This window comes from Clytia hemisphaerica, unplaced genomic scaffold (genome assembly GCF_902728285.1).
Source record: "Clytia hemisphaerica strain Z4C2 unplaced genomic scaffold, Clytia hemisphaerica genome assembly, whole genome shotgun sequence".
Lineage (NCBI taxonomy): Eukaryota > Metazoa > Cnidaria > Hydrozoa > Leptothecata > Clytiidae > Clytia > Clytia hemisphaerica.
The window spans coordinates 266,541-392,890 of NW_027103353.1; the positions used below are offsets into that span (position 1 = coordinate 266,541).

The window sequence follows — 126,350 nt, forward strand, 5'->3', positions numbered from 1 at the left end:
ATATGTAACTTACCACCATAATGTACAAACCAAAAATGATATTGAAGATTGAAAAGGTGATACACAAAAATCTTTCAAAGTAACTCGCAACACCAATGCAAGTGAGCCATCCAAAAAAAGAATTTCCATAAAAGGACTATCATCTACATGATTTTCTTTAATTTCTTGTTTATATATTTTTTTACTTGTGAGTTCTGAAAAGAAACAAGTGAAAATGTAACATTGGTGATATTTCTGTTGAAGAAATAAAGAATTTTCGGAATAAAGGCATTGCCCGCTGATTGGAAACAAAGTTTCCACCTCATTTGACTCATTACTCATGAAGATAGGTTTCAATGAAGTCATATAAATGTTTTTTTATAAGCATACAATAAAACGTTGGCAATAAACCTTCAAAAACACCTCCAGAACTTTGATTTCACTCCCCCTCAATCCCACCCCAGACCCCCGATTTTAATGGTTGAAGACACCCAAACAGCAATCCAAACATTGAAGTTAGGGAACAGGGGGTTTCTTAAAAAGACATGAAAATGAAATTCAACATTGCATAAGGGGGGTAAAGGGGGGGAGGACTTGTGAATTCATATACTAAAAAGTAAGAAAAATAATGCCAAATATTTTGACACACTATCTACAATACTGGCCAAAAGTAATGAAATTCCTCACTTTTTGGTATGAATTTACAAGTTCGCCCCTTTACAACCTCCCCCCTTTTTATACAATGTTGAATTTCAGTCCAACTTGACTCAGCAATATTGTAGAGGACCAAGTTAGAGCGCTAGACCTACTTATCATCAAATACTTTTGATGATGTAGCGCCGTTAGACATTGATTCTTAACACTGCAATGGCTTCTTCTCGGGTACCGATTCTAAACAAAACCTTGATCAAACATGGCGAATATAGCTTGGTCAAGGGATATAGAAAGGCCAGTGGTAAATTTCACGAGTTTCCAACTTGGGACAATTCTGTACGCCTCAAGTATCATTCCCTATTTGTAAAATTAGGGTCTAGCTGACACATAAAGGTGTTTCAACGTTCATTCAACGTTCAACTAACGTAATATGGACATTGTGAGCATTAGATAAGCGTTAAAACAACGTTGTCTGTCTGCTAAGTGTAAAAAATATGTACAAAAAGTGCTTTTTCTATTTTAGGTTAAAAATAAATCCATGAATGAATGTGATAAAAAACTGCGTGCATATTAATCCTTAAAAAATGCTAAATAATTTAGTTCGATTCGTAAAAAAGCTTATAAAAAAAGTTCTCCCCGTACTATTTTTTCATCTAACATTTGACATTAGAACTTGGTTTTTAAAAACATTGGTCAACCAGTCTCTTTATATGTTATGGGTGACAGGTAATCTTAACCTGTAACACTTAATTGATAATTGACGGATAAATTTCATTTGTGACGCTTAATTCTGATTTGTGACGGATAATCTTGATTTGTGACGGATAATCTTGATTTGTGACGGATAATCTTGATTTGTGACGGATAATCTTGATTTGTGACGGATAATCTTGATTTTTGACGGATAAAATCGATCTGTGACGATAATTTTGATTTGTGACGTAAAATCTTCATCTGTGACGGATAATTTTTACTTGTGACGGATAATTTTTACTTCCTTTACTTCCGATGTTTAATTTCCACCTATCACCGTAATTTTGATTTGCAACTCTTAGTCTTGATTTGTGACTATCGATCGAAAAATTAACCGACAACCAACACTTCTCAAATCAATAAATGAGATTGTAGATCCAACATTCATGGACAACAGAGAGTGATCAACAGTTACTCCACGACCATCTGAATATCCACAAAAACCAGCCCGCTTCTTCCTTCTTCAGAAATAACATCATTTCATTAACATATACTTCCAGCACAATTAGGAATTCACGTTTTCTCCATAACCAAAAGAGTACCATCAATTCTTTACTGGCAACGCAACACAAATTCCATCCAATCTATATCTCTCGGTCCACCAATGAAATTATTATCAAAATATAAAGCTTATAATAAATCACCATCATCATCTTTCAGCCGCGGTCGAGATGATGGATTCCACCCTCCGACGTCAAGAATTTGCAGTCGCGCATGGTAGTTTCCAGGTCACTATAATCAACTCCAGTGCCCCTGCTCACTGGGTCAGTGAAAGTTAACTTCTTCGCTGTTTGAACCAAACGCTTGGGCTTCCAGAGTAAGAGAGAGGAGATGACTTCTGTTGACGCACGAAGGCAATGACCAGGAAATTGAACACATCCAACTTTAAGATGGAGATGAGGTATTTGGAGGTTGGGTAATCGTGACAAGAAAGATTTTTAACTCTTCTTAGAAGACGTGTGTACATTCTATCGAGTTCTTTTTCAAGCTTCTGAAGTTTAATTAACTGCATTGGATCAGGAAGGCTTTTCCCATATTTGAGAGACAGAGGTTCTGTATACCTCCAACCTTGACTGACAATATTATTTCAACAACCTCGTCACTTTTTATCTCAATTTATAAGCCCTTTAACACTCCTTTTGATCCTTACTGTTTGGGTAAAAGATCTTCAATGATTCGATTCGGATTAGCAGATAAGTTGTGATAATGGGCAGCTAAATCACCTTGCCGCTATAAAAAAGAGAAAAATTGTTCTTTTTAGAGGCAGAGTCTTTATTTTACGTCGATTTAAAAACGGCCGCGTGTGCAGCCCAAAATTAGTCCTTTGAAATCGGACCCTTACATTTCAGAGAACATTTGGAGAAATTTGAGTCGATTTCGACGAAGAATCGACCCTCATGGTGCATTCTTTTGAAAATTATTGACCACAAGGCCATATTAATATATGGTCAGATTTTCCAAATTTCCACTTTTCTCATTTTTACTCATTGCGTCACTTACAGTGCACTTTTGGAACCTTAGGGACCGCACATACGGTAGGTCGTTTACCTTGAGTGCCCCCTCCCTCCGGTAGTGGATAGCCCATTAATTTATGATTTTTAAATGTTTGGGCCCCATGAAACATTGTTCGTCAAAATTAAGGCGCTAAAAATAAGAGGGAAAAAGTTTATTTTAAGTGGACATTCATTCAATCATTATTTTATGATTTTAAAGTATGTGGTCCTTTGAAACACTTTTGATCAGAATTAAGCATAAACAAGTTGCAGTTTAATTGATAAACTTTGTTTTAAGTGGCCGGTTAATGAAAAACGACGATTACAAATGTGTATGTAATATCTAACATTTTCTATGTAGCAAGGTCACCTCTTGAACCAATAATCACCCCCAGGTGAAGTTCCGGCTTACGGGGAGAACCAACCCTTTGATGAATGTGAATACTAATCTTAATATACCCTAGACCAAACCTAGCTTGTGAATTATAATTGATGAATAAGCAAACAATATTACTCTTACTTAGAAACAAAACCTTTAAGGTAGGCAATAGCAACCGGTTCAAATGAATAAACGCGCGGGAAAACGGGGAAAACAGACCAATCATAGAAGTTCTCTTGCTGCAATATGAGGATTTAGTGCGAAAACGGAGCGATCTGAGGAAACACGAGAGTCATGTAGCAATGCACGAAACAAAAAAGTTTAGCCATATAGGGCAATTTAGTATATCGCGCGCACATTTTACCAAACGAGATATTAAGATGATGAATTTTGAGGATTAGGATTTTACTTTACATGCTTTTTTTGGGTCGTTGCTTGACCTCGGGCAATATTTCTCAGTACAGCCCTCACTAACCGGTCATTATTGTATTATAGGAATTTGTCCACTTTTTTTGGGGCACACTGTATCGTACCTGTTCGGAGAATAAATGAGCCAAATTGCTCAAAACTTCCGATACGTGAACATCTTGAAATCCCAATTGGTTGATGTAAACGTTCATGGCTTGTTCATAGAGCTCTATAGCTTCCTCGAATTTGTTCTAAAAATGGAATAAAACAGAGGAACAATTTCAAACTTTCCTATCTGAAATTTTCGATCTTTTTTTTAAACCGTGCTTGTCACAATTTAAGGATTGATACGAAAGCGACCGTCGAGGTGATCTTTTTTTTCCAATGTGTTCTGAGAACATATTTCAGCTAGAAATGTTGATTTGTTCTGATCAGATATTCAAAAAAATTAATAATGATGTGTTCTGACGAGACAGGGGTATTATCTAGGTCATCTAATGTGTTTTTGTTGTCTAAGTAACCCTAGAAAGTATCAGAACACATCTGAGGGGGTACAGAATCAAGAGAAAATTTATGTTATCTTGTTGCCTAGTAACCTTAGAAACACATCTTTCGTGGATAAAAACAAATATCTTACAAGTTTATCAGTTGGTAAACTGTTGTCCTAGATTTTAAAACAAATCAAACCATAAATTATAAGTTTAGAAGACATATATTGCGATAAAGGTTTCCTAGAAATCAGAACACATCATTTGTATAACAGATTGAAAAGTCATAACATTTGGTCACCTAGAAGATAAGAACACATATTTCTAAAAAATCTCCGCCGGCTGTTTCTGTTGATAGATGCAACCCACAAATCGTGGTTGACAAATCAAGAGGTCCAATCTCAAAATTATTGCCTGAGAAAAATTCTGAGCATAAATTTCGAGATTGACCCTGCTTCATGTAGATGGGACACTCTTGCAAAAAGGGCCAATTTCAAATTTAAGGCTTTCTCAGACACTAATTTTGTGATTGGCCCTTTTGATTTGTCAACGGGGAAATATCATATTCCTTTAAACACTTAATAGGCTAACTGAATATAGATTGTCCGTCGAAATGAGTAGTGTTCAATTTTGCAGTTGACTAGTTTCCAGTGCTGTTTTCCAAATATTAACATTATATTTTCAAACGTTTTTCAAATATTTGAATGGCAAAACAAGACTCAGCGAAACTGGACATGCTTCCTTTTATATGGAAGCCCTATCCAGTCAAGTTGTTAGAGATTAGTTCTCGTGAGAAATGGATGTAAATTTAAGAGTTTCGCTATTTCGTATTTAAAACTTCAGACATAGTTTCGTATTGAAACAACAAGCAAGTTATTTAGGACATTCGGCGCGTCAATCAAACACTTCCTAGACGAAAAGCCAGTCTCCACTTGGACGCGCTTCGATCGCACTTTTTCGAGCAAAGCTTCCACGCTATTGGTCAAAAGAAAATGAAGCAACTCCATTGGTGCGATCTGACGTAACGGTTGAAAAAAGTTGAAATGTGTTCAACTTTTTTTTCGATCGCACACCTATATTATTATGACGTAATTTTTTTTCAAAGCAAAAAGGGGTTGAAGCCAAAAGGTGCGATCGCAGCGCGCACAAGTGGAGACCGGCCTTAAAGGCTTTCATTAAATGACCATAAACAAACAAAGTAAGGTCGCCTATCCGAATCACTAGAAGACAAGGTAATGACTAAGAAGGTTCATTATATAACAAGAGATCAATTCTACAAAAAAAAGCTTTGAAGAAAAAGACGTTAATCGCGGACAGTCATCGCAACGATGATCGGGTTAGAGGTACAATAACAAGTCCAAGTAGTTGTGTAAATTACCATTTTACTGAGGTGAACAGTCAATTCATTGATAACATGTGCAACTCGTATATCATCAACTCCGTAATATCTTTCCATCGCTTTCATGTGTGATCTACAAGCAAGATTTTAAATAAATAAAATATTTTTTTTGATCTTAAATAATAAGATTTTCTATATTTTTTTCAAAGAGAATCGCGTCTTGAGTTTTCTAAGTGTATCTTCTGGGCTGTCAGAATTAAAAACCTCCTAGCCTCACATCCTTCGACATTGCAAATGTACCCCCGGATAAGCAATTTTTTTAATTTTTTAGTTGATGAATCGGTCAGATTTTATCCCAATGAAACTATCTTAAGATTGAAAAAGATAAACAAGAGGCCGAAGGGACATAGCAACTGACGGATATTTGTTCGCAATGTGTGCACTTCTTAATGATTTATACAAGAGGCTGTTTCTTCCAGAATGAACTTGAATTGGCAAAGCACTTCTTACTGATTGTTAAAAAGCGCCGTTTCTTCGAAAATGAACTTGAGCGCTACATCTTCAAAAACGGATATACAGTACAGGGAACGGGGCTCGATTGGTACAAGACACCGCTTCTTCCAAAATAAACTTTAATTGGCAAAGTGCTTCTTACTGATTGTTACAAGGCGCCGTTTCTTCCAAAATGAACTTGAATTAACAAAGCGCTACATCTTCAATAACGGATATACATTACAGGGAACGGGGGTCGATTGCTACAAGACGCCGCTTCTTCCAAAATAAACTTGGATTGGCAAAGTTCTTCTTACTGATTGTTACAAGGCGCCGTTTCCTCCAAAATGAACTTGAATGAACAAAGCGCTACATTATCAAAAACGGATATACATTACAGCTAAATGTTAATGAAAGGCCAGATGCTAGTAAGACCAAAAATGGAAATTACACTTTACCTGTGAAGTCTTTCCAAACTGTCCATTCGTTTCTATATATATGAAAGAAAACACTTTGAAGTTAAACAAGCTGGCAGACAACATTGTTTCAACGTTCATCTAACGTTATATGGACCACGTTACTTATATGAGGACTAGGAATACATAGAAAAAAAGGTTCACAACGCGAACGTTGAAACCACGTTGCTTATATGAGGAGTAGGAAGTAACTGTTAATCCTGGAAAGGTTTTCTTAATTGTTTCATCGTGTTTTTCGAGATGCTTTTTTCTGAGCCTGATTCAAAACAAAAAATTACAATGACAAATATAGTCAAAATGATTTTACAACAAAATATTTTACTGTCGACATGAATTGACTTTCACAAAACCATTAATTATAGTTTTTACCTGAGATCGGTAGAGTTTCACCAAACTATTAATTACAGTTGCGAGATTTGGATCCTCCAATAGGTTGAGCTGAAGTTGAAAGGTGATAAAAATAAACATTTATTATGGTAGACTTTGAAAATGCCTTAAAAAAATGACAAAGGAGTGATGGCCATGTGATTAAAGGTGTTAGCACTTCAATAGCCTATTTCAAAGGATTCGTTGTTATGTTACAAGCTATTTTCTATTTAATTTTAAGAGGAAAAGTGCACAAATCTGTTCAGAAATCTGTTCGAGAAAGATGTTCAAAAAACTAATTGTCTACCATCATTCAATTGACTTGAGAATTGAAGAGTTCTTTTTCATTGCTGTTGTTCTTTTGTAAAACGTATAATCTCGGGTACCTAAAAGCCGGGGGGATTTGGATACTAATTAATTTTTCGAAAATTTTCCACCCAGGACATTCTTATTCCAACCCCCCCGCTTATTGTATTAGCCTCCTTTTCGAAAATTTTCCACCCAGGACATTTTTACTCCAACCCCCCCCCCACCCCCGCTTATTAAGTTTTGAGTATTCTAATCCCCCTGCTTATCCCGAACCCCCCCCCCCGGCTATTAGGTACACGAGAGCAATCTCAATTCACAAAAAAGTGTCCAACCAAAAAAAAAATGATTACTGCAATAACTTAGAAAAAATCATGTACTGAAAACACGAATCCTATGAAATAGGCTAAAACCATCATGGGTATAAATTCATAAATAGCTGAGCCAGCTGGCCGATCATATTTTTTATCACCCTGTATACGTGTGGATTAAATGGGATTTAACGATGCAATGATTTATATTAGTATTAAAACTTAGCATCTATGAAAAAAATGAATTAGATTATATAACAGTTTCGAATTTGGGAGTCTTTGTTTGGAAGTTTTACTTCTCAGCTTTCGAATTTCTCAAAATATCTTTAATCCCTAAAATCAATCATTTATCTTTTCAAGCAAGGTATTAATTTTAATGAAATTCCGAGAGCTATTATATCAAAGATTTATCTTTTCAAGCAAGGTATTGATTTTAATGAAATTCCGAGAGCTATTATATCAAAGATTCATCTTTCCAAGCAAGGTATTAATTATTATCAAATTCCAAGAGCAATTATATATCAAAATGTGTCTGTTAATACACCTTTTCGACCGTAGTCGCTCGGTCAGGCGCGTGCCATTTAATTATTTAATTATCCCCCTAAACTCGATCCAATCCTTTTTGACACCTATTTCTATTGTCTATACATGCGAAAAAAGGACTGTGACGGTTTTAGTGGGATAACACGGACAAAAGAATGCCCGCACGGCGATTGGTGGCTACGCAGGGGGGGGGGGTCCATGTACAAAAAAGCGGCATGTATCATGGGGTGGGTGGGTGTTTTCAAAAAAAATTTGCTGTTTAGTACTTGTGTACTATACATGGGGGTGTCAGGGTCAAATTTCTGATTTGCTGTTTAGTATACGTGTACTATACAGGGGGTGTCAGGGTCAAATTTCGGATTTTCTACTTAGTATTTGTGTACTAAAAAGCCAAAATCAAATCAAATTGTGATTTATTTTAGATTTTTGTCGAAATTTTTTTTGAATTCTCAATTGTTTTTGTCAATTTTCGAGAAAATTTTTTGAAAATTTTTTTATGGAAAGAATAAAAATTTTTTATTTTATGAAGGGGTGTAGGGGTATATATTTGGTAGTTTTCTGGATAGTATATTGTACTATGTAAGGGGGATGTTGGGGTATATTTGGCAGTTTGCTTGATAGTATATTGTATTATACAGGGGGTGTCAGGGTGTATTTGGGAGTTTGCTGGATAGTACTGGATAGTATATTGTAAAATATAGGGGGTGTTGGGGTGTTTTTGGGAGTTTGCTAGATAGTATTTTGTACATTTTGTACTATAGGGGTGGGTGGGTGTTTACAATCGAAATTTGCTACAAAGTACTGATACATGCCGCTGTTTTGTACATGGACCCCCCCCCTGGGCTACGGGCGAAAATGTGTATTACTTCATTTTTATACACATAAAAACAGTTACCGTGAAATAGATGTTAAGCGCTCTCTCAAGCATTGCTTCGGCTTTGTCATTTCTAAGAGAAGAAAGAAAAAGTGGACACTCGCCAATTCGAACTTTCAAGATTCATGATGGGCATCATTGTAGTGTCTTCCATGGACCCAACAGCTGATTGGTTGTCAGTGACGTATTGAATGATTTTACGTCACTTGCAACCAACCAGCTATTGGGTCCGTTATATAATATCAGCAGACATCGCAGTGGTGTATATCATGAAAAACTCGATTCAATTCTCAGTTCACATCTTGGAGAAACCATCTTAAAATAACTTGAATCTCTCTTTCACTTCGAGTTATAAATAGAGTTAACTGTAATTATCCGATATTCCAATGGCGGATTGGCGGCCGCCCACGCTAAAGCTCTAAAGGAGCGGGCCAATTTCCCATTGGAGAGGAATGATATTCGGCCTTTGATGTGCCGCATCCTGAGTCGGGTTCAACTGTCCTTGCCCGTAAAGCTAACAATATTTCGGTTCGATCCGCCAATCTCCGAAAACGAGGACTGGGTTACAAGACCTCCTGCTGCAAAATCCTTGACGCTGTCTTGCAAAATTCCGTAATGTAAACCTTCCAGATGTTGAAAATTTTCCCGACCTTCAGAGCTTTAGCGTGTCGAATGAAAATTTCACCATCTGGGTGCCAGATAATAACTGTAAGAAAGGAGTTAAGGTGTCTTTCCAAACTTCTGTGAACTCTTAGGTAAAAGTAGCGGAGCAGTACGAATCTCAATACTTAGTTTTTATCAACTAAAGCAGTTTACTTTGGTACACTTTTAGACTGGATTGGTTGCATTTTGAGCAAATAAAGGAACACACTATTAGATGAAATAAGTTATCAATTTCATCCTCGTCCTGTAATATGGAAGATTTCAGGCTTAAAAAGGCAAAATAAATAAAAAAACAATTAATTTAAACCAAGCTTTATTTCCACCGAGTGATGTCATGATGTGAATCAAGATGTGTAATGATACAAAAAGGATCTGCTTTTTATTTAGCAAAAAAACCAAAATCTCCTTTTATCTTTACTACTGTTCCATCTATGGTAGTGGACGAAGCTTAATGTGCACCAAATATTGATGAGGGTTTCATATGTGAACCAAGTGTAGACACTAATATCAAAACGGGACCTGGTTTCTATTTTACAGAAGAATCAAAATCTTCATTTATCTTTACTTACTGGCCCATGGTCGTGTAAACGAAGCTTAATTTGCACTGAATGTCAATAACCGCTTGATAATTCTGCATATCCCCATTGTTATCTTTTGTCAAATATCTGAGTGCTTGCTGGAGGACTTCAGCTGCTTCCCTATGATAAAAGAAAAAATTACATTTTAGTATAGTCACGTTATTTTATAAGAACAAGCTCTAGGCTTCGCTGGCCAAAAGGCTTTGATGGCCAAAATGTTAAGAACAAGTTAAGAACATTTTAAGGCTTTACAGACTCTAAAACACCCGATTTCTTAGGAAAATGGACCGAAATGATAGAAAAATGGTGAAAAAAAGAACATTTTTAGGCTTAAAACTTAAAAAACCGAAGGCTCCTCGTTCCTTTATGATTTCTTCGAACAGAAAAATATAGTCAGTTTTGAAAGTTTTCAGTGGAGTCAAAAAATGTTAGAAAGGTCTATTGTACGCACATTGAGTCAACAATAGGAAAAAAAGACATAACAATTTTTAATTCGGAATGATTTATGTAAGTTTCTTAAAAAGATGGATTTAAAATCGGATTATAAAATCAAAATATTATTACTAAAAATAATGGATGATCTAGCCTACGTTGCAAAATATAATGGTAGGAACAAACTGTTTATATAAAAGGTACATAATACATAATATTATACCGTAACAATTATGCTACTATCATATTACACCTATACTATACTGTATTATATAAATAATAGAGAATTAAAAGTCTGAAAGGTAAGGGGCAGGATTCATCATGGGACAAATCATTAAGATTAAAAGTATCGATAATTTGAAAACTGAAAATCATATTTAGAATCGATATATCTTAGTTGAATAAATAATGAACTGTTGTGGTGTCAATTTTCACTATGCTGTTGTATAGCTCTGTCTTAATTTGGAAAGATGCAAAGAGTATAAAAGCCGGTCTCCATTTGCGCGCGCTTCGATCGCACCTTTTAGCTTCAATCTTTTTTGCTTCAAAAAAAGATTACGTCATAAAAAATCTAACGCGCACTTAAAAAAAAATTTGAACACATTTCAACTTCTTTCAACCGTTACGTCAGATCGCGCCAATGGAATATACCTTATGGGAGTTTTTTGTTTTTCTAAAAAAGCAATGCATTGTGGGATTGTTAAGAGTGTATTACAATAGAAATCTCTCAAGAATTCCTAGAGGGAATTCTATTGTAATACACTCGAAACAATCCCACAATCAGTGGCGTTGTGGGAAAATTTTTCTGGAGGGGCCAAAGTCAATTTTTTTAAATGGCGCCCCCCCACCAATTTTCCAAAGTGGTGTCCCCACCCACCATCTTCTAAACTTTTACTAAATTTATTTGCCTAGGCATACTGAGGAAGGAAATATTTAGTGGAGAAGAGTAGATTTATTTTTGATGAATGAAAAAGGGAAAAACAGGCCCCACCATGGTTGGGGCCGACTAGAAAATTTTTTTAAATCGACTGCCAAGATACCCTAAATCACTAAATAAAAATTGACAAATTTGACACTTGCTAGAGTGAAAAGAAACTTAAAGAAATAGTGGATACTGCGAGTGAAGCGAGTGAAAAAATCGATGTTTTATGATTTCAATATTGTTGTCAGCAAATTGGTCTTGGGGCGCAGTTAGATTTTCATTTAATAATGCTATATTGTACACAAAAAAAACTTTTAAATTAGGTAGATTGCAAAGAAGTTACCAATTTTAACTCTATTGCGAGCGAAGCGAGCGCAAAAAATTGCAAGTATCTTAAAATTATCTCAGTAAAAATGGTCCTGGGCGCAATTTAAGGTGCATAAAGTATGATTTTTAAGATTGAGGCGTTAAAAAAAATCTCTTTTGGCGCCCCTTACTCTTCGGCGCCCCTTCAAAAAAGCTCCGCTGGGGGGGCCATGGCCCCCGCCCCCCCCTGCCACAACGCCACTGCCCACAATGCAAAGGGTGCGCGCGCAAGAGAAAACCGGCCTTAAAGCAATAGACAAATAGTAATAGGTAAAAAACAGACTATATTGTACAAAGTAAAAAGTAAAAATGTGCTAGCTGATTTATTGTTAATTTAAAAGTTGGCAAACTTATTCTATTCATTTGGTGGTTTTTCACGTGCTTTCTTCAAAAGAGTTATTGATTTCCTTCTATTTTGATGAAATCTACCGGTACATCAAAATATTCGAGAAAAAATCGAACGGTTATATTAAAATGATAAAAATTATTTTAATAATTTTTTGTTGTGTAACTTGTGCAAAAAGATATCATTTGAAGGGCATAAACCTGAATGAAGTGTAAACCAGGCTCTAGAATATTTTTTGGACCTGAAGGTAATCTTTTAAAAGAACAAAATATCCTGGAAAACAAAAGTTGGTGCCACACATACGAACACAGCTATTATTAAATTACAAATTAATTCTTAGTTATGACGAAAGACGCTTTAATATTCTATTGTATCAGATCACTCTCTTTCGTTTTGAAGGAATTTCACTGACTTCGTTTTCTGATGAGGCTTCTTTGTCACTTTCGTTTTCTGATGAAGCTTCTTGGTCGCTTTCGTTTTCCGATAAAGCTTCTTCGTCGCTTTCATCACGAACAACAATGATGAGATTGGCGGTACAACGCATGTAGTAATTACATGGGTGAAAACCAAGAATTCCCATATCGTGATCGTCGCAGATGAGATTAGGCCACTCAAACCCGTTAATCAGTTCATAGTTAGTTATAAATAAAATATTTCTATCCATGAGGTGTTGATAAGGACTTTCACCTTCATTGAAATCGTTATCCTTGTCGCCACTATATATTTTGTAATTGATGTTCATCTCTTGTAATTTCACTTCGGTTTCATCTTTATGGAATAATTGACCAACGATTAAGACACCGTCATTTGTTCTTTGACGCATCTTCTTTATCGCTTCTTCGAACGTTTTAGCACGAAATGGGGGACAGCCGTTGGGAAAAATAGGTGGTGGAAATTTCAAACCTTCTCTGTATAGAGAAGAATTTCTTTCATCTTGGTGTAAAGCTTCCTCTACTATAGCCTTCGGGTTGCGTAAGTTAGTTGACAGCTCGTATTTTGTGAAATCATTATACATTGGGATTCCTTCTCTTGCATCAAGAAAGTCACGATGACCGTTTTCATTAGACGCAATCCAAATGATGTCGAGCTGACCTTTGACAGTTTGTAATGCATTTTGCCAATATGAAACATCACATTCGTCCACGAATAATACTGTAATGTGTTTCTTTCGAATTAAATCGGTCAAGTTGTTAATCGCATTCTAATAGAGACGAAAAATAATTTAGTGTTAAAAATTAAGACTCGACAAAATCAGAATTTTAAGTTTCCTTCATCTGGTATAGATGAAAGTTGAGTGGCTGATAAACAGATTCATTATTTTCTTGCTAAAATAACGACATGTTGATGAATGTAAAGGTTTATATTTGGGAGAAAAGCGACAAAAAGCAAAACTTGAATCTAATAATCAACAATGACATTTTGTATCGCTTTTACATAAAATGCACTCCAGAAACCCCACCACAGAAGTAACTTACCTTATCGTCAAATGATTCATAAACAATCACTCCGTGTTGTTCTTCCAACTCTTTCTTCAATCTCCAAGTTAATAAAGTATCTGGAGAGTAGCAATTCGACACTACGTACATTATCCTGTTTTTGTATTCATTCATTCCACTTAACTGTTTGGCTTTCTGCTGTAGCAAGAAAGACTTGCCACAGCCCCAGCCACCATAGAGCAGCACTTTATTGAAACGGGAATCGTTTGCTCTCATTATGGGGAGTTGTTTCTTACTGTAGAATAAAATGTTGTCAGTTGTACATACGGTATCAATGGCTTCGGTGATGTAATCCACCCAATTTGTTGTAGTGGTTGGTGCAGTCTTTGAAGAGTGGAGAGAGAAGATGACGATTCGTAAAACATCCTTAAGTTGATTGACTGGGGGAACGTAGGGGATGAAGGTTGGTACAATAGGGTATTTTGAGAAGATGTTTGTAAGCCAGCCTTTAAAATTAGTGTCCAGATTGATGAAATGTCGAGTGGCATAAAGTTCAGTATCGTTCTCAACGCAAACAGCTGGATAAAAAGTCCAACCTGATCCGAGTTGATCACTCAACCTTTCTTCAATCAACTCGTGATATCTGTCGAGTTGTTCAAACGCTCTTGTCGAGGCGAGTGTCCGTTTAATTTCTATACCGATGATCAATTTTCTGGACCAAGAGAAAAGAAGAACGTCAAATTCTTGTTGCATTCGGTTGTTCACGTTAGTACGAAAGTCAAGAGAATTCAGAATAACTGTGTCTTGGAGCACTTCCTCATCTTTGAGGGAATAAAGGTGGTCAAAAACAGAATGCTCTGCTTTTTCACCGACTTCGGAAGGTTGGAATTCGAAATACCATCTCATGATGGGATCCTTTGGTGGATTTTGTTTGACCAGCTTTTCGATTCCTTTCTTACAGTTCTTAACCTGAAAAATCATGAGAGAATAAGCAAAGTGAAATCTCGATAAGTATTTCATACTCTGACTCAAAAAGTAAATCCAGAAAATTTCTCAATATTTTCGTTTGCGAAATTTAATCGAATTAAAGTAAGTAACAGTTGTTGTACGGTACAGACTTCGAAAATGAGACGATTCCAAATTATGACGTAAACGAGACCACATCCAATTATTGTCTTCTCTGTAGCATATACTTGAAATCAAAAATTAGCTAATTAGCTAGTTAATCATTTAAATATAAAAATATATACACACATGAGAAACGTACCTTTAAAGCTTCATTGAGTTGAGATACTTGCATCGTTGTCAGCTTTTGGATGCAAGCTTGTTTGAAGGTTTGGTTGTCAGATGTTGATGCAGGAAGATGCACTTGGTCCGTTCCCAACTCTTCGATCAGTAAATGCATAATTTTGATATTGCGAATCCAATATGTGAATTCTTTGGCGTTGATTTCGTCGCTAGAATTGGATTGTTGAAGATCATGGAAGGATTGCAGCTCCTTGGTAAACCAATGGTTAGGGTTGTTTAACTTCAAATTATCCAAAGATTTCTGTATTGAAGGTTTTTTGACGTCTCCGTAATCGAGCATGTGCACCGATGAATTCGTTTTCGCATATTGGTCGGATTCGAACAGAGGTGGGATAAAAATGGCTTCGTGGAGGGTAGAGTCGAAAAGTGCTGAATCGGCGTACTCACGCTCGAGAAGCTGATCAGCGGCTTCGATTGGGTCGTTGAAAAATTGTCCATTGCCCAAATTGAACTTTTTCTTTTGTTCGTTCAATACTTTTTGTGGACTTTTTTTGATCTGTTGATAAAGTGATTTTTGTGTACTGCAATTCGTTGGAACAATCGACATGGGTTTTAAAACAAATATCTCTTGTTTAAAACGTGATGCCATCTTTAGTAACCAAATAAAACTCTCGAGTCGTCAGTCAAATGAAGAAATAAATTTTTTTTCAACTCTATAAAAAAATGAGTAAAGGACAATAACCATTAAAACTTTCTAACAAAAACCTCATCAAAAACACATTAAAAACATTTTACTTGTAGTTGTGTTATGACTCGATACACTTTTTACGGACACCCTGACAGGTAACACTTGCGTTAAAGACTCGAGGGATTTAATATCCTTTACAATGGTTTCAAAACGAGGCAGTCGTTGCACCCAAAAATAATCTTTTATCCCTTTCCGTGCCGATGCCAGCGAACACCGGCACGGCCACTTTCGATTTCTTTGCCGAGGTTTTATTTTTGAAAGTTTACTAAAAGCTTGAAAAATTGTCCATTGCCCAAATTGAACTTTTTCTTTTGTTCGTTCAATACTTTTTGTGAACTTTTTTGGATTTGCTGGTAAAGTGATTGCCGTGTACTGCAATTCGTTGGATCAATCAAATGAGGTTTTAAAGCAAATATCTCTTGTTGAAAACGTGATGCCATTTTGTTAAATATCTCATCGAGTATTCTTTCCAATAATCAAAAACTATGATTAGTTTCTCGTTTTCTGTCTTTAGTAATTGACGATACTGTTTTTATGAAGGAGTGTTTTTTGATTGACTCATGACTTGTATTAATTAATTTCTATATCTTAAAGAGTAATGAAGGAGTTATAATACCTACTATTATAACAACCTTATTGAACAATGGGTTGTGTTTTGATGAAAACGGATTCAAACCGTCTATATCTATCTATAAGATAGAAGGATAAAGAGTCATTCAAAGTCATTACTTTAATTAAAATGACGTCTAAGGAGGTGTTACCATGGAAATATATGGTAGCTTATCAACAATCAAATAAGAGTAGTTAAATCAGCTTCCGGTCTATTTATCTACTTTAATTTAAAGAAGATATCTCTTCTTATAAGATCTTATCCATTCTATTTATGATTAGTTTCTCCTTTTTTCTGTCTTTAATAACTGACGATATGTTTTTTTCTGAGCGAAGGTTTTTTTGATTAGCTTATGAACTAGTATTAATTGATTTCTTTATCTTATAGCATTATTGAGGGAGTTATAATACCTACTATTATAATATTCTCATTGAACAATGGGTTGTTAAATATGTAAAATTTTCTTGCTCGCTTCGCTCGCATAATCCTTGATATCATATTGACCTATTGCCATTGTAAAGTTATTCAAAATAATCAAAAATTTAAACGGAAACAAATATTTTTTCCTTATTTTTCTAAGGGCGCATTTTGTGATGCAAATATTGCATCCAGCGAAAGTGTTTTGAGCCAAAACAAAAAAAGTCTAAATGAGAAAATTTTCTTCGTCGGCGCTAATGATGGTCGTCTTTCTGTAATCGCTTATATTGTTACTAAATGCAGTACACAAAATGATACCGCATGAACTTGGAGACAGTGAAGGGTATTTGATTTTTCGATAATTTACAAAAGTAGGTAGATAGTTCTAAAAAAATTTATATGATTGCATCATCGAACATTCAGAAAAAAAACTCTTGTGACGCCGCACCGTGTAAGGCAGGTATGTCACTTGCCGTACCAGATTTGTACCAGTAAATGGTCAGTGTTGAAAATAATCAAAGATTCTGAATGAATTGTTTGACCAAACAAGGCATATTAAGGTAACAATAGTGTGTTAAGGCCGTTTTCTCAGCAATGAAAGAGTGAAAGTTGTAAAAAAATTTTCGCGCTCGCTTCGCTCGCTTTTTCCTTTCCACCGCTTTTCTTCAATGAGACAGGGGTCTGCGTCCTCTGGTTCTAGCACCTCTTTGAAGCTCGCGACTTTCCAGATCATGAATTTGGGCCAAACCTCGATTTAAATTTATTCTCAAAATAAAATATATTTATAGGGCCTGCGACGAAGAAAATTAGGGGGGAAACCTTAAAGCTAAGGCTTAACTTTGCACTTACCTCCTTTAAAAAGCAAATTCAGGCAGGGTTTATACCACCGTACGCCAGAGAAGTATTTTTTTGTAACTTTGGCGTGATAGACGTGACAGACCTTAAACATTGCCCTATGAAAGTTCCAATAATTTTAAGAGCTCTTAAAAGGTCGACGCTGTCGGGAATAAGGTCAAAAAACTTCAGAAAACTCTATGTTGGCCATAAAAAGGTCAAATTTAGCCCAATAAGGTCACAATCGTTTAACAAAAGAATTAAAAGCAAAATCAGCGCGTGAACGTGAAAATAGTTTTCTTCGCGCGTGAATATGTGAATTGGCAAAAATTTTTACGTGAATACGTAAATTGAGGGTCGACTGGGGGGCCTCATATATGGTAGCTTATCAACAATCAAACAAGAGCTATATACAAGTAGACAAATTAGCTCTCCGTTTTTTAGCTATAATGATTTAAATAGGATAAAACACAATAAACCTATAGCAGCTTCTTGCCGTTGAGTACATTTTTACGCGCGCAGCGCATCTCCTTTGGTATAATGTGCGCGCGGTCGACTAAGTTCCTATATATCGCTCAACCACTTTCAAAATTCAGACTTCGTGTATGACTACATGACATCAATTTTCGTATCAATTTTTAACCCTATTATTATCAGGCTTTTTAGGATTTTGTATTCTCAAGGGGGGGTGTTTTCCACCAGCCTTGCATAACTTTTGATCTAGAAAAGATATGGACTTGAAATTTGGCAGAAATGTTCTCTACCATAAAAGGAGTTCATAGAAAAAAATTTGAGTTGATGACGTCATCATAAAGGTGATGACGTCATCACAAACTTTCACACTTATCGCTGACCAATGAAAAAGTACTATTCAATAAAATAGCAATTAAAGTTGATTGAATGGAGATTTTTTATTTCTGTTTTGAATTTCTAAAAGCCAAAATAAATATCTTTAACATATTTGCTGGTTTTTAACATACTGATAAAATTGATGTTTAAAATCCATGCAGAAAATGAGTAATTTTTTTCAAAAAATAATGACGTCATTTTTGATGACGTCAGCAGTTTTTGAAAAATTTTTGAATATTTTTTAAAATATATTATTGATACCTAAAACCTGTCAAAATTTGAAGTCAGTTGGATGCCTAGATCAAAAGTTATGCTAAATTTAAGATTTTGGGATTTTACAGGGTTTTAGCTGGATTTTATGATATGGCTGCACAAAAAAGTCATAAAACCTGATCTGGTCGGTGTATAATTGTAAAATTTGGTACACATGCTGCTAATAGGATTATATTAAAAGTCAAAAACTTTCAGAGTGTTAAAAAAAATTTTCAATGAGCTATTAGCAAAAGAGTGCCAGCCTGGTGGAAAACACCCCCCCCTGATAAAAATAGGGTTAAATCCTCAGATCACTCCGATCGCAAGTGAAGGATCCTCAGTGCTTTATATTTTAAATAATGAGATTGCTCAAAAATGCTCATCCGTTACCATTAGTTACGTAAACATGACTGGTTGCGGACCGATGACCAATGACCGAAGCAATTTCTGTTGAAATTTGTGGAATTTTCTCCTCCGAGCTATTTCCACAAGGACCATATTCTATGTTATAATTGAATATAGAATTTTGAGTATCAATGCAAAGAAGCTTGTATTCAAGTCAAATTTCTTCATACCTCATCAACAGTAGACAGCACCAAACAAACAGATAGACAGGGAGACAGGGCAGCACCAATAATCAACAGGACGAAGGGAAGTATAAAATTTTGTATAGCCATTCATCTACAACATTGCCCCTTGGTTTTCCAACTTGAGGGTTGTTGGCCTTAACTTACCTAGGCTAGCTCTAGCAACACCCAAAAGACCAGTATACTGTACAACTAACAAATAAGGGATTTATACAAAATATATTTTGAATATTTTATACCTGTAGCTGTATCATCACTCTCAGTTATAAAACGCATACGTTGTATTTGAATTTATTAGCTAACAAAAAATTAATCGAAGTTTTTCAATATCCACCATCTCAAATATGAATTCTCGTGAACAACAGAGAAATTCACCATTGCCCCTGAAAAACATGGGACAAAATATTTGTTTCTATACTCTTAGGTTCCAAATAAACGGGGGGGTTCGAATAAACAGGGGGGTTGGAAAATTTTCTAGATTTTAATAAACGGGGGGGGGGCCTAATTGCCGGGGGGGTTGGAAATTGTACTTCTGAAACCCAAAAATAAGGTAAAAATAAGGTAAAAATAGGCTAAAATCAGGCTATTTAGAGCAAAATAAGGGGCCTTCTCATTGACAGCTGAAAATATTCTTAGAGATTAATAAACGGGGGGGTCCTAATAAGGTCCGGGGGGGGGGGGTTGGAAAATTTTCGAAAAATTAACAAGCGGGGGGGGGGGGCCCGTTTATTTGGAACCTAAGAGTAATTCAGTTCTCCAAGCCCTCTTTTCTCTTGATGGTTTTCGTGAATACATTTTTAACAAGCTCGTAAAATGAAAATAAACTTGAAACTTGAACTTGAATATATACATCACGCTCACAGCACAGGACATGACCAACTTCTGAAAAAGTTAGCTAATCCCATTGAATATGGATGTAGACAATTGGAGATCACCGCACCACATACACCAAAATTTTATTGCAAACTATAAACTTTTCCTTCACATGCGTTTAAATGTGGAAAACTTTTGTCGTGAACTATTAATAGGGGTAGGGGGTAGAGTAACTTTTTTGGGGGGTATCTTCAGATCTTCTTCGCCTGGTGTTTTTTCTGTTCCATATAATGATAGAAGACATTTAAAAAATTTTTTTTTTAATTTTATGTATTTTTGACGAATTCCAGCCCAAAAAACTGCCCGGAGGGGCTTTTTTACCAAAAAATCAGCTTTTTTGAGGTTTATTCTTCATATCTCTTCCAAAACTTGCTCAAATTCAAGATGTAGTGTTTTTTTATGAAAGTTTAATCTATTGTGATGGATTCTGCGCAATTTTTAAGGTCAGAAACTTGTCCAAAATTGGCCGAACCCCCCTGGGGGTACTGATTCGCACTATAGGCAAAAATTGGAAAAAATGGCATTTTCTGGCCTTTTCAGGCCTGTAAATATGTCAAAACTATTGCAAATCTTATATTTTTCACTTGCTGTACTAAATTTTATGAAGAAACAACAAAATAATCATATTGGATTGAAAATTGTGCCCGTTGGAGCCCTAAACGAGCTGTTTTAAGCCGATTTTGGGTAGCAAAATGCTTTTTAAGGCCAATTTTGCAAGTTCATAAACTTTAAACTAATTGATTCACACGTCTGAAATTTTCAGAGATGGAAGTCTTCAGTAAAGTCTTTAAGCAAAATGAATTTCAAGATTTTCACTTTTTAAAAAAAATCATAATGGCGTCTTCAAAAAATTGCTTTTTAGCAAAAAAATCAGATTTATCAAAATATAGCATTTTTTAAGGCAAGCTTCTACAAACTGAGTTTAAATGCTGATTGAAATTTTTTTTGCAGTGATATTACTCTGGAGATACTCCAGGGAAATCAAAATCATTTGGGTCTGGGATGCGTCTATGTCCCCCATTATGGAAATAAAATCCCTGCTAAGAGCCATTTTTCAATCAAAAATCCAATTTTTGACTGGAAAAATCTTAAAAATGGCAATAGACATGAAACTAAAATCTTTTTGCAGTGAAAGTCTTCTGGAAATACTCCAGGAAAATCAAAGTCATCTGGGCTTGGGATTTGAGTATATCCACCATTTTGGAATTGAAATTCTTGCTAAAATGCAATATTTCAATCAAAAATCCAATTTTTGACTGGAAAAATCTTAAAAATGGCAATAGACATGAACCTAAAATCTTTTTTATTATATGGAACAGAAAAAACACCAGGCGAAGAAGATCTGAAGATACCGACTTTTACCCCCTACCCTATTAACTTTTCCTTTGCATGCGTTTAAAATGGGGAAAACTTTTGTCGTAACTATTAACTTTTATTTTGCATGAGTTTAAAATAGGGAAAACTTTTGTCGTGAACTATGAACTTTTCCTTTGCATGCGTTTAAAATGGGGAAAACTTTTGTCGTAACTATTAACTTTTATTTTGCATGCGTTTTAAATGGGGAAAACTTTTGTCGTGAACTATGAACTTTCCTTCGCATGCGTTTAAAATGGGGAAAACTTTTGTCATGAATTTGGTGATTTCTTTCATCGGGCGTTTAAAACTTGGAAAACTTTTGTCGTGAATTATGACTTAGGCGTAGATCATAAATAAGTTGTGTTCGCGTCGTCCGACCGACTCACTTTCTATCTTAAAAATCCAACACTTTTCAGTCGGAAAGTGGGAAATCTATCGGATTTTTTACCAATATTTTTCAAAGCATTTTATACATTTATCGTTAGTCGCCAATTGGATCATCCAGTGTTAGTTCAAAGAAGCTTTCCGTCTGTAATTTTTCAAAGATTGTTTGCGCTAAAAAGCGACTGTTTTTTGCAACCGTGATATGTAACAAAGATCATAATGCAGCTAGTGCGCTTGAAAACTCTTGCCGCGCGAAAAAACCTATGTTCAGGGCGCATTTTACCGATGATTCTAGTGCTGACCGACTGCCTAGGTTCAGAGTGCACTTTTCCGACGATTTTAGTGCCGACCAACTCACTTTTTGGGGCTGGAAATGACGCGAACACAACTTATATGTGATTGACGCCTTATGACCTTTCCTTCGCATGCATCTAAAATGTGGTTTACTGTAATACTTTTGTCATGAATTTTCCTTTTTTGCATTTTTTTGGAAAGAATGAAATCGTTTCCCTGGTTTGAAAGTTTTTTTCTTTTTGGCATTAGGTGAGACCAAATTAATTGTTTTGCAGGCCGTCTTTTTCAAAATAGAAAAGTAATAGTATTGAATTTGCAACTGAACAAGTTGAAAATTTTAAAATGTATTTGTAAATTCATCTCAAAACTTAAATGAATTCAAAATATCACAATGAAAATGACACAATAATATCATTCATCAATAAAGAGGAAAAAGTCTGGTGCTTTAAAATGTCACAAATTATTTAGATCTTGACCTTCTGATCCTAGATTTTCAGAGATTTAGTTTTATTATATACTGACTTGCTGACCAGGTATGACCCATATTCTTCAGAAGGCCTTCCTGTATTTGTGGTCCCTTATTTAAAAGAATTATATTTTGGAAATAGACCTTTTGCTATTTACGATTTCATATTAAATAATTAAAAACTCAACATTAAAACATTAATTCACTAATGTATAATTAGTTAAAGTGGATTTTAAATATTATCATAAGTCTGCTTGAGTTTTTTATTCATTCAGACATGACATTGCGGATAGCAAAAGGTCTGTACTAAACTTTTCTTCCTTTTTTCAGCATTTTTACACATGATAGTATTCCAAAAAATTCATCTCTCAGAAATTTTGATATTTTCCTTGGTTTATTGTAAAACTTTCTCCATTTTGTAAAGTAAAGGTGTAAGGTGAAGCATGACGCTACAGATCAAATCTGTGTTTTGACTGGACTCACCAACCTTTAAGATTATAAGGGTACAGTCTGTTTATTGCGACAACTCTTTAATTTCAAGATCCTCTGAGAGTGTCTTGTGTTATCATCTTACTTTAATATACGGCGTTTGTTTGGCATTCATTCTTTTTGTTTGCAACTTGCAAATCGAGGAGGTTCTGGGTCGCTTCGCAACTTAAATTCGTGACATTTACGGCTTGTTTTTGTCACTCTCACATGTCTTTGCTATGCAAACAGAGTGGGGGAACGTACTTAAGCGTTCTGGAGCGCGCGTAACCCCTTTTTCTAAACATTGATACTAAATCAACAAAACATCTTTGTCTCGTCAACTCGAACAAGTTTTATGGTCCCTTCAGTTAAGAATGCCGAGTTCTATGTATCGGAGGATATCGATGGCGACGGTAAGTGAAATCGATACAAAACAAAGTAGATAGTCGATGTGGGCTCTATATCGCCTTTTTGCTCACCTAAACAGACGACGGTATTTTGGTGTTTTTACCGTCGTCGAGCAAAGTGGACGGTGGTTTTGGAGGCATGTCAACTTTGCTTTATACCACCCCCTCCATTTATCTCGAATATATAAACTCACTAATGCCTTATAAACCTTAGTCTAGAATTTAAAATTTTAACAAATTTGTGTTTCCCACGCGTATTTAAGTAAAGTAAGTAAAGTAAGCTCATACACACTACAAAACCATGTGCAGTAATTTTGAACATAGAATTATTGCATAAAAAGTTATCCATGATATGTACCATTGCAATGTCTTTCTGGCATTACATCACAGACCCAAATCGTCTTCATTAGCTTCCCCTTTTCTCCTTTTGCTATCAGTTGGAAAAACATTATTAATACAATAATAACTGGTTTGGAGGTCAATACGGTAAAATATTGACCGCAGCCGAAGTACAGACCTAGCTTGCGAGGTCTGTGCGCAGGATAAGGTCAATATTTTATGTATTGACCGAGAAAATAGTTATATTATTGTGTTTATTAACTGCTGAACATTCTTTGTGTGTTTCTGGCAAAAAAAATGCATTTTCCACTCATTTTTTATGACTTTTTCGTTTCTTTTTTACCCAATATTTTCTTTGATTTATTCTGACGTCACTTTCTTATGAGAAGTCATTGCAACGTCAGTTTTTTAAATCATGTTCAAACTGACGAAACTTTTCTATAAAACAAATTTCCCTTTTCAAAATCATCGTCAGTTTGACCAAAGCACTGAAGTGGTCTTTACCGTATTATATTGACCGCTAGAGAACTAATCAAAATAGCGCATTTTCTTGTATTGACCGGCTTTTACTTCAACCAGTTAATAAAGAGACATATTGCGTTTATAATTGGTATCTTCGTAATTCTAACAACGATGAGAGGAACATGATGAACAATTGAGGATAAGCTGTATTTATAGGCAATTAGCCTGAGGCACTTTGACATTGTTAATTAAGAGTAAATCCACTTTAACGAAGATGTTAGTAATTAAACAATTCTGTGTGACGTTTCTTTGTGTAGTGTTACGTCAGGAACAGCGTTGTTGACTACTGCCTGCTTGTTGAAGTTTCACGAGGAAGCTGACACGGATTTTATTCATACTGAGTGTGAGAGTTACATTGAGTCCAAAGACGTATAGGATTACGGGGTGTGGAATATTTACCTTATTGTTCACTGGCCCAAGGCATGCATGTTACATTACATCTAATGTAATGATATGCTATATGCGGTTGGATTATGAGAAAATAGAAGGGAAAGAATAGTAGGGAAATAGAAAGTTCCGACTTCAAAATTCAGTTTTATGGACAATCGAGTCATGCTCGATGGTGGGCATTATTATCAATAATGTTTTTGTGTGAAAAAATATATACAAGGAAAAAGTCCAATGAAAATCTGCAAAAACGGCGATTTCCGGTATTTTCTCTAAGATTGGACTCAACCATGTTTTGGGCATTGCTAATACATAAAATATAAAATCGGAAAAAACTAATGATGAAATCTCGAGAAAATGTCCAAAAACGGTTTTCAGGCATATTTGCGGGATTTTCGGCCGGAAAATTTTTTTCGATAATCGGGCTGCGTCACATTTTGGACATCACTATTTTGCACCTTTGTTCCAAAAAAAAACAAAAACTAATGAGCCAATCTTGAGAAAAGCTGGTAACAGACGGACGGACGCACAAACGAACGGACAAAAGGTTAATTTGAAGGACCTCCCAGGTAGGTCCAAAACAGTTTCTGATGAGATGAAAAAGTTCTCTCATTACCACACGGTTGCATAAGCCCTGGGAAGACGATTGTAGTTAAAAATACCTTCACATGTCTGCATCGTACACATCCCGTATCATTATTAATTATTTTGAAATTTGAGATTTGATGGGTTTATAAATTTAATGAATTGATGTCGAGATAAATGAATTCCCGGTGAGTGTAAGCCCGGGGGTACCTAGGCAAGTGAAAGGTACGAGTACGTATTACCCTTAAGGATGTTATTTTGGAACCTAGCAGTCCCTGTAAGTGTCAAAATAAAAATAAAAATTTTAAATGCTAGTCACATTAAAGGTCGGAGAATTTTCAAAGATCAAAATTTCTCCCAACCAGGGTAAAATAGCCCCTTCACAAAATGTCCCTTTTTTCTTCCTTTTTAGTCCTGTTAATGTCCGAGAGTCGAAATTCGGGTGGCGCACTTACCCGTCGGCTCGCAACCCTGGTACGTCAAGGATGTATCAGCTGTCAAAAAAGGCCAAAAAACGACGAATTAATTTAATCCTAACTTCGTCTGAACTTTCCAATCAAATAGAGACACTCTTAAAAGCTGCCCTCATTTAAGCTAGATATCTTAATTGTACTTCTTCTTATCTTTTTAAGCCTTTTGGGATGACTTCCAGCACAGCTGGTTCATTAAATAGGTGGTCAAATAGGTCAGATTGGGCGATATCTGAACATAAATCAATAAATAATAAAGTGTACGTGTTTAGGATATCAATTTATGGGCAATTTATTAGACAAGTGAATTTTGACAGGTATTGAATTTCGAGTCCTTTATTATAGTTCGGCTAGTTCATTCTCATGAATTTGTTTCACCATTAATTTTGACACCTAATGATGACATGGATGTTTACAAGTTTTTGTCAAATGACCCCTAGTATATCCATAGTGTAAGAAAGCCGCGGCTGGAATGATGGTGCTATTGTTTTTGTCGTAAATGGATGTTGTATCTGTGTCTCCGTGGTTTATAAGAACTAAATCGAAGCTAACAAAATCCTTAACCTTAAAAGTGTTTATAACATTCCATTGAAGAACAATTACTTTTCAAGTCTCAAATTTTTCTCACTGCCCTCTCTGATTAGCTTGTTTGAAGTATACATTTATAAATTCCAAATTAATTTTAAGAAATTTAGGACCAAATAACGCACATTTTATTATAGATACTAATTTTCAAATGTTAAACTTTGAATACTTGCTGTCACCTCAATACTGTCGTTTTTCGACTGAAATTTTCACGGAATGCTGCTTGAATATTAAATTTATTTACTAATACCAGAAATAATTTTTCAAAGTAATCAGGAAGACATTCGATGCACTTGATTTTCTTCAAGTTCTTAAAAGGTCTGACACTCTGTTCGTTCTAATACTTTAAAACCAAGAGGCCTTTCTGTTACTTTGATCTCATGAATGCGTGAATTATCAAGAGATTATTTATGAGCAAAATTACGTCTAACGAGAGAGTTTGTTAAAAGTGAAATTGAATTGACAATGGATATTGTCACTGAACCATAACGAAAATTTTCCTTACAACAAAGATAGAACATCAGAAATTCAGCTCTTTGACCTTTTCCAGCCCTTTTTATGTTTTTCATCTCTTGGATGTCCAAAATCCACAACACTCTTTACACTTTTTGTTGAAAAACCAAATCATATTTTGAAAAAGTACTTGTATACACGTTTTTTTTTTATTAGAACACCTTAAATTTGGCTGAGCCTGGATGTGCTTATTTTTTTTAGCAATTTTCAGCCTAAATTGTTCTTAAATGCGTTCTTAATTTTTCAGACTACTCTAAATCGACAATATGATACAAAATAAAGAGCACTTAAATTTGGCAAAATTTGGACAATATTTGACTCTCGACTTTTGAAGATCCATCCCTAAATTCGGTTAAAACTGCTTAAAAAGAGGAAAAAATTGTAGTTTCTTGTCATTTTTTTCCAACCTGAGGCTGGGCATGTTCTTACGATGTTCTTAATTTTTCGACGAATTTCAGCCTATATGTTCTTATAAACTAGGTTCTAATAAAAAAAAAAACGTGTATTGCTCGTACCGACATTTGAAATTTCCCATTATCAGTTGGGTTAAAGTTTAGAGTTTTTGAGCTCGTCGTTTATTGCAAGCTAGGGTCGGAAGACAAGATTGAGATTTAGAAGACAAAATATAACTTACCATCATCATGTGCTAAGAATGATATTGAAAACAAACCAAAAATAAAGAAGGTGATACCCAAAATCTTTCAAAGTAACTCGCAACGCCAAGTGAGCCATCCAAAAAAAGAATTTCCATAGAACTTCCATTGAGGACTATTTTCCAAACGATTGTCTTTAATTTCTTGTTTATATATTTTTTTACTTGTGAGTTCTGAAAAGAAACAAGTTGATTGATGTAACATTGGTGATATTTCTGTTGAAGGAACAAAGACATTTGCAGTGCCCACTGGTTGGAAAATAAAGTTTCCTTAAGTTCTTTAAGAACTAGTTCCCAATTCATGATATGCACCACTGTAGAGTCTTCTGAAAATTCTTAAAAATTTTTCACCCAATGCGTAACTTAAACAATAGAAAAAGTGACGTACTGGGTGGAACAAAAACAGAAAAGTTGCATAATTTCGTAAAGTCATTGAATTGAACTTTACAAATAAGTCGTTTTTTTTTTCTTTTTTTCGAAGATAAATATTACAACCAAAAAAAAATAAAAAATACAGCTATAAACCTGTAGAGACACTGTTGGCGTTTGGAAACGAAAATGTATATGCTGGAGAAAAAAATGTCCTTTTGAATTCACGGAAGACTATCTGGTAAATTTCATGAGTTTCCAACTTGGGAAAATTCTGTTCACCAGCTGGCACGCAACGTTGTTCTAGCGTTCATATAACGTTATATGGACGATGTGAACATTGGGTAGCGGAAGAACTATGTGGTAAATTTCACGAGTTTCCAACTTGGGAAAATTCTGCACGCCAGCTGGCACGCAACGTTGTTCTAACGTTCATATAACGTTACATGGACGTTGTGAACATTGGATAAGCGTTAAAACAACGTTGTGTGTCTGCTAAGGGTAAAAAATATGTACAAAAAGTGCTTTTTCTGTTTTAGGTTAAAAATAGATCCATGAATGAATGTGATAAAACATTTAGTGCATAAAAATCCTTAAAAAATTCAGTTTAATTCGTAAAAAAGCTTTTAAAATAAGTTCTCCCCATACTATTTTTCATCTAAGATTTGACATTACAACTTGGTCTTTAAAAAAGTTGGTCTCTTTATATGTTATGGGTGGCAGGTAATCGTAACCTGTAACACTTAATATTTGATCATTGACGGATAAATTTCATTTTTGACGCTTAATTCTGATTTGTGACGGATAATTTTGATTTGTGACGGATAATCTTGATTTTTGACGGATAAAATCGATCCGTGACGATAATTTTGATTTGTGACGTAAAATCTCCATTTGTGATAGATAATTTTTACTCCTGACGTTTAATTTCGAACTACGACCATAATTTTGATTTGCAACTCTTAGTCTTGATTTGTGACGATCGATCGAAAAATTAACCATCGCTTCTTAAATCAATAAATGATATTTAGATCCAACATCAATGGACAACAGAGAGTGATCAACAGTTACTCACGAGCATCTGAATATCCACACAAAAACAAGTGCTTCTTCCTCTCGCAGAAATAACATCATTTCATTGGCATATACTTCCAGCACAAATGGGAATTCACGTTTTCTCCATAACCAAAAGTGTACCATCAATTCTTTACTGGCAACGCAACGCAAATTCCATCCAATCTATTTATTCCCGTTCACAATTTAAAGCTCATCACCACAATCATCATAATCATTCGACCACGGTCGAGATGACGGATTCCACCCTGCAGCGTCAAGAATTTGCAGTCACGCATGGCAGTTCCCAGGTCACTATAATGAAGTCCCTGTTAACTGCATCAGTGAAAGTTAACTTTCTCCATCTTTGAACCTGACGCTTGGGCTTCCAGAGTAAGAGAGAGGAGATGACTTCTGTGAACGCATGAAGGCAATGACCAGCAAGCTTGAACATGTCCAGCTTTTAAGATGGAGATGAGATGAGCACAAAGCGAACCATAGATGGTGTTTATAGAGGTGGGTAATCGTGTCAAGAAAGATTTTTAACTCTTCATAGAAGAAGTGTGTACTTTCCGTCGAGTTCTTTTTCAAGCTTCTGAAGTTTAAGGAACTGGATTGGATCAGGAAGCATTCTCCCATAGTCGAGAGACAGCAGTTCTGTATACCTCCTACCTTGGCTGCCAATATTATTTCAACAACCTCGTCACTTTTTATCTCAATTTATAAGCCCTTTAACACTCTTTTTTATCCTTACTGTTTGGGTAAAAGATCTTCAACGATTCGATTCGGATTGGCAGATACGTTGTGATAATGTGCAGCTAAATCACCTTGCCGCTATAAATAAGAGGAAAAATTGTTCTTTTTAAAGGTAGTCTTTATTTTTAAGTGGATAGCCTATTAATTTATGATGTGTAAAGTCTGGGCCACTTGAAAGATGAATGTGAACACTGATCTTAATATACCCTAGACCAAGCTGTATTGATCAGAGTTTTTAGGAAATTGGTACCCTAACGGTAGCTTTACTCGACGTTGACCAATTCATAACTCATTGAAATCTTTCTTGTAATAAGTGAAAGTAGTAGTTGGGTAGTCCTACCTTGGGGTACCATTTAAAAAAGAATTCTGATCAAAGATTTTGCTTTGCCCGAGAAACTGTGCCCCGGGCAAATTGACCGACGGGTATGTGCATCAGTTAAGAGTATGTTTTTCAAGATAGCACAAATGTACTATAAGGGTGGATTTTTGAGCAAATCAAGGAGAAAATTCTTATTTTTTTGGGACAAGCTGGAGTTTTTACAAGCTCTCGTTTGATTTGGTTGGTCGTTAACCTGTAATAAAACAATTTTGTTACTTTTTCTAAAGAACGCATCATCTCTATTACTTCAAATAGCCAATTAGTGAAGTCTCTTGTAAAAACTCCAGTCCATCGCATTTTTTTGGCTCTAAAAGAGTTTAAAATTTGATAAAAATGCACTGTAAGGGTATGAATTTCACCGATTTTTTACTGGACTGTAAGGGTGCGATTCAAAAAGCCAATTTTCTTGCCGCAAATACTGTTTGTTGGTAGACCAACTGCTCCTTCCCGGGGTATATGAATATAAAAAGGTTAGTAGTTTGGACCCTAAACATAAAAACTAAAAATTAAAAAAAGCAGTGTGTCCCGAAAAAAGTAGACAAATTCTCATATAAAGTAAAATCCTCATAATTTCTTTGCTTTTTCTGACCAATCTTGCTCCACATCCGTGTCAACTCAATGTGGAAAAGCTTGCGAATTAAAATTGATGAGTAAGCAAACAATATTACTCTTACTTAGAAACAAAACCTTTAAGATGATGAATTTTGAGGATTTTATTTTATATAGAAATGTGTCCGCTCTTTTTGGGACACACTGTATCGTACCTGTTCAGAGAATAAATGAGCCAAATTACCCAAAACTTCCGATACATGAACATCTTGAAATCCCAATTGGTTTATGTAAACGTTCATGGCTTGTTCGTAGAGCTCTATAGCTTCCTCGAATTTGTTCTAAAACGAGAATGAAGAAGAAAAAATACTATCTAATCCCGAGATTAGTTCTCGTGAGAAATGGATGTAAATTTAAGAGCTTCGAAACATAGTAAAACAAAATGCCGAAATACTAGCGGTAAGTAAGACTTCAGACATCATAGAAGTTATTTAGGACATTCGGCGCGTCAACAAAGCATTTCCTTGACGAAAAGGCTTTCATTCAATGACCATAAACAAACAAAGTAAGTTCGTCTATTCGAATCACTAGAAGACAAGGTGACAACGAAGGTTCACATAATAAGAGATCAATTCTACAAAAAAAAGCTTTGAAGAAAAGGACGTTAAACGCCGACAGTCGTCGCAACGATGATCGGGTTAGAGGTACAATAACAAGTGCAAATAGCTGTGTAAATTACCATTTTACTGAGGTGAACAGCCAATTCATTGATAACATGTGCCACTCGTGTATCATCCACTCCGTAATATCTTTCAATCGCTTTCATGTGTGATCTACAAGCAAGATTTTAAATAAATAAAATATTTTTTTTTTATCTTAAATAATAAGATTTTCTATTATTTTAAAGAGAATCGCGTCTTGAGTTTTCTAAGTGTATCTTCTGGGCAGTCAGGCTTAAAATGCCCCTTGACTCACATCCTTCGACATTGCAATTGTACCCCCAGATTAGCAATTTTTTTAATTTTTAGTTGAAGAACCGGAATTTTATCCTAATGGATAAGATTGAAAAAGATAAACAAGAGGTCGAAGGGACATAGCAACTGACGGATATTTGTTCGCAATGTGTGCACTTCTTAATGATTTATACAAGAGGCCATTTCTTCGAAAATGAACTTGAATTGGCAAAGCACTTCTTAATGGTTGATACAAAAGGCTGTTTCTTCCAAAATGAACTTGAATTGACAAAGCACTTCTTAATGGTTGATACAAAAGGCTGTTTCTTCCAAAATGAACTTGAATTGGCAAAGCACTTCTTAATGATTGATACAAAAGGCTGTTTCTTCCAAAATGAACTTGAATTGGCAAAGCACTTCTTAATGGTTGATACAAGAGGCTGTTTCTTCCAAAATGAACTTGAATTGGCAAAGCACTTCTTAATGATTGATACAAAAGGCTGTTTCTTCCAAAATGAACTTGAATTGGCAAAGCACTTCTTAATGATTGATATAAGAGGCCGTTTCTTCCAAAATGAACTTGAATTGGCAAAGCACTTCTTAATGGTTGATACAAGAGGCTGTTTCTTCCAAAATGAACTTGAATTGGCAAAGCACTTCTTAATGATTGATACAAAAGGCTGTTTCTTCCAAAATGAACTTGAATTGGCAAAGCACTTCTTAATGATTGATATAAGAGGCTGTTTCTTCCAAAATGAACTTGAATTTGCAAAGCACTTCTTAATGATTGATACAAAAGGCTGTTTCTTCCAAAATGAACTTGAATTTGCAAAGCACTTCTTAATGATTGATACAAGAGGCCGTTTCTTCCAAAATGAACTTGAATTGACAAAGCACTTCTTAATGATTGATACAAGAGGCCGTTTCTTCCAAAATGAACTTGAATTGACAAAGCACTTCTTAATGATTGATACAAGAGGCCGTTTCTTCCAAAATGAACTTGAATTGACAAAGTACTTCTTAATGGTTGATACAAGAGGCTGTTTCTTCCAAAATGAACTTGAATTGACAAAGCACTTCTTAATGATTGATACAAGAGGCCGTTTCTTCCAAAATGAACTTGAATTGACAAAGCACTTCTTAATGGTTGTTATAAGAGGCTGTTTCTTCCAAAATGAACTTGAATTTGCAAAGCACTTCTTAATGGTTGATACAAAAGGCTGTTTCTTCCAGAATGAACTTGAATTGGCAAAACGCTTCTTAATGGTTGATACAAGACGCTGCTTCTTCCAGAATGAACTTGAATTGACAAAGCACTTCTTACTGATTGTTACAAGGCGCCGTTTCTTACAAAATGAACTTGAATTTGCAAAGCACTTCTTAATGGTTGATACAAGACGCCGCTTCTTCTAAAATGAACTTGAATTGGCAAAGCACTTCTTACTGATTGATACAAGACGCCGCTTCTTCTAAAATGAACTTGAATTGGCAAAGTGCTTCTTACTGATTGTTACAAGGCGCCGTTTCATCCAAAATGAACTTGAATTAACAAAGCGCTACATCTTCAAAAATGGATATACAGTACAGGGAACGGGGTCGATTGCTACAAGACACCGCTTCTTACAAAATAAACTTGAATTGGCAAAGCGCTTTTTAGTGATTGTTACAAGGCGCCGTTTCCTCCAAAATGAACTTGAATGAACAAAGCGCTACATCTTCAAAAACGGATATACAGTACAGGGAAATGTAAATGAAAGGCCAGATGCTAGGAAGACCAAAAATGGAAAATACACTTTACCTGTGAAGTCTTTCCAAACTGTCCATTCGTTTCTATATATATGAAAGAAAACACTTTGAAGTTAAACAAGCTGGCAGACAACATTGTTTCAACGTTCATCTAACGTTATATGGACCACGTTACTTATACGAGGACTAGGAATTAACTGTTAATCCTGGAAAGGTTTTCTTAATTGTCTCATCGTGTTTTTCGAGATGCTTTTTTCTGAGCCTGATTCAAAACAAAAAATTACAATGACAAATATAGTCAAAATGATTTTACAACAAAATATTTTACTGTCGACATAAATTTACTTTCACAAAACCATTAATTATAGTTTTTACCTGTGATCGGTAGAGTTTCACCAAACTATTAATTACAGTTGCGAGATTTGGATCCTCCAAAAGGTTGAGCTGAAGGTTAAAGGTGATAAAAAAATTAAGCGTTTATTTAATTTCATACATTTACTATAATAGAGCCTTACCACCCCCCCCCCCAGCGAACCTTCAATTCACACAATAACGCAAATTTGGTTAAACCTTTCAGCCCTTCCTACGGCCAGAGGGGGGAGGGGGCTGAAGTCATGTTCGGTCTAATTCCCTCAAAGACCCAAACTATCTATATCACTGATCATGACCGAAACCGAAAAACTTTTGCTTGAAATTTTAAACAATTGGTTGTTCTCGTTTTCCCTTTAGCGTTTATTAGGTAAAAAATTTAGCGTTTATTATGGTAGACTTCGAAAATGCCTTAAAAATGACTAAGGAGCGACGTCAAAGGCCTCAGAACCTCATCAGCCTATTTCAAAGGATTCGTGCATTTGTTACATATTTTTTTCTATTTAATTTAAATTGGAAAAGTGCACAAATATGTTCAGATTTCCCTTCGAGAAACACGTTGAAAAAATTGATTTTCTGTCATCAATTAACTTGAGAATTCAAGAACTCTTTTCCATTGCTGTTGCTCTTTTGTAAAACGTAAAATCTCAATTCGCAAAAAGTGTCTAAATGGGCAACTTGAGAGGATGTGTTTAAGGGTTCCAACTCTCCCGCAACGACAATCATCTTGGTTAACTAGCGGTATCACTCCAGTTCCAAAAAAGGGTGATTTGACCTTGGTTTTCGGAAGGGAAGAAGTACTCTTACACAGATTTTAGCCATCAGGCGTATTTAAAACTTAACAAAGATGCTTTTATTTGCTTTGTTGACTTTAAAAAAGCCTTTGATTCCATATCTCGTGTAAAAATGTTGGAATTTCTTAAATTCTACGGCATTCCAGAGAAACTCATTTCAGCCATCAGGGCACTTTATGTCTCCACCAAAGCAAAGGTCATTACAGCCGACGGAGACACTGATATTTTTGACATTTATGCTGGAGTTCTACAAGGTGACACCTTAGCTCCCTTTCTTTTTATCATTGTTTTAAATTATGTTTTAAGAATTTCTGTTGACTTATCTAATGAGAAGGGAATCAATATCAAAGCTCCCCTGCGAATGCGTAATCGCAGCCTTTTTCTGACCGATCTTGACTTTTCTGACGATCTTGACTTTTCTGACGATCTTGCCTTAGCTTCTGAGACTATTCAAGGCCCCCCCCCAGCGGTTTGCGTGATTGCGTGAATGGGCATTTTCTGTTGCGTGAATGCGTGAAGATTAAAAAAAATTTGCGTGAATGCGTGAATTGAAAAAACTTGCGTGAACGTGAAAATGTACTTTTTGATTGCGTGAATGCGTGAATCTGGGCTATTTTGTGCGTGAATACGTGAATTTCCCTTTTTTCCACCGACTATGTGCAGTTTGCCCGATTTTCCAATGTTTCCCCGATTTTTCCCAAGAAATTTTCCGATTTCTGAACAATCGGGTTATTGCGTGAAACTTGAGGAAAATTTGCGTGAATGCGTGAATTTCGAAAAAAAATTGCGTGATTGCGTGAATTGAGGGTCCGCTGGGGGGGCCTCATTCAAAATCTTGAAGGTCTTCTTCACTCACTTGAAACTTCGGCCAGTCAAGTCGGTCTTTATTGCAATGCTGGAAAAACTAAACTTATCAGCTCCTCAGGAAATGTTCTCCCTTTAACTTCCAAGAATGGTGTCAATATCAAACTTGTGAAGGATTTCAAATATCTTAGCTTTCATATTAACAGCTCTGAAAACGATTTTAGAATTAGGCAAGGTGTCGATTAGAAAGCTTGTAATAAATTAAAGAAGATATGGCACTCTAATTTATCTAACGCTCTCAAACTTCAAACTTTTAAAAGTCTTGTCGAGCCAATTCTTTTATATGGCTCGGAGACTTTGACCATGACAAAAACCATGCTAAAGAGCCTTGATGGCTGTTATACAAACCTTGATTGGCGCAACCACCCAACCCTTCAAGAGATCTATCATGGACTTCCAAGAATTTCCCCTGTTTTGACGAGCAGGCTCTTTTTTGGGTCACTGTTTCGTGCGAAAAACGAAATCGTGTCAGAAAGTTTACTTTGGTGTCCTGCAGGCCCTAGGCGCTCGAGAAAGTGCACATTTCTTGATATTTTTTGAAACGGGAAACAGGGCTAGAGATTAAGGAAAAGGGTACTTCAATAGCTGATCGAGAACTGTGGAGGGAGGGCTATTGTTTATTTCCGACCTAGATCGAAGGATGATGATGAGCGGAAAACTATACATATAAAAACTCTAAAAAAGCAAGAAAGATAGCTGCTGAAATAATGATACGATTTTGATTTTAGGAAATAAAGGAGAAAAAAGATAACATTGCATTGCAATCTTTAACCACAATTAAGGGCTCTGACCATAATCGTAAAATTGATTTTAGTATCTGAACATGAAAGTTATATTTTAGATTCTTTAACACTTTTAACAAAGAATTGCCTTTATAAATTCCTTTTTAATCAAATCCCTTAAGAGTAATTAAGAACTTAATTGCAAAAATGACGTTATGAACTTTAAAAAGACGTTAATAATATGTTGCATCACCTTCTTTTATAAAAAGTGCTAAGTTTTAATGGGTAATTAACCTTTTTGTTTCGAAGTTTTTTCTAACTGTCCGCAAAGAATTGAACTATTTTAAATTTTGCGGAAAATTTTTCTAAAAAAATATGTCAAAAGTTATGACTGTTTTTTTGAGCGAAATCCAGATGAAAAATTGATGAAAAACCACTATTTTCAAGATTTCGAGACGAAGAAGTATTTACAAAAATGTTCCGCAAAAATTTTTATTATTCAGTAAAAGATACACCATCTACTGCGAAAAAATTTTCAAAATGTTTTTTCTTCGCCGAAACTAAGCTCTTCAAAGTTGAAATACTCTTCCTCGCTAAAGTCTTCATTTTCTTCTTCATCAAAATTTTTCAATGCAATTTTTGAATTTTCAGATTCAAGAATAGTTTGTCTAATTGAAAATGTATAACATGCCATAGTTTTGTTGGTTACATCAGTCAGAAAACACATTTTAAACACGGCAATTATGAAAAATTCACTATGGTCAGAGCCCTTAAGTAAATTGCTTAGAAGAATTATATTTTAGATCTTTATTAGCCATTGTGGCTAGACATTCGAGAGTGACTTTGAAAGACTGTGAAAGTTTTGAAAGTGATAGGGAGCCGCTTTTGCATAAACACACTATAAACAGAATAGGTTAAAGAGCATCTAAATAAGAATTCTTCAAAATGAAAAGTTTTATTTGGGAATAAGAAGGTTGATTTTAACTCATCCAGCTCCAATGTTTCTGTATAGAATATTATATGTTAGCGTCTCAAAGTTTGTCTAGTGGTAGGAAATCTACATCAGGTGCAAAAAGACGATGGTTCAACGAGGAGGCTTTGTTGAGCTTTGTTAGGTTTTCGAAAACTTTTTACAAAACGTTGCACACGTTTTATCGTATTAATATATAGATGAGATTCCAAGAGAAATTATATCAAAGATTTATCTTTTCAAGCAAGGTATTAATTTTAATGATATACTTTCAAGAGAAATTATACCAAAAACTTATCTTTTCAAGCAAGGTATCAATTTTAACCATTTATACAAATGAAACTAGTTACCGTGAAATAGATGTTGAGCGCTCTCTCCAGCATTGCTTCAGCTTTGTCATTTCTAAGAGAAGAAAGAAAAAGTGGACAATCGCTAATTCGAACTTTTAAGATTTGGATTTTTCTATTCATGATATGCACCACTGGAGAGTCTTCTAAGAAATTTTCCACCCAATACGTCACTTAAACAATAGAAAAAGTGACGTTTTGGGTGGAACAAAAACAGGAAAGTTGAATAATTTCGTGAAGTCATTGTAGTGGTGCATATCATGATATGCACAATTGTAATTTCTTTCACGGACCTAACATCTGATTGGTTGCAAGTGACGTATTGACTGATTTTACGTCACTTACCAACAATCAGCTGTTGGGTCCGTGATATAATGTCAGAAGACATTTTAATAGTGCATATATCATGAATAACTCGATTTAATTCTCAGTTCCCGTCTTGGAGAAACTAATTTTTAAAATACTATAATTTGAATCTCTCTTTCACTTCAAAATGCCCAGGGCACGTTGGCCTGCTGGGTAGCTGGAGTAGTTTGGCCTTTTGGTGGTCTGATGAGAAAGGAGTTCCAAATTTCTGTGAACACTGGCTTGGTAAAAGTAGCGGAGTAGTACGAATCTCAATACTTAGTTTTTATCAATTAAAGCAGTTTAATTTGGTACACTTTTTAGACTTTAAGCAAATTAAGGAACACACTTATTAGATGAAATAATTTATCAATTTCATCCTGTAATAAGGACAGTACAATTTCAGTCATAAAAGGGCAAAATAAATAAAAAAACATTCAATTTAAACCAAGCTTTATTTGCACTTAGTGATGTCATAATGTGAACCAGGTGTAATGATACTGATTCCAGCAAGGAGCTGCTTTTTATTTGGCAAAAGAATTAAAAACGTCATTTAATCTTTGCTACTGTCCCATCCACGGTAGTGGACGAAACTTAATGTGCACCAAATATTGATGAGAGTTTCATATGTGAACCAGGTGTAAAGCCACTAATATTAAAAAGGGACCTGGTTTCTATTTTACAGAAGAATCAATATCTTCATTTATCTTTACTTACTGGCCCATGGTAGTGTAAACGAAGCTTAATTTGCACTGAATGTCAATAACCGCTTGATAATTCTGCATATCCCCATTGTTATCTTTCGTCAAATATCTGAGTGCTTGCTGGAGGACTTCAGCTGCTTCCCTGTGATAAAAGAAAACATATAAGAAGGCTGTTCACTTTAGTGACTGAGTGTGCGACTATACGTTTTTTATACTATAACTATAAGCTTCAATGGCCAAAAGACTATTAAGAACATTTTAAGGCTTTGCGGACTCTAAAACACCCGACTTCTTAGGAAAATGGACCGAAATGCTAAAAGAATGGTGAAAATAAGAACATGTTAAAAACATTTTAGGCTTAAAACTTAAAAAGTTAAGAACATTCGAAGAATTCGAAAAATTTGAATATTCTTACAAAAAAAAGTAACCAGTGACTCGAAGGCTCCTTGTTCCAATATGATTTCTTTGAAAAGTAAACCCAGCTGGCACATAATGTTGTTTCAACGTTTATCTAATGTTCATAACGTCCATATAACGTTAGATGAACGTTAAAACAACGTTGTGTGCCAGCTGGGAAAGAAATTTTGAAAGTTTTCATTCAGTGGAATCAAAAAACTGACTCCTTATGAAAATGTTAGAGGAATCTATTGTACACACATTGAGCCAACAATAGGAAAAAAAGATAACAATTTTAAATTCGAAATGATTTATGTAAATTTCTTAAAAATATGGATTTAAAATCGGATTATAAAATCAAAATATTATTACTAAAAATAATTGGTAATCTAGCCTACGTTGCAAAATATAACGGTAGGAACAAACTGTTTATATAAAATGTACATAATACATAATATTATAACGTAACAATTATGCTACTATCATATTACACCTATATTATTGTATTATATGAATAATAGAAAATTAAAGTATAAAAGGTAAGGGGCAGGATTCATTATGGGACAAATCATTAACATTAAAAGTATCGACAATTTCAAAACTGAAAATCATCTTTAGAATCGCTTTATCTAAGACCAATACACGATGAACTATGTCGTGTGAATTTTCACTATGCTGTTGTATAGCTCTGTCTTCATTTGGAAAGATGCAAAGAGTTTAAAGGCCGGTCTCCATTTAAGCGCGCTTCGATCGCACCTTTTAGCTTCAATCTTTTTTGCTTCAAAAAACGATTACGTCATAAAAAATCTAGCGCGCGCTTTAAAAAAAAATTGAACACATTTCAACTACTTTCAACCGTTACGTCAGATCGCGCCAATGGAATAGACCTTGTGGGAGTTTTTTGTTTTTTCAAAAAAGCAATGCATTGTGGGATTGTTAAGAGTGTATTACAATAGAAATCTCTCAGGAATTCATCGAGGGAATTCTATTGTAATACACTTGAAACAATCCCACAATTCAAAGAGTGCGCGCGCAAGAGAAAACCAGCCTCAAAGCAATAGACAAATAGTAATAGGTAAAAAAACAGACTATACTGTACAAAGTAAAAAGCAAAAATGTGCTAACTTATTTTATTCATTTGGTGGTTTCTTCACGTGCTTTCTTCAAAAGAGATTTTGATTTCCTTCTATTTTGATGAAATCTACCGGTACATCAAAACATTCGAGAAAAAAACGAACGGTTATATTAAAATGATAAAAATTATTTTGATAATTTTTTGTTGTGTATCGTGTGCAAAAAAATATCATTTGAAGGGCATAAATAATTTTTTGTTGTGTATCCCCAGCTGGCACACGACGTTGTTTCAACGTTCATCTAACGTTATATGGATGTTGTGAACGTTAGATGAACGTTTAAACGACGTTGTGTGCCAGCTGGGTCGTGTGCAAAAAGATATCATTTGAAGGGCATAAACCTGAATTAAGTGTAAACCAGGCTCTAGAATATTTTTCGGACCAAGTTTTAGCTGAAAGTCATCTTTTAAAAGAACAAAATATCCTGGAAAACAAAAGTTGGTGGCACACATACAAACCACAGCTATCATTAAGTTACAAATTAATTCTTAGTTATGACGAAAGATGCTTTAATATTCTATTGTATCAGATCACTCTCTTTCGTTTTGAAGGAATTTCACTGACTTCGTCTTCTGATGAGGCTTCTTTGTCACTTTCGTTATCCGATGAAGCTTCTTCGTCGCTTTCATCACGAACAACAATGATGAGATTGGCGGTACAACGCATGTAGAAATTACATGGGTGCAAATCAACACGTCCGGGAACGGAATCGTAGCAGATGATGTTGGGCCACTCAAATCCATTAATCAGTTCATAGTCAGTTAGAGTTACAACTAAAACATTTCCATCCATGAGGTGTTGATAAGGACTTTCCCCTTCTTTAAAATCGTTATCCTTGTCGTCACCATAAAATTTGTATTTGATGTTCATCTTTTGTAATTTCACTTCTGTTTCATCATCACGGAATGATGGATAAAAGATTAAGACACCGTCATTTGTTCTTTGACGCATCTTCTTTATCGCTTCTTCAAATGTTTTAGCGCGAAATGGGGGACAGCCGTTGGGAAAAATAGGCGGTGGAAATTTCAAACCTTCTCTGTATTGAGAAAAATTGCTTCCATCTTGGTGTAAAGCTTCCTCTACTATAGCCTTCGGGTTGCGGAAGTTAGTTGAAAGCTCGTATTTTTTGAAATCATTATACGTTTGGATTCCTTCTCTTGCATTGAGTAAGGAAAGATGACCGTTTGCGTTAGACGCAATCCAAATGATGTCGAGCTGACCTTTGACAGTTTGTAATGCATTTCGCCAATATGAAACATCACATTCGTCCACGAATAATACTGTAATGTGTTTCTTTCGAATTAAATCGGTCAAGTTGTTAAGCCCATTCTAATAGAGACGAAAAATAATTAAGTGAAAAATTAAGACTTGATGAAATCAGAATTTTAAGTTTTCTTCATCTGGTCTATATGAAAGTTGAGTGGGTGATAAACAGATTCATTATTTTCTTGCTAACATAACGGAATGTTGATGAATCCAAAGGTTTATATTTCGGGAGAAAAGCGAAAAACAACAAAACTTGAATCAATCAATCACCAACCATGATTTTGTATCACTTTTACATAAAATACACTTCAACACGTGTTTATTAATCCAGCAACCTTACCACAAGGAAGAAGTAACTTACCCTATCGTCAAATGTTGATTGATAAACAATCACTCCGTGTTGTTCTTCCAACTCTTTCTTCAATCTCCAAGTTAATAAAGTTTCTTTATCATGAAAGTAGGTATTCAACACTACGTACATTATCTTGTCTTTGTATTTATTCATTCCACTTAACTGTTTGGCTTTCTGCTGTAGCAAGAAAGACTTGTCACAGCCCCAGCCCCCGAAGAACAGCACTTTATTGAAACGAGGATTGTTTGCTCTCATGATGGGGAGTTGTTTCTTACTGTAGAATAAAATGTTGTCGGTTGTACATACGGTATCAAAAGCTTCGATAATGTAATTCACCCAATTTGTTGTTGTGATGGGTGCAGTCTTGGAAGAGTGGAGAGCGAAAATGACGATTCGTAAAACATCCTTAAGTTGATTGACTGGGGGAACGTAGGGGATGAAGGTTGGTACAATAGGGTATTTTGTGAAGATGTTTGTAAGCCAGCCTTTAAAATCAGTGTCCAGATTGATGAAATGTCGAGTGGCATAAAGTTCAGTATCGTTCTCAACGCAAACAGCTGGATAAAAAGTCCAACCTGATCCGAGTTGATCACTCAACCTTTCTTCAATCAACTCGTGATATCTGTCGAGTTGTTCAAACGCTCTTGTCGAGGCGAGTGTCCGTTTAATTTCTATACCGATGATCAATTTTCTGGACCAAGAGAAAAGAAGAACGTCAAATTCTTGTTGCATTCGGTTGCTCACGTTAGTACGAAAGTCAAGAGAATTCAGAATAACTGTGTCTTGGAGCACTTCCTCATCTTTGAGGGAATAAAGGTGGTCAAAAACGGAATGCTCTGCTTTTTCACCGACTTCGGAAGGTTGGAATTCGAAATACCATCTCATGATGGGATCCTTTGGTGGATTTTGTTTGACCAGCTTTTCGATTCCTTTCTTACAGTTCTTAACCTGAAAAATCATGAGAGAATAAGCAAAGTGAAATCTCGATAAGTATTTCATACTCTGACTCAAAAAGTAAATCCAGAAAATTTCTCAATATTTTCGTTCGCGAAATTTAATCCAATTAAAGTAAGTAACAGTTGTTGTACGGTACAGACTACGAAAATGAGACGATTCCAAATTATGACGTAAACGAGACCACATCCAAGTATTGTCTTCTCTGTAGCATATACTTGAAATTAAAAATTAGCTAATTAGCTAGTTAATCATTTAAATATAAAAATATATACACACGTGAGAAACGTACCTTTAAAGCTTCTTTGAGTTGAGATACTTGCATCGTTGTCAGCTTTTGGATGCAAGCTTGTTTGAAGGTTTGGTTGTCAGATGTTGATGCAGGAAGTTGCACTTGGTCCGTTCCCAACTCTTCGCTCAGTAAATGCATAATTTTGATATTGCGAATCCATTCTTCGAATTCTGTGGTCTTGATTTCGTCACCAGAATTTTTGTGTTGGAGATCGTGGAAGGATTGCAGCTCCTTGGTAAACCAATGGTTAGGGTTGTTTAACTTCAAATTATCCAATGATTTCTGTATCGAAGATTTTTTGACGTCTTCGAAATCGAGCATGTGCACCGATGAATTCGTTTTCGCATATTGGTCGGATTCGAACAGAGGTGGAATAAAAATGGCTTCGTGGAGGGCAGAGTCGAAAAGTGCTGAATCAGCGTACTCACGTTCAAGAAGCTGATCAGCGGCTTTGATTGGGTCGTTGAAAAATCGTCCATTGCCTAAATTGAACTTTTTGTTTTGTTCGTTCAATACTTTTTGTGGACTTTTTTTGATCTGTTGATAAAGTGATTTTTGTGTACTGCAATTCGTTGGATCAATCGACATGGGTTTTAAAGCAAATATCTCTTGTTGAAAACGTGATGCCATTTTGTTAAATATCTCTTCGAGTATTCTTTCCAATAATCAAAAACTATGATTAGTTTCTCGTTTTCTGTCTTTAGTAATTGGCGATACTGTTTTTGATAGAGTGTTTTTTGATTGACTCATGACTTGTATTAATTAAGTTCTATATCTTAAAGTATTATGAAGGAGTTATAATACCTACTATTATAACAACCTTATTGAACAATGGGTTGTGTTTTGACGAAAAAGGATTCATAGTTTGAATAAGATAGAAGGATAAAGATTCATTCAAAGTCATTACTTTAATTAAAATGACGTCTAATGAGGCGTTACCATGGAAATATATGGTAGCTTATCAACAATCAAATAAGAGTAGTTAAATCAGCTTCCGGTCTATTTATCTACTTTAATTTAAAGAAGATATCTCTTCTTATGCTAATTTGAGAAATAAGAGCTATACAGTATATGACTAGGTCACAGTGTGGATCTAAACCACACTGAAACGACCGCCTTCCATCACGCATCACGCTTGCGAAAGAGCGCGCGCACATTATTAACGGTAACGCCTACATGTCATCTCCAGTATATTTTAGATTATTCATTGAAAACAGATTACAATATAGTCATTTTTCATGTCTCGATTATTCAATTCCGAATAAAAGACATTCAGGGGAAAAAAAGAGAAACACCTGGGTAATCTAGTTAAAAAAAACGAAAGTAAATGGCAGACAAAGTAATGAGCCAAGGCAAAACGAGATTAGCGTACCACTATGAAAGAAACCGCCTCCGGCGGTCGATAAGTTAAGATCTTATCCATTCTATTTATGTTTATAGTTTCTCCTCTTTTCTGTCTTTAGTAACTGACGATCTCGGAGGGGGGGTACTAGGTTTGCGAGGTGACGGGTATGTCCGAGCCGAAAATCGAAAATCGATCCTTTGAGAGACAAAATTTTGGTGATTTTGGGACCCTTTGAGAGACTTTTTCCTAAATTTTGGTCCATTTTTTCCAAATTTTGGTTTGATTTTCACCAAATTTTGGTCAAAATTCTTGGAAATCGTGACCCTCTGAGAGAGAAGTTTTTGATTTTTGTGATTTTGGGACCCTTTCAGAGACTAACATTTGAATTTGTACCCCTTTGAGAGACTTTTGAGGAATGAGAAAAGGTACCCTTATGGCTCGCACATACCCGGCACCCATTTTGCCTAAGTACCCCCCCCCCGGGCTGACGATACGTTTTTTTCTGATCGAAGGTTTTTTTGATTAGCTTAAATGAACTAGTACTAGTATTGATTTCTATATCTTATAGCATTATTGATGGAGTTATAATACCTACTATTATAATATTCTCATTGAACAATGGGTTGTGTTTTGACTTTTACAAGAAAGGTTTAATATAAAATAGAAGGATAAAAAGGCATTCAAACTCATTACTTTAATTAAAATGACGTCTAATGAGGTGTTACCATGGAAATATATGGTAGCTTATCAAAAATCAAATAAATAGCTATATACAAGTAGACAAATTAGCCCTCTGTTTTTTTAGCTATAATAATTTAAATAGGATAAAACACAATAAACCTATAACAGCTTCTTGCCGTTGAGTACATTTTATTAAATCAACAAAACATCTTTGTCTCCTCAACTCGAACAAGTTTTCTCGTCCCTTCAGTTAACAATACCGAGTTTATGTATCGGAGGATATCGAGGGCGACGGTAAGTGAAATGATGCAAAACAAAGTCGATAGTTGGTGTACGGCTCTATATCGCCTTTGCTCACTTAAACAGACGACGGTATCTTGGTGTTTTTACCGTCGTCAAGCAAAGTGGACGGTGGTTTTGGAGACATGTCAACTTTGCTTTATACCACCCCCTCCATTTATCTCGAATACATAAACTCGCTAATGCCTTATAAACCTTAGTCTAGAACTTTAAAATTTTAACAAATTTGTGTTTCCCGCGCGTATTTAAGTAAAGTAAGTAAAGTAAACTCATACACACTACAAAACCATGTGCAGTAATTTTGAACATAGAATTATTGCATAAAAAGTTATCCATGATATGCACCATTGCAATGTCTTCTGGCATTACATCACAGACCCAAACGCTGATTGCTTGTAAGTGACGGGAAAATCAGTCATGTGGAAGATATACTTTCTTGAGGCTCAGGCCTTTGATGCAAGAACTTTAAAGGAAAAATAATTATATAGCTGAAATCAAAAGCTTTCAAAGTACCTCTCTGCCAAAGATGAAGTTTCTATCACCGGAGGATAAAAAGTAATTTTTTTCATCTTCACATTTTCTAAAATTCTTCAATTTATTTTTGTTTGAAATTAAAATACTCTGAATCATCTTTTCAACGGTATATAATATATCCTGAATGAAGCATTTTTTGAAAAGTTACAAGTAAAACAAAGATCAGTGCACACTAAACTTCTTAAGTGCCAATGTCGAGTATATGGACATAGGCGATATAGGAAGGCGAACCCCTACTGTAATGCCCAGTTTGAGTTAGAAATCATAATCTTTTGGTCCAACTCGTAGGAGGGCCTGATTTTTAATTCATTTTTTTGTCGGACCTCCAAGCCCATCTATTCGAGCTTTGGCATACTTCAAGCCACCCATAAGGTGCACCGAGAAGTCTTGGCCTTACCACCTCTTTTGACTTGAATTTTTTCTAATGGCTCTTTTATGTTTCTGTCGGACGTACACCAATGATTTTTATTGTCCAAATTTGAGGTTTCCTACCCTCAAAATGGACCTTTTGCTATTAGTTGGACAAACATATATAATCCACTTTTATATTGTGTTTATAATTGGTATCTTCGTAATTCTCATAATGATTGACTATGTATGTGTATACAAGAAGAGCATGATGAACAATTGAGGATAAGCTGTATTTATAGGCAATTAGCCTGAGGCACATTGGCATTTTGAATTAAGAGTAAATCCACTTTAACGAAGATGTTAGTAATTAAACAATTCTGTGTGACGTTTCTTTGTGTGGTGTTACGTCAGGAACAGCGCTGTTGACTACTGCCTGCTTGTTGAAGTTTCACGAGGAAGCTGACACGGATTTATTCATACTGAGTGTGAGAGTTACATTGAGTCCAAAGACGTATAGGATTACGGGGTGTGGAATATTTACCTTATTGTATTAAAGCCTCACTGGCCCAAGGCATGCGTGTTAGATTACATCTAATGTAATGATATGCTATATGCGGTTGGATTATGAGAAAATAGAAGGGAAAGAATAGTAGGGAAAAAAGAAATAGAAAGTTCCGACTTCAAAATTCAGTTTTATGGACAATCGAATCATGCTCGATGGTGGGCATTATTATCAATAATCTTTTTGTGTGAAAAAATATATATCAGGAAAAAGTCCAATGAAAATCTACAAAAACGGCGATTTCCGGCATTTTCTCTAAGATTGGACTCAACCATGTTTTGGGCATTGCTAATACATTAAATAGAAAATCGGAAAAAACTAATGATGAAATCTCGAGAAAATGTCCAAAAACGGTTTTCAGGCATATTTGCGGGATTTTCGGCCGGAAAAATTTTTTCGATAATCGGGCAGCGTCACATTTTGGACATCACTACTTTGCACCTTTGTTCCAAAAAAAAAAAAAACTAATGAGCCAATCTTGAGAAAAGCTGGTAACAGACGGACGGACGGACAAACGAACGGACAAAAGGTTAATTTAAAGGACCTCCCAGGTAGGTCCAAAACAGTTTCTGATGAGATGAAAAAATTTTTCTCATTACCACGCGGTTGCATAAGCCCTGGGAAGAGGATTGTAGTTAAAATACCTGCCCAGGTCTGCATCATACACATCCCGTATTATTATTAATTATTTTGAAATTTGAGATTTGATGGGTTTATAAATCTAATGAATTGATGTTGAGAGAAATGAATTCCCGGTGAGTGTAAGCCCGGGGGTACCTAGGCAAGTGAAGGGTACGAGTACGTGTTACCCTTAAGGATGTTATTTTAGAACCTAGCAGTCCCTGTAAGTGTCAAAATAAAAATAAAAATAAAAATTTTAAATGTTAGTCACATTAAAGGTCGGAGAATTTTCAAAGATCAAAATTTCTCCCAACCAGGGTAAAATAGCCCCTTCACAAAATGTCCCCTTGTTTCTTCCTTTTTAGTCCTGTTAATATCCGAACGTCGAACGTTGGGTGGCGCACTTACCCGTCAGCTCGCAACCCTGGTACCCCAAGGATGTATCAGCTGTCAAAAAGGCCAAAAAACGACGAATTAATTTAATCCTAACTTCGTCTGTACTTTCCAATCAAATAGAGGCCCTCTTAAAAGCTGCCCTCATTTAAGCTAGATATCTTAATTGTACTTATTCTTATCTTTTTAAGCCTTTTGGGATGACTTTCCAGCACAGCTGGTTCACCAAATAGGTGGTCAAATAGGTCAGTTTGGGCGATATCTGAACATAAATCAATAAATAATAAAGTGTACTTCAGGAGTGTTTAGTGTGATATTTTTATTGTATTATATTGTTTTGGGTCATCGAGACTAATCGAGGCCTATTTAGTGCTTTTGTTAATTTTGTTTACCACAGTCCTCTAAAGAAAGTCATTGAGACAACACGTAAAATATTTCATGGTCCACACGTGCCGCATATTAAAAAGAGAAGAAAAAAGTTAAAGTGTGTGAGTGTTGAGAAAAAAAATTGTAAGAAAGAAGAGAAACATAAAAATTAAAAAGTCGAAACAAGAAAATACATAATAAAAGTTGAAAAATGGTTGATGTTGAGAAACTTGGCAAGAAGCGCAACGCTCTCACATCATATGTTAACAAGTTGATTTTGGAGTGCGAAGAATGGAACAAGGATGCTAAAAGTAACAAAAACGCTCTTGAAACCACTTGTAAAGTTTTAAATAAAAAGTTACAAATTATCATTGAGATTACGGATAACATCGTGGATGAATTAGACGATGAAGAGCAAATGGGAATACAATATGAGAAGTGTTCCAAAGTTGAGCGTCGAGTTGAGTCGTTGATTTTAGCCGTCAAAAGTGAATTGTCAAAAGAGAACCCAAAAATTGCTGTTAGTGATAGTAGTGTCACAAGTACCCGAGAGAAACAGCGGAAAGCTGATATTCGTCTACCCAAATTGAGTTTGAAACCCTACGATGGAGATCCGTTGAAATGGAAAACATTTTTCGATACATTTGATTGTGCCGTTCATCAGAGAGATGATATGACCAACGTCGAAAAAATGACATACCTCACCAGTTTACTTGAAGGAGAAGCGGAATCTTGCATCCAAGGTATAACATTATCTAACGAAAATTACGATATTGCGCTCAAAATGTTAAAAGAAAGGTTCGGTGACGAACAGATAATTATTAGTGCGCATATGAATAAATTGTTAAACTTAGAAACAACATCAAACTTTATCGATATCAAAGAACTGAGAATGCTTTACAACAACATCGAAATTCAAATTAGAAATCTTCGTGGAATCGGACTGGAGGAGAAACGTTACGGCCCTATGCTCGCACCAGTTATTATGTCGAAATTGCCACAAGAAATAAAATTGTTGTTGACTAGAAAGTTCGGAAAGGATGTATGGGCAATCGATAAGTTACTCGAAGCCTTACAACAAGAAGTCGAAGCTCGAGAAAAGGTCCTTCTTACAGAGAATGAAGGTGTCGAAAATTACGAAAACCTAATGAGTACCGGTCGTCCTACAGACAGCAAAAGAAGACAACCGTTCCGTACCTTTCCATGCGTTTACTGTGGAAACGCTTCACACAAAGCCTATCAATGTTCCAAGATATCGAAACCAGAAAGTCGAAAGGATTTTCTCATCAAACAGAAACGATGTTTCAAGTGCTTGAAAATAGGACATGATAGTAAAAGTTGTAGATCGATGCGCAGTTGTTATCATTGTCGAAAAAATCATCATAGCAGTATTTGTAAAACCTTCAAGAAAGAGGAAGATACGCCAGAAGATACTCAGTCGAATTTAGCAAGCAGTTCGTGTACCGTTTTGCTACAAACAGCCAAAGCCAAAATCGAAAATGTCGAGAAAAATCGTTCGTCCGAAAGTAGAATTTTCTTTGACCCTGGTAGTCAGTTGAGTTATGTTACACCCACATTGAGTCGAAAGCTGAATCTAAAGCAAATTGGAAAAAAGGAACTTTGTATCCAATCGTTCGGAAACAACAAAACCGTCAAAACCTTACCCTTGGTCGAATTTAACGTGAAAACTTCGAAAGGACAGGTTCCTGTGCAAGCCTACGTATCCGAAATCAGTCAACCCGTTTCGAGACAGAACACAGTCGAATGTCAAAAACGTTTTGAACATTTGAAAGGTTTAAAACTGGCAGATCCAAATCATGAAAAAGCCATCGATATTGATATTTTGATTGGCTCAAACTTTTATTGGGATTTTATACACACTGAAGGTGCTGTTACTGGCAAGTCTGGCCAGCCCATTGCTTTGAGTTCGTCGTTGGGATACGTTTTGAGTGGTCCTGCTGATTTAAAAGAAAAGATTTCGTCCGGAATTTTTTTCTCACATGTTTTGAAAGCCGTCATTAGTGAAAATGATCGATTATCTGAAACCGTTGATAAGTTCTGGGACTTGGAGAGTCTTGGAATAAAATGTGAAAACTTTGATACCGAAAAACGTGAATTTGTGAAGGAGTTTGAGAACTCATTAAAATTTAACGAGAAAGAGAAAATGTATGAAGCAACATATCCAGTCAAAGAGGAGAATTGGTCGCTAGGAGACAATTATGAACTGTGTAGAAAAAGACTTCAATGTTTATCAAAAAGCTTCGAAAACAATCAACAATTATTGAAAGATTATCAAAAGATTTTCAATGAACAGTTAACAAAAGGTGTTATCGAAAAAGCGCCAAATGATCAAGAGGTTGGAAAAACACATTACATTCCGCACCACGCTGTTATCAAACCAGAAAAATCAACAACAAAGGTACGCATTGTTTATGACGCGAGTGCAAAGGCAAATAACAATGAGTTATTTTCTTTGAATGAATGTTTAGAGGCGGGTCCTCCATTGAATACAGATCTCTTTGAAATTTTGTTACGTTTTCGAACAGACAAAGTCGCCATTGTCGGTGATATTGAAAAGGCTTTTCTACACATTAAACTAAACAACGAACAGAGAGACCTTACTAGATTTTTATGGTTCAAAAATTCAGACAAAATTGATTTTAAAAACTTTGAAGCAAACGAAATTGTTGAGTACCGGATGTGCAGAGTTTTGTTTGGGATAAACGCATCGCCCTTCGTTTTGAATGCCACCCTACAACATCATATCAGAACAGCAAACGACGCAGAGTTCGAGAACAACCTTATCAAATCGCTACATGTGGATGATTTGACAACAAGCAAACGAACTGTTGCTGAAGCTGAAGAGTTTGTCGAGAAAACGAAAGAGCATTTATCGAAAGCATCGTTTAACCTGAGAAAATTCCAATCCAACTCGAAGGAACTTGAATCCAAACTCCAATCGAAATACGGAGAAACCGAAAACCCTACTGTGATGGGTAAACGAAAGTCCTTGGTGTTACATGGGACAAAGAATCTGACGAACTTTGTTTCCAACTCAAAAGCTTAGCGAGTTTGAAACCGACGAAACGCAATGTGTTGAGAGCATTGGCGTCCATTTATGATCCGTTAGGACTGATAAACCCTATCGTGTTAACGTTGAAATTGTATTTTCAGAAATTGTGTCTAAGTAAAATTGATTGGGACACGCCCATCGACGGTGATTTGCTTTGTGAATGGCAAAATTTGGTGAAAGACTTTGAGTATACACAAGAGATCAGAGTCGAAAGAGCTTATTCGAGTGTTAAACAAAATGTCAAGGAAATTCAGTTACATGGCTTCTCAGATGCTTCTGACGACGCACATGGTTGCTGTATCTACACACGAATCGTATCAAAGGATGGTGATATCAAGACAAGCCTCGTCACATCAAAGTCACACGTGAATCCAATCAAGACGAAATCAAAAACCAAACCTGATGACCAGAAGTTGACGACACCCAGAATGGAGTTGGTAGCTATACTTATTGTATCACGTCTCATGAATGTTGTTAAGAGACACTTAGAAATGAACTTTGAATTTGAAAAATTTACTGTATGGACTGACAGTAGTGTTGCTTACTGTTGGGTCAAGAACATTGAAACTTCGAGAAAACAAGACAGATATATTAAGAATATTTCTGATGAGATTAGACGAAATTTTGAATCTCTCTCGATTGAACTGAAATTAGTTGCTACAAAGCAAAATCCTTCGGACATTGCGTCCCGGGGGTCTAAGCCAGCACGTCTAGCTGGTTGTAAATTATGGTTTTATGGTCCTGAGTTTCTAATTATGCCTGAATCTCAGTGGCCTCGTTTGAAAGTCGGTGACAAATTTTCTGAGGTCCCTGATCCTCTAACTATACCTGAGAAGACGGGAACAAACCTCAAACCTTTTAGTGATGGTGTCAACAAGGGTCCTAATCTTCTAAATATACCTGAGGAGAAGGATACCCTTTCATTCAATATTAGTGATGGGACTGAGTGGATAACTATACCTGAAGCTCAGTCCAACCTTGGTGAAATTATTGACGTTCAAAGATTTCGGTCTTTTGAACAATTGTTACGTGTTACTGGGTATGTCTTCAAATTTGTGGAGAACATACGTTGTTGGAAAAATAAAAACAACAAACAAATAAATAAGAAACAAATAAACAAACAGAATATTTTGAATGCTGATGATTTGCTATCAGCCAAGAAGAAATGGTTATTGGATGCCCAAAGAGGTATTCCAGACGAAATGAAGAAAAATCTTTTCCTTGGAGGGGAAGTGTACAGATGGAAGGGAAGATTGAACAATGCTCCAATTCCCTTTGACGCAAAGCATCCAATATGGTTACCTACGAACAGTCCACTTGTTGATTTGTTGATCAAGCAAGCCCACGACAAGGTAATGCATAATGGCCAACGTGAAACTTTGAACGAACTACGATCCCAATTTCAAATTCCAAGATTGCGTCAACGCGTCCGTCATTTTATCTACAAATGTACGATTTGCAAGAAACATGGTGGTAAAGCTTATCGTTATCCAGAATCTTACGATTTACCAAAGTCTAGACTACAAGTTGGTGCCGCTTTCCAGAACATTGGAATCGATTATTGCGGTCCATATTTGGTGTATAATGTATTCGACAAAACGAAAGAAAAGTTCAAGGTATGGATTTCATTGATCACATGTCAAGCCAGTCGGGCTGTATATTTAGACATTGCTACAGACTACAGTGGAGAGTCGTGCATTGAAGTATTAAGGAGATTTATGAATCGCAGAGGAATCCCAGAAGAAATCTTTTCAGACAAAGGTTCAACGTTCACTGCAGAAAACGTACAAAACTTTGTTACAAATTGTCAAATTCGATGGAAGTTTAGCCTCGAGAAAGCACCTTGGTTTAATGGGTTTACAGAGAGACTTGTGAAATCCGTGAAAACGTGTTTGAATAAAGCTTTGAACAACAAAACGCTGAAGTACGATGAATTCCTTTCGTTATTGATTGAAATTGAACGAACAATCAACAACCGTCCTTTAACCTTCATCTATGACGAATTGACAGAAGAACCTCTCACCCCGAATCATTTATTATACGGTAAACGTCTCGGACGTAACACAAATACAACAAACGACAACAGTGACAGTTTTGAGTTGTCAGAAAACACGAAGCAAGCAATTGAACACTTTTGGAAACGTTGGAAAACAGAATACTTACTCGAGTTGAGAGAAACACACAAGAAACTTGCACGAAAGAACTCAAGCGAAATGATCAACGAGAATGATATCGTTTTAATCAATGAGGAAAATGTTAAACGTAATGATTGGAGGAAAGGTAGAGTGAGTAAATTGTTACGAGGAAGAGATGGTAAAGTTCGCGGAGCCGAACTCGTCGTTGTAAACAAATACGGTAACGGAATTCTCCGAAGACCTATCAATAAACTATTTCCGTTTGAGTATCATCACTCACGATTAAGTGATGACAAGAACAATCAAGAAGTGAAAATCAAATTCATCGACGAACGTGACCTCCCCTCGTGCGTGGGAGTGTGATATTTTTATTGTAATATATTGTTTTGGGTCATCGAGACTAATCGAGGCCTATTTAGTGCTTTTGTTAATTTTGTTTATCACAGTCCTCTAAAGAAAGTCATTGAGACAACACGTAAAATATTTCATTTAGGATATCAATTTATGGGCAATTTTTTAGACAATTGTGAATTTTGACATGTATTGAATTTCGACTCCTTCATTATCGTTCGGCTAGTTCATTTATCATGAATTTTTTTATCATTAATTTTGACACCTAATGATGACAAGGATGTTTACGAGTTTTTGTCAAATGACCCCTACAGTAGTATATCCATAGTATAAGAAAGCAGCGGCTGGAATGATGATGCTATTGTTCTTGTCGTAAATGGATGTTGTATCTGTTTTTCCGTGGTTTATAAGAACGAAATCGAAGCTAACAAAATCCTTAACCTTAAAAGTGTTTATAATATTCCATTGAAAACCTTAAAAGTGTTTATAATATTCCATTGAAGAACAATTACTTTTCAAGTCTCAAATTTTTCTCACTGCCCTCTCTGATTAGCTTGTTTGAAGTATACATTTATAAACTCCAAATAAACCAGCCGAGGCTGGAAGGTCAGCCAATAGAGCTTAGCTAGATAGCTTTAATAAGTGGGTTAACAGATGTAAGAGATGTACTGAAACAGAGTAGACTAAAAATGTTGAATACACGCTTTTTCTTTTATAAGAATAACTTCTATAAGAATATCAGGGTGAGATTTCGGGTTTAAAACAATAGGCCTATTGTTTAGAACAATAGAAAAATAAAAATAATGCTTACCCTCAACCAAAGTACACTATTCTTATAAAAAAAAAGCGTGTAATGTACAAAATGTGAAACATTTGATAACAAGCCTGAGAGCTCCTTCACACCTCCCCCCCCCCACGAGAAACTCAAAGTATACTTCTCTTTAGCATTGTAGCACTGTTTTTATGACATCAAACAATTAAGCTATAGTTCATTACTATAAAATAAAAGAGAAACATGGTGTAATTAAACTTTTTGTTAATTTCATTCCAGTCAGTTATGATACATTTTTTCTGTTCGATGTAGACAATATCCATATCTGACCAAAGTGTTATACTAGAAATAAATAAGAAAATTGCCAAAACGTCAGAAACTGTACTTTTTGTTTTACTTGATAAAACTCCAATTTCAACTAACAAGCTACAAACTTTAAGTCACAAAGCGCAAACTCCAGAAAAACACAATTTGCATCAAAAACTTTACAAAACGTAGTTCATATTTATAACATTTCAACAGGAACTGTATTTTGGTAGACTTGGTCAAATTACAGAAACCATTTATCAGTTGTCTGCAAGGGCAATGGGGTACGTAAATACTGACTGTTATTCAGTCAAAGCCAAAATTTGGCAAGGTCAGAAAAACATAATTTGCATCCAGTCTGCGTAAATAAATTTTGTAGTTTAGTCGCAAATGATAATCGAAAGCAAAACTTAAAATTCATAACTATGCGGGGAAGCTCATTTTTCCCCCGTTTTGCTTTAAACTCCCTTTTGATTGGTCTATGAATTTGGGCGATCGCCTTACCGCCTTAGCGGAATAAACACACGACCATAATAAATAAATTCAACAAGGCAGCGAAGTAGCAATTAATTTCAACTGGGAGTCCTCTCTTCTGTGCCAAGCACTGGCAGTGTTTTTTAAACTTTAAAACAATGTTAAATGAAGACCAGATGGATCTGTTGTTGTGTAACTTGGCGATATAATTCATTAAATTCTAGAAACCATTTTCATAACTTTCTGCAGTCCGCTTTCTGCAAGTCTGATAAGAGATATGTATAAACTGTTATCGCCATTCATTCCATTCCATTATTCGGTCAAAACGTGCGCCAAAGTTAGGAAAGGTTAGAAAAACACAATCTGCGTCCGGAACTGCATGAAAAATAGTTTGATCAATTTCAACAAGAACTGTATATATTAATATTAATATAATTGATCAAATTCCAAAGACCATTTGTCATAATTTTGCAAGTCCAATAATAGGAGATGTGATGTCATCATTTGGTTCCCGTCATCTGACCGACCCTGATTTACGGTCAGCAGGTAGAGTTGGAGAGTCGGAAAGCTTTTCCGCTGCTTTGCTGGATTTCCACTGTCGACCTCTGCACGCTCTGTGTTTACAAGTTTTCAAATCGAAGTAGCGAGCCACATGCTAATGGAGAGTAAACCGAAAACCAGTTTATCCACGGTTTCTCAATTTCTTAATTCGGATCAGTCCACACGACGGATTCCCTTTCACCAAGATGTAGCTGCTTCTTAAAAGAAAAATATTTTCAACCGAATGACCGAACGACCCCCACTTTTTAAAGTAGAAATGACGGGAACCAAACAATTTTTTGCGATTCGCCTTTTATAGTCCAAAAAAGCACAATTGCATCCAGTCTTTATCAAATTTAGACAGTAGCTGTACTTTTGTAAACTTTATCGAATTCCAATAACATTATAACACCATCAATCCCACCTAGAGGCAAACAAGAAAAATATGTTTTTATTGCAAAAACGGCAATAAAAAGTATCAGAAAATTCAACATAAACAAAAACTTGAGCAAACGGCTTTAAAGCTTCAAAAGATATAGAAAAAGAGTCCCCTTGATGAAAATCATGTGTTTGATTTGCCGAGTTAAAAAATAAATGACAGAAATTGAAGCTTGCAACAGATTTATACTGGAAATACTTTGGTACAACACTGACTTTTATCACATCTGACTATCGCTTGAGCCGCCATCTTGAAACACCACATTATGATCTGTTAAAACAACGTACGCTAAAAGTACCCAAAAAGTTAACCCGATCGGAAGAAAGTTGAGAAATCAAAGTGAGCACATTATGATCTGTAAAAACAACGTACGCTAAAAGTACCCAAAAAGTTAACCCGATCGGAAGAAAGTTTAGAAATCAAAGTGAGATCGGAAAATCGGATTTTTTTTTTGCCGTCTTATGATGATGATGATGATGGAAGAAGAAATGAATTTTACGGATTTGAATGCTCAGCTTAGGCTGACCAATTAATTTTAAGAAATTTAGGACCAAATAACGCACATTTTATTATAGATACTAATTTTCAAATGTTAAACTTTGAATACTTGCTGTCACCTCAATATACTGTCGTTTTTCGACTGAAATTTTCACGGAATGCTGCTTGAATATTAAATTTATTTACTAATACCAGAAATAATTTTTCAAAGTAATCAGGAAGACATTCGATGCACTTGATTTTCTTCAAGTTCTTAAAGGTCTGACACTCTGTTCGTTCTAATACTTTAAAACCAAGAGGCCTTTCTTTTACTTTGATCTCGTGAATGCGTGAATTATCAAGAGATTATTTATGAGCAAAATTACGTCTAACGAGAGAGTTTGTTAGAAGTGAAATTGAATTGACAATGGATATTGTCACTGAACCATAACAAAAATTTTTCTTACAACAAAGATAGAACATCAGAAATTCAGCTCTTTGACCTTTTCCAGCCCTTTTTATGTTTTTCATTTCTTGGATGTCCAAAATCCACAACACTCTTTACACTTTTTGTTGAAAAAACCAAATCATATTTTGAAAAAGTACTTGTATATTGCTCGTACCGACATTTGAAATTTCCCATTATCAGTTGGGTTAAAGTTTAGAGTTTTTGAGCTTGTCGTTTATTGCAAGCTAGGGTCGGAAGACAAGATTGAGATTTAGAAGACAAAATATAACTTACCATCATCATGTGCAAAATCTTTCAAAGTAACTCGCAACGCCAAGTGAGCCATCCAAAAAAAGAATTTCCATAGAACTTCCATTGAGGACTATTTTCCAAACGATTGTCTTTAATTTCTTGTTTATATATTTTTTTACTTGTGAGTCCTGAAAAGAAACAAGTTGATTGATGTAACATTGGTAATATTTCTGCTGAAGGAACAAAGACATTTGCAGTGCCCACTGGTTGGAAAATAAAGTTTCCTTAAGTTCTTTAAGAACTAGTTCCAAATTCATGATATGCACCACTGTAGAGTCTTCTGAAAATTCTTAAAATTGTTCACCCAATGCGTCACTTAAACAATAGAAAAAGTGACGTATTGGGTGGAACAAAAACAGAAAAGTTGCATAATTTCGTAAAGTCATTGAATTGAACTTTACAAATAAGTCGTTTTTATTTCTTTTTTCGAAGAAAAATATTACAACCAAAAAAATAAATAAAAAATACAGCTATAGACCTGTAGAGACACTGTTGGCGTTTGGAAACGAAAATGTATATGCTGGAGAAAAAAATGTCCTTTTGAATTCACGGAAGACTATCTGGTAAATTTCATGAGTTTCCAACTTGGGAAAATTCTGTACGCCAGCTGGCACGCAACGTTGTTCTAACGTTCATATAACGTTATATGGACGTTGTGAACATTGGATAGCGGAAGAACTATGTGGTAAATTTCACGAGTTTCCAACTTGGGAAAATTCTGCACGCCAGCTGGCACGCAACGTTGTTCTAACGTTCATATAACGTTATATGGACGTTGTGAACATCGGATAGGCGTTAAAACAACGTTGTGTGTCTGCTAAGGGTAAAAAATATGTACAAAAAGTGCTTTTTCTGTTTTAGGTTAAAAATAGATCCATGAATGAATGTGATAAAACATTTAGTGCATAAAAATCCTTAAAAAATTGCTAAATAATTCAGTTTAATTCGTAAAAAAGCTTTTAAAAAAGTTCTCCCCGTACTATTTTTCATCTAAGATTTGACATTACAACTTGGTCTTTAAAAAAGTTGGTCTCTTTATATGTTATGGGTGGCAGGTAATCGTAACCTGTAACACTAAATATTTGATCATTGACGGATAAATTTCATTTTTGACGCTTAATTCTGATTTGTGACGGATAATTTTGATTTGTGACGGATAATCTTGATTTTTGACGGATAAAATCGATCAGTGACGATAATTTTGATTTGTGACGTAAAATCTCCATTTGTGATAGATAATTTTTACTTCTGACGTTTAATTTCGAACTACGACCGTAATTTTGATTTGCAACTCTTAGTCTTGATTTGTGACGATCGATCGAAAATTTAACCGACAACCATCACTTCTTAAATCAATAAATGATATTTAGATCCAACATCAATGGACAACAGAGAGTGATCAACAGTTACTTACGAGTATCTGAATATCCACACAAAAACAAGTGCTTCTTCCTTTCGGAGAAATAACATCATTTCATTGGCATATACTTCCAGCACAAATGGGAATTCACGTTTTCTCCATAACCAAAAGTGTACCATCAATTCTTTATTGGTAACGCAACGCAAATTCTATCCAATCTATTTATTCCCGTTCACAATTTAAAGCTCATCACCACAATCATCATAATCATTAGACCACGGTCGAGATGATGGATTCCACCCTCCAGCGACAAGAATTTTCAGTCACGCATGGCAGTTCCCAGGTCACTATAATAAAGCCCAGTGTCCCTGCTAACTGCATCAGTGAAAGTTAACTTCTTCGCTGTTTGAACCAGACGCTCGGGCTTCCAGAGTAAGAGAGAGGAGATGACTTCTGTGAACGCACGAAAGCAATTACCAGCAAATTAAACACGTCCAGCTTTTAAGATGGTAGAAATAAGCACGTAGCGAACCATAGATGGTGTTTATAGAGGTGGGTAATCGTGGCAAGAAAGATTTTTAACTCTTCATAGAAGAAGCGTGTACTTTCCGTCGAGTTCTTTTTCAAGCTTCTGAAGTTTAAGCAACTGGATTGGATCAGGAAGCATTCTCCCATAGTCGAGAGACAGCCGTTCTGTATACCTCCTACCTTGGCTGCCAATATTATTTCAACAACCTCGTCACTTTTTATCTCAATTTATGAGCCCTTTAACACTCTTTTTTATCCTTACTGTTTGGGTAAAAGATCTTCAACGATTCGATTCGGATTGGCAGATACGTTGTGATAATGTGCAGCTAAATCACCTTGCCGCTATAAATAAGAGGAAAAATTGTTGTTTTTAAAGGTAGAGTCTTTATTTTTAAGTGGATAGCCTATTAGACCAAGCTGTATTGATCAGAGTTTTTAGGAAATTGGTACCCTAACGGTAGCTTTACTCGACGTTGGCCAATTCATAACTCAATGAAATCTTTCTTGTAGTAAGTGAAAGTAGTAGTTGGGTAGTCCTACCTTGGGGTACCATTTAAAAAAGAATTCTGATCAAAGATTTTGCTTTGCCCGAGAAACTGTGCCCCGGGCAAATTGACCGACGGGTATGTGCATCAGTTAAGAGTATGTTTTTCAAGATAGCACAAATGTACTATAAGGGTGGATTTTTCAGCAAATCAAGGAGAAAGTTCTCATTTTTGACTGCAAATTATTATTTTTTTGGCTCTAAAAAAGTTTAAAATTTGATAAAAATGCACTGTAAGGGTATTAATTTCACCGATTCTTTACTGGACTGTAAGGGTGCGATTCAAAAAACCAATCTTCTTGCCGCAAATACTGTCTATTGATAAACCCACTGCCACCTTCCCGGGGTATATGAATATAAAAAGGTTAGTAGTTTGGACCCTAAACATAAAACTGAAAATGAAAAAAAGCAGCGTGTCCCGAAAAAAGTAGACAAATTCTTATATAAAGCAAAAAAAAGTCGACAAATTCTGATATAAAGCAAAATCCTTATAATTTATGCGAAATTTTATGACATGGATTAATATTCAAAACACGCAAAAATCTATTCAATCATCTTAGGGATAGCATATCTATTGATTGAACCATGATTGAACAGTGAATTTTAATCTTATCTCAATCATTCTAAACCCATGTTAAAGGTTTGATTTTTACACAAGTGTTCCTGTTTCATATCAGACACATATTTCATATCAGGATGTGATTGTTATATTATGCTGATATAAGCAAAAAATGTTTTTCTTTTCCTCTTTCTGACCAATCTTGCTTCACATTCGTGTCAATTCGATGTGAAAAGCGTGTGAATTAAAATTGATGAGTAATCAAACAATATTACTCTTACTTAGAAACAAAACCTTTATTAAGATGATGAATTTTGAGGAATTTGTCCGCTTTTTTTGGGACACACTGTATCGTACCTGTTCAGAGAATAAATGAGCCAAATTACTCAAAACTTCCGATACGTGAACATCTTGAAATCCCAATTGGTTGATGTAAACGTTCATGGCTTTTTCATACAGCTCTATAGCTTCCTCAAATTTGTTCTAAAACGGGAATGAGGAAGAAAAAATAATATCTGAGCCCGATCCAGTAGAGTTGTTAGAGATTAGTTCTAAGGAGAAATGGATGTAAATTCGAAAGAGTTTCGAAACATAGTAACAAGTGCCGAAAAAATAGCGGTATGTAAAACTCCAGACATCACAAGTTTCGTAATGAAACAAAAAGCAAGTTAACAAGGACATTCGGCGCGTCAATCAAACACTTTCTTGACGATAGGCCGGTGTCCACTTGCACGCGCTTCGATCGCATTTTTTCGAGCAAAGCTTCCACGCTATTGGTCAAAAGAAAATGAAGAAACTCCATTGGTGCGATCTGACGTAACGGTTGAAAAAAGATTTCGATCGCACACTATATCATTATGACGTAATCTTTTTTCCAAGCAAAAGGGGTTGAAGCCAAAAGGTGTGATCACAGCGCGCACAAGTGGAGACCGGCCTTAAAGGCTTTCATTAAATGACCATAAACAAACAAAGTAAGGTCGCCTATCCGAATCACTAGAAGACAAGGTAATGACTAAGAAGGTTCATTATATAACAAGAGATCAATTCTACAAAAAAAAGCTTTGAAGAAAAAGACGTTAATCGCCGACCGTCATCGCAACGATGTTCGGGTTAGAGCTGCAATAACAAGTGCAAATAGTTGTGTAAATTACCATTTTACTGAGGTGAACAGCCAATTCATTGATAACATGTGCCACTCGTATATCACCCACTCCGTAATATCTTTCCATCGCTTTCATGTGTCATCTACAAGCAAAATTTTAAATAAATAAAATATTTTTTTTGATCTTAAATAATAAGATTTTCTATATTTCAAAGAGAATCGCGTCTTGAGTTTTCTAATTGTATCTTCCGGGCACTCAGGCTTAAAATTCCCCTAGCCTCACATCCTTCAACATTGCAAATGGGGGTATAGTAGGATTAGCAATTTTTTTTTTAGTTGGTGAACCGATCAAATTTTATCCTAATGATGGAACTATCTTAAGATTGAAAAAGATAAACAAGAGGCCGAAGGGACATAGCAACTGACAGATATTTGTTCGCAATGTGTGCACTTCTTAATGATTTATACAAGAGGCTGTTTCTTCGAAAATGAACTTGAATTGGCAAAGCACTTCTTAATGGTTGATACAAGAGGCTGTTTCTTCCAGAATGAACTTGAATTGGCAAAGCACTTCTTAATGATTGATACAAGAGGCTGTTTCTTCCAAAATGAACTTGAATTGACAAAGCACTTCTTAATGGTTGATACAAGAGGCCGTTTCCTCCAAAATGAACTTGAATTGACAAAGCACTTCTTAATGATTGCTACAAGAGGCCGTTTCTTCCAAAATGAACTTGAATTGACAAAGCACTTCTTAATGGTTGATATAAGAGGCTGTTTCTTCCAAAATGAACTTGAATTGACAAAGCACTTCTTAATGATTGATACAAAAGGCTGTTTCTTCCAAAATGAATTTGAATTTGCAAAGCACTTCTTAATGGTTGATACAAGAGGCCGTTTCCTCCAAAATGAACTTGAATTGACAAATCACTTCTTAATGGTTGATACAAAAGGCCGTTTCTTCCAGAATGAACTTGAATTGACAAAGCACTTCTTACAGATTGTTACAAGACGCCGTTTCTTCCAAAATGAACTTGAATTGGCAAAGCACTTCTTAATGGTTGATACAAGAGGCTGTTTCTTCCAGAATGAACTTGAATTGACAAAGCACTTCTTAATGATTGATACAAGAGGCCGTTTCTTCCAAAATGAACTTGAATTGACAAAGCACTTCTTAATGGTTGTTACAAGAGGCCGCTTCTTCCAAAATGAACTTGAATTGACAAAGCACTTCTTAATGGTTGATACAAAAGGCTGTTTCTTCCAAAATGAACTTGAATTGACAAAGCACTTCTTACTGTTTGATACAAGAGGCCGTTTCTTCCAGAATGAACTTGAATTGACAAAGCACTTCTTAATGGTTGATACAAGAGACCGCTTCTTCCAAAATGAACTTGAATTGACAAAGCACTTCTTACTGTTTGATACAAGAGGCCGTTTCTTCCAAAATGAACTTGAATTGACAAATCACTTCTTAATGGTTGATACAAGAGGCCGTTTCTTCCAAAATGAACTTGAATTGGCAAAGCACTTCTTACTGATTGTTTTCTTACTGTTTGATACAAAAGGCTGTTTCTTCCAAAATGAACTTGAATTGACAAAGCACTTCTTAATGATTGTTACAAGACACCGCTTCTTCCAAAATGAACTTGAATTGACAAAGCACTTCTTAATGGTTGATACAAAAGGCTGTTTCTTCCAAAATGAACTTGAATTGACAAAGCACTTCTTACTGTTTGATACAAGAGGCCGTTTCTTCCAGAATGAACTTGAATTGGCAAAGCACTTCTTAATGGTTGATACAAGATGCTGTTTCTTCCAAAATGAACTTGAATTGACAAAGCACTTCTTAATGTTTGATACAAGAGGCTGTTTCTTCCAAAATGAACTTGAATTGACAAAGCACTTCTTAATGGTTGATACAAGAGGCTGTTTCTTCCAGAATGAACTTGAATTGACAAAGCACTTCTTAATGATTGATACAAAAGGCTGTTTCTTCCAAAATGAACTTGAATTGGCAAAGCACTTCTTAATGATTGATACAAGAGGCTGTTTCTTCCAGAATGAACTTGAATTGACAAAGCACTTCTTAATGATTGTTACAAAAGGCTGTTTTTCCAAAATGAACTTGAATTGGCAAAGCACTTCTTAATGGTTGATACAAGAGACCGCTTCCTCCAAAATGAACTTGAATTGGCAAAGCACTTCTTAATGGTAGATACAAGATGCTGTTTCTTCCAAAATGAACTTGAATTGGCAAAGCACTTCTTAATGTTTGATACAAGAGGCCGTTTCTTCCAAAATGAACTTGAATTGACAAATCACTTCTTAATGGTTGATACAAGAGGCCGCTTCTTCCAAAATGAACTTGAATTAGCAAAGCACTTCTTAATGTTTGATACAAGAGGCCGTTTCTTCCAAAATGAACTTGAATTGGCAAAGCACTTCTTAATGGTAGATACAAGATGCTGTTTCTTCCAAAATGAACTTGAATTGACAAAGCACTTCTTAATGTTTGATACAAGAGGCTGTTTCTTCCAAAATGAACTTGAATTGGCAAAGCACTTCTTAATGATTTATACAAGAGGCCGTTTCTTCCAAAATGAACTTGAATTGACAAAGCACTTCTTAATGATTTATACAAGAGGCCGTTTCTTCCAAAATGAACTTGAATTGACAAATCACTTCTTAATGGTTGATACAAGAGGCCGCTTCTTCCAAAATGAACTTGAATTAGCAAAGCACTTCTTAATGTTTGATACAAGAGGCCGTTTCTTCCAAAATGAACTTGATATGACAAAGCACTTCTTAATGGTTGATACAAAAGGCTGTTTCTTCCAAAATGAACTTGAATTGACAAAGCACTTCTTACTGTTTGATACAAGAGGCCGTTTCTTCCAGAATGAACTTGAATTGGCAAAGCACTTCTTAATGGTTGATACAAGAGGCCGTTTCTTCCAGAATGAACTTGAATTGACAAAGCACTTCTTAATGTTTGATACAAGAGGCTGTTTCTTCCAAAATGAACTTGAATTGACAAAGCACTTCTTAATGGTTGATACAAGAGACCGCTTCTTCCAAAATGAACTTGAATTGGCAAAGCACTTCTTAATGGTAGATACAAGATGCTGTTTCTTCCAAAATGAACTTGAATTGATAAAGCACTTCTTAATGTTTGATACAAGAGGCCGTTTCTTCCAAAATGAACTTGAATTGACAAAGCACTTCTTACTGGTTGATGCAAGAGGCCGTTTCTTCCAAAATGAACTTGAATTGACAAAGCGCTTCTTAATGGTTGATACAAGAGGCCGTTTCTTCCAAAATGAACTTGAATTGGTAAAACACTTCTTAATGGTTGATACAAGAGACCGTTTCTTCCAAAATGAACTTGAATTGGTAAAGCACTTCTTAATGGTTGATAAAAGAGGCCGTTTCTTCCAAAATGAACTTGAATTGACAAAGCGCTTCTTAATGGTTGATACAAGAGGCCGTTTCTTCCAAAATGAACTTGAATTGGCAAAGCACTTCTTAATGGTTGATACAAGAGACCGTTTCTACCAAAATGAACTTGAATTGGCAAAGCACTTCTTAATGATTAATACAAGAGGCCGTTTCTTCCAGAATGAACTTGAATTGACAAAGCACTTCTTAATGATTGATACAAGAGGCTGTTTCTTCCAAAATGAACTTGAATTGACAAAGCACTTCTTAATGATTGATACAAGAGGCCATTTCTTCCAAAATGAACTTGAATTGGCAAAGCACTTCTTAATGGTTGATACAAGAGGCTGTTTCTTCCAAAATGAACTTGAATTGACAAAGCACTTCTTACTGGTTGATGCAAGAGGCCGTTTCTTCCAAAATGAACTTGAATTGACAAAGCGCTTCTTAATGGTTGATACAAGAGGCCGTTTCTTCCAAAATGAACTTGAATTGGTAAAACACTTCTTAATGGTTGATACAAGAGACCGTTTCTTCCAAAATGAACTTGAATTGGTAAAGCACTTCTTAATGGTTGATAAAAGAGGCCGTTTCTTCCAAAATGAACTTGAATTGACAAAGCGCTTCTTAATGGTTGATACAAGAGGCCGTTTCTTCCAAAATGAACTTGAATTGGCAAAGCACTTCTTAATGGTTGATACAAGAGGCCGTTTCTACCAAAATGAACTTGAATTGGCAAAGCACTTCTTAATGATTAATACAAGAGGCCGTTTCTTCCAGAATGAACTTGAATTGACAAAGCACTTCTTAATGATTAATACAAGAGGCCGTTTCTTCCAAAATGAACTTGAATTGGTAAAGCACTTCTTAAGGATTAATACAAGAGGCCGTTTCTTCCAGAATGAACTTGAATTGACAAAGCACTTCTTAATGATTAATACAAGAGGCCGTTTCTTCCAGAATGAACTTGAATTGGCAAAGTACTTCTTAATGGTTTATACAAGAGGCCGTTTCTTCCAAAATGAACTTGAATTGGCAAAGCACTTCTTAATGGTTGATACAAGAGGCCGTTTCTTCCAGAATGAACTTGAATTAACAAAGCACTTCTTAATGGTTGATACAAGACACCGCTTCTTCCAAAATGAACTTGAATTGACAAAGCACTTCTTAATGTTTGATACAAGAGGCCATTTCTTCCAAAATGAACTTGAATTGACAAAGCACTTCTTAATGGTTGATACAAGAGGCTGTTTCTTCCAAAATGAACTTGAATTGACAAAGCACTTCTTACTGGTTGATGCAAGAGGCCGTTTCTTCCAAAATGAACTTGAATTGACAAAGCGCTTCTTAATGGTTGATACAAGAGGCCGTTTCTTCCAAAATGAACTTGAATTGGTAAAGCACTTCTTAATGGTTGATAAAAGAGGCCGTTTCTTCCAAAATGAACTTGAATTGACAAATGGCTTCTTAATGGTTGATACAAGAGGCCGTTTCTTCCAAAATGAATTTGAATTGGCAAAGCGCTTCTTAATGGTTGATACAAGAGGCCGTTTCTTCCAGAATGAACTTGAATTGGCAAAGCACTTCTTACTGATTGTTACAAGAGGCCGTTTCTTCCAAAATGAACTTGAATTGGTAAAGCACTTCTTAATGGTTAATACAAGAGGCCATTTCTTCCAGAATGAACTTGAATTGGCAAAACACTTCTTAATGGTTGATATAAGAGGCCGTTTCTTCCAGAATGAACTTGAATTGACAAAGCACTTCTTAATGGTTGATACAAGAGGCTGTTTCTTCCAGAATGAACTTGAATTGGCAAAGCACTTCTTAATGGCTGATACAAGAGGCCGTTTCTTCCAGAATGAACTTGAATTGGCAAAGCACTTCTTAATGGTTGATACAAGAGGCCGTTTCTTCCAGAATGAACTTGAATTGGCAAAGCACTTCTTACTGATTGTTACAAGAGGCCGTTTCCTCCAAAATGAACTTGAATTGGCAAAGCACTTCTTAATGGTTGATACAAGAGGCCGTTTCTTCCAGAATGAACTTGAATTGGCAAAGCACTTCTTACTGATTGTTACAAGAGGCCGTTTCCTCCAAAATGAACTTGAATTGGCAAAGCACTTCTTAATGGTTGATACAAGAGGCCGTTTCTTCCAGAATAAACTTTAATTGGCAAAGCACTTCTTAATGGTTGATACAAAAGCGCCGTTTCTTCCAAAATGAACTTGAGCGCTAAATCTTCAAAAACGGATATACAGTACAGGGAACGGGGCTCGATTGCTACAAGACGCCGTTTCTTCCAAAATGAACTTGAGCGCTACATCTTCAAAAACAGATACACAGTACAGGGAACGGGGCTCGATTGCTACAAGACGCCGTTTCTTCCAGAATGAACTTGAATTGGCAAAGCACTTCTTAATGATTGATACAAGAGGCCGTTTCTTCCAAAATGAACTTGAATTGACAAAGCGCTACATCTTCAATAACGGATATACAGTACAGTAAAATGTTAATGAAAGGCCAGATGCTAGTAAGACCAAAAATAGAAATTAAACTTTACCTGTGAAGTCTTTCCAGACTGTCCATTCGTTTCTATATATGAAAAAAACACTTTGAAGTTAAACAGGCTGGCAGACAACGTTGTCTCAACGTTCATCTAACGTAAGATGGACGTTGCGACCGTTAGATGAACGTTGAAACCACGTTGCTTATATGAGGACTAGGAATTAACTGTTAATCCTGGACAGGTTTTCTTAAATGTTTCATCGTGCTTTTCGAGATGCTTTTTTCGAGATGCTTTTTTCTGAAAACAAAAAATTACAATGACAAATATAGTCAAAACGATTTTAAAACACAGTATTTTACTGTCGACATGAATTGACTTTCACAAAACCATTAATTAAAGTTTTTACCTGAGATCGGTAGAGTTTCACCAAACTATTAATTACAGTTGCGAGATTTGGATCCTCCAAAAGGTTGAGCTGAAGGTTAAAGGTGGTAAAATATTAAGCATTCGTTAATTGTTGACTTTGAAAATGCCTTAAAAATGACAAAGGAGCGATGGCTAAGTGGTTAAAGGTGTCAGCACTTCAATAGTCTATTCCAAAGGATTCGTTCATATGTTACATGCTACTTTCTATTTAATTTTAAGTGAAAAAGTGCACAAATCTGTTCAGATTTTCCTTCGAGAAAGACGTCAAAAAATTAAATTGTCCACCATCATTCAATTGACTTGAGAATTCAAGAATTATTTTTCATTGCTGTTGTTCTTTTGTAAAACGTATAATCTCGGGTACCTGAAAGCCGGGGGGAGGGGGGCACTAATTAATTTTTCGAAAATTTTTCACCCAGGGCATTCTTATTCCAACCCCCCCCCTCCCCGCTTATTGTATTAGCCTCCTTTTCGAAAATTTTCCACCCAGGACATTTTTACTCCAACCCCCCCCCCGCTTATTAAGTTTTGAGTATTCTAATCCCCATGCTTATACCCCCCCCCCCCCTCCCGGCTATTAGGTACACGAGAGCAATCTCAATTCACAAAAAAGTGTCCAACCAAAAAAAGTTGATTACTGCAATAACTTAGAAAAAATCATGTACTGAAAACACAAATCTTATGAAATAGGCTAAAACCATCATGGGTATAAATTCATAAATAGCTGAGCCAGCTGGCCGATCATATTCTTTTTATCACCCTGTATACGTGTGGATTAAAGGGTATAATGCGATATGATTTAAGTGAGTTAAAACTTAGCATCTATAAAAAATTAGTACTAGTAATCTCATGGTTATAAGGGAAATTCGGGATAAATTTCCCGAGGTCAATTTTGAAATTTTTTGAAATTTCCCGAGTGCAACGAGGGAAATTTAAAACATTTCAAAATTTGACCGAGGGTAATTTATCCAGAATTTCACGAAAACAAGCATGGGATTCCTGGTTAATCTCATGGTTTGGATTGAAATTCTAACAATTCTGAAAGACGTCAATTTAACACTGGAAATCAATCTGAAAATTTTAAAAGAGGTAAAAAAGTCATAGAAACGCGAATCGAGTTTTAATTGGATAGTATTCCATTTACTTAAGCATTCGAAGTTAGTAAGAAAGTCGAAAAAGGTGATGAATTTCCAAACGATGAAAATTTCACTTTTGCGGGAAATTACAAAATCTAGGAGGGAAATTACAAAAGCTAGGAGGGAAATTACAAGTTCGCGGGAAATTACAAATTAACGTAAGCAAAAACGTCAATCGAATTTCAATCAACCATGAGATTAATTGATTATACAACTGTTTCGAATTTGGGAGTCTTTGTTTGGAAGTTTTACTTCTCAACTTTCGAATTTCTCAAAATATCTTTAATCCTAAAATCAATCAACCTCATTTATCTTTTCAAGCAAGGTTTTAATCTTTATAAAATTCCGAGAGCTATTATAACAAAGATTTATCTTTCCATGCAAGGTATTAATTCTAATGAAATTCCAAGAGCAATTATATATCAAAATGTGTCTGTTAATACACCTTTTCGACCGTAGTCGCTCGGTCAGGCCTGTGCCACTTAATTATTTAATTATCCCCCTCGATCTAATCCTTTTTGACAACTATTTCTATTGTCTATACATGCGAAAAAAGGACTAGGGCGGTTTTAGTGGTATAAAGAGGAGAAAAAAAAATGCCCGCACGGTAATTGGCGTCTATGGTCGAAAAGGTGTATTACTTCATTTATACACATAAAAAGAGTTACCGTGAAATATATGTTAAGCGCTCTCTCAAGCATTGCTTCGGCTTTGTCATTTCTAAGAGAAGAAAGAAAAAGTGGACACTTGCTAATTCAAACTTATAAGATTCGAATCTTTCTATTCATGATATGCAACATTGTAATGTCTGCCACGGACCCAACAGCTGATTGGTTAAAAGTGACGTGTTGAATGATTTTACGTCACTTACAACCAATCAGCTGTTGGGTCCATGATGTAATGTCAGCAAACATCGTAGTGGTGCATATCATGAATAACTCGATTTAATTCTCAGTTCACATCTTGGAGAAACCAATTCTTAAAATACTATAATTTGAATCTCTCCCAGCAAGCACACAGCGTTGTTTAAACGTCCATCTAACGTTATATGGACGTTGTGAACGTTAGATAAACGTCGAAACAACGTTGTGGGCCTGCTGGGTAGCTGGAGTAGGTTGGACTTTCGGTGGTCTGATGAGACAGGAATGAGGGTGTCTTTCCAAACTTCTGTGAACAATAGACTAGGTAAAAGTAGCGGAGTAGTACGAATCTCAATACTTAGTTTTTATAAATTAAAACAGTTTACTTTGGTACACTTTTTAGACTGGATTGGCTGACTTTTGAGCAAATTAAGGGACACACTATTAGATGAAATAAGTTATGAAACCTAAAGTTATCAATTTCATCTTGTTATAAGGAAGATTTCCGGTTTAAAAAGGCAAAATAAATAAAAAAACTATCAATATAAACCAAGCTTTATTTGCACTAAGTGATGTCATAATATGAATCAGGATGTGCAATGATACTATGACTTGAAAATCAAAGTCAATGGACGCAAACTCATACCAAGCAAAGTTGTCAAGTATTTGGGTGTATATGTGGATGAACATTTGAACTGGAAACACCATGTAAACTTTGTTTGTAATAAATTAAAGAGAGCTAATGGAGCTCTCAGTAAACTTCGGCATTATGTCGACAAGAAAACATTAACATCATTATATTATTCTATTTTTCAATGTCATCTTTCTTACGCAGCCCAAATATGGGTTCAACGGCAGACAATCTATGCTCGCAGGGTCCACATTCTTCAAAAACGAGCTCTTCGGATTATGACTTTCTCCGACTTTCGTGCACATTCATCTCCTTTATTTTTAGAATTCAAGATTCTTCGCTTTTTCGATTTTGTCAAATATCTAAATATTATCTTTCTTTTCAAGCACTTAAAAAACAAACTTCCTACTACTTTATTGCAAAGTCTCGAGTATAAGCGATTAAATGATACTGATCGTCATGAAGTTATCCGTTCTAAGTCTGGACTTTTAAAAATACCCGAAGTAAATACAGTGACTTAAGCCAATTACTCAGTTACCAATCAATTCTTGCTCGGAATGAAATTCAAGATTTCTTGACATTTGACGACAACTCTCCACTTGCATTGGATCGTCTTAAGGACTTTCTTAAATTATACTTTTTGTCTTCGTATACTTAGCTCTCGTTACAGTTTGTCTTCTTAGTTATTTGGTTATTTGAGTTGGTTATTTTATTTTTAAACTTTGTTTTTTTAAAGCATATTTACGAAAAATTTCTTGTCAACTTCTTCTTAAAATAAGACCTTTGAAATTATTCAATCTCGTAACTATATCGTGCGGCCACCTCCTTAGTTTAGCTTTTTGTCTATGAGTGTGGTTGCTCGTCTCGCTTATTAGGACAAATAAATCATTTACTTACTTACCCAGGTGTAAAGACACTAATATTAAAACGGGACCTGGTTTCTATTTTACAAAAGAATCAAAATTTTCATTTATCTTTACTTACTGGCCCATGGTAGTGTAAACGAAGCTTAATTTGCACTGAATGTCAATAACCGCTTGATAATTCTGCATATCCCCATTGTTATCTTTCGTCAAATATCTGAGTGCTTGCTGGATGACTTCAGCTGCTTCCCTGTGATAAAAGAAAACATACATAAGAATGTTGTTCATTTTAGTAACTGACTATATGTTATTTATACTATAACTCTAGGTTTCGATGGCCAAAATGTTAAGAACAAGTTAAGAACATTTTAAGGCTTTACAGACTCTAAAACACCCGATTTCTTAGGAAATGCTAAAAAGATGCTAAAAAAATGGTGAAAATAAGAACAGGTTCTTAACATTTTTAGGCTTAAAACTTTAAAAGTTAAGAGCGTTCGAAGACTTCAAAAAATTTGGATGTTCTTATAATAAGAACCTAACCAGTCAAAGGTGATTTGAAGGCTCCTCGTTCCTTTATGATTTCTTTGAAAAGTAAGCCCAGCTGACAAACGACGTTGTTTCAACGTTTATCTAATGTTCATAATGTCTATATAACGTTAGATGAACGTTAAAACAACGTTGTGTGCCAGCTGGGAAAGAAATTTTGAAAGTTTTCATTTAGTGGAGTCAAAAAACTGACTCTCTATAAAAATGTTAGAAAGGTCTATTGTACGCACATTGAGCCAACAATAGGAAAAAATAAACATAACAATATTAAATTTGGAATGATTTATGTAAATTTCTTAAAAGAATGGATTTAAAATCGGATTATAAAATCAAAATATTATTACAAAAAATAATGGATGATCTAGCCTACGTTGCAAAATATAACGGTAGGAAAAAACTGTTTATATGCAAGATAGAATTATCCCGAAACAAATTATGCTACTATCATATTACACCTATATTACTGTATTATATAAATAATAGAAAATTAAAGTGTTAAAGGTAAGGCGCAGGATTCACGGGACAAATAATTAACATCAAAACTATAAACAATTTGAAAACTGAAAATCATCTTTAGAATCGCTTTATCTAAGACCAATAAATGTTGAACTATGTCGTGTGAGTTTTCAGTATGTTGTTGTTAAAGGCCGATTTCCTACTTGCACGCGCTGCGATTGCATCTTTTAGGTTCAATGCTTTTTGCTTCAAAAAAAAGATTAAGTCATAAAAATCTGGCGGGCGCTCGAAAAAAAAGTTGTACACATTTCAACTTTTTTCAACCGTTACGTCAGATCGCGCCAATGGAATAGACCTTATCGGAGTTTTTTATTTTTCTAAAAAGCGATGCATTGTGGGATTGTTTCAAGTGTATTACAATAAAAATCTCTAAGGAATTCCTCGAGGGAATTCTATTGTAATAACCATTGAGTTTCAAGCCCGATGGGCTAGAGGTCAATCTCTACCCTTTCTCAGGCAAGAAAAATTGAAGCCTTAAAATATGCGCCGTATTTTTGATGACGGATTGAATCTAGCAATTCCTTTGTTTTCGAGTGATATATTTTTCGAAATTAAGCGGTAAATTTTAGTTTCAGTCTGTCATTTGTGTAAAAACCAGGCGGGTCGCTTAAGGCCGCGCAACTTTGGTAGGATTTGTTGGCTTCAAATCCTACCAAAGAGATTGACTTCTAGCCCTTCGGGCTTATACTTCATTGGTAATAACACTCGAAACAACCCACAATGCAAAGAGTGCGTGCGCAAGAGAAAACCGGCCTGAAAGCAATAGACAAATAGTAATAGGTAAAAAACAGACTATATTGTAAAAAGTAAAAATGTACTAACTGTTTTATTATTAACTTAAAAAGTGGCCAACTTATTTAATTTATTTGGTGGTTTTTTTTCATGTGCTTTCCTTCAAAAGAGATTTTGATTTCCTTCTAGCTATTTTGATGAAATCTACATCAAAACATTCGAGAAAAAATCGAACTGTCGTATCAAAATGATAAAAATTATTTTGATAACTCTTTTGATAACTTTTTGTTGAGTATCGTGTGCAAAAAGAAATTATTTGTTGGGCATAAAACTGAAGGAAGGGTAAACCAGGCTCTAGAATATTTTTGTGAACCAATTTTCAACTAAAGGTCATCTTTAAAAGAACAAAATATTATGGAAAACAATTTTTTTTCCAATATGTTTAAAATGCACTGTAAGGGTCGGAAAACTAGAGATGCACTGTAAGGGTAGAAATTTCAGAAAGTTCTTGAAAATCTAGATAATTTGACCAAAAATGCTAGAATTTTGACCATTTTTTGCACAAAAGGGATCGAAAATTTTGGGGAAAATGCACTCTAAGGGTATGATTTTCACTGATTTTTGCTGCACTGTAAGGGTGCAATATTAAAAATCAATTTTTGGCCCGCACATACCGTCAGTCCGCAAACCCAGTGCCCCCCGATCGGGATTACAAATTAATTCTTAGTTATGACGAAAGATGCTTTAATATTCTATTGTATTGTATTCACTCTCTTTCGTTTTGAAGGAATTTCACTGACTTCGTTTCCTGATGAGACATCATCAACAATGATGAGATTGGCGGTACAACGCATGTAGAAGTTACATAGGTGAAAATCAAAAATTCCGGAATCGTAATGGAAGCAGATGATGTTTGGCCACTCAAAACCTTTAATCAGTCCAGGGTCAGTTATAAGTAAAACATTTCCATCAATGAGGTGTTGATAAGGACTTTCCCCTTCTTTGATAGCGTTATACTTGTCAGTACTATATAATTTGTATTTGATGTTCACCACTTTGTATTCTTCTTTATGGAATAATTGATCAATGATTAAGACACCGTCATTTGTTCTTTGACGCATCATCTTCATCGCTTCTCCGGACGTTTTAGCACGAACTGGGGGACAGCCGTTAGGAAAAATAGGCGGTGGAAATTTCAAACCTTCTCTGTATTCAGAAGAATGTCTTTCATCTTGGTGTAAAGCTTCCTCTACTATAGCCTTCGGGTTGCGTAAGTTAGTTGACAGCTCGTATTTTGTGAAATCATTATACGTTTGTATTCCTTCTCTTGCATTGAGTAAGGCACGATGACCTTTTACGTTAGACGCAATCCAAATGATGTCGAGCTGACCTTCGACAGTTTGTAATGCATTTTGCCAATCGTTTAAAACATTACATTCGTCCAAGAATAATACTGTAATGTGTTTCTTTCGAATTAAATCCATCAAGTAATTCCATTCCTAATGGAAAAAAGAATTAAGTGAAAATTAATACTCCACGAAATCAGAATTTTAAGTTTTCTTCATCTGGTCTATATGAAAGTTGAGTGGGTGATGAACAGATTAGTTATTTTCTTGCTAAGATAACGAAATGTTGATGGATGTAAAGGTTAGATTTCGGGACAAAAGCGACAAACAGCAAAACTTGAATCTATCAATCAACCATGATCTTGTATGACTTACATATAATAAACTTCATCACATGTTTATTAGTCCAGCAACCTTACCACAAGAAAGAAGTAACTTACCCCATCGTAAAATGATTCAGAAACAACCACTACTCCATGTTGTTCTTCCAACTCTTTCTTCAATCTCCAAGTTAATAAAGTTTCAACACGAGTGTAGATATTCAACAATACGTACATTATCTTATCTTTGTATTCATTCATTCCACTTAACTGTTTGGCTTTCTGCTGTAGCAAGAAAGACTTGCCACAGCCCCAGCCACCGTAGAACAGGACTTTATTGAAACGAGAATCGTTTGCTCTCATGATGGGGAGTTGTTTCTTACTGTAGAATAAAATGTTCTCGGTTGTACATACGGTATCAATGGCTTTGGTAATATATTCAACCCAATTTGTAGTTGTGATGGGTGCAGTCTTGGAAGAGTGGAGAGCGAAAATGACGATTCGTAAAATATCCTTAAGTTGATTGACTGGGGGAACGTAGGGTATGAAGGTTGGTACAATAGGGTATTTTGTGAAGATCTTTGCAAGCCAGTCTTTTAAATCAGTGTCCAGATTGATGAAATGTTGAGTGCCACAAAGTTCAGTATCGTTCTCAACGCAAACAGCTGGATAAAAGGTCCAACCTGATCCGAGTTGATCACTCAACCTTTCTTCAATCAACTCGTGATATCTGTCGAGTTGTTCAAACGCTCTTGTCGATGCGAGTGTCCGTTTAATTTCGATACCGATGATCAATTTTCTGGACCAAGAGAAAAGAAGGACGTCAAATTCTTGTTGCATTCGGTTGTTCACATTAGTACGAAAGTCAAGAGAATTCAGAATAACTGTGTCTTGGAGCACTTCGTCATCTTTGAGGGAATAAAGTTGCTCAAAAACGGAACGCTCTGCTTTTTCACCGACTTCAGCAGGTTGGAATCCGAAATACCATGTCATGATGAGATCCTTTGGTGGATTTTGTTTGATCAGCTTTTCGATAGCCTTCTTACAGTTCTTAACCTGAAAAATCATAAGAGAATAAGCAAAGTGAAACCTCGATATATATTTCATATTGCAGATATGTGGGCTACAAATAAGAAGTTGGCGCCTAAATACATTATTACATTATTTGTATAACTTATCAAGTACTTAACGCGGGAAAAATATGCGACATTTATTTAACGTGAAAGACAGGGCTTTTGAAAATTACCCCGTCTCAAATTGTATTAAACAGTTATAACTAACGCGAGGGTAGCCAATTCGCGTTATAAACTTGAGTATATATAAGTGTAATAAGGCAGTACCACTTTTCTTTGGTTTTTACCTTTGAGATGTGGTTCGGAATCGCAGCTAAGTAGGACCACTTTTTACCTCTCCCCCCCCGGATAGTACTACTTACCGGGATACGAATTTCACCTTATTTCAGCTGTTTTCAGGATTATTCACGAAATGAAATACACGCGAAATTTTTCAAAACTCTGAGTCGGAAAGTAAATCCAGAAAATTTCACGATATTTTCGCTCGCGAAATTTAAAGTAAGTAACAGTTGCTGTACGGTACAGACTACGAAAATGAGACGTTAATCATTTAAAGAATAAATATATACACACATGAGAAACGTACCTTTAGAGCGTCATTGAGTTGAGATCCTTGCATCGTTGTCAGCTTTTGGATGCAAGCTTGTTTGAAGGTTTGGATGCAAGCTTGTTTGAAGGTTTGGTTGTCAGATGTTGATGCGGAAGGTTCACTTGGTCCGTTCCTAACTCTTCGATCAGTAAATATTTGAGTTTGATATTGCGAATCCAATTTGTGAATTCCGTGGCGTTGATTTCGTCGCTAGTATTGGATTGTTGGAAATCATGGAAAGATTGCAGCTCCTTGGTAAACCAATGGTTAGGGTTATTTAACTTCAAATTATCCAATGATTTCTGTATTGAATATTTTTTGCCGTCTTCGAAATCGAGCATGTGCACCGATGAATCCGTTTTCGCATATTGGGCGGATTCGAACAGAGGTGGAATAAAAATGGCTTCGTGGAGGGTAGAGTCGAAAAGTGCTGAATCAGCGTACTCACGTTCGAGAAGCTGATCAGCAACTTTGATTGGGTCGTTGAAAAATTGTCCATTGCCCAAATTGAACTTTTTCTTTTGTTCGTTCAGTACTTTTTGTGAACTTTTTTGGATTTGCTGGTAAAGTGATTGCTTTGTACTGCAATTCGTTGGATCAATCGACATGGGTTTTAAAGCAAATATCTTTTGTTGAAAACGTGATGCCATCTTTAGTAACCAAATAAAGCGAATAAACAAATAAAGAAGCAATTTATTTTTTAACTCTATAAAAAAAAAGATACAGATAAAGGACAATAACCGTGAAAACTTTCTTGCTTTTCCGTGAGTGTGATTTATTTGAACTTTCACCCACTAACAAAAACCTCATCAAAAACACATTAAAATTTTTTACTCCTAGTTGTGTTTTGACTCGATATAATTTAAAGCAAATATCTGACAGGTGACACTGGCGTTAAAGACTCGAGGGATTTAATATCCTTAATAATGGTTTCAAAACGAGGCAGTCGTTGCACTCAAAAATAATCTTTTAACCCTTTCCGTGCCAATGTCAGCTAATACCGGCATGGGCACTTTCGATTTCTTTGCCGAGGTTTTCTTTTTGAAAGTTCACTGAAAGCTCAAACACATATCACTTATATTTCTGATATTTATATGATAAAATAAAGCTAAATGTGATGACAAAGTCTGTGGTCGCTCATGGTGGCATCTGACAAATAAGACGAACCTTTACCCCCCCCCTCAGCAAATAGGTCGAACCTAATGAAGAATAAGCCCGAAGGGCTAGAATCGAATCTCCTTGGTAGGATTTGAAGCCTACCAAATCCTATAAAAGTTGCGCAGCCTAGCGCCGTCTGCCTGGTTTTTACACAAATGACAGATTGGAATTAAAATTTACATCACAATCTCTTAAAAGATATCACTCGAAAAAAAAGGAATCGCTAAATTCATTCCGTCGTCAAAAATACGGCGCATATTTTAAGGCTTCACTTTTCTTGCCTTAGAAAGGTTTAAAGATTCGATTCTAGCACTTCGAGTTTATACTTCATTGGTCAAATCTTTAAAACACTGCAGTTGAAGGATTAAAATGACTGTTGGAATTTCACTATTATGTTCATCCATTTTAAACATACTGGCAAGGGGTTTTACGGTTTTCCTTCCGAGCATTGGGTATAACCCGCCTGGTCGCTACTCCAACATTTGAAGCCCCAACTGAGCCTGGGGCCTCCCCTTGGCGGGGTTGAAAGTTATTGAGAAATTAAAATTTGAATAAAGAACAATATAATTTTGTCAACCAATTATAGTCTTATTAGAGGTCAGTCCTCTCCTTCAAAGAAAAAGCGAAAAAATATTTTTATGGATAATTTAATATAATTTCTTCCTATTCATTCTTATTTATCTATTATTATTATTATTGTTTAGATTCATCTCTATATTCTGTTATTGTTCTCGTTCTGTTGTTAGTGGCCCTCCGTGGAAATAATTTTTTAGCTGCCTAAAAGCTAATAAATTTTTCGGGGCATGCCACTTAAAACATATTATATTATTATTGCATTTAGTGTCATACTTTTGATACGAATGTAGATTATAATTTAAATAACATTTTAATGGTCATTCTGTATATATTTTTCGTGTAAACAATATTTCGACCTGCTTGGTGCAGGTCTTCATCAGGTCTAAACAATACAAACGGTTGAAGGCGCTACCTTGACTTTTTTGACGTCAAAAAAGTCAATGTAGTGTCTTCTCCCTAATGTGCCAGAGCATTGGCTTCCAAAACCTAGATGTCACATACTGACCATCGTCTAAATTAAGACCATGGTCACTATGTGGCGCCGTCTGACGGAATTGGATTTCCAATGCTTCTCGCACTTTTCTATCAAATTTGTTCTCTTCAGTCTTTAAAAGCCTAGCTTCGTTCCAATTAAGTCCTTGGGTACAGTCTTTAGCATGGTTAGTTATACCCGAAATGTCCCATTTTTCATCTTCAACGTTCTTTTTGTGTTGGCTGACACGTGTGGATATCTTAAAAAAAAAAAAAGTCAAAAAAGTCAAGGTAGCGCCTTCAACCGTTTGTATTGTTTAGACCTGATGAAGACCTGCACCAAGCAGGTCGAAATATTTTTTACACGAAAAATATATACAGAATGACCATTAAAATGTTATTTAAATTATATTATTATTATCTGACGCGCGTAAATAGCGACATTTGATTGGCTTGTTTGCTGTCCAATATTTTAAAAATTGACGTCACACAACGAGTTAAAAGACAAATTGAGCATCTTCTTTCTGACATTACGTCACAAAATAAAATCAAAACTTTTGAAAAAACTGCCAAGAAACCAGATTTACGACCTTATAAATTGGAATTATGTTTGAAAACGAGAAACACTTTAGCGATGAACGGATAATAAACCATTTATTTGGACGCAGTCTCATCCAATATGAAAAATATTGGGCTACGAGAAAAGATATCTTGTCTCGCACGCACAATACCTTTGCATGTTGGATTCGGCTTTGTCCAATAACTGCTTAATGTATGCCGAGGTTATCGTTCTACATCTGCAATTTGACGTCAATCGAGACTTCGATTATCAGCCGGATTGAGAAAAAGTGATATGCAAGTGAAGGTAAAGAGTCTATCACCATACTCCCCTAACACCCTACCTGGAAGAGCTTTGGATTCGAACACTTAATTCATACCTGGAGAATCCAAGAGAGTGGGTCATTGAAAATTTAAGAAAACTTTTACGGGATTATAAAAATTTATCATCGTTTTTTTGAGAAAGCGGATTAGATAAAGAAAAAATGGCTAAATACATATCCAGAAAAAACTAATGAACCAATCTTGAGAAAAGCTGGTAACAGACGAACGAACGAACGAACGAACGAACGAACGAACGAACAACACCTAAATCAGAGTAGTCAAAAGCAAGGTTTTGCCGTCAGAGAAAAAAAATGGATTTTACATAGCCAATTGACATATACCTTATTAACCCCCTTTAATTAAAACCAGCCGATGTTTCCTTGAAAAAGCAGAAAATTCGTGTTAATTTCAGATCGTCCAAATTTCAATACTTTGAATACTTGCCTAGTAATATTCGTGTAATAAGGTATTCTAGGCTTCTGTTCAAATCAGGCCCAGTATCTACGGCTAATTTCAAAATTCATTGCCGTAGAGGGTCTGTTGTCATTGTCTATTCTCATTTGAGATTTTTCAAACCGACCGCTGCGATAGAGTGCTGGTGAGAGAGAGGAGACGATGAGCAAAGTGTTGCTATTTATCAATCATACTTCATCGCAAAGGTCTCCGTACGGGAACATTTTTATCAAACAGACAATGCGCACAGAGTGTATTACGAAGCGATAAACGTGAGATACACTCTGGTACAGAGTAGCTCATTCTATAACGCAAAAAAGTTTCTCTATAGGAAATGTATCTATAGAGGTCTGCGATTCAGATACTCTGGAAAATCAATTATGCAGAATTTTGAAATGGAAAATCCTCTTTTTATACTTCGGTGACACGGAAATACGTCTGAGACGGAAAAATTTTCAACACTGATATCTAAGAGAAGGCACAATCAATCATGGGAACCAATTATGGTTAATTATTTACAACCCATTAAGAGCCTAAGACACCATATGAGATGGTAAATTGTTAAGGTTCTTTACCGGTGAGGAGCGTCATTAAAGGTGAGAGAGCGAGTCAAAAGTAAAAGGGAGTGTACTCTCAGGTGCCTAATAATAGGGTTGGTTAGAATAAAGGGAAAGAGGAGTTGGAAAAATGATCAAATTCTAATATTCCTAATAAGGTCCGGGGGTAGGAAAAAATCGAAAAAGCGGGGGGGGGGGGGGGTGTTAAAAGGTTAAAAGAGTAAACACAGTTAAAATGTTTGAAAATTGCCGCGAAACGTTGTGTTAACATTTATTTAATGCTAACAATGAGCCACGTTAGTAGAAAGTTGAAAAAACGTTGCGTGTCAGCTGGGACGTTAAAAGTCACGAACCCCGAAGAATATGATGATCAGAGCATCCAGAGCCGCGTTACCTTTCGCTTGAAAACGAAAACGAAAACGAAAGTAAAAGCGAAAACGAAAGCGAAAACGAATGCGAATGCGAAAACAAAAACGAAAACGAAAGCGAAAACGAAAGCGAAAGCAAAAGCGAAAACGAAAACGAAAGCGAGTGGGTTCTGATGTTTCTGTTTATGACTAACTAGGTCACAGTGTGGATCTAAACCACACTGAAACGACCGCCTTCCATCACGCATCACGCTCGCGAAAGAGCGCGCGCACATTATTAACGCCTACATGTCATCTCCAGTACATTTTAGATTATTCATTGAAAACAGATTACAATATAGTCATTTTTCATGTCTCGATTATTCAATTCCGAATAAAAGACATTCACGGAAAAAAAAGAGAAACACCTGGGTAATCTAGTTAAAAAAACCGAAAGTAAATGGCAGACAAAGTAATGAGCCAAGGCAAAACGAGATTAGCGTACCACTATGAAAGAAACCGGCTCCGGCGGTCGAAAATTGTTTTGATGCACTTGTTTTGCGTCAGCCAATCACCTCGCTCAAAAGCTCGTGTAATATTCATTCAAAATTTTTATGATGAAGATCAAAGCGGCACAAAACTGGACAGATTCTTATATGGAACCATGGCTTTAGAGAGCATTTAACGGCAGCGCGGAGTAATAGGAATCTGCTCGGAGATCAATGCAACCTATACCACAAAACTTACAATAAATGCACTCAAAACTCATTTAATATTCATCCAAAAATCTGGATGAAAAAGATTAAAGGGGTCCGTCAAGCTGGGCAGATTATTTTACCAAGTCGTAGCCTTTAGAGAAAATACGTGCTATTCGTAGAATAATCTAGCCTATACTAGACGTCACGACTTATTGTCTACGTATTAACGTCTATTCCACTATTCTAGCGACCATAGTGCAGTGGTAGGGCATCCGGCTACAGTTCGCAAGGTTGTGGGTTCAACCCCTAGCCAGGTCAAGAGTGGCGCCCTTTCCTACTTTCGGGTAGATAGCTATCGAAAGAGGAACCTTCAGGTCGCCTCCGACTGTGGTCGCAGACTTACTTATTATTCCACTTTGCGACTTTTTCGAATGTTTACAGCCCAGGTTTTCGGGCTCCACAAACAATCTAATTTTTTTACGTCACTTCAAACTTTCGAAGCTCTTGCAGAAGGGAAATCGAATTTGCCTGTGTCAGAACACTTGAAAGGCTTCTTTTTTTTCAGAAAATCGTCAAAGTAGAAGTCACGAAGAAAGGAGATGACAAATTCCGTTTCTTGGTAAGGCACTCGCTATGAGTAATCAGGATCTTCTTGGAAATCATAGAAATCATCAAAACAACTTACGAATACTGTTTCAAATGGAAATAGATGAAGGAAATGCTGACCAGCCAACCAGTGGTCTCCTCCAAGGTCACGTGACTGGATGCGCTCTCACTCAAGGTGACTGCCAACTGTGTGCACTCCACTAGAGATAATTTGATACTAACCAACTCGTGCTGGAAAAAATGAGTGTCCCTCAAACCGATCGCGTTTTTACGGTAAATATCTGCATCTTTTCCTATAAAGAGAAAACCTTCCATAAAAACTTTTACAAGGCCTATTTAGCGGGCCCCCTCTCAAAAATGGCTCAAAATGATATCTACTTTCGAACTAATCACATGCCACCGCATGGAAGATGCGACTACTATTATCAAAACATTTCTGGGTAAGTGAAAAAGTTTTTACCACTATGCCAAGAGGGAGAGGGAAGACACATGTCTTATATCAGGCCGGTGTCTCATATTTATTGTCATATAGTGTTCGATTTCGTGCTGTATAAGCAAAATATTATTTTGCATTTCCATCTTTATGACCGATCTTGCTCCACATATGTGTCAATTCAATGTCAAAAAGCTTGTAAATTAAAATTGATCAGTAAGCAAATGATACGACTCTTGTTTAGAAGTAAAAACGTCATACCTTTTTCTTGGTGTTGACAAAGCATAGCGAGGAATTCCAGAATGGTTGCTATGGAAGAACTGGCTCCCTCCGTAGACTAGAGGTGAAAAGATGAAAAGTCATTATTTGAACATACAGCGTAGTGTCCCAATAAAACGGACAAACTTTTTAAAAACTTTTTAAAGCATTTTTTTTTTTGAAAAGTTGGATTCCCCTAAAGGAAGGGAAAGGTTCACACTATGAGCGTCTTTCAAAATAAACGTCGCTGAAGTCCTACACAATAGGCAGTTCCAGGCTTTTAGGTCTATAGGCATTTGTATAGGCGGCCACTAGGGAATTCGCCTATAAAAGTCTGTCTCAATACAGATTGCAGCGGGACAAAAATGATTGTAACTTTTGATAGAATTCGAAAAATCGGTTTTGTGCTTGTTGAAAAGATAATTCGAAGTGGAATATTATTAAAAAAATCAACTCAATGCTGTAGAATAATGCTATGCTCTTCATTTTTATATCAGAAATTCTTTAATCTTAGAACGTAATAAATGCGAGAAAAAAATTCAAAAAATAATCACTCAGTCAAAAAATACAGCCTAAAACTAAGCCCTGGTTGACTTGAAAAAGGGCTCTTTTGTGTCAATCAGTGAAAAAAACTTTTGACTATATTTTCTTCTTTGAAAATTTTTTCACACTAAGATCAAAGGGTTCTAGGAAAATTGCCCCCGAGAAAATTGCCCCCCGGAAAACTGCCCCCGGAAAATTGCCCCCCGGAAAATTGCCCCCTATGAAAACTGCCCCCTAGGAAAACTGCCCCCAGAAAATTGCCCCCCAGAAAATTGCCCCCCTAGGAAAATTGCCCCCCGGAAAATTGCCCCCCCCCCCCCCCCCGCCATCTTTTTTTCCACTTTTTTATAAAATCCAATGAAACTTCAAATGGCCATTGTAGCTGTAAAATTAAGTAGTTTTGAATTACTCTTAGGGTACCTAGTAAACGGGGGCCAGCGGGGGTTGATTGGAAAAAAGGCTAAAACAGCATAAACCGTACAAAAAAGAAGTTTCAGATTCCGGAAAATTGATAAGCGGAGGAGGGGTTGGATCAACAATGTCCTGGGTAGAAAATTTTCGAAAAATAGATTATTTTGGTGGGAACTTTTTTTGGGGAATACTGTAATTAATTTTTTAACTGTGGTTGGAATTAATTTTAGCGAATGACAGCGCAAATCTGTTCTATTTCATCTTATTTTGAGCAACTTTGTTGAATTTCAGGGGTTATTTAGCCAAGAAAACTGAAATTTTAATTTTGGTGGGAACTTATTTTGGCGAGTTAGTAAAAATTAGTTCCCTTAGCTTAAGATAGCACGGATAGGGCGCTTAGGGTTAAGAAATGGGGAAAGATTTTTTTGAAAGTGATTTTATTACTCGACTATCTTTCTCCGCCTCATACAAAACTTGTAAAAGTCGTTTTTGAGGCGTCGTTTTTCTTTAAGAAAAAACTAAAAACTAAAACATGCAAAGCAGATCAATGGTCAGCGTGAGGAATATAGTAAGAATGAAGTTATCCATTCCATATTATGACCAAGAAATTTTGTAAAAACCATAAAGAAAATACTTGAATAGCGAAAGAAATACAGTATAAAACACATTGAAATTGACTATCTGTAAACAGAGAAAACCAAAATATAGCCCCAAAATATTCTAGATCTCTTAATCCGTTAAGACGCGATCACGTGAAATTGCGTAATCCAAAATCTCCCAAATGTTGAAAATTGAGTTAGATTTAGTTTCGAAAAATGGAAAAATAGGGGGCAATTTTCCGGGGGGCAATTTTCCTAGGGGGCAATTTTCTGAGGGGCAATTTTCTGGGGGGCAATTTTCCGGGGGGCCGTTTTCCGGGGGGCAATTTTCCGGGGGCAGTTTTCCGGGGGGCAGTTTTCTCGGGGGCAATTTTCCTGACACTGATCAAAGAAACACTTGTGTGAAAATGATAATTATAGCACAATTTCTTCTTCTTCATTTTCAACATTCATTTTCCGATATTTTTTGATTATTTTCTTGATGACAATATTCCACTCCTTTTTGTCTTTTCAACGAGGACAAAACCGCTTAGCCTTCGGTTGTTCTTAACTTTTTGAGTTTTAAGCCTAAAAATGTTCTTAACATGTTTTTATTTTCACCATTTTTGGAGCCTTTTTGAGTCTGTAAAGCCTTAAAACGTTCTTAAATTGTTCTCAACATTTTGGCCATCGAAGCCATATTATGTTCTTACATAGTTTGTTCTTATATAAAAACATGAAGACTTACAACGTCATTGCATTCAAGAGCTTGTTTGAGATATTCTTCAGCAGTTTGATATTTCTTCCATTGTGTGAACAGCCTGATAAAAAAAAAACGTATCGAGACCATCATAGGCTATTTCACTGTTGAAATGAATTATTCGTAATCAGGACTGGTCACGCTCTACAATCAGCATCGAAAAATATTGGCAATTTTGGGTAATTTAAAGGTCGAATCGAGAATTGCAGTTTCAGTATTTCCACTTTGCTTCATCGAATTTTTCGATTTAGGAGGGGTTAAATAGCTTCCAGGCTATATTATCTGCCTTATTGGAACATTTTTGAGCTTTTAGATCCTGAGATCCTAAGGCCCTCCTAAGTCGCATATCTAATGTTAAAACTCAGAGTTAAAACTCTACTTCCGTACTGTACTTCAAAGCACTTAAAAATCACTTGCGGTTTTAAAGTTTTGAGGGAATTCACTTTTTTGCCTATTTCAGCGTTAATTATAGTAACGACTTTCGGTTGACTAGACCCAAAAATTTTCAACTTTTTTCAAAACTTTGGCCCAATAGTAAGTCGTCATTAGCGCAGTGGTCCTGATTTCCCATTACGCTTATTGAAATTCATAAACCCTGGACTGAGCTATATCCGCCATCTTTGATCGGAGTTATTTTGAAAGTGGTACTAGCAACATTGCAATGGCGTCTTTGCTAGTAGAAGTAGCTATCAAAGATTAATTGTTAATTTCAACATTGCAACATTGCTACTTTATCAAAAGTGTTTGAGATCGGCCATCTTTGATCGGAGTTTTTTTTTTGAAAGCGGTACCCGCAAAGACGATACTGCGCCACTTTATCAAAAGTATTCGAGAAAAGGTAGCAATCGAGTTTAAAGCCCGAAGGGCTAGAGTAGAATCTCTAACCTTTCTCAGGCAAGAAAAAGTGAAGCCACTTATTTCCCATCCAGAACGCGTCGTTATCATGACAATGGATTGTATCTAGCGGTTCCTTTGTTTTTGAGGACATTTTTTGAAATATAGCGATAAATTTTAGTTTCAATCCGGCGTTTGTGTAAAAACCACGCGCGGGCGTTCTGAATGGAAATCATCGATTTAATTTCCTACCCAGGAGTCTAGAGTCCCGAAAGTCTTGTTCTGGTCAGTAAAATATATATTTTATCTATAGAGCAAACAGAAAGCAACTTCTGCTTAGTAAAATATACATGAAATTACCTGGCTAACCGAAATTTTCTTCTGGTCAATAAAATACACATGAGCTTACCTTACTAACAGAAAATAACTTCTGGTCATTAAAATATACAAGAAATTACCTGGCTAATCGAAATTTTCTCCTGGTCAGTAAAATATACATGAATTTACCTGGCTAACAGAAAGTAACTTCTGGTCAGTAAAATATCATCCGGTTCCAAATGTTCTTCTTTTAGTTCCAAAGATTTTTCTAAAAGCTTTTGAGCGATGGAAAAAAGACCAAGATCTTTGTAAAAATCACCAAGGAGATCGTAAAGCATGGTGATTTGTTCGTTGAATGATGATTCATCTTTTGATTCGTCTAATATTGATTGCAAAGCTGAACAGTAGATCTACAATAAAGAAAGTCCGAATGAAAATTTGTTACCTTATCAGGGAAAACTTCGTCGGGGAAAGTGACAAATTTTGGCCAAGTGACGAATATTTTTCCCCGACGTAAATTTTCCCCGACGAAGTTTTCCCCGATAAGGTATTCGTCAGAAACCGATGATGTAATGGTTGAATTTACATCAAAAGAGGACAAGGCAACTAGAACTTTTTGCCTATTTATTAATTCAAATTGGAATAGGCAGGGCGAAAAGCGGGCCGTCTAAAACAGAGCTTAGGCTTCCTGGTTTTGACATAAATTCACGTATTTTTTTCCCACTGGTAGTTGAGGCACTTAAAACTACTACTGGCGGTTTTATGAATTTTGCTGGGAAACTCCCTTTGTGCCAAATTATGGTTAGAATTGTACCATAACAAACGTGTAAGATGTTACATGTTTAATGTTCGAAGAGGTACCATATATTACACGAAAATAACAAAGACTTTACAACAAGAACTATTGTGAGACTTATTGAAAATTTCTGAGCTTAAAACCTCTTACAATTCACCTATCAAGCCATGACGCTTTTGGGGATACTGGTAAGAAAAAAAACAAGGAAAACTCTTTTTTGACGACGGTATCGAAAACACAAGTGTAGGAGTACTCTTGTGAAAGATATAAGATACCCTTGCATTGAAGTGATCGTCAATTTAGTTGAGCTATCCAAATGCTAGAAGTAGTTTGCGCTCTGTCGCAGAGACTCGGGAAAAATACCTCTAGAGTTTTGGTTGGAAATTGCTTGGTTTGATTTAGTTGTAGCTTAGAGCGGGCTAATCTTCCTTGTAAAGTCATAACCAGTCTAATAAAAAGCCGACCGCATCGCAAAGGCTTGATAGATAAACCAGCCATGGTATCTTTGAAAAAGAGAAAATTTCTCGCGTGTTAATTTTTCTTACATCTTTGACAGCACTCGTATCTCTTGACAAGATTTTCCAATAGTTGACCAGTGTCGTCAGTCGACCCCTTCTGTACAAGTGAACGAAGACGAAAATTGAAGACAAACACTTGAATAATGATTCCTTGTCTTTAAGGGCGGCCAATTGGGCGGGAAGTTCGTCCGCCACGCGATAAGAAACACACCCTAATGTAAGCTTCTTCTCGAATAAGTCAACCAGATTTTGACGTATCGTTCGCGTGCTTGCATCGTCGATGTTTTTGGGGATGCTTAAATGTCGAAAGACTGTTTCTTTGCACTAAAAGAGATTAAAAGAAAAATAAATTTAATACCTTAAAGGAAGAAATTTTGGCGGGAAGAAAATTTGCGGATTTGGCGGATTTGGCCAGAATCCGCCAAATTAAGTTCCCGTCAAAATTTCTTTTTTCCGCCATCCGCCAAATTAAATTCCCGCCAAATTAAACTTTTTGAAAATATGACCTCTTTAAAGGTGCTTTTGTATTTTTTTTGCTGTTTTTACACCATTTTAAGGATACATTTTTCAGCAAACGCCAAATTAAATTCCCGCCAAAATTTCCCTTAAGTTCTGTAGAATCTTTCGTGGGACGCAACGGCGTGTGATTTGTTCGAATGTAGTAAAGATTTTGATACTTTTTTGAGAGAGGGGGCAAAGGCCTGGTAAAAGTTGTCATGGCCAACTAAATAGAGCTTCTTCTCAATTTGAAGCAAAACAATGCGCCATCTTGAACGAAGTGCCGTCACACAATTTAGCTTGCGTGATCCTTGAAGTTTTGTCAAGTCATTGCAGTGTCAAAAACACTTCAACAGCGATAACCAAGGTTCCTACTGTCGGTCTACTTTCAGCAAAGATAGCGCATTATTTTTCTTCTTTTGCCCCTTATCAATTGTTTTATTTAAGATATATGTATAATTAACTGATAAAGTTTTTGAAATGGAGCTATTCCAAACCGTCAAAAACCTTTTAACGTAACCTTTTCTAATGCCATGACAGAACACGAGCCTAAAATTGTTTTCCTATGAGAAAAATCTATTTTGGTTGATAACTTAACTCCCAAATAAAAAGTAAGGGAGTTTCTTTTCTTAACCCTTTGAGCGCTCTGTTTTTTTTTTGAAAAAGTTGAATTTTTTTCTAAACTTTAAAATGCCATAAAAGCTTGTAGCTTTTGATTTAGAAGATGGTTCTGGAACATGGCGTTCTAAATCTACAGGCCTAGCAATCGTGCATTGACGTCAAAAACTGGGTGTCCTAATATTGAAGCCATTGCATTGCGATCGCAAGTGAAAAAGTGAAATAAAAGCGAAATTTTGTAGAAATAGGAATGAATGAATTTAGAACGCCATGTTCTGGAACCATTGGAAAGTTATCTTTATACTCCTTCTAAAAAACATTCGGTTTATGCCCCTTTTAAATCAAGTAGTCAAGAGCTATGGCCCGAAGTCTGAGACTCAGTATTTAGGCTTGCTTTGGACGCATAGACGGGTCCCTTGTGGTCTAATTACATTACAATTCACACTGGCATATTTATTTGAAAATGAGAAATAGTTGCTTATTCCTCCCTAACCCACGCTTTAGTACCACTGACCTCCGTAAACCCCAGAAAAAGCTATATCCGTCATCTTTGATCGGAGTTCTTTTGAAAGTTGAATCTGGAAAGTTGCCATTGCAGGGCCAAAACTTAACGACAAACGGCGCTACATCATAACAAGTGATCGAGGAAAAGTAGATCTAGCACTCTCGATGCATTTACACTGCAATCGTGTAGTGTTAACATTAGGTTTCCACATTAAAGAAAACCGGATCAAAGATTTTGGTTGGCCGGGATTGGCCGCCATTATGGAAGCAAACGTTCGAAAAGAAAATCGGATCAAAGATTTTGGTTGGCCGGGATTGAGAAACACAAAGTTTTTCATGTTTTGTTAAGTTACGTAACTTACGCCATTATGAAAGCAAGAAACGTTCGAATCTGTAAAGGCGGTCCTTGACCCAATCGAGCATGTGCTTCCAAAAACGGGAATTACGTCACTTTACAAAGCATGAAAAATCTATTGATTCATGATATGCAACATTGTAATGTCTTCGGCGGACCCAACAGCTGATTGGTTAAAAATGACGTATTTACTCATTTTACGTCACTTACAACCAATCAGCTGTTGGGTCCGTGATGTAATGTTAGTACTAGACATTGCAATGGTGCATATCAAGCTCAGAACTTACAACAGAATGGACAAATTTGAGGAGCCCATTAAAGACAATTGGATAAAAGATTTTGACTGGCAAGGATAAAAAAACCTCCTCCGGGAATTATTTAAAGCTAGCCGGGATCAAGAAACTCCCTCCAAGGTAATAGAACTTACCGCAAAATGGACAAACTTGACGAGCCCATTAATGGATACCATGATTTCGACGGATTCCAAATCATTACATCACGGACCCAACAGCTGATTGGTTGCAAGTGACGTATTGACTGATTTTACGTCACTTACAACCAATCAGCTGTTGGGTCCGTGATGTAATGTTAGAAGACATTGCAATGGTGCATATCAAGCTCAGAACTTACCACAGAATGGACAAATTTGACGAGCCCATTTATGGATACCAGGATTTCGACAGACTCCAAGTCAAAGAGGATTGGTAACAAGTCAGGATCGTTACCGCCCAACTCTATCAGTTCTGCTAACGTTAATCCATTCTGTGAGAAATACACCCAGTGTAAAACCAGCCTAAATACAGAAAGATATAGACATTGACTCTCGCTGAGACACGGGCTGCAAAATTATATCAATACAGTCAAAGCTAGCGCGCACCTCACTAAAAACCGGGATTTTTCATCTCGTTTCTTAGTGAGTTCCACGCAAATTCGATTTTTTCACTACTGCAAGGGCTTCAAAAGTTTAATGTGACGTCAAAAAATCGAATGTTTGGAGCCCGAAAACCTGGGCTCAAAACATTCGAAAAAGTTGCAACACGCGAGAAATTTTCTCTTTTTCAAAGATACCATGACTGGTTTACCTATCAAGCCTTAGCGATGCGGTTGGCCTTTTATTAGACTAGTTATGAATTTTAAGTAATTCTCACAATAGTTCTTGTTGTAAAGTCTTTGTTATTTTCGTGTATTATATGGTACCTCTTCGAACTTTAAACATGTAAGATCTTACACGTTTGTCGTGGTACAATTCTAACCATGGCACAAAGGGAATTTCCCAGCAAAATTCATATAACCGCCATTAGCTGTTTTAAGTGCCCCAACACATAGGGCTGGAGAGTTTTAGCTGAGAATATAGCCTTGAAGCCAGCGTACACCTCCCAATTGGCAATATCCGATTAAATAAAATAGAAAGCCTAAGGTAAGAATGTCATTCTCTCTTTCACTGTAAATTCTGCAAAGCAGCATTAAAATATCCAGAAATACTGACTACCACTACACGCTTTTTTTTAATAAGAATATCTTCTATAAGAATATCAGGGTGAAAATTGGCCAAATCGTAAGAATACCCTAAGAATACCCTCTAGGGTGAGTTTTGCATAATTTGATAAGAATACAGTCATTTTGTATTTGGTTAACAGAAAAAACTGGGTTTTTTTGTTAGACTTATATTTAGAAACTTTGAGGCAGAATATAATTTTAGCTCCCAAATGTGAACTCAAAAGTCTCAAACTCTCAAATTGATCATTTCTCATCTTTTTATAAAAGTCACTAGTCTAAAAAAGTAAGAATACGTTAAGAATATTCCACCCTCACTTTTGGCAATTTCTTAAGAATACTTGACCTTCATCCAAAGTACACTATTCTTATATAAACAAGTGATACTTTTATGGACCTACCTGGTTATGCATTTAACAAATATATAATTGATATCTACATAAGCGTGACCATTAAACAATTATTCAGAACACAAATAGTGACGATCTATTAAAATTAGTCGTTTGTTTCTTATAAAAAACACGTTTAGAAACCAAAATTTCATGCTCTTGAAATATTCTTTCATATTCAAGACTTTGAGAGCAAAAAAACATCTCTCTTTTTAGCTGAAATTTACCCAAAAATTTTTTTTCCAAGAATCGAGCTCCGTCACATTCGAGGGTTTATAGTTATGCATCTTTGTTAAAAAAATCATAAAGAATAAAAGAGCCAATCTCGAGAAAAGCTAATACCTAAGTAATTGATAGTGTGCTTATAAAAAAATATCGAATTTGGCCAGCTTTTCTATAAAAACAAGCCAATCAACCAAAATTTCGTGTCTAAACACATATATTCTTTAAAAGTAAGCCCTCATAAGCAAAAAAAACATCTATCTCATAAAAAAAATTGAGTAATTTGACTAAGAACATTGATGTATGCTTATTAATAGTGATTCTTATAGATAAACATGCGTTTTTTGAGCCAACTACAAATTTTTTGCAAAAATCTGCTTGAACCGTATTTTACCTATGATGGTACCTTACTTTCCTGCAAAAAATCAGAAAAAATTAATGATCCAATTTTTCACAAAGTCCAAAAAACCCATTTTTTAGCCGTTTTTTGGCCCAAATTTGCCCCCAAATTTTTTTTTGAAAATCGGGCTCCGTCACATTCGAGGGTTTATAGTTATGCATCTTTGTTAAAAAAATCGTAACGAATGAAAGAGCCAATCTCGAGAAAAGCTAATACCTAAGTAATTGATAATGTGCTTATAAAAAAATATCGAATTTGGCCAGTTATTTTATAAAAACACGCCAAGCAACCAAAATTTCATGGCGAAACACATATTCTTTAAAAGTAAGCCCTCCTGCGCAAAAAATCTCATATAAAAATTGAGTAATTTGACTAAGAACATTGATGTATGCTCATTAATAGTGATTCTTATAGATAAACATGCGTTTTTTGAGCCAATAAAATTTTTTTGCAAAAATTCGCTTAAGCCATGTTTTACCTACGATGGTATCCTACTTTCATGCAAAAAATCAGAAAAAATTAACGACCTAATATTTCACAAAGTCCAAAAAACCCGTTTTTTAGCCGTTTTTTGGCCCAAATTAGCCCAAAAAATTTTTTTTTTGAAAATCGGGCTCCGTCACATTCGAGGGTTTATAGTTATGCATCTTTGTGCAAAAAATCAGAAAAAACTAACGAGCCAATCATGAGGAAAGCTAATAACGAACGAACGAACGAACGAACGAACAGACGAACGGACAAAGGTTAATTTATAGGACCTCCACCGGGGTAGGTCCAAAAAAGCGTGTATAGAAACAAGGTACATACTCTACCTCTCGGGTACCCAATAAGCGTCCCCCGCTAATTAATTTTTCGAAGCTTTTCCACCCACCCTTATTCCAACTCTCCCGCTTATTAATTTTTGGGAAAATATTTTTGAAAGTTCCCTCTTTTGCCCTAATTCTGCTTATTAGCCTCTTTGTGGAATCTAAGTCAAAGCATGTGATTACTCGTATTTTATGAAGGATTCTCCTTGACGGGGACTGGAAACAGGTTCAAATTATGGAAAAATTCCGACAATAGAAGTTCGAATAAGCTAGAATTTACTATATTCACTCTCGATGATTACAATCAAACAAAGCGGGAGGGAGTAAACACTCACAAGCTTGCACAGGAATGCATTCACACATCAGGCATGTGAAACTCTTGTATGGTACCCTATGCTCCTCACATGAAATGGGTGCACCCGGGCGAAGGTACTCTGACTTGCCAACTCAGTCGTAGTACAGTGGTCTCTTGAACTCGAACCTGTATAACTCGAATGTCTCCTTAACTCGAACAAGATTTCTAGTTCCTTTAGTTAACAATGATTTTTAAACCTTACTCCATAACTCGTAATTTACTCAACTACATGTTTTTTTTTTATAAGCATACAAAATTCAGAAAACAGGCTCAGAGATGCTTCGGTCAAAAGCTTAATAAGGCTGAAAAATGCTTGAGGGGATGCTTAAATCTAAAGCATAAATTTAAGGAAATACTGAAAATCCGTAAAATTCCAGTCAAAAAAGCCAAAATCAGGAAAAAAACATTCTTCGTAGGCTCGAGTAATGCTTGCCATATGCTTGATTTTTCCCCATATCTGAGCCTAGATATGCTTATAAGTACAATGCTTATAAAAAAACATGTATATCAAATTTGTGTTCCCTGGCGTGTTCGAATTAAGGAGACTCTACAGTGAGAAACGAACTCGTGTCGCCTGTGCGAAAGCCGAGAGCGATGGCCGCCATACCAGAAAAGTTTATTAGAATTATTGTACTCACGAGAAAAGCCGTTTATTATGTCTTCTTTCCAGTATGGTGAGCACCACACTGAGAAGGTCTTTCAAACTTTTGCAATTCAATAATCGTGAAGATATAGTCTGCATCTCCGCATCTGACATCATGTACTGGAGAACCTACAACATAAGTTTGTTATTGGTCAAAATAAGAAGAAGCTATTTCATTGGTCTAATCTCGGCAACTGACATCATGTACTGAACAACCTACAAGATAAGATTGCTATTGGTCAAAACAAAATAAGAAGCTATTTTATTGGTCTAATCTCGGCATCTGACATCATCTACTGGACAACCTACAACATAAGCTATGCTTTAGTTCAAATTACAGAAAGATTCAAATAATAGAAGTTCAAATTAGAGAGTCTACAGTAAAAATTGTAGAGAAACTTTTTACCGTGCAAAGGACATTGCGATAGAGATGATTGGAGATGAGACCCAAATAGCTCTTGTTCGTCATAATGTTTTGGATGAGCTGTTGGCATGACACACATTCAGTATTATCAAGTTTCGACATCTTCATGTGGCAATGAGTTAATGCTTCCTCACGGTTCCCTAAGTGATGAAATACAGTAAATTCTCCAGTACACATACCTGTACCAAGGGGCTCTTCCAGAAAATGTTCGTACACCCCGGGTGGAGGATATATTGTCCGGGGGTAGCGAAAAATCATCAAAATTTGCCTTGTCCGGAGGTAAATTTGCTCTGTCAGATTGTAGTTCGGGTTGTCCGGGGAGTCAACTGATGCTTGTCCGGGGGGGAGGGGGTAAAACCCGTTTTCCGAGGAGCCAAAAGTCACATTGTCCGGGGGGCAAATTTTTTTCTGGAAGAGCCCAAGCACTTCTTCCATGGAAAAAGAACCCCGAAAATAGTTTGTTAACAATAACTCTATGGGCACGCTACGTCTTATGGACATTCAATGGACGGCTTTAAGACCGTTGGACGTCCTAGAAACGTACATTAGACGTCAAAAAGACGTTTGTGCCCATTGGGAAGGCACCATTCCGTGTTTGAGATTATTTCTCGTAAATGTCTCTTCCCACTCAGCTGTTTTCGGTCACCGACCAACGCGCGCGGCATAATTATTGCATAAATTAAGCCTTCAAGGCTCGTCGCTTTGAGCACGATGATAGTTCAATATATTCTACTTTGTTCGCAGCGCTGTGAAGCTCGTCCATTGCTACTTCTGAAGTAGCCAATCAGAGAGAAAAATAACGATTTATTCAAATCATCTAGATTTCGAACGCCTGTATTATTTTTCTTTTGTTTGTTCTTTATCTTACAGGGACGGAATGAGGCCCTAGAAAGCCCAAGAAAATCTACCAACCTTAAAACAAGTGAGGATCTTTTATATCATTCCGGAAAGCCGCCGTTCTCAGTAACAGAGACGAGGATCTTACAGGGAGGAAAAAGGGCCTAGAAAGCTCTGATTAAAAATACAAGAAAATGTACGAACCTTCAAGGACAAGTGAGGATAATTTATTCCATTGGTTCGGATCACCACCATTCGCAGAAACAGAGACGAGAATCTTACAGGGACGGAAAGAGGCCCTAGAAAACCCCAGTTAAAATACAAGAAAATCTACGAACCTTTAAGAACAAGTGAGGATCTTTTATATCACTCCGGAAAGCCGCCGTTTTCAGTAACAGAGACGAGGATCTTACAGGGACGATAAGAGGGCCTAGAAAGCTCTATTAAAAATATAAGAAAATCTACAAACCTTCAAGGACAAGTGAGGACCATTTATTCCATTGGTTTAGATGAGCGCCGTTCCCAGTAACAGAAACGATGACTCGTACAGGGAAAAAAGACCCTAGAAAACCCCAGTTAAAATACAAGAAAATCTACAAACCTTCAACGACAAGCGAGGACCATTTATTCCATTGGTTCGGATAAGCGCCGTTCCCAGTAACAGAAACGATGACTCGGACGGGGACTGGCAGAGGGTCAAGCATCCACTTGAAGATTTCTTTATAATTCTCAATAAGGTCAATTCCATCAATGACGATGACAACTCCATTCTGATGTTTATTACAAGCACGGTCTAACCATCTCGGAAATTCCTGGCGAAACAAAATAGTAATATAATTCGTGATATGCACCACTGCAATGACTTCACGAAGTTTTGTAACTTTTCTCTTTTTTTTTTACCCAATACGTCACTTTTCTATTGTTTAAGTGACAGGAAAATTTTCTCAGAAGACTCTCCAGTGGTGCATATCATGAATAGGGAGCCAACCCTAAGAATTCGTAGGTAAAACCATCCTACCAAAGAGATGGACTTCTAGCCCTTTGGGCTTATACTTCATTGGGTAAAACTCATATAGTCCCCAAAGTGAGTAGACTGGAGAGTCGTTTAAAGATAGATGCTTGACGAGTGCATACTACTTACTTTTTCAGTGTCTTTAACAGGGAAAATTAACGGAAGCTCATCCGACAATAAAATAAAAAATCTCGCTTGTCATCCCTTATGCTTTTGAGGGGACCTCGAGCCGCCCTCTCCCCCAAGATGTTCGAGGGTTAATATTTACTTTTTCAGTGTCTTTCACAGATAAAATGAACGGTGTAGTTGATCCAACAGTAAAATCAAGAACTTCGCTTGTCAACCTTTATGCTTTTGAAGGGACCTCGACCGGGCTATTCCATAATAATACTTACTTTTTCAGTATCTTTCACAGAGAAAATTAACGGTAGCTCATCCAACAATAAAATCGAGAACCTCGCTTGTCAACATTTATACCTTTAAGGAGACAGCGACCCCCCTTCCTCAAAATTCTTTACATAATAATACTTACTTTTTCAGTATCTTTCACAGAGAAAATTAACGGTAGTTGATCCAACAGTAAAATCAAGAATCTCCTTAACAAATGAAACGAATCGATACTGTATGCTGAATGAGGGTCAGCTACATGGTACAAGATACACGAATTAGAAAGTGAATTTTCAATGCTGGCAATCCAATGTGAAAACATGGTGGAGATTCCAGATCCTTGTGCTCCTTTCACTAACATTGGCATCACCTATGAGAAAGAATGATTTATTATTACTATATCGGTCAAAATATGTGAGCGAAGGTAAAGAGTCTATCACCATATTGCCCTAACACATTGCCTAGAAGTGCTTGGGATTCGAACACAGTCCATTGCGGTGAAAGTCTGCGACGGAAACCTTCACACTACCAATTCGCAGAATGTTAGTGAGATACAGTGATAGCCTTATCAAGATGGTGAGTGAATGTATACCGAGTTTCTCGCTGTACATGTAGAACGATAAACTCGGTCAAAATATATTGAGAAATTTGGTAAATTCCTCGCTTTTAGCATCTTAAAGTTCGGGTGAGAAAGTGGCTTTTGGGCTATTTGATAAATTTAATCGAATAATTTCAATTTGAGTGGGCTTTATAGACTTCCAAGCCATATTCTGAGCCCTATTGGACCGTTCTTGAGCTTTTGGATCCTCAGGTCCTATAAGGTCCTTAGACTTCCAGGTCATATTCTAAGCCCTATTGGACCGTTCTTGAGCTTTTGGATCCTCAGATCCTACAAGGTCCTAAGTCTTTAAGTGTCATGTTACCCTTCCAACCTAAGTTAGAGCGCTTCCAAATCGACTGTGGCTATAAAATTTCGTCGTAATTTCCCTTTTTTCTCAAATGGGCTTTTCCAGAAAAAAAAAACCGTGCACCCCCTGTTGAGGAGTCCATTTCCATTCCAAGGGGGGTATGGTGTGAAATGCAGTGGAATTCCATAGCAGTAGACAGAAAACCGTCAAAAATAAGTGGAATTCCATGGGGGTAATGAATGACAATCTATAAAAATTCGGAATTCCAGAGGGGTATGATCCTAAAATTGCCTGGAATTCCAAGGGGGTAATTCACAAAAGGTTGGAGCTCCTCAACAGGGGGTGTACGGTTTTTTTCTGGAAAAGCCCAATATCATGGCCGGTATTGTAATAGAATTCTGTAATTCCAAGGCCTATTATTGACCTCTATGAAACAATCATACATCCCTACAATTTATAGATCTTATCAACCGTTCGTTAAATCACCTATGAGAAAGAATAATTTATAATTAATAGAAGTGTATTTTTTCTAGAAAATTGTTCAACATTTACAGAATTACTATCAGTCTGGCAATGCTTTTGTTGTGAAGCGATATATAAGTATTCAAAAAAAACGAAATTTTTGTTGTTTGTGATCTGACTCCAAATAGATCCATGGCTAAATCAATTTTCAGATTAAGTTTTTACTGAAGCTGTCATATGGTCAAAGTTTTAAAAAGTGTATTTCTTAGATCTATCGACCTCACACATTATAGATCTTATCTCCATTCTTTAATCAATTCTAGTTTGAATTCCCCTACGAATGGTGCATTGGTTCCAAGACTGTACCACGTATCAATGCTTCTGTAGTAAAGTGAATTCGTTTGGTATCCTCTAATGAAACGAAAATTCAATTACACGCCTTTTTATAAGAAAGAACCACAAATTTGGACAGACTTGACTGTTCTTTATTTATTTATTTATTTATTTATTTTTTAATGTTCTTACGATGTTCTTAATACGCTTAGTTTCTTTTTACATAAAAACTTTAAAATGGGTTTAAAATTTGTTAAAATTAATACTGTCTTATCTGAGGCTTAAGATTGTGTTTCATTAGATTTTAGGTTTTGGCTAATTTCCAGCTTTTGTTCTTATGAAATTGTTCTTATAAAAAGGCGTATATAGAAGTCTCATTTTTGATGACATCATCATTTTTCGAATATTGTTTTGAATTTTCTAAACATCTTATTCATACCTAAAACCTGTCAAATAGACCTTATCGGAGTTTTTGATTTTTCTAAAAAAGCGATGCATTGTGGGATTGTTTCGAGTGTATTACAATAGAATTCCCTCGAGGAATTCTTAAGAGATTTCTATTGTAATACACTCGAAACAATCCCACAATGCATCGCTTTTTTAGAAAAATCAAAAACTCCGATAAGGTCTATTTGAAGTTAATAGGATAACTACATCAAAAGTTATGTTAATTTTAGAATTTTTAAGTCGGACATTACATCACGGACCCAAGAGCTGATTGGTTGTAAGTGACGTAAAATCAGTCAATACGTCACTTGCAACCAATCAGCTGTTGGGTTCCGTGGAAGACATTGCAATGGTGCATATCATGAATAAAAGACGATACATACCGGACCATCTTGGGTGATGTAGTTATTGAGGTAACTCATTACCCTTCCAAAAGCAGCAATAGGTAAAGGTTTACTCTTGAAGTAAGCTTGGATTAAAGATTGCCAAAATAGGGGGTCATTTAAGAAGGGGGATTAGACCCCTTTCCGCACTATGCAATACATACCGGACCATCTTGGGTGATATAGTTATTGAGGTAACTCATTTCCCTTCCAAAAGCACCAGTAGGTAAAGGTTTATTCTTGAAGTAAGCTTGGATTGAAGATTGCCAAAATAGGGGGTCATTTAAGGGGGGTTAGACCCCTTTCCGCACTATGCAATACATACCGGACCATCTTGGGTGATATAGTTATTGAGGTAACTCATTACCCTTCCAAAAGCAGCAGTAGGTAAAGGTTTACTCTTGAAGTAAGCTTGGATTAAAGATTGCCAAAATAGGGGGTCATTTAAGAAGGGGGATTAGATCCCTTTCCGATTTTATGTAATACATACCGGACCATCTTGGGTGATATAGTTATTGAGGTAACTCATTTCCCTTCCAAAAGCACCAGTAGGTAAAGGTTTATTCTTGAAGTAAGCTTGGATTAAAGATTGCCAAAATAGGGGGTCATTTAAGAAGGGGGATTAGACCCCTTTCCGCATTATGCAATACATACCGGACCATCTTGGGTGATATAGTTATTGAGGTAACTCATTTCCCTTCCAAAAGCACCAGTAGGTAAAGGTTTATTCTTGAAGTAAGCTTGGATTGAAGATTGCCAAAATAGGGGGTCATTTAAGAAGGGGGATTAGACCCCTTTCCGCACTATGCAATACATACCGGACCATCTTGGGTGATGTAGTTATTGAGGTAACTCATTTCCCTTCCAAAAGCACCAGTAGGTAAAGGTTTACTCTTGAAGTAAGCTTGGATTAAAGATTGCCAAAATAGGGGGTCATTTAAGAAGGGGGATTAGATCCCTTTCCGCATTATGCAATACATACCGGACCATCTTGGGTGATGTAGTTATTGAGGTAACTCATTTCCCTTCCAAAAGCACCAGTAGGTAAAGGTTTACTCTTGAAGTAAGCTTGGATTAAAGATTGCCAAAATAGGGGGTCATTTAAGAAGGGGGATTAGATCCCTTTCCGCATTATGCAATACATACCGGACCATCTTGGGTGATGTAGTTATTGAGGTAACTCATTTCCCTTCCAAAAGCACCAGTAGGTAAAGGTTTACTCTTGAAGTAAGCTTGGATTAAAGATTGCCAAGTAGGGGGGTCATTTAAGAAGGGGGAATCAGATCCCTTTCCGCACTATGCAATACATACCGGGCCATCCTGGGTGATATAGTTATTGAGGTAACTCATTTCCCTTCCAAAAGCACCAGTAGGTAAAGGTTTACTCTTGAAGTAAGCTTGGATTGAAGATTGTTCTTCCATACCTACAAATAAAATGTAGAGGAATCAAACCAGGTAACCAAATAGATAGAATCTACAGAAATTTTGATCGAATGTAATGAAATCATATCATAAATCTAAAAAAAATGGTTAATTTGGCTTCAAAATATTTGGATCTACTACATTTAAAGGAAGAAATTTTGGCGGGAATTTAATTTGGCAGATGGCCGAAAAAGTTTTTTCAGAGGAAATTTAATTCGGCGTTGACTTGAAAAATTAAATTTGGCGCGAATGTAATTTGGCAGATTTTGACCAAATCCGCCAAGTCCGCCAAAATTTCTTCCTTCAATGTATTTTTTATTTCCATGTCTACTAATAAAAGAAAACGGAAATCAAACCAGGAGACGAGAGATGAGAGAATCTACAATATCGTGCTTAATTTATTGATAATTTTTGATTCAAGTCCTACTGAAAAACAAGCCTCCCCCCCACCCACACACACACACACACACACTACAATGATGATGGCTATCTCAACCGCTGCAATTTTCTGGCTGGAATACCCAGCATTGTAGTAAGGGGGAAGGGGGATGCCTGATAAAATTAACTTTAATTCAATAAAATTTTCCGTCGACCAGCATTACCTTAGGGGTGCCATTTTCCGAAGTCCGATCAAAGATTCTCTTTTGCTGGAACCAAGAGACTGTCTCGATTTATATAGTCAACGCGATAGACAACTCAAAGGTTTATAGAAACACTCCTAATGGCGAAAACTAGTGACCCCCACCGGGAAGCTTGTCAACAGTTGTCAATAGGATTTAAAATATAGAAATTTTTAACAAAAAGAGGTTTTATAAATAGAGATTACAAATAGAAGAATATTAAAACACAGCTCTGATTGGCTTAGATTTCAAAACTTTCTATTATTTTAAACTTTCATTGCGCATGCGATTATAAAATGAAAATATCAATATTCAAAACAAGAGCAGTGCACATCCCGAGCTGTTAAATTTTGCGCTCGAAATGAAGAAAGATATAACGAGTCTATGTTTATATAGAGCTCAGCGGTCCTACCACAGATGTCAAATTCCTTTACACACTATCTAGATGATAGGCTAACTGCACACAGATTTTCCTTGGAATTGTGTTCAGTTTTGAAGTCGAAGTCCGCCATGTTGTTTTTTACTTTACCTTAGATATTTGAACGTTCGAATTGCTGAACATTCGAATCGCAGAATTGAAAACAAGATGGCGGATTAGTAAGCTCTAATCCTGGACAAGCTTCCTTTATACGAGAAGCCCGATCCAGTCAAGTAGTTTGAGATCAGTGAACCTACCTAACATGTCCCAACTTTTGAAGACATCGTGTGATACTTTGGTTAAAGTGTTCGAAGTATCGTTGGAGCTGATCAAATCTTGCTGGATGATCTGCTTGTCGTGGAACTAGATAAAAAAGAAATATAACCCTTTAAACTATGTTCAGAAGTAACGGTTTTTTATCGTTCCGAAATGAAACGGTTCCAACGAAACACACTGTAAAGGCCGGTCTCCACTTTCGCGCAACATGAGCAAAAACTTTTTGACGTTTTTGTAAGGTCATTGGTCGGTTGAAAAATGAAGCAATTCCATTGGTAGAAATTGACGTAACGGATGAAAAAAGCAGAAATCCTTCAACTTTTTATTTGTTCGAGCGAAAGCTTTTTATGACGTAATCTTTTCTTCAGGCAAAAAAGGTAAGAAAAAAACTGTCGCCCATTTCGCGCGTCCGGCCTTCAGCGTCAAAAATTCGAAACGTCAAAAAAGAAGACATTACAAAGCAAAACAGATCAAACCAGTTTCGCTCCACAGATATCTTATATGACGTAAACAGGTACTACGAACAAGATGGCGGGCGTAACTTCGTAAACCGGACAAATCAAGTATCCTGATCTGGAAATATCAAATATATAACCACCAAAAGAGTGTATAAGCTTATAGAATTGATATATTTTACTGGACGGAAGCAACTTTGATATGAATTAGCACTTCTTGGTGAGGGAGAGGTAGGAGAAATTGGGCCTTGACCAAACCAAGTGAAAACGTGCTACTCACAACCAGCAACACACGAGGCACAAAAACCATGATTGGAGAAAATGAAAGTCAGAATGTAAGTCAAGATTCAAATTTACAATGTGACAAATGTTAACAGAAATACAAAATTAAAAAATATTTCCTGAAACACAAATGCAAAAAGGTCAGTGCTTTAGCTTCATCTCAGGAAAAAAGCAGCTTGGGCAATGCCAACAAGGGAAATCATCAGACAATATTCCCAACAGCCCACAGGTTAATGTAACTGAAATACCAGAAGCTACTATCCCTGACGAGGCTGAAGCACTACCTAAATATGTATGGGGAAGATATGATTCAAATGTTTATGAAAAATTAGTCTCCAAAGCTTACGAAAAGGTTGTGCATTGGAAAAAAAATCTTTTTCTCGTACCATCAGGAAAGGCAGGGAAAGATTTTATTGATGAAATGACAAGAATGGTGTCTGAATGGAATAATAATTCACCCATGAAGTCAATCTCGCTAAAAGCTTTAATGATAATGCCAGGCCTACTTCTTCAAAAACCCTCTAAGACATCTAAAGCCAGGGACCACACAACAGCACTTGAAAGGCGTTTGGTCCTTTGGAAAAATGGGGAAATTGAGGAATTAGTGCACGAAGTTGAAACTATTCAGCAGCAATTATCATTCAAAAGAAACAAAACGCCTATTGCAGAAATCTCTAAAGCATTTAGAAATTTCATCAGTAAAGGAGAAATAAACTCAGCACTGAAACTCCTTTCTGAAAATATGCAAAACGGTATGCTCCCTCTTGATTCAAAAACTCTTAATCTCCTTAGAGAAAAGCACCCTCCACCTGCAGACATAGATCCATCTATGTCCCTTCCAGATATCCCTTTGAAAGTGCACCATGTCCGCTATGAATCAATAACATCTGATTCAATAAGAACGGCTGCTACCAAAACAAAGGGTGGATCAGGACCCTCAGGACTAGATGCTGTAGGTTGGAGAAGAATTCTTACATCAAAGAGTTTCGGCAAGAGTAGTGATGACCTTTGCACCGCAATAGCACACATGAGTAGGAAACTGTGTTGTTCCATAGAGGATTCAGCTTTTGGAAAGCTTCCTCGCTTGTAGACTGATTCCACTAGACAAAAACCCTGGCCTGAGGCCTATCAGGATCGGTAAAGTACTTCGCCGGATCATCGGTAAATCAATTACTGCAATCACTAAAGACGAACTAATGATTTCAGTAGGGTCGCTTCAAGTATGTGCAGGCCAAGAGGCAGGGTGTGAAGCGCTTGTCCATGCCATGAAGGATATTTTTGAGAAGGAAGAGACCACTGGAGCTGTATTGCTGGTAGATGCAAGTAATGCCTTTAATTCGGTAAATCGCTGACTCACGCCTATTTGTTGCTGGAGGAGGTGAAATAAAATCAAGAGAAGGCACCACACAGGGTGACCCTGTGACCATGGCTACCTATGCAATTGCAACGATACCCATGTTACTCATGCTAGTAGAATTCTCCAACAAAGAACACCTATCAACAAAAAGTGCCGCATATGCAGACGACATCATGGCTGCTGGCAAGTTGAGGGGTCTCAAACGCTGGTGGGATAAGCTTTGTGAAATTGGTCCTAAATTTGGATACCATCCAAATGCCAGTAAAACCTGGATCATCACAAAAGATAACTTGATCCCATTAGCAAAGGAGATTTTCTATGGTACAGGGGTAAAAATAACATCTGAAGGTCAAAGACATCTGGGAGCAGCTCTTGGCAAGGTATCTTTTAGGAAGTCTTATATGAAAGAAAAAGTGGACGATTGGATTTTTGAAATCAAAGTGCTAAACAAGATCGCACACACAGAGCCTCAAGCTGCATATGCTGCATTCGTAGCCGGTTTTAAACACAAAATCAGCTACAGTATGCGCACCCTCCCAGATGTTGAGGAACAAATTAAAAGGCTTGACCATGTAATAACTTCAGAATTTATTCCTGCCATTACAAATGGAATCAACTGCTCTGAAAATCTGCGGAGGTTGATGGCCCTTCCACCAAAGCTTGGTGGCTTGGGTATCCCCATTTTTTCTGAAATGGCAAAAGGTGAATATGAGAATTCTAAGAAGTTAACAGGTCACTTGACAGAGAACATCGTCAGTCAGGCAATACCCCTAAACCAGGACCATGACACAAAGGAAATCAAACGCAAAATGAAATCAGCGAAATCCAAGGCCCAGAATGATGCTCTTAGAACACTAAGGGAAGGAATGGATACCACTCAACTAAAACTAAATGAGTTGGCATGTGAAAAAGGAGCATCCAGTTGGCTCACACTCCTCCCTCTCTTTCTGATGAAGGCTATGGCCTCAACAAGAGCTCTTCTGGGATCTGATCAGGATTCGCTATAGCTACCAACTAAAAAGACTTCCATCAACTTGTGAATGTGGTAGCCATTTTGATCTCCAGCATGCTTTGTCCTGCAAAAAAGGGGGTTTTGTGTCATTGCGGCACAATGAGCTCAGGAACATAATCGCACTGATGCTCAAAACGGTGTGTAAAGATGTCTTCACTAAACCACCATTGCAACCTCTGACTGGGAAGGACCTTCACGAAGTGAGCGCAATTGCTGGAGATGAAGCCCGCCTTGATGTTCGTGCTAGAGGCTTCTGGCAAACAGGTCAAATTGCATTCTTTGACATTAAGGGTGTTTAACCCATTAGCAAAACGACATGTTAGCCAGGACCTCAGGAAATGTTTTGAGGCGAATGAACGTGAAAAGAAGAGAGCTTACAATCAACAGGTGCTTGAAATTGAACATGTTTCTTTTACCCCACTAGTTTTCTCGGCCACTGGTGGCATGGGGAGAGAATGCACAAAGTTTATTACACGCTTGGCGGATATGATGGCTAACAAACAGGGGAAGCCCTACGGAGAAGTTGTTACATGGATGAGGAGAAAGATTATGATCGGACTCTGCAGAGCAGAAGGCGTCTGTCTTAGAGGAAGTAGAACTGTTTTTGGTCAGCGAGACCTAAATATTAATGAGGACATTTCAAACAGCGGTTCTGGAAAATATATTCTCAAGTCCTGATATCTTATATAAAACACTAGACTAGTTTCAACCCAAGGTTTCTCGTGGTCCACTTTCAGCAAAGATGGCAGATTATTTTTGCCTCATCTACATTTGTATGGGAGATACAGAGTAGCTCTATCTAATGTTTTATATAAGATATCTGTGTTTCGCTCCACTATTTTCACACTCTAGCTCGTGTCGCACGAAAGTGGAGACCGGCCTTTAGATAGACTGGACTCAACTGTAAAAAAATTCAAGTAATCGAAAATTGAAGTAACAATTTGGAAGAGGCGAGAAAATAATTTGTCAAAAAAAAGGCTTCAATAGTTATGGCTCTTTGAAGTACTACCGGTATTATGACCCCACTACTACGAGTATTAGCCTATTTCGTAAGATTCGTCGATCTATAACATGCCATGTTTTATTTAATCTAAAGTGGAAAAATGCACACATCTGTGCACATTTCCCTTCAGGAAAGACGTTGTCATCATTCAATTGACTTGGGGAATTCAAGAGCTCTTTTCCATTGTTTTTGCTTTTGTAAAATTTAATTCGTAAATGAGTGCCCAACCAGCAGAAAAAAGTTGATTTTTGCAATGACTTAGAAAAATATCATGTAAAAACACGAATCCTATGAAAAAGGCGGGAAAAAAAAACACTCACCAACTTGCAGACATTAGCCATTCTTTCGTAACAAGAAGAAATCAAATTTTCTGTTTGTCCTTCACTGTGTATAAAATGGACCTTTAAAATAATAGTAGACCAGTTGAAATTAAGAATATTATACTTTATAATAAAGAAAATTGGCAGCCCACTCTAAGCTCTACTTTAGGCGTACAAACTTTCGCGAGCAGAAACTTTCGCGAGGACGAAAAATCGCGAAATTCACGACATTTACTTTCGCGAATTTAACGGAAAAATATTTTTCGCGAGCATAAACCTTCGCGAATCAAGACGTAAAATTGAGAATTTTCACATGAAAAAATGGCTTAGTGGGGCAAATACTTCCTGGATTGGCTTGAAATATTTGTCTTTTGACCTATAAGTATTTTAGCAGGCTAAAAAGGGCCAAAAAAGTTACATTTTATTCAAAGTTTGAAGTTTTACAGATTTTCTATTTTGTCAAGAATTTTTCGCGAGTATAAACTTTCGCGAATGGCCCTTCCTAGAATTTTTAAAGACATTTACTTTCGCGAAAAGGGCCAAAATTCGCGAAAATCGCGAAAGTTTCTGCTCGCGAAAGTTTCTACGCCTAAAGTAGTTTAGACTGCCCACTTTTTGCCCTGCCTATTCTAATTGTTTGAGTAGGCATAAAATGGGCTGTCTAAAATCAATAGCGAGATTATGCATCGGAGGTATTCTACGGCTACGGTTGCGGGGCTGCCTGTACGGGTCGTCAACAAAGGCGACATGTCGTTGTCTACTTTGCTCTGTACGGGAAAAACACCAAAACACCGTATAAGCAAAGTCGTCATAATGCCGTACGTCAAATATCGAACTTGCTTTCACCCGCCATTACTTGCCTTACTCGCCATTTCCCTCGCCACTTTATCCGTAGCCGTAGAGAATTCTACATACATAATCTCGCTAATGCATCGCCCTCTTTTGACGTCAATGCAATGACTTCTTTCAATCTTTTCCAAGCAAATGTTTTAACTACCAACTCTGTGCCTTCTTTCTGACTACTCAGACAATTAGAATAGACAGGGGAGAAAGTCGGTCGTCTAATCTAGAGCTAATTAATGCTGACTTAAGAAAGAAATTTGTCAAAATTTGTGCCGGCGTGGGTGGATTCAAAATACTTTCTTTTGTTTGAAAAATGTTGTGTAGGAGAATGCGTTAAAGCCATTGACCTTTTACATAGTTATAATGTATGTTGATTCAGCAGATTGAAATAAATAGAATCTTTTGTAATGAATAAAGAAAAAAGTGGAGCAAGATTTTTTTCTTCCTTTTATTTACTAATTTGAAAGGACTCTTTTATTAAAATTTTGCTGACATCAGTGTCAGACGAGTCGGGTGTATATAACGAGTATAATTCCTTTAAGGTGATGGTGATGAAAGACCTTGAAGCCCTCCCAGCTGACACACAACGTTCTTCCAACATTTATCTAATGTTCCCAACGTCCATATAACCTAAATAGAATCTTTGCAGGAAATACGTCAAATGATATCTTATATACATTTGTACGCCTGTTATATACAGTTAATTAAGGAGCGATGGCCAAGAGACGCGGCTAAATCCTATCGCGCGAAATTGGTGTTGCGATTTTTGTCATCTCAGAGAAGAAGTCATTGCATTGTTTTTTCGCGAGCGTTCTATTTTGTACCAATCAAATTGCGTCACACATTCGAAAGATTCGAAAATGTTGCAATCAAAATCAAAACAAAAAGTTTCATTTGAGACTTTGGCTTTTCAAAAAATAAAACCTTATCGTGCTTTAATTATTACTCTCATTCTTAAAAATAAAACTTGAGAATGAAGGAAAGTTGTAAAATTAATTAAATTGAGATTCGATTGAAAGAGGTATGTATCTATAGAAATGGAATGCTTTGTTTGCTTCAGTTTTCACAGTAGACTTTCTTGCCTTCGAAGGCAGCCTTTATTTATCTAAAATTTATTCTTATCAAATGGTGATTCAATTTTGGATATCAAAAACTCCCAAGGATGACCAGTAAGTTTTTATTTAATTTGGAGATGAAAAATGGCAAGAAAGAATGAGTAGATAGCTAGAAACAACTGTCGGCCATTTGTGCGAAAAAGGGATTTTTCTTTCGAAGTTCTTCATCCAGTAAGACTAAGAATATTTGAAAATTAGGCTGCTAGTTTGAAAATCAAACCCAGCTCGATGTTTAATTTACTTTTGTTGATCAATGTAAAATATGTTTTGGATTTTTAAATGCTTTGAACTTTTTATAAAATTAAAAACTAACTACTCATGCCAAAATTTCCTATGTTCTTTACGTCAAAATCTAGATTTTAGAAAAGGTTTTATTATGCCATCTCTTCTTGTTCGAAAATCACCACATTTTTCAAAAGGAAACCCCATAACATTATACATATTTGGAAAGCCCTTTGATTATACTTTTCGAATGTTTTGACCTCCAAATTTTTTGCTTTTGTTAAATGCGGGTTTTCCCTGACATGTAAACAAACATTAGGGGAATTCAAGGAAAAATGTCTCTGTTTTTCAAAGTGAAAAATCACCACATCGCAGACCTGAAACTTTGTATTTGTTATACATTTTTGGAAAGGTCTAAGATAGCATTTCAAAGAAAGATTGACCTTAGCAAGATAAAGAAATGCCCACGATTTTCTACGAACCCTGAAACACAGGAGGATTTAAGAACTTTGTTCGAAAAAGCACTGAAGTTCAACGGCTGACAAAATGAGAAATCCTTGGAGTAAAGAGCTCAAAAAAAGAGTAAATGATAGACGAAGTATTTTACTTTTCAAAAATATATACTTCTTTCATCAAAGAAGTATGAAAAATGAATAAATAAGCGTTGTTACTTAGGAAAAATCACAAATTATTTTTCTTGTCTTCTTTTTGACATATTTTCGAACGTTTACCCCCGTCTTTTCTGACGTTCGATTCTTTGACGTCAAAACATGGAAACCCCATTTGTCGCGATATCCTAACGGGAAGACCTAAAATATTTTTCGAAAATTCTGTCCCAAACTCGGTTCTAACCACCAAAATAATGTAACTGGTTCCGTAAATTGAGTGAATTTATAAAGTGACATATATAAAGGATATACAGACCTCACGGGTTAGGTTAACTGTTATGATTGCAATTCTTCGAAAAGGACCCTACCCACGAAAACCGCCAGGGAGGGATCACCACCGGCCGGGTGTGGGGGTTACTCGTTTGTTCCAGGAACATACTCCTAATTCCTAAGGCTGCGACTGTGGCGCTAGGGTGGCACTTAGTGGTTTTTATGGCCAAGTGTTCAAGTCTTAAAAATGAATAACGATTGAGGAGGTTCCAAAATCAATATTGATTATGCAACTTTTTATCCCTTCATTGATAATTAGCGTGTTTATATATCAGAGGATCTCGAGGGCAACAGTAAGTAAAGTCGACGCAAAACGATAGTAACATTGTTGTACATTTAGACACATTGAACTTTATGTAGACCATGTAGGCAGTTTCTTGATCCCGGCCAACCAAAATTTAGATCGTTCTTTTTTTAAAGTCTCTAAAGTGGTACGCTAATGTAAGGGCAATCCATATCACGTACGCATGTAAGGGCAAGAGGGGGTTTAGAAATGTATATTGTTTGAATGACGGCACTTCTATTGTTCTCTGCGTATAAGGAGAGATGGGGTGTAAAATGTTCGTGTGCGTAAGCTGATTTTAAATGACTTTTGACTGACATTTCTTTTTTTGGACCACCCGGTATATCGCCTTTGCTCACCTAAACAGACGACGGTTTTTTGGTGTTTTTATCGTCGTCGAGCAAAGTGGATGGCGATTTTGGGGACCTGTCAAATTTTGCTTTATACCGTCCTCTTCGATTAATCTCGGCTACATAACCATAGATTTATAAATAGATGGCGTGCTTTAAGCCCTTCCAAGCAAAAAAAAAGTGAATATTGCAAAAAATATTGCTGCTATTGTTTTCGAAAACCCGCGAAGCTTCTGATTGGTCAAGTGCTGAAATTCTATTGTAATGTCACGTGACTTAGGTAGGATTTCCTACCTAACCTCGGCACACTTTTCAGCAAAAGAACTCTATCTAACCCTTTGGGCTTTATAAATTTATGACATAAACTCGCTATTGACGTACCTGAGAGGCTGCATGTAAGTCTTTCTCGATTAACGTCGTCACCTCCCTAAAAAATATATAAAGGATTAGTTTATTAGATTGTTTACAAATTGTTTGATATGTCAATCCTGTCTTAAAAGTCCGGTCTCCACTTTCACACGAAATGGGCGACAGTTTTTTTCTTAACCTTTTTTTGCCTGAAGAAAAAATCACGCCATACAAAAAAAGTTTTAACATTTTTTCATCACCAAAGATTTGGTATTATGTAATATTTAAAAATATATAATAGACAACTATATAGCTATTAACAAATAGTACTTTTCGTTTTTGTTTTTATTGAAAATGAATTTTAATCTTACAAGGCTTAATTTGTTTAATTTATGCAATAATCGAGCCGTGCGCATTGTTCGGCGACCAAAAAAAGCTAAGTGGACCAGCTTAACAAATAGTACTTTTCGTTTTTGTTTTTCTTGAAAATAAATATTAATCTTACAGAACTACTTCCACAGAATAAGAAACAAAAAATCCCGGAGCAGAACCTCGCATCAATCGGTGACTGAAAATGAGGGAGAAAATCTGGAAGATAAATCAAAAATCTGGAGTGAAACCTAGCTAAACCTAAAGTAAAAGAGGGCTTACGTAGAAAGCTGGTTGACACTACAGATGAAACAAATCTTATTGGTGGATAAAGCTTCAGTTATCGTTGACAAGCTGACTGCAAAGCTGAAATAAATCAAAGAAAAAAGGGTAGTCTTTGCAATTCATGATATTCATGATATGCACCATTGAAATGTCTTCTATTCCACCCGACAGCTGATTAGTTGAAAGTGACATTTTGACTGATTTTACGTCACTTGCAACCAATCAGCTGTTGAGTCAATGATTTAATGTCAGAAGACATTGCAGTTGTTCATATCATGAATAATAAAGAGTTGACACAATTTCAAACTCATGGTGCTCAGGCAACAATCATCAGTGAAAAAGTGAGTTTGAAACTTAGATATTGTGTCAACAAATCTTCTTCTTTTTTTCTTTTTCTTTTCTGTTTTATTTTAATAAATTCAGATTTTTATTTTCAGATTTTAGGAACACAAGAGTTCTTATATTCACGTATTTTCTTTTTAACTGTATATTTAATTTGAAAATTTTTATCCTGTAAATTTGTATATATAATAAGGACGAAATGCATATGCTGCTCTGCCACCCAAATCTCCTGAGTGAATATAGTTGGACAGAAATTCTTATTTCTTCACATATATAGTAGGCTTATTTCACCAGTCAACTGTGGTTCTGGATAATAAAGGAAACTTGAAAAAAAAAAGATATTGTGTCAACTCTTTATTATAGTAACACTCTATTTACTCTATTTATCGAGCACTCTACGAGCAGAAGATAAACACCCTCTACTACAATTCATGACATGCACCATTGCAATGTCTTCTCTCTGATGTCTTCCGTGATGCAATAGCGAGTTTATGTATGTGTGTTTTTCAGCGACGGAGACGGTAAGGTTCTAATTTGAGTAGATCCTGACCAGCTGAGGACGACGGTAAATCAGCACTTTTACCGTCCTCGATTTTGCGGGGCGGAATTGCGGGTTTTTCCAAATCGCTTCAGTCACTCTACCGTCCTCAAAAGTGCAAATACATAAACTCGGTAATACGGACGCAACAGCTGGTTGATTGTAAGTGACGTGAAATCAGTCCGTACGTCATTTGCAACCAATTAGCTGTTGGGTCCATGATGTAATGTCAGAAGACATTGCAATGGTGTATATCATGAATAGACAGCTCTAGCCCTAAGACCTTATTACCTATGTGGCCACAAACGGCCAGATTTCGAAAAAATGCCGCGTTAAAACAAAAGAAAGCATATTCAATCCACTTTCCAAAAGTTGCACAAATTTAAAGGTTTCACTTTATATTTTACCTTATATAAAATGTTTAAAGATTCCTCTTCAACCTTTTGTCAAACTTTAATAACTACCTTATTACATGAATATTACTTGGCAAGTATTCAACGGCCTTGAAATTAACACGCCAAAAATTAACACGAATTTTATTTGCTTTTTCAAGGACACCATGGCTGGTTTTAATTAAGGGGTTTTGATCAACACGGTATTTTTAATACGGTGTTAATATTAATAAAATGACTAGTAATATTCGTGTAATAAGGGCGTACTTAAAAGATTTCCTTACTATGAGGTGGCTTCGTCAACAATTGCAATAACGACATTGGATTTTGAGAAATGATGTTGTTGTGTCAACTCTTCCGTCTGTAAAAGAGGAGAACGAATTGGTAGGTTTGAGGGATAACAGGTATGTCTGAGCAAAAGATCGAAATGGATCTTTAGATAGATAAAATGAATTTGCTTGAGCACGCAGCAAACCAACAGATCCAGTTCGTTTTTGGAGAAAATAACCAATAGACTAATTCAAAATATTTTTTTTTTTTCAAATTTGGAGGTTTTTTTCATCTTTTATTTTAGTCAAATCGGGTTTTATAAACTATGATAGGATTTTAGAATATATTTCATTGTTTTGGTGTTCTTTTAATAAATTTTGAAAACGAAAGTGAAAAATTCCAAGATGGCGATAGCCTCTCCCCTAATCTACTTGACTGGAATCCAGTTACACCAAAATTATCAAAATGCAAAGTTCAGTTAGAACATGTTAGAAGTGGAGTATTCGTTTAACGAAAGAAAAAGGCTTTCCTTACCGAGTGACAGAGGATTTGACCAAAAATGAAAGACAAATAATCAAAGAATGGTGTAAAAGGAAGCCGAAAAAATGAATGCTGAAATCAAGGGATACAACACAAAATGGAAAGTCCGGGGGAGCCCGCGAAAAAAACTCTATTTCAAAAAGATCATTGTAAAAAGTACGAGCGGTTCATAGAGGCCCATGTGTCTCCACAAACCTGTGATGCTGTTTTATTTCATTTTTTATATGATATGCAACACTGGGAGAGTCTTCTGAATTTTTTAAATGTTTTAAATGTTCCACCCAATACGTCACATAAACACTCGAAAAAGTGACGTATTGGTTGGGAAAAAATAGAAAAATTGCATAAAGTGGTGCACATCATGTATAATCTAAAATATTACAGATAGACAGACAGACAGACAGACAACTGACCTTGTCGAGTTTCGTTGGGGGAAGGGTTAGAAAATATGTTAACGTCAGCAGTTTTCCTTCAGGTTCCAACTGTAGTTGTAGACGTTCACATTGATTCTAAAAGTGGAAGAAAGAAAAGATTTAAGAAATGATGAGCTGAACTATCGATTATTATCATTATCAAAGTCAATCTATACAATTATATATCAAGTCGTTTGTGGATCTGAAAATCAGGTGTAGACAATAGACCTTATCGAAGTTTTTGATTTTTCTAAAAAAGCGATGCATTGTGGGATTGTTTCGAGTGTATTACAATAGAAATCTATTGGGAATTCCTCGCGGGAATTCTATTGTAATACACTCAAAACAATCCTACAATGCATCGCTTTTTTAGAAAAATCAAAAACTTCGATAAGGTCTATTCGCTGTGACTTGTTTTACATACATTACATAGTGTTTTTCCATGAATGTGTTTTATTTCCTCCTAAACATATTTTCAGAGAACTCTGTCTGTCCACAAGCAAGAAAAAAGCCAAACCTTGAAAACTAGAGATCTAACTCTATTCAAACACCCATGTGTCACAGACCCACTGGGACCCCAGCTCCACTGAAAAACTTTGCAAAATTTTCGTCCCCGTCGGGAAAATACCCTGGAATTTCAGACCCACTGGGAAAACGACTTTGATTTTATCCCCATTCGAAATTCAATGTTTAAAAATTGTACTCCAAAACCATCCCCACTGGATTTTTTAACCTTGGAACAATAGAATTTCTATCCCCATCTGGAATTCAATAGGAATGTTTATCCCCACAGAGGCGAAAATAAAAAAAAGTAGTGTTTCCGGAATGCGGGTCAAGGGAAAAAGCTCTCATGCGGTTGGCCGGAAAAAAACTTTTTTTGCTATTTTTAATAACTTAAGATCATTGAAATAGAACTTTAAAGATAACTTTTATGTACAAACAGTATGAAGTAAGCCCTAAATAAAGCCCTTTAACGAGGTCTGCGGCCGGGTCAGAAAATAATTTCTTTTCACCCGGCCGGTTTCCGGAAACACTACATTTTTTATTTTCGCCTGAGGAAAAAAGATCCAGTAGGGCTGTGAGACAGGGGTGTATTTAATGATAAGAAATCTTTAATATATTTCAACAGAATCCTTGTGAGAACAACAAGACGGGTCTCCGTCTACCAGACAAAAAAAAAATTGCAAACTCTGTAAGTAAAAGTACAAACTCTGTACTAAAAATATTAAGAGGCTTTCCAGCTTCCACCAAAGTTATATACCTTAAGGAAAGCAAACGTTTGAGTCTGTAGAAGTGATCAAATTTTACACAAACCGAACGTTTGCTTCCATAATGGTGGAAGTTAGTCAACTTGAAAAACCTCTCTATTTGAGCTAGCGAGTACCTCACCAAAAACCAACATTTATTATTCCGTTTCTCGGTGAGTTAAGGCTGGTCTCCACTTTCACGCAAAAGTGAGCGAAAACTTTTTTTCTCTACCGTTTTTGCCTGCAGAAAAGATTACGTCATTAAAAAGTTTCGTGCGAACAATAAAAGTTCAAGGAAGTTCAACTTTTTTCAACCGCTACATCAATTTCGACCAATGATATTGCTTCTTTTTCCAACCGACCTTACAACCGACCTTACAAAAACGTTAGAAAGTTTTAGTTTTTATTGCATATTTGTTTTATTTTCTTTTTCTTAGTAAGTAATGAGTTCTATTTCAATTGTTTTAGAAGAAATTAATTATGATGTAAAAGCTTTCGCTCATTTCGCACGAAAGTGGAGACCGGCTTTCAAATATTCTGACGTCAATTCCATTTTTCCTTAATACAAGAAACTTAAAGTGACGTCAAAAAATCGAATGTTTGGTGCCCGTTACTTCGCGGATGACAATATTTTCACGATTTTGTGCCTTTTACTGCCAAATCATGCATGTTGGTTGTTGAAATACGCATTATTAGCGCTTCTTTGATGACAGTTAAGATTTTAAAAGTAGTTTATTTGTTATTTTTAAGCTTTGCTTAAAAAATCTCTCGCGGATAAGGCCTTTCCAAATTATTGGGACTTAATTTCTCGGATGACACCGAATCCGCGAAATTTTATCCAAATAAAGTACCTTATCGGCCAAAACTTAGTCGGCCCTAAATGACTAAATTTTGGGCCGACTAAAATTTGGGCCGACTAAAAACTTTGCCGGTAAGGTAGCTAAAATTGTACAAACCATAAATGCATCAGCGATGGATTTAGTTTCTGTAGTGGACGTGACGAAGACAGAATACACGTTAGTGAGTGGAATCCCATATCCTGCTTCTTGCGTTGACTGTAACACCGCTTTGAAGGTTTGCGAAACCTCTAAAATAAAATGAAAAGAAAAGATTTTTCAAGAATTGGAAGTTATTCGAAAGAACTTATAGTGAGTGAATCACTTAGTGAGCAGATATTGATAATCTTAAGTCTACTCTAGGGTACCTGATAATATTTTACGAATTGAAACCACCATTTATCCATTGACTACAAAGCCCGAAGGGCTAGACTCGAGACTCGAGACTCCAGGATGGGAAATGAAGCCACTTAATTCCCATCCAGAACACCCGTGCGTGGTTTTTACACAAACGCCATCGGTTGAAAGTAAAATCTATCGCTAAGTAAGTAAGTATTCTTACATCATCTGGTGGCTGTCGGCGGAGCCGGGAGTGAGGGAGTCTATCCCCTTTCCTATTTGCGCTAGACCTGGGAGATCATAAAAGTATATCTATCGCTAGATTTTAAAAAAAGCAGTCCTCAAAAACAGAGAAACCGCTGGATACAATCCATACGCGTTCTAGGCGCGTTCTGGATTGGAAATAAGTGGCTTCACTTTTTCTTGCCTGGAAAAGGTTAGAGATTCTACTCTAGCCCTTCCGCTTTTAAACTCAATGCATTTGTCATTCAGTTTTTCATTTTCATTTTTGCTCAAACTGCCAAATCTCAAATCTATGTATTATATTTTATGCAAAGGGTAAGTGGAGTAATGCAGGGTTCCTCTCGGACCTAGATCGAAGGATGGTGATGGTAATGCAGGGGCGAAGGCGCCCCCCCCCCTCTTTACTATAGGTAGCTATCCGCCTCCGACTGCGGTTGCAGAAAGACTTACTTACTATTTGAAAACTTTGTTGAAACTGGTTCGATGGAGAACTTTGACAGGGATCAGAGAAACTGAAGTGTACCTTTTGATTTCTTTGAGTTTTGAGCCAATTGTTTGAGTTTATTCTCTTCCAATTGCTGGCCGGCTAAACTTTCAACACCGACTCCTGATTGGCCCTCCAATAACCAATCATTGACCAGCCTGATAATAAATAAAGATTATGTCGGTGGTATTCTTTCAGCTAGTTTATAATCTACACTCTTGTTTTATAAGAACAATGAGGCTCAAAAACGCTCAAAAACGCCAACGCTAAGCATTTATACCTAGTATGGCGGAAATCGCCAGACTCCATGAGAGCGTCATTAATGATGGATTCCTCGTTGCCATGATCACGCCTTGTTGGTAATGATTGGTTTTGCAAAGCATGGATTTGCTTGTACAAATCACGAATTTCGTTCTCTTTGGCTTCTCTGTATGTTTTGAACTGCCGTTGAGACTTCTCTTTTTCTATTAGGAAAAATCATTGGAAAATAACAAAGATGAATTAATGATTTTCAGCAGCAGAGTTCTTCGTTAGGCGCGGCCAATTTAAGTTGTTGTTTTACGGGCCAAGCTATATCCAAAAATAGAGGGTCGGTTGGCGAAAAAATAAAAGTAGAATTTCACCTACGAAATCTCCTAGAAAGGCAGCAAAAACTACTATGCATTGACAAAAAGGTCGAATTTATGGATGAAATGAAAAAATGAACATAAAACTCTCAAAAGCATGGAAAAACTATCAAAATTTTGAAAATTTGCCAGACTGTAAAGCAATGCAAATAAAAATGTACTAACAAAATCAATTTTATTTTTATTTCGATAATTTCTGGATCGCTAAGGCCCGTAAAACAATTGATCAAATTAGTCTCGCCTTATAATAAAAAACAGAAAAAATAATGGGAAATCATAAACAAATCTAACTTTGACTGTAGGGACCTTGAAGACAATGACAGTCGAACCTGTAAACATATATACCATCTTTTATAACACAATGTTTGAATTTTCTGAATTTACTTGTTGATTTTAAGAAACAACTTGCTTGGAAAGGTGTGTATTTTACAGACCAGGATAGTGAAAAGTTGGAAGCTAATTTTCGAACGAATTCACAATCTTTAATAAAATACAAAATTGTATTTTTCTAAAAAATTCGAAAAAAATGTCCTTAACTTGTTCTTAATATTTTGGCCACCAATAAAGCCTTTGTGTTCTTAATATATAGTCTGTTCTTAATATATAGTTTGTTCTTATAAAAAATGTGTAAGTGAGAGAAAGAGTTTAAGGCACTTACCAAGTTCAAAATTATTAGCTCTTTCAACTGCATCTTTTTCCGTAGCTAACGCACGATCTTTATCAGCTCTCAGCTTCCGAAGGGCTGAATTTAATGTTTTATTCTCTGTTTTCAACCGTTGAACCTGAACAAATCATAAGGATATACTTTATAAGAATACTCATGATGAAATTGGCCAAAAAAATAAGAATATGCTATAGATAATAAGAATTAGCTACTAAACCTAAAAAATGCCATTTCAGAGCATATTTAACTGTAAATTACCAATTATCGCCCACCTATGCAGTTTTATGCTTTGGACGTATGTACTACATATTTAATCTAGTTTGAATTTTAACTCTAACCTAAGAATGATGTAAGAATATTTTAGGATTTTTCCCAAAAAAGTAAAAATACCCGTGATGAAATAAAAGAGTGTATGAAATGTACAGAAAATTTGATTATTATAATATTTGATATGATAATAATGATTGATATAATATAAAAAGAAAACAAAAAGTTAATATTTTTTCATTTTTCATTTCCACTTTCAATTTTCAGAAATTTTTTCTTATTTTCTACAAAATATTTTTCATTAAGTGTTTTTAAATTGTCTTTTCAACGGTATAATATGTATTATTGTAAATTGAACAATGAAAAATAATAGTTAGTGCACTTTTAATACATAGAAAATTTAGTAGCAGCTTTTTTCCACTGCAGTCAGCTGTATTAGATTTTTGGAACTAGTTGAAAGTCTATTTAACACTGATTGGGCTCTTCCAGAAAATGTTCCTAGATTGGGGGAGGGTGGAGGATATAGTCTCCGGGTGGTAGTGAAAAATCTACAAAATTTGCCTTGTCCGGGGTGTCAACTTGCTCTATTTGGGAGTAATTTTGCTCTGTTTGAAGGGTTATTTTGAATGTCCGGGGGGTCAACTGATGCTTGTCTGGGGGGTTAGACCTGCTGTCCGGGGGAGTAAATTTCTGAAAAATGTTATATCTTCCACAACCCCCCCCCCCCCATATTCAATTTAAAGTTAAAAAATATTCAATTATTTCAATTAAAGTTTTAAACGCAATCAGGAAAAGCTTTTATTGGTGAAAAGAGGTGGTTAAAACACTTTGAACCATCAAGAAATAAAACCAGTATACCTCACTATTCAGAGCTTGATGTTCTTCCAAATTCCTATCCGTAATTCGTAGAATCTCTTCCTTCAAATTTGCATTTTCAACACGCAGCTGTTCAAGTGGATTTGAAGGTATATTCTGAGTATTACTTTGTGGCTGCAAACTTGACGTCTTCCGTATGAAACTTCTTTTGGAAAATGTAAACAAAGATATTGACTTGGATTTATGTTTTGATGTTTTGTCAGGAACACGAATTTCCTCAAGATTATTAACCGAATCCAAGTGTTCCACAGGATCTATTTCGGTTAAGTTTGATATACGATTTGTGTTGTGTCTGGATGAATTTCCTTTAGTGAGAATATTACCCATGGTTTATTTTGTATACTTCTTGATAGCTTCGTGACCATCTGAAAGTATTTCCTTGGGTATTACAATAGTACCATATCTTATATTTATCTATTGAATAAAATTTAAAAGTTGTCTTTCAATAATTCAGCACATAACTTAAAGTTACGTGCTTCTGCACTTAAAGTTCAAATGTACAAGAGAAATGATCTCTATTGAATAATAGAAAATTTATCAAACAGGGGGGAAGTGTACTAAAAGATTGTATGTATGTTAATTATATGGTTGATTACATTTAGCTTAGATTTGTAAAGGACGAGCGGGGCGATAAATCCGTAATAGCCCCGCTGCGTTCGGGCTATTTTGAAATGTTTTCAATGAACCTCGGGGTTATTAATCCCAAATCACCCTCTAAACCATGTTATTACTAGTACGTATAATATAAACTTCGTAACAAATTTTTAAATTTCATATTCACCACCCTTAAAGTATACTACACTACCTGGAAAATTTTTCAAAACCACCAACCCCCCCCCCTAATTCTTACCCGTTAACACCCAGCAGATAAATGTTTTATGTATCCCACGCCCCACTTTTAAACTACATACTACCCAGAAAGTGCTAAATTTAACTATAATCAAAATGATTTGAATCTAATGTTCTTGCAAACTTTGTTCAATATTTTAATTTTTTATCATTTATTCAGGGGGGTGGTACCAAGTTGTGGTACTGGACCAGTGCCGAAAAGTTGTACTTTTTTGTTTTTTGAAATTTATCTGAGACCACCACGACTTAGTACCCTGGTACTAAGTTGAATTTACATCTTAAAATAGGTATACCACCCTTTTTTCTTCGTAATGGTACTTTCTGGTAAACCTCCTTTAAATTTTCTAAAAAACTTTACAACACCACTCTGTACCACACCACTCAGCACCACTCTGTACCACTCTCAATAACAATATCTCAGTAAAAATTCCTGTCAAGTTAGGTCAAGCCAAATTATCATTTTGAAGCCAATCTTTTTTAAATCAAAAGAAATAAAATTTCAAATAAAAACAAATTAATTAATCTTTAATTTGAAACATCATCAACATAAACTTTAGTCAAGCATAAGTTGATAAATAACTGTTTTTTCAGTTATTTAAAGGGTATGTACTCTAGCTATCAGTGCAAACCGAATTATAGCCAAATGAAAATTACTGAAATAAACAGATTCAACAATTGATCCACATCAAAAAATAAATTCGCTGGAAAATAATTATTCACTTATATAATTAGAATTTACCTAAAATGAAAAAACAAAATAAATCAAACAAATGGTGACCACTGATAGCATGCTGTGAAAACAGCAAAGAGACTTTCTCTTTAACTCATTTTCTTGTATTTTCTTAAAAATTGGATAAGTCAAGAGAAAGTAAAAGAACATTTTTTGTGATTTTTCAGGATTTTGAGTACCAGGCAGATACTAACTTGATGCCTCATAGTTGGCATTGAGACCACCATTTAGTCCCTTGATACAAAGTTGCAAAATTTTTTTTTTTCAATTAGGACCACCACTTAGTACAATGTACTAAGTTGTTTTTTACTTACCTTATCAGACCACCACCCGGCACTGGCCTCCACAACTTAGTACCGACCCCCCCTGATTTATTATATAGTAAATATTTGAGTGTCATGTTGGTTGTAATCAAACTCTGGTTAAGGAGTTTTTTTAAATCAGAGTTTTTCATTTGTATGCATAAATCTGATTAATCGCGATAGTTGGGTTCGATTTTCCAATCTTGTTGGTTTGATTTCCCGATTTGGTTTGCGTTTGCGCTCGCACTTACTAGGATATACTCTTTTAAATTTTACATTAGATATTATATTAAAAAATTAAGAAAGGCTGACCACGATAAAGATGTTTGCATAATGGTTTGATATTCAAAAATGACAATTACGGAGTTTGCAGCCGTCATTACGTCTGTTTTATTAGTACTTGTAACTATTTTTATACACCAACATTATTTAAATAATAAACAAATAAAAAACCATAAAATATAAAAAATATACTGATGCCTCCTTTTAAGTCGCTTGGGTGTTACCCATATCTTAACCATCATGTGCATAGTGCGGAAAGGGGTCTGATCCCTCCCCTTTTTAAATGACCCCCCCCCCCTTCTTGGCATCCCCCAACCTTTAAAAATGTCCATCCCCCAAGGATATTGGACAAAAATAGCTAACAAATATATGTGAAATATCTTTAGAGAGAAAGCGAAATAATAAACTTCTTTCTTTTTTTTGAGTAAGACTACTCTAACAGAAAACTGCCTTTCATGAAGACCAAATTTCATTACAGTGCTTGAAAATAATCTACAATTATAGATATATAATAATTTATGGAAAAGGCTGACTCTGCAGAAAAAAGGAAAACAAATGAAAATGAAAACATATATTCATTTAGAAACAAAATGGCTGTTGACTGGAAGTCTATATACATTTGGCTGATGTTTTTATGCGGTTTTTAGTAGTTTTGAAAGTCTTTAGAGCTTGTGAAAGAGTTTTTATGGTAAGTTGATTATGCGTGTTTGCCTGGGTTTCCAAAGCTCAGAGAGTCTGTCAACAAGGGTTTACACACAGACCGTTTATAAAATTCTGTGTAAGATGACCTGAGATCAGATTGTGATTGTTTTCTGCACACCATGCTGAAGCTCTAAAGGGATGTGTGAAAACATAACAATTTGACAAAATATTCAATCTCAAAATTGTAAAAACCGCGTTTGTCTAAGAGGACTAGGAATGACAACAAAGTTGTCGCCATATCAGTTGTCGACCTTCTGGCACACAACAAGATTCTTGTTGTAGAATTTTCCGCGGGAGGACTATTTTCCTCAGATGTATAATTTCCAAGCGTCTTCAGAGGTTTACAGTTGTTATCAGGTTAGTGTCAGACTAATCTACCTGCACCAAGCTCTATAATCTTAGAACTTTGTGAGGTGAGGTATTTTTTGTTTTTTCTAAGATTATACATAGTTCGCACCCCCCCCCCTTTATAAAGGGGGGGGGGTAGCGATGTTCAGAAAATCTCAGAAAGGGGGGGGTAAGAGAATTTTTTCTAGAAAGGGGGAAGTTTTCAGAAAGGGGGGGGTTCATCTAGAAAGGGGGGGGGGGGTAAGATGTCAGTGGTATGTTTTTTTTGTGTTTTCCCAAATTAGAAAGTTATTTTCAATTTAGTGTATATATACCAGTTCTGGTTACACAGTCTGAAAGAAGTTCACTTTTACCTTTGATCAAAGCGTACACCACCAAATTCAGATTTCCTAATTATTTGCTTATTTACACTGAATGTTCTTGCTTTTTCACCGGTAGAATTATGGTAGGATTTTAAAATTTTGAGGGGGTAGCATCAAATTTTAAAAGGGGGAAGAACCTAGGGTAGGGGGGGTAGCTCTAGGGTAGGGGGGGTAGTGACCCCCTTCCGAACTATGTTATATGAGCCTGGATTTCCAGGCTAAATCGAACTAATCGAATTTCAATGAACTAATCGAATGATAGCTGTTCTCGGGTAACTTAATGCATGTCCAAAAAATGCATTAATTTTTCCGCCCCAGTTCCAGTCCCTAAACCACAACAAACTATACATTTTTGGAAGCCTATTTTGATATAGAATACCGTATTCGGTGTAACTTAAATTCTTTCTCAGCAGAATTTGAGTTTTTTCAAGAAAAAGTGATTGTGACGTCATTATTTATGACGTCATAATTTAAAAAAGTTGAATATCTCAAGAACTAATACTCAATGCTTTATGAAATTTGGACACATGATAGAACTCATCAAGAGGAGGAGAATTTTTTTTTTTTAATTTGAAAATTTTCTGATGTCAGCATTTTATCGCAAAAAGTCGAATTCTTGCAATTTCTGCTGACGTCATTAATTTTGGGAAATACTTTCAAATTTTTTTGAAACATCTGAATGTCCTTTATTACTGGTCCAAATTTCATAAAGTTTTGATTTATATTTCTCGAGATATTCAACTTTCTGTATTTATGACGTCATCAATCATGGCGTCATAATCAGGTTTTCTTAAGATATCTCTAATTATACTGAGAAAGAATTTAAGTTACACCGAATACGGTATTCTACATCCAAATACGCTTCCAAAAATGTATAGTTTGTTATGGTTTAGGGACTGGAACTGGGGCGGAAAAATTAATGCAATTCTGGGACATGCATTAAGTTACCCGAGTTTGATTATCGAACAGCATCGAACAGTTATCAAACCGAGAAATCACAGTAAAGTTTGATTGTGTTCAATAACTGTTCGATGTGTTCGATTTCAATTCCGTAGACCTTAACCTCCACTCGTTCTCAGGGGTAGACCACAAATGCACCATCAGAGTGGGCAGAAGTAGTTGGCACCCGCCCTGTAAAACAAACAGCGTTATTTAAGATCTACAAACTAATAGAACTCTATTTGAACTCTGAACGAACTTAATCGGACAATATATTGTTATCAAACTAGTAATTTCCGGTAAAGTTCAATTTAGCAGGAAAAAAGTAAACAGGTACGAAAAGAAAAGAGTAAACGCAAGACAGAATGTTTGGTTGTGTTGATCAGGTATGTTTTTATTTATCCGAATGTTAAAAAAAGACCAAGGAAGCCCTGACTGGTCTTATCAATCTACTGCTGATTGCTTCACTGCGGCGCTCCTTCGCAGACTGTTCATCAAATATCAACCAAGGACAACCACCAACCAACCACATTTCACAATGACAGTGTAGACCTACAGTGAAGTCAAGTTTGAAGATATTCTTTATTAGAAAAACAGTTAAAAGCAGTCAAAACGCAATTTACCTTACCTCCTGAGTTTGTCTTTGTTATGCTAAAATATAACAAACCTTTGTCATGCTGTCTAATTACAAAAACCTCCAATCACTACTTCTCCGCCATCTTGTTTCACTTTAAATGCCGTGTTTTAAAATTCCTTAGCTACATTACATGTACGGAAAAGGTTTTCTCCAGGTTTTTTCAATCCCGGTATTAAACTATGAGGGTGGTTCCGCCCGCTTATTTCCCTTGAGCCCCGGGGATACTAAACAATAAAAGAGATTTTAAAATTAATGTTGAAATGCGTATTTTTTCGATAAATTTAGGCGATACTCAACAAAAAATAAGGTGGTTTTAAACAAATCTTTGACAAATTGGCGTTTCTTTCTGTTCTAATATATGCAAATCACGTCGAAAAAAGAATATATTTCCGCCTTTACTTTCACTTTTGCTTTCGTGTTACGCGATTCCAATTGGATGAATACTGCTCGCTAACAAATTCTGATTGGCTGTAAGTCTTTAGCTTAAGGATTCTGATTGGATCATTTCCCGCGTCACGGTTGAATTTTGATTGGTTGAAAGTTTCTGAGCGTGAATTCTGATTGGATGAATACCTGAAAAGTAAACAATAGTATGGTAAGTATTTTGCTTATCAAAACCTAAAGATTTCCAGGGGGTTTTATTTACTTTGCAAGACGATAATTAAGCCTACAAAACACCGAGAAAAAAACCCAACATAGAACAGGTGTATTTTGTAATGTAGAATATGATAGCGTGAATCTTTTTGAAATTGTATGTCAGGATTTTTTCTCAATGCCCCGTAACTATGCCCGGGGTACCCTTTGCTAAGACCTTATCTTAAAAACGAAAGCGATTACGGCAAAAAGTAGCAATTTTCGTAATACCTCAAATATTGATACTTGACTGTACTGACCAAACTCCTCATACAAAAATTATGTGAAACACATATTTGGACTTTGTACCCTATGCTGCACGCCAGCACTTAAGCTGAAGTCCCGTAAAAGCGGGATAAAAATCAGTTTTTTGCAGTAAAAAATACAACTTTTCTATTTTTCCTTTTTTTTGCAAAAGTTCTAGAAATGAAAATAAAAGGATAATGATAATTGAATACTATCCACTGATGATCTGAGGCGCCATCGTAAAGCTAGAATCGCTTCGCGTACTCTTTGTTTGAGAAAATGATCGACAGATTAAATTTTTCACCCGCACAGGAGTTCGCGGGCGTTCTGCGAGCGGTCTGCGAGCAGTCTGCGAGCGTTCTCGGCTCAATCCTTGGACCGTGTTAAAAATGGTAGACATCATTTCGATGGAAGTTGTTGGAATGTTTACAAGACTCTTGACAGAAAATCTTTTGTTTTATTAATTGTCAATGATGACAGTGCCGTTATTAATTTTGTTAGATCTGATATATTGATGTTTGTAAGTCAGTCAGGACCTCTTTGGTCTTTTTTAACATTAGTTCGGATAGAATAAAAACATACCTGATCAACACAAACAAACCTTCTGTCTTGCGTTTACTCTTTCCTTCCCAACAACTTTAGTTTTTGTTTATGTAGGTTTTAAAATCCACAAGTAATGAACCTCTTATAGCTTTATCTGAATAAATCTGGTTGAAAACCTTTTGTCAGGTTTCATTCCGTACGTTTTTTATCCACGTTGTGAACCGGTTTCCCCGATTTCCCGATAATTAAAAATTGGAACTTTCCCGTGGGCGCGATTGGGCGTACCGCCATCGCGAAATATTTTTCATGAAAATTTACCGTATTCTAATGTAAATATAATCTAGATATAGGAAACAAATATTAAATTAGATCTTTTTTTTCTCGCATTTCTAAATTTCAAGATAAAAAGAACTATCTACGAATTATTATTATTAACGGGCGTTGAATTGACTTTGACATATTTAATGATGTCATAATCAATGCCGCGCATATTTTGTCAGCGCCGTGCATATTTTGTCAACATTGGATAAATACCACTAAAATATACAAGATAAGTAAACATAAATTTATTGCCCGCGAGCACGGCTTAGCTATGTGCACCTCTCTTATTCGTTATCTAAGAATTGAAGCGGGCAAAGATTACCGCGCGGCTGATAGCGGACGAAGGTTTTTTTGAAGATATTTTCAGTTATAATCCAAGGTAGAACAAACTAAACATAGAAAGGGAGTATTTTTTAGTGCTCTATACAATGATCGGTATTTTTTTTGAATTCTATGTTTAGAT

General features: G+C 36.0%; 6 protein-coding genes across 8 annotated transcripts; all 6 read right to left on the minus strand.

Annotated features, from left to right (window-relative positions):
• Positions 1-2,293: 2,293 nt before the first annotated feature.
• Positions 2,294-27,484, minus strand: LOC136820459 (nephrocystin-3-like). The gene is made up of 8 exons (XM_067076647.1): positions 27,433-27,484; positions 10,094-10,222; positions 8,883-8,934; positions 6,831-6,899; positions 6,444-6,475; positions 5,533-5,626; positions 3,792-3,917; positions 2,294-2,616 (listed from the first exon to the last, which is right to left on the minus strand). The coding sequence occupies exons 2-8, from the start codon at positions 10,159-10,161 to the stop codon at positions 2,533-2,535; spliced, it is 525 nt and encodes a 174-aa protein (XP_066932748.1). The 5' UTR covers positions 10,162-10,222; positions 27,433-27,484; the 3' UTR covers positions 2,294-2,532.
• Positions 12,542-15,501, minus strand: LOC136820640 (uncharacterized). The gene is made up of 3 exons (XM_067076838.1): positions 14,872-15,501; positions 13,644-14,573; positions 12,542-13,369 (listed from the first exon to the last, which is right to left on the minus strand). The coding sequence occupies exons 1-3, from the start codon at positions 15,499-15,501 to the stop codon at positions 12,542-12,544; spliced, it is 2,388 nt and encodes a 795-aa protein (XP_066932939.1).
• A 1,328-nt stretch (positions 27,485-28,812) lies between the features above and the next one.
• On the minus strand, positions 28,813-119,409 carry LOC136820430 (nephrocystin-3-like). Of its 3 annotated transcripts, none has more exons than XM_067076614.1 (29): positions 118,976-119,409; positions 117,845-117,968; positions 116,841-117,024; positions 116,600-116,718; positions 115,615-115,745; positions 113,412-113,507; positions 112,473-112,549; positions 110,914-110,997; positions 110,296-110,341; positions 106,164-106,244; positions 101,716-101,821; positions 100,310-100,422; positions 96,611-96,835; positions 95,668-95,878; positions 94,212-94,369; positions 93,801-93,934; positions 90,127-90,289; positions 87,549-87,845; positions 86,397-86,617; positions 85,044-85,116; positions 82,767-82,842; positions 82,152-82,365; positions 38,384-38,512; positions 37,325-37,376; positions 33,631-33,699; positions 33,308-33,339; positions 31,296-31,389; positions 30,772-30,897; positions 28,813-29,706 (listed from the first exon to the last, which is right to left on the minus strand). In XM_067076614.1, the coding sequence occupies exons 1-29, from the start codon at positions 119,318-119,320 to the stop codon at positions 29,623-29,625; spliced, it is 3,864 nt and encodes a 1,287-aa protein (XP_066932715.1). In that variant the 5' UTR covers positions 119,321-119,409; the 3' UTR covers positions 28,813-29,622. The 3 variants fall into 3 exon arrangements, with proteins under 3 accessions (XP_066932715.1, XP_066932721.1, XP_066932729.1); XM_067076620.1 differs by lacking the exons at positions 33,631-33,699; positions 37,325-37,376; positions 38,384-38,512 and adding exons at positions 67,693-67,761; positions 69,517-69,568; positions 71,324-71,452; XM_067076628.1 differs by lacking the exons at positions 28,813-29,706; positions 30,772-30,897; positions 31,296-31,389; ... (2 more) ...; positions 37,325-37,376; positions 38,384-38,512 and adding exons at positions 61,386-61,479; positions 67,341-67,372; positions 67,693-67,761; positions 69,517-69,568; positions 71,324-71,452.
• On the minus strand, positions 40,309-43,393 carry LOC136820615 (uncharacterized). Its single transcript, XM_067076813.1, has 3 exons — positions 42,764-43,393; positions 41,527-42,465; positions 40,309-41,228 (listed from the first exon to the last, which is right to left on the minus strand). Exons 1-3 carry the CDS (start codon positions 43,391-43,393, stop codon positions 40,425-40,427), a joined length of 2,373 nt encoding a protein of 790 aa, XP_066932914.1. The 3' UTR covers positions 40,309-40,424.
• Positions 57,936-61,464, minus strand: LOC136820471 (nephrocystin-3-like). The gene is made up of 3 exons (XM_067076656.1): positions 61,386-61,464; positions 60,592-60,717; positions 57,936-59,473 (listed from the first exon to the last, which is right to left on the minus strand). The coding sequence occupies exons 1-3, from the start codon at positions 61,461-61,463 to the stop codon at positions 59,390-59,392; spliced, it is 288 nt and encodes a 95-aa protein (XP_066932757.1). The 5' UTR covers position 61,464; the 3' UTR covers positions 57,936-59,389.
• LOC136820448 (uncharacterized) lies at positions 73,488-76,388 on the minus strand. The gene is made up of 3 exons (XM_067076638.1): positions 76,322-76,388; positions 74,783-75,718; positions 73,488-74,495 (listed from the first exon to the last, which is right to left on the minus strand). Exons 1-3 carry the CDS (start codon positions 76,352-76,354, stop codon positions 73,749-73,751), a joined length of 1,716 nt encoding a protein of 571 aa, XP_066932739.1. The 5' UTR covers positions 76,355-76,388; the 3' UTR covers positions 73,488-73,748.
• Positions 119,410-126,350: the final 6,941 nt, after the last annotated feature.

Coding starts and splice junctions, on each gene's coding strand:
- LOC136820459 (XM_067076647.1), bottom strand. CDS start 10,161: ATGCAGAATTATCAAGCGGTTATTGACATTCAGTGCAAATTAAGCTTC. Junction 5,627..6,443: donor AGTTTGGAAAGACTTCACAG/GTAAAGTGTAAT, acceptor TCTTGCTTGTAG/ATCACACATGAAAGCGATGG. Junction 3,918..5,532: donor CTGTTCACCTCAGTAAAATG/GTAATTTACACA, acceptor TTCCATTTTTAG/AACAAATTCGAGGAAGCTAT.
- LOC136820640 (XM_067076838.1), bottom strand. CDS start 15,501: ATGGCATCACGTTTTAAACAAGAGATATTTGTTTTAAAACCCATGTCG. Junction 14,574..14,871: donor AACTCAATGAAGCTTTAAAG/GTACGTTTCTCA, acceptor ATGATTTTTCAG/GTTAAGAACTGTAAGAAAGG. Junction 13,370..13,643: donor ATGAATCATTTGACGATAAG/GTAAGTTACTTC, acceptor CGTCTCTATTAG/AATGCGATTAACAACTTGAC.
- LOC136820615 (XM_067076813.1), bottom strand. CDS start 43,393: ATGGCATCACGTTTTCAACAAGAGATATTTGCTTTAAAACCCATGTCG. Junction 42,466..42,763: donor AACTCAAAGAAGCTTTAAAG/GTACGTTTCTCA, acceptor ATGATTTTTCAG/GTTAAGAACTGTAAGAAAGG. Junction 41,229..41,526: donor AATCAACATTTGACGATAGG/GTAAGTTACTTC, acceptor CGTCTCTATTAG/AATGGGCTTAACAACTTGAC.
- LOC136820471 (XM_067076656.1), bottom strand. CDS start 61,463: ATGGAAAGATATTACGGAGTGGGTGATATACGAGTGGCACATGTTATC. Junction 60,718..61,385: donor CTGTTCACCTCAGTAAAATG/GTAATTTACACA, acceptor TTCCCGTTTTAG/AACAAATTTGAGGAAGCTAT. Junction 59,474..60,591: donor CTCATTTATTCTCTGAACAG/GTACGATACAGT, acceptor TCTTATTTATAG/CGGCAAGGTGATTTAGCTGC.
- LOC136820448 (XM_067076638.1), bottom strand. CDS start 76,354: ATGCAAGGATCTCAACTCAATGACGCTCTAAAG. Junction 75,719..76,321: donor AACTCAATGACGCTCTAAAG/GTACGTTTCTCA, acceptor ATGATTTTTCAG/GTTAAGAACTGTAAGAAGGC. Junction 74,496..74,782: donor CTGAATCATTTTACGATGGG/GTAAGTTACTTC, acceptor TTTTTCCATTAG/GAATGGAATTACTTGATGGA.
- LOC136820430 (XM_067076614.1), bottom strand. CDS start 119,320: ATGGGTAATATTCTCACTAAAGGAAATTCATCCAGACACAACACAAAT. Junction 85,117..86,396: donor AGTTACTTTCTGTTAGCCAG/GTAAATTCATGT, acceptor TTTTTTTATCAG/GCTGTTCACACAATGGAAGA. Junction 82,843..85,043: donor CTCTTGAATGCAATGACGTT/GTAAGTCTTCAT, acceptor TTTCACCTCTAG/TCTACGGAGGGAGCCAGTTC.